A 127030-nucleotide genomic window follows, 5' to 3' on the forward strand; every position below is an offset into this window, starting at 1 on the left:
GGCCTGTGCAAATATTTACTGCATCCCAGATCGTATGTGCCACTGACACCGAAAATATTCTAGGCGAAGAGAAATCTTGACACAAACAGGGACCGCAACAAAACAATGCACACAAGTTGTAAATAAAGCAACAGAAAAAAAATCAACATTTTCCTCTTGATAAACACACACTGACATCAGGACTGACAGGCTGTCAGTTAATCTCAAAACAATCCAGTGCAGAGCGTAAATGTCAGCCCATGGTAGTATGAGTAAACTGGAGTTTATTTGGAGCAGCAGTGGAAACATCATGTGGATGTTAGTGGGCGTAATAAGAGTAAAGTGAAATGGTTTCCAGTTAAAAGGACACCTGGCAAGTCAGAGGGACTACGGTGCCTGACAAATGGCGTCAGCGGCGGCATTTCTGATTATCCCTCGGCCCAAACAGCCAATCAAAGTCCGAGGAATCACGCTCGAGGTCCCCTAACTTCCGACCAGGCCCCCTCCCCTCGCCGTAACACTTATCTTTAATTGCTGGTGGTCGAGGTTGTTAAAAGAAAAAAAAATGCAACAGAAAGAGCTTGTGTCAAATTTTGGACCTCTGATGCAATCAGGAAATCAGATGTTAACACACGAAAAAGGCAGAGTGGAAAAAATACAGTGTGTGACTAACTACAGCAGTATGAGTCACGCAGTTGCCATGGCAACCTCGACACACTTCAGTTCCTAATAGACAATTTCAAGAACTTTGAAGTAACCAGTTAAAAAAACACAATGATAATTTTCTAAATCCTATACCTTAGATTCCACAAATGAAGTAAAAATGAGTGGAGGGCGTTCAACGGGCACAGACTGCAACGATAAGACCAAAGCAAGGCTTTTAAAAAATTTATATATATATAGCTGGGGAGTATTTTTCATGCATAAAAATGAACACAGTGTACCAGGGAAGCTTGGATTAGCTGGAATAACTCTCAGGCTGTCATCAGAGCAAGTTTGGCTCTCCAGCATCCTTGCCGAAGCGCACTCACGCGTCACCGCATCGGCCCACAAATACAACCGCCTCGGAAATCCGAAATCTCACACGCAACTGAGGGGGCACGGGAGTGGAGGTGTTTGCCGAGGCGTCTGTGACTCTCACGGTTTTTACCTGCTCACCAATAACACCCACAGAAGCACCGTTTACAGAAGCACTATGTATGCCAGTTAAAAGGTCCCGGTGGAAAAGGTAAACGCAGAGGGGGCTTCCAAATAGGAAGAACGCAGCACCGTCTATAATGTAAAAGAAGACTGTAGATTACGGAACATAAATCACCCTTTAAGGCCCAGGCCTGGAAACAGACAAACAAAAGGAAGCATAATTCAGCTCCCAACTGAATATAAATGAGATATTGGAGAAGGCACTTAACTGATTAATTGGCAGAGTGCAAAACACAAATGGAGGAAAAGAAACAGAAGGAGGGAGGGATGAAGGACTGCGAGACAGACGAGTAGATGAGGGTTCTAGAATTTTCCTTGGATATAATTTCAAGCTGGGATCGCTTTATTAGGTACACCTAGCTAGCACCATTTCCAGACCCGGTCCTCGGACACCCCCCAGATAGTCCTTGTTGAGCTATGAGGAAACAAAAATGTGGACTGTCTGGGGGGGTCCCTGAGGACCAGGCTGGGAAACACTGGTGTAGAAAACACGCACTCCTCCAGGACTGATTCAGTGGCAGATTCGTAACTCGTTCAGATAAACCATTCCGTACTCCACAATTTTTACTAGGCTGCTATGTTTGCACTTGTGACCTTCCTGTTAGCTTAATGAGCCTGGCTGTTCCCCTCTGATCTCTCTCGTAAACAAGGTCTCTTCGTCCTTAGAGCTGTCACTGATTACATGTTTTAACTGTAGCATCCTCTAAAAAACTCTACACACTGTAGTGCATGAGAACCAGAGGAGGGCAGTTGTTTATACAATGCTGGAATCACCACGTTTAGCACCAACAGTCACACAATCTCACAGATCTCTTTGACCTTGTCTGTATGCTGTATGTGTTTCCTTGCATTCACATGATTGGCTGTTTGGAGAAGCAGGCTGTTTGCATTAATGAACAGCCATACCAAACAATTACTATTATGTCACTAATTGATAGTCATCCATCCATGAGCCCGGAGCTGAGGGATACAGGGCACAATGTAGGGGCCACCCTGAAGGGGGTGCCAGACCATCCCATGGTCCACACACACAGAGGTGGACAAAGCTGGACAATTGAGGTCCAGAAAGTACAAGTCCAGACGAAGGTTTTGTTTCACCCAACCAGTTGAGTATAAAGAATAACAGTCACAGAGTACTCAGCTGGTCGGTTGAAGCAAAACCTTGATCTGGATTTGTACTTTCTGGACCTGAACTTTCCACCTCTGACGAGCAGTGGTTCTCAAACTGCAAAAGCTCTGCATCAGATTTTTGTTCAAAGTCAGAGGGCCAGAACAATTTTCAATAACAAAACAGCATTTCATGAACTTGAATTATAAATTAACAATAAGCTTGGATATACACATCAATACGTAACAGAATGGGAACACCTTAACGCTCACTGATCGCCATGGGGGAGGGGGGTGATGATGAGCTGTGTGTGCAAAATTTGATAGCCCAACAATATTTGTTTGTACTTCAAACCACAATAAGCCTTTTTACGTTAAACATATTGTTTCATAAGGTGCATTATCGGTTTGATCCGGATTAACTTGTGATTCAGTCTGCATCCTTATTGTATTAGTGTTTTATCTTATTTTATATTATTTTTTTTTCTGTATTCTTATTCTTGTATTTTTTATATTCTTTACTCTTGTAACTCTTTCTTGCTATCTGTCTGGAGCTGTGATAACACACAAATTTCCCCACTGTGGGATCAATAAAGTCCTATCTCATCTTATCTTATCTTATCTTTTCTTATCTTATCTTATCTTATCTTTTCTTATCTTATCTTATCTTATCTTATCTTATCTTATCTTATCTTATCTTATCTTATCTTATCCGGTTTGGACTTTGAGAACCCCTGATATAGAAGCTGACAAAGACAAGGGAGGACGATGCAAACCCCAAATGCAGAGCTAGGGGTGGGTCTATGGAGCAAACCATTAAACCATTATGCCATTCCACCATCTACAACACACAGGTGGCACAGTATATCAAGCAATTCTTATAATTCATTATATATAAAACACATATTACTTTGAAACACACTCCAGACCCATGAATTTATGGTAATGGTGATAAGTATTGGCAGACCCACTCAATGCCTAATTATGGGCTGTACAGGTCTACAGGGGCTGCCCTAATGAGGATGTAAGGTGCTGTTTATCCTGTTGCATTATTTTTCATTCTCAGCATTTCCCATCTGAGGCTAAGAGGATGACTATAACAGTAAGTGGTTGCGAGGTGGGTGGAGATGCTCACTCGGGACCCAGTATGGACGGAGAGGTGGCTCATCGGCAATCACCAAGGAGCGACTAGCTGCCAGAAGACAAAATCAGTGACTCACGCGTTCCACGTGTCACAAAACCATTTTGGGAAATAAATAACGCGTGCTGCGGCCGGGCCCCGCTCCCCTTAGGCACCAGCTTCGCGCCATCGCACCACTTGATGAATGAATTTTTCATGAACCCCCCCCAAGCCGAATGACTCACAGGCGGAGAGCGGACGCCCACGGACTGACGTCGCCGCTGCCAGCTGGAGCTCGGCCCCCGCCGCTGGGTCCCCCAGAAAAGTGTCCCCCGTGAACGTACTGGACGTGGAGTGTGAGCAGAGGTGGTGGGTGGAGGCTGGGGGACAGAAACGAAGCTGAAATTTCTGAATTGCTTTTTTGTCACTGGTGTTACTGCTGGAGGTGCAGAGCGAGAGAACAGATTACAGCTTCTGCGAACGGCCAGCTAAGGCTGTGTCTGTGTGTGTGTGTGTGTGTGTGTGTGTGTGTGTGTGTTTGTGCTCGTGCGCAGGTGTGCTGTAAAGAGAGGGTGGGGGTGGTTAGGACGTAACCAAGGGCCCCTGAGTGATAGAAAAAAAAATTGGGATGTAATTGGATTGGTCTGGGTTGGGGACTCAATATGATATGATCTCATGGGGTACAAAGTCTCTAGCAGCATCGCTGTATCTGTATGGACATGTGTATGTGTGTATATGTGTATGTGTGTTTGTTTTTTATATATATAATACATTGTGGGGACCAAATATGATTAAAAACCTGCTATTTTGACTTTGTGATACTCACTTTTATAAAGATCTGTCACTGCAATCAAAAAACTAAAAATTTACTTACGGTTAAGATTAGGGCTGGGTGGGGGTTACGGTTGTCCTTGCTGGGATTAGGGCTTTTCCTGTAGAAATGAATGGATGGTCCCTACAACGATCCAAATGCAAAGGTGTGTGTGTGTGTGTGTGTGTGTGTGTCAGCACAGGCTGAAGAACTCAGACACCGCAGCTCCTGCCCTACCCACCTACTCACCTCCCTCTGCCTTCAGTCTGCAGGGCCGGCTCTACCTTTGCAGGGGCCCTAGGCAAAGCTCAACTTGAGAGGCCCCTCTACCAAGAAAGCTAACAATCGTTTCACTTCCTCTGCAATGCAGGTTGTTCAGGGGTCCTATAGCTAGAGGCGGCTCTGCATTGTGCCTCCTGTATTTTTCAGATCACCCCTTTTTAGGATCTTACTGAAATAGCCCTTTTCAGGGCATGAGAGCACAGGCTGATGATGAATTTAACAGCTGAAAAGACGATCGAATAGCGGAAGGGACTCAGCAGAGCATCTTCAGTTCATATTATTAAAAAAAAGGTACAAAAACTCCACACCTGGACCCTCTAGGGCAAGAAAAAAAGTTCCTCTTCAGTAACCACAACCTGGTTGTACTTTATCGTAGGGATGGCGATCCCAGTAAAAAATAAATGGCCAGTTTTTTTGTTTATTAAGAGTACCGAGACTCCATTCTGCAACATGCTCAGAAATCATCAACGGACAAATTGCCCTTCAGCAGAGCACACAAAAAAATTTAATTGAACATTACAGCACTGATCTGAATCGGGGTCAAGAGTCAACAGACTACGGCATCCACAACCCAATATATACATTCAAAGTCCATTTCGTAAAAATAATACTCCATGTTTTTCTGTTCCTATACAGCAGGTTATACACCATAAACCATATTCTTCTGAGTAATGGGCATCACCTCTTTTAGGTCACAAGGTACAGTAGGCTGCAATAGGCAGGGCAGACTTAATAATGAAAGCTGATTTATTAGCTGTTTTGAAATCATTCATATAAGTCAATTCCTAAGCAAAAGAGAATTAGCTTGAGGGTTACTTACCCGGCTAGAAAGGAAAAGGAGATAAATCAACCAGACAAACTTAGTTACCATGATAGTCCCCCATTCTATTACTTAAAAACAAGCTAGATATCCTTTCATGATGGCCTCTCCGGTAAAGGTCGGGCGTGCATAGCTGCTAACTCCTCGATGAATTTGAAGAGGTACATTTTCACCCTATGTTGGTTTACAAGGGAGACCAATTTAAAAAAAAAAAACTTGATTAAAAAAGCCATTGCATTCAATCCCACTGCATAATTTGCATTCAAGTACATTTTAATTCAGCGAGAAGTACTGTATTGTTATTCAGGCTTCAAAGCTTCAGGTTTATCCCATTAGCTGAATATTTTCCGAGGTCCATCGAACACTAATCAAACTGTGCTTTTATACGGTATGTTGTGTATGTCTAAACCTAAGTGATGAAATTTTCCATTTTGTCACTGGACTCCAAAAATACAGGAAGCACAAAGGATCCCAAGATAGTAGTCACTTTCAGCGATGACCTGGACATTACAGTTTAATATGCCTGCGGGCAATGTCAGAACAACTTTGCATTTATTTACTTATACATTTCCAGAAACTGACCGTTTTTCGTTGTCTGGGGTTCTGCTCTCCTGCCTCATGTTACTATTGTCCCCTTCTAGAAACCTGCTTTCCAGATTTGTATATTATTTTCTGACAAATACTTTCAAATTTAATTGAAATTTCTGTTTGTGCTCTGGGAAGAGAGAATGTGCAAAATGTCCGTCTGAGAACAGACTGGATAAAAACTTTTAGGGATCTGAGACTTCGTTATTTACTTAAGCAAGCGCCAAAATGCAACCGCTGACCCTGACAAAGTCTCACCCCCACCTCCCCCTCCACCCCCCCCCCCCCCCGACTTTAAATTGCACCAGTCGCTGCTTTTTCACATGTCCTTTAAAATCTACCATCTGTAATAGAGGAACATAGAGCTCTTATACCTGAATGGCTGGAATGTCAGAATATTTGCTGAGAAGGTCATTGTTGATCACAGTTTTGGGATCGGTAAGCATTGCAATCAGATGGCTGTAGCTATACAGTACACAGGCATTTTGGGAGGGGGGGGCTCTTTGATACACCCTAAATGAGTGTTTCTCAAGCCAGTCCTGTGTGTGTGCGTGTGTGTGTGTGTGTGTGTGTGTGTGTGTGTGTGTGCATGAGTGTGCATGTGTGTGTGTGTGTGTGTGTGTGAACTGCTCATAGTCAGGCTGTCGTCTTCCTGGCTCAGACTTTCAGGACAGCAGCGGAGGAACTGGGACAGCTTTAAAGGGGCCACTTCACCAGTAAATGGGCAAAAATAGCCACCCACCCCCCGAGCACGACACTCCCTCCTCATGAATATTATTATCAAAGGCTGCTCTCTTTTCATCTCCTTCTCCGTCACAGTACTCAGAGATTAACTCCCGATCTGTGTTGAGAAAACATGCAATTTCTGAGCTGTATTGGACGCAGCATCGTTTCGGCTGATGAGAATAACGGTGCAGGTCATTATATAACTGCGACTTCTAAATGATCTTGCGACGTCAGTTTTTGAAAAACGTTTTTCATCAAGTGTGAAACCAAGTGTGAATCCTTCATTTTTTGCGTCATTCTGAAAGCTTCTGATATCTTCAAATGAAAAAGGCTGAAAACCATTAGGAATAACAAAATATGCCCATTAATTTACAAGGAGCAACCTAAATAACTAACAATGTATTTGTTTTTCATCCAGTTACTATGGGCGACCAAGGAGGCCATTGCATAACTCTTGCCCTGAACAATTATATATTTTTTTTAATTAGGCAAAATATATATTTTTAAATATCAAATGCAGTTTCTTTTTTGAGGATTTGGGAAATATATTCTCTTAAGCCACAGTAACACATCAAGAACATTTACCTGAGCCTGCCTGCAGCCATTCAGACCAAATAATCCTGGGTACGACATAAGACCCCAAGAGAATATAGGCGTCCAACACACTGCCCGTGTCAGGCAGTGCTACACAGCAACACAAGCTGAGACACGAACCCAAACCCAGGGTGCGATGGGCATGCAAACCCTAAGGGCTCCCAGTGTGGTGCTATATGACCTGCAAACTGGCATGCTTTACCAGCAGATCCCTACACAGGGACAATGCCTTGACAACCCAAGCGCCAAAACATGCAGACAGCAGAGCTATAGAAACCAGGCAAACAGAACTGAGGAACCCAGAGGAGCTGCTGGCCTTTCAGCCAAGGCCTTTGCTGGGTGGGCGTACTGTCCATTTTCACACACTGGTTTCATGTCTCTCAAAGCTGTGCGAAAAAGAGAAATACAAATAATCTCGCAAACTCTTACAAGAGCCGACAGGCCAAAAAAAAAATCATCTCATCACCCCACTGCATTCTGGGTTATCGGCCAGACTTCGGAGCGTAATTTGTGGCACCAGAACGGCACAGAAAGGCAGCTGTACTGGATCATCGAAGCTCCACGAATCCTTAAAACATGCAAAACAGCAATATAACAAAAAAACACATCTATGCCTCAAGGAAGGGCTGCCACAGGAGTGATCATTAAAATTACATTAATTCCAGCATGATGTCACTGACTATTGTACTGACAATTAATTTCAAAGTGCTGGGCAGCCTTTTATTACTTTAAATATTTAAGCAGGCTTTCCCTTATTTATATGAATGCCTACCCCTGATCTCAGCTGGGCTCTTTGAGGCATCAGTGAGGCTATGCTAAGATCTCGCCATTTCAGGAACGCACAGGCAGTATAGGCAGTGCAGTAAGATTACCTTTGAGAATATTCATAACCGTCTATTCCACACATTAACAAACCTGTAATCTATGCTATTTCAAAGCAGCCTTTCAAAATGTTTGCTAAAATAGAAAACGATGTTAAGGTTAACAGTGTTGAGGCACTGACCTCTCAAGACACCATCTACTATTTCATGTGTGTGAGACATTTGACTTGAATCGCTTTCGAAAACTACCCAGCTCTTAAAAAAAAAAAAGACGACTAACTACAATATTCCATAAAAAGGAAAGGGCTTTTTTTTATATAACGAATAATAACAATCTGCGATCCATTCTCTAAAAGAGAGCCTCCGTTGAGCCTTTGTTCCTCTCAGTTAAAGGCTGATGTGACACAATCAGACATACATTAATGTGGCTTAAAGAAACGTCGCACCCCACATTAGGGTGACACATGAAGAGACAAATTGCAACACTATAAACGTGTGCTTTTTAAACCTCCATTCAATGCCTGTCAATTGATTGCTTTCAAGAATAAAATATATAGGCCCATGTAAACATATATGTAAACAAAATCATTTATAAAGAATATTTTAAAATGAGACATTTTCACAGTTTGTGCCTATTATTATTATTATTATTATTATTATTATCATCCTCATCACTGCCCATAGCGATGGAGGGAGCATTATTTCATCATACTGCATATTCAAGTCTGTCAGGAGCTTCAACATCACACCAACACACGGTTACGCTTCAGTCTTCCGTCGCCATGGCAACCACATCCTGCGTTTCGCTCGAACATCAGTCTTTATGTCATCAGAAGTCTGAAACAGCGGCAGATGTGGGGGGGGGGAGCGGGGGTTGGGGCATTTCTTTCAGCCGCATTGATGTGTGTTTGATCGCATCACTTCAGTCTTTAACTGTTCAAAACGGGAGAGAGAGAGAGAAAGAGAGAGAGAGAGAGAGAGAGAGAAAAGACTCAAGAAGAGGATGGGATACTTGTCTTTAGACGCCGCTGTTGGAGTCACATGCTCTAATCCGTAAAATGCCAGCTTTCACTCGCATAGCACCGTAAAGCATACAGGTCAGGCGTTTAGTCACAAAGCAGTTCACCCGAACGAAAGACAAGGCAGCCTCCCATTATTCAGCCCGTTTCAGTTTTGTTCAACTTCCATTTGCCGACTCTCAAATGAAACTACCAAACATATCCAATGTGGTCTAGCTATGCATGAGAAAGGTTTCGGAGTTAATTCATTCTCAGAGCTCTCGGGTGGTCTCATTTCGCTGCGATCTGTGACGCACAATCTGTTTGGGGTACACTCACTTCTTCCGTGAAACCTGTCATAATAACTCCGTTACTGATAAATGCTGTCTAATGTTCTGAGAATTCCTGCAAAACTGGGGAAACAAAATGACACAATTAATGTGTGTCCTAAAGATGCTTATGTATATCAGCATAGTTTTATTAAATAACGAAAAGCTTTTCTCTGTCACAGACACACAAATGCACACATACCGCACTCTGAATCCAAACAGCATAATTAAAAAGAAAACATTTTCTCAACAAAACACCTTTTGGCAGCATCAGCAGGAGGTGCCGTTTGTTCCATTCTGCAGTGAAAACATAAAAACAATCAATCTGTTTAAATTCGGCACAAGTTGCTTAACAGTGACCTGTGCTACTGGTCCGTATGTTTGAAGTAATTCCTTATTTAGCATACAGGGCTCAGGCGACTATGAAACGCTTCACAGATCAAAAGCACAGGAGTGATACTATCTAACCTGGGGCTGGGCAGTCGTATCTGCAAAGGGTATGCAGGTTTTTGGGGTAACCTTTAGGTCAGCTGTTCAAACCAGGTGTGAGGACTCTTCAGCCAATCAGTCCTCTAATTAGTAGTCTAATTAGGTAATCGCAGCAAAGACTCTAATACACAAAACGTTTTCTGGATAAAATCACCCATCCCTGCTCTAATTTAGTGTTTTTATTCATAAAAGGTTCTTTGTCTATTTATTTATTTACACTTGGTCTGTGGAACAGTATTTCATTCTTGACTGTATGAGAGTGCATGATAAAATGACAATAAAAGAAATCTTCTTAAATCTTTAAGTAACGGACAGGCAGGGTGAAGGAAGAGATCATTCATGTTGTGGCTCTAAAAAAACAAGGGGCTTCATGAAACTCAAAAAAACACGAGAAACAAAAATAACCACAAGGGGTCAAAACAATGCAGGTAGATCACAAAAACTAAGTCAGGGAGCAACGCAGGAACAACCATAGCAGAACAGCAGCAAGCACACAGTAACTGACTTGGGAACAATGCTAAGGGAGGGTATATATATATATATACCTGATAACGAAGGTATGATGAGGGACAGGTATGGGCCAATTACAATCAAACACTAGGGCTGAGAACAACAAGATATTGGTGAGGGTCATAATCAGGAAGGACTCAAACACTAGGAAAGGGGTGACCAGTGACACCTGCTGGCCAGGCAGGGTCTGATCCTGACACATCCTGCTTAAATATTAGAGTACAGCAGAGAATTCTACCAAAAATCAGATGAGCAGAGTGGATGCGAAAGACAAAGTTTGTTTTCAGCACTAGTGGGGACCAATTGACCGTTTTTCTCCCCACTTGACAGTTTTTGGTTCCTCTCCTCCATTATCATTTGGCTTTTTTCTTTTTTTTATTTCCTTGTCTTTCCTTTTCCCTATTTTTGTATTATTCTGTCATGATGATGTTGTATCACAACACATCCATGTGAAGCGCCTTGGGACAACTCGGTTGTGAAAGGCGCTATATAAAAATGAATAGAAATTGAAATTCTAGGGGTTTTGTAAAGTCTTCAAGTGCTTTCTATTTCAAACTATAGTTTAATTTTAGCATTATTTTGCACCAGTCATTCATAAGAAACCCCCAAGAAAGTAAGAAAGTAAAAATTTGGTTGAAGCAAAATCTTGGTCTGGATTTTTATTTTCTGGACCTGAACACTCTACCTCCTTTTGAAGAAATATACAAGTATTACGTAACTAAAGACTGAAGGGTGGAGCCGATGGGAGATACGAGATCGAGAGGCCAGCCTGTGCTTCACTTTGAATCATTCCAGAGACTCCCATTGAGTCTCCGGAGTAACACCCTCCACAGAGCCCTCCCATTAAATAAAGCTTTCAAAATTCCAGATCTCGCTTCCCACTGCTCCTATCTGTGTGCAGTATGACCAATCAGATTCTGGCCCACTACTAAAGATGTCGATTGCACTCCCTAATGCTTCCCATTGGCCGACTCCAGGAACAGTGAGGACTGATCATTTAGCAGTTAAGGGCCAGACACTCCATGTCTGTATAATATTAAAAATCAGACAATACTTAAGCATATAATGCAGTATGAAATGTTGACTGAGGTTTTAAATCAGGAGGGTGTCTTCTCTGAAAATGAACAGAAATATATCGCCAACTGCCAAACCCGCTTATTTACATATTTCAAAACTATGGCAGTTCAGACACAACCTACAGATCATTACATTATCTGGGACACTTCTCCAAAAGCAGATAGACACACACAGTAAGGGTAAGTGATATTAGTGCAAAAATGGAGAGAGAGATAGAGTGTTCCCATGCACACATACAGTAATACTCTATGAGCAGTTAGCCTAATTGCCTATGTTTGAACCCGAGCTAGATATTTCAGGCGCAGAAGGTAACCAACCCGGGGCAGTCGCCAACACACCCCAGGGCCAATTTAGATTCACCAATCAACCTATCCCTCATGATTTTGGACCGTGGGAGGAAACTGGAGCCCCCGTCGGAAACACACGTGAACACGGGGAGAGCGTGCGAGCTGCTCTGTTTGTGTTGTTATTCCTAATTTAAAGCATTAAAGTAATTTGGGGAAAAGTTGGGTTGGGATGCTTTGACATTCATAGATGACAGAACACACCATACAACTTAGCATAGCTAACTAATGAATCGCTGGTTAACCTAGGTTAACACATTACAAAGCATATGGTCTTCAGGGCGGAGATGAGAGCGAAGACACCATCCTCAGCATCGATGTCAGCTAAGCTAAGGAGATGACAGGGGACGACGGGCACTGAATCATATCAAAGACACTTTTTTCAGGAGTTTCAGGCTCCTCACTGTGCACATCACTTGACATGACACTAGACAGTAAGATTGTGACAAAAAAACCATGTGAGCACCTGTTCTTCTTCAGGGGACCTAAGACATTTAGCATAGTCCCCAAGATCCTCACCAGCTGACTGGCTGCATGGCCTACTGGCACAGCAGCTGTACCATCAATACGCACAAGGCCCTACAGAGGGTGATAAATGTGGACCACACTGGGAACAGAACCTCAGCTATAGAGGACACTTACACAGAGAAATCTGTGCTGAAAGTCCACAGAACCACCAAGACCCTGAACAAGCCAGCCACAGACTTTTTACCCTTCTTAAGTCTGGCAGCCAACATCACAGGTTCTAATCTAGAAGCTTCTACCCCCATCTCATCAGACTGTTAAACACTGTCGGCACACGGCTATATTTACCAGTGATATTTATAACATCATCACTTTTATTTATTTATTTATCTGTGATGTTGTGAACATTTTAGAAAGCCAAGAATTCCATTGCTCAGTCAGGGAACAGTCACGACAGTAAAACCTTTGAACCATTGAACAGCAACTTGTACACAAATGTAGCCGCTGGTGGAATGTGACTCTGCAGGTCAGGAATTAATTAATGGCAGCAAACCCAGTCTTCACCCTCACCTGTGTTTGTGGCTCTCATTGGAGAGCAAGTTGGAGTAAGAGATGAGCAAATCATTCTATAAAACATTCCTTAGTTGGTATTAATGTTATATTTATTACTGGGGGAGGGAGCAGTTCAAGAATGAGGCTCCATTGCTAATCGTCTGTAAGCAATACTGGTTGGCCAGATTCCAATTACAGTACCTGTAACCCTGCTGAATTTTTTTCCTGCATTACTTCCCCTTCTATTCAGTGCATGTGCAATCAAAAATGAAATTTTTAAGTAAAACTTTTCAGCTAAGAATTTGTGGCAGTTGCCATTATCACTTGTCAAATCAATCACTGCAGCCGACAAATTAATATTCGGGTTTCTGGCAAGCGATAAACAATCAAAGTATTTCCTGTCAAGAATCGTGACATAGGTAGCACTTTTTCACTGGCAAAAATTCACCCAAATTCATTGACTTTTTTTTCTGCACATTGTGCTGTCAATGGAACATCATTCAGGCCGTCCTTAGCAGACAGGCTTAGATGCAAAGTGAACTGAACAGGCTGACATATAAATAAAATTAAATGATGGCTGTGTCACAGTGCCATAATATCACAGCACTTGCCACATGATGATAACGTTTATTCTGATGCTAAATTCTACTGTAGTTCAGCATAAATAACCGAGGAACTTGATTTGTCACCATAGTGACCTGCATACTGTTCACTACTTCAGCATCCAGGTCTTCAAACCAGAAGAAGCTGACAGCACTATTGACTGCCTTGATAAACAGCCAACAGATCCCATTCCTTACGTCTGCTATACTGAGATCAGAGGTTTATAGTGCACTGTCTGAGGTCAGTAGTGAATTTCCTGGGTTAATGCTCTTCTTGGTTATTTCCTGGATGTGCAGGTATTCTAGTGCACCCAAGAGTCCACAAGAACAACACATTAGTACTTAACACATTAAGGGCCACTCTGGTCAAGCACATGTGCCATCAAGGCCAGGAAAAGTGTGAAACATAGCTACCAAATGGTGCCACCTCTGCTTTACAAGACTTCCTATCAGATGTAGTTTATTAAACGAACCACGTGTTGGGACAGATGTATTGTACTGCAGAGGCCACACGTGACAATCGGATAACATTCTTCAAAAATCAGCATGAGTTTCAAACACAGAAGCACAGTCTCACCCTCTACATCCCACTCACAGAATATTGCATCACTATATGCACACATTAAGGTCAGAGACAGGGGAAAAAAGCCTACAGTTAAAGGATGCAAAACCCCATTTAACTTCAGCAGCAGCTGGTAATATTAAATTGCTAAGAGACTTTGTCTGGGACAGTTTCCAGAGCCTCTGTGATGGCAGTATTGGAGAATGAAAGGGATTTCATAGCAAGCTAAAGCTACTTTCTATTAATGCATAAAGATATGCAGTTCCACATTTGTGAAGCTAACTGGATTCAGAAGTGCATGTCTTCAAAGGAACACACTGCATGCCTGTATTCTTTCAGATTTCCTGCACCCACTGACAAACTTCACTGGTATATTTATTGTGTGATTCAAAGTAAGGGTTCAATCTGAGAGCAATTCAGTTCAGGGAAAATGGAATGTTGGTATCTCCATATGACTACAGACATGTTAATCGGATGCAACAAAAATAAACAAGTAATCATTAACTATTTGCGAATTGTAAATTGATGTTTTATTGGGAGCCTATCCCAGGCAACAGGGGGCATGAAGCTGAGGTACCCGTCGGTGGGGATGCCAGTCCTTTATAGGAATGTTCTTTCTTAATATGGCTCAGTCACTACTGTTCAATGAAACATGCCACGGAAGCCAGACGCAATCTGTGTTAGAAAGCGCCGAGAAGATGACACACAGCGGTGGTGAGAGACACGGTGACACATCGGGATATTCTCAGTGCCTGTCACCCCGGGTGGGGGCGAGGGGGGGGAGCTCCGTAATCACAGGACAGACCTGTCATTAAGGGTTCGCCACGGGTTCAAGACGTGACCGGCGAGTGATATGAGGTGGAGCCACAGTCTGCATGCGCCTGTCTTCATGTATTCGCACTTAGCGGCAAATAGTCTCAACTGATTACTGATCGTGAGGGGCAGAGAAAGCAATCACCAGTGATAGTAACACTCTACCACTGGATGCCAGTTATGATTTCTGAAACGGGCGAGGCAGCAGGAATGAGGTACTTCCCACACTGGAAAGCAATACACCAACAGCTGTTCATTTTCAATTCAATTCTGCGACAATATAGAGCCAATTAAATCAATAAAAATGGCAAACCTACACAAATAATCTATATGTAAGATCTATATTTGCAGTGGAAAACACTTTTTTTGCTTGTGTGGTTCAGAAAATACTAACAATGCACCTGAAAAAAATATGTGAATGACATTAGCAACTCATTGATTAATGAATATCTACCCTTCTGATGACATATTTTAAACAGTGTAATGTGCACACTTTTGAAATTTGAAGACAAATGACAATCGAAAAAATGGCTGAGGCAGTAATTTGTCTAATGATATAACATGATTTACATTGAACAGTCAACAGCAAATTGACATAAACACTTATAATAAACATACAGTACTAGGGAAATGAAAAATACAACCTGAACGGAGTTTCAAGATGATACAATACAACGTCTATTGCATGCAATACAAAATCAGACATGTAGGGAGATGTCAGAGATGACGGTCATCAGCGGCGGGCTGAAACGGAAGATGGACTATGACGACATTCTAAAGCTTTCGGATGCAGGCTTTGTTTTCCCAAAGGTCGAGAGAGACCCCTTGTGGCCATAAAGCCGAACTGCAATAAGAACACGAAAGCGTAATGAAGACCAATCGCAAAGGTGAGACCAGCAACCACAGATACTGGGAAAGCAGTGGCCCAGTAGACAATGCATTTTGTCAGAAAAGGCAGCAAAATGTAAATGCTATATGATACAGTATATGATATGTGGTCGAGTAGAGTTCGATACATCCCGCGGGGTGATCTGAAAGGCAACTCCCATTAACAGGAATTATAATACGTTACTAGGAGCATCAACGTCAGCGTAATATCTGACTTATCGGTTCCGTACACGAATATGCAAGTATGGTTTGGGTTTAGGATAAAGTATAATCTCAGTTGTTCTTTTTGAATGAAAAAAAAATAGAGAGGTATAAACCTTCCATTCATATAGCTGCTGAAATTACTAAACACATCCTTTAAGTCTATATATATATATATATATATATATATATATATATATATATATATATATATATATATATATATATATATATATATATATATATATATATATATATATATATATATATAATGTAATGATTGTGATGATATAATGATTGTTATTATCATTATAATGCTTTGAGTTATTTCGGCGTAATTTGGATCATTTTTCAAAGGATATTTCAGACATCCTGTGGTAACATGAGAAGCTCCTATTATTAGTCTGTTTTGCCAAATGTGTTTAGAATAACATTACTGTATTGGCTATTTAAAGAATGGTTTTCTTTTTCACATGATCAAGTTTTGTTAAATTCATAAATTTAGTTTCATAAGCTTTATAAATTGCCCGCTTCTAAAAAGCTAAAGGCTTCCCTTCTAAAAATTAGTATCAATATATTCCTTCATTCTCCTTTGAAGATTTTTTACTAGTTTTAGGTCTTTAGAAGTCTTACAGCAACTGATTTAGCACGTCCCGTTTCCCTGGGTCCTAAACATAGCCGGCAATGTGAAGTTGGAGAAGAGATGTTATGTACTGTATTGTACTGTAGACGATATATAACGATGCCCCTGGATATTTGAAGCCGCAGACCAGCAGGGAACTCTTGGAGCCAAGAATTGTGCCTTTCCTGCACAACTCCATGCATCTAGGGCAGTTCCCCTGCTGAACTACCAGTACCGGACTGCAGAGGGCATGGTGGCCCCACAGAAAGGTGCACCACTGAAATTGTAAGTGCCGATTTTTGAAAGACCACCACAAAGCTTCTCCACCATAACATAAAGGAGTCCTTGGACCTGTACCTCTTTCAAGTGTGCCTTGCTGCATGGCACAGCGGCTGGGGAGCTAAAAAGACAGCGTGCACCTGCCACTGGTCCTGGAAGGGAAGGCACTTCAAACCCTCCTCAGCCTTTCCCCAGGTGAGAAGCAGGACTAAGCTGCTCTGGTTATGCCCCTAGAACAGCAGTCCTTTCAGCAGCTTGCAGAAGAGACTGTAAGGGGTAGAGGGTGAGACTCAGAGCAGACCCCTGTGTTTATGCACGGCAGGCTGCCCACGCTTCCGCAGCACCATGCAGGAGGACCTGGTTCTCCATGCCTTTATCAAGGCTCTGGTACCTGAGGGCTGCGGCAGAATGGCCTGCTGCAAGCATCATCCGAGTTAGCCAATGTTTTGGTGGAACTGGAGAGAGCAGAAATTATCTTCTCTCCACTGGCAAGAGGACTCTATAAAGGATGGCATCCAATGCCAAGCCTTCCCTGGAGATGGTACAGGCAGGAACGGCACCAGCTGAGGTGGCTGCTAGACTGACATCAGTACATCTTCCCAGCCCAAGATGACAAATCCACACCAACCATACTCGTCCATCATTGGTTCGATATTGGAGATGCCTAACCCTTCCATCACCTCCCTGGTGAGTTCTTGCGAAGCTTCAGGCATCTAGAGCCAAAGATCCAGAAAATGGCAGCAGCAGGAATTGTGAAGCTTCTGACATTCTGCGGGCTGCCCTGGCAGTCCAGCTTAAGCAGATGGATGGGTGAAAACTATGACCTGGAAGGCCTCGTACCTGCTGCCTCAGATTGATGAGGCACTGGGTTACATCACAGGGCCAACATGGAGTAGACCACCAAAGCAGCTTTTAGCAGGTAAACGTGGCCCCTGATGTCCAGTCAAGACCACATTTGCCATGAGTCATGGTCTATGGCAGTTCCGGGTCATGCCTTTTGGGCTCTGCAACATCCCGGCCACTTTCACATGGTTAACGGAGCAAGTGCTTCCCCACGTCTCTTATAGTGCATCATCTACCTAGATCTGCTCGCCAACACTGCTGAATATGACAGAGCGCTTAAAAACCTGCAAGCTCACCTGCACCTTAAGCGGGAGAACATTTTAAAACAAATTTGAGGAAGAACTTCTTTAGACAGCGTGTAGTTAGAGTATGGAATAGTCTTCCTACTAGTGTAGCGCAACCTAAAACCCTGGGTTCCTTTAAATCAGAGCTAGATAAGTCGGGGTTTGGCATCGAAGACCCAGTTTGGGAGCACTGCCCAATGCGTCAGAAGGGGTAGCCGCCGAAGCTGGACAATCACTTGAGTGGACTGAGTAAGATCCCCCCCCCTTCCTCTATAATGGCTACCTGGGCAACGAAAGGCTGTGGTTCTGAAGAGGGACAGTAAATAATAAGTGTTGTAACTGTGTGATGTTTTTAAAGTAGAATGCATGTGTTTCCATAAGCATCTACCCAAAAAGTGAGTGTTGTATAAATTGCCAGCTTCCCTGTCTGTTTTCTCTGGCTGTCAAAAGTCCAAACTTCCATTTTAACAGAGCTGTTATCTCCATGAATAAAATGACCCGTGCAAACACTACAGTATGTTTGGTTTTATTAAGTGCTTTGTTGTTTGAATCTCTACTGTTTGTAGAAGTCCAGGAAAAAGAGGTCTGGGAAATGTAATGCTAAGAAGGCTATTTTGTTTCCAGCTGGAGAGTACTCTACATGTGATGTGCATGTAACTAGTAATCAAAATGGCTTCTGCGGACTTTATACTTATAAATTAATCACATTGAGCTATTCCTGAATGTAATGAATTGTAATTCAATTTGTAGGCTGTCATAATGAGGATGCAAATTTGAGTAACCTGGCAACTGAAACTCAACATGTGTTTCCTTTGCTGGCTGGCAGACATTTGTTTCACCTTTACATTTGGATTTTGGCAGTTAGAGTCATCCGATGGAGAATGAGAGAGAGAAAAAATAACTATTGCATTTTCATTATGGATCAGGCATATTTCAGTGGAACCCATAAAATATCTGTACTGCCCATCCCAGGTTGTTCCCTGCCTTATGCCCATAGGCTCTGGACCCCACATGCCCCTGAATATAATCTGTGGTTACAGAAAATGGATGGATGTTTAGAACATTACAGTATAGGTGATTCTTATTCAATAAATAAATTAATTCATCAGCTTTTTCCAAAGTGACATGCAACTGAGCAAGCAGGGCCCGTTGGTGACATCATTGTCCTGGTAATGGAATTTGAACCAGCGACCTTCTGATTGTAGGCATAGACATCAGTGACTCCAGGCTTTTCCCTCAGGAGATGCAAGGTGAGAGAGCCCAACCAGTCAATAATCCAGATAAATAAATTTGTAAAAAAGAAATTATATAAATTAAAAAGACATAATAATAGATTTACAGTAAATTATTATTACGCATCGATATAACTAACACAAGCCAAATTATCAATATAACTTTACAATATAGTTTAATTTTATTGAACTTAATATTGTCAAATGGCATTTTCATCTGATGAATAGGGGGTACAATTGCACCTCGCATAAAGTTGCCCATCGTTACAGAGTCTGGGAACGGTAGCCCTTTGCTACCATGCAGAACTGCATAACTCCGGGTCGAGGAGGGGATCCTTCCCCAAGTGGAGGAGTTTAAGTATGTCGGGGTCTTGTTCACGAGTGAGGGAAGGATGGAGCAGGAGATCGACAGGCGGATCGGTGCGGCATCAGCAGTGATGCGAGCACTGCATCGGTCTGTCATGGTGAAGAAAGAGCTGAGCCAAAAGGCAAAGCTCTCGATTTACCAGTCGATCTACGTTCCTACCCTCACCTATGGTCATGAGCTATGGGTAGTGACCGAAAGAACGAGATCGCGAGTGCAAGCGGCCAAAATGAGTTTTCTCCGCAGGGTGGCTGGGCTCTCCCTTGGAGATAGGGTGAGGAGCTCAGTCATTCGGGAGGGACTCAGCGTAGAGTCGCTGCTCCTCCGCATTGAGAGGAGCCAGATGAGGTGGCTAGGGTATCTGATTAGGATGCCTCCTGGACGCCTCCCTGGTGAGGTGTTCCAGGCATGTCCCACTGGGAGAAGGCCCCGGGGAAGACCCAGGACATGCTGGAGGGACTATGTCTCTCGGCTGCCCTGGGAACACCTCGGAATTCCCCCGGAGGAACTAGATGAAGTGGCCGGGGAGAGGGAAGTTTGGGTTTCCCTGCTGAGACTGCTGCCCCTGTGACCCGACCTAGCATTCAGCGGAAGATAATGGATGGATGGATGGATGGATGGATGGATGGATGGATGGATGGATGGATGGATGGATGGATGGATGGACTCAAAATCACAAAATAAGCTCAGAAGCCTCACTCCCATAAACATGCACCGTATGCTCTGGCTTCTAGTGGCCTTGATCCCATTTCCTTACATTTATCAAATTTTCATTCTCTAAAACCCAAAAAGCAATCTAAAAAACATTTCTTTGCCATTGCAATAAGGCAAAATTTCAAAACGTGTATTTTCACATGGAACACTCAAGTACAGTCATTTAAAGTGTAACTAACACATCCTAAAAGTGAAAAGACATTCAATAAGTGATCTGTCTTTACGATCTGAGCCTTTGCAGAGTGGTTTAGAGCTGCTGTGGGTGGGAAGCAAAAACAAACAACCAAGAATGTGCATTAATTTACTCTTATCTGATTCCTCAGTATTTTTTCCTGTCTGTCCATTTTTCACATGCCTGTCTCTGATAGGACAGTAAGTTTAATTAACGACACTCCTCCTAATGGCTGACAGGGAACATAATCTCTTAGGTCTTTCAACACACACACACACACAAACACACACACACACACACACACACACACATACACATAAGAGAGACATTTACACAGTTAAAGAATTCACAAGAATTCACTTCTTTGGATAGTGAGGTATGTTCACACATATACGAAAAACATTGGGGGCAGATTCAAACCGAAAAGGCTTTAAGTCATTATTAGCCATACATGTACATAATTAAAATGTTTACAGGGAAAAACGTTCTGCTCTGAGAGTGTTTACATCTTAGGTAGATCATTCCTGGTTTTTTTCAGGTGTCTAAGCCACATCAGGTAAGAACTGATGTACCTCAAGGTTCAGTTCTTGGCCCCCTCCTCTTCTCTCTGACCACCGCCTCTAGACGCCTGATCATCTAGTCTCATGGCTTCTCTTATCACCACTAAACAGATAATATAGAGCTCAACCTGACCTTCCCTCCAGACTACACCACAGTTTAAGCTCGGATTTCCACATGCCTTGCTGACATTACAGCCGGAATGAGGGATTGCACCTCCAACTGAACCTTTTGAAGACCCAGTTTCTTCCCTGCCAACCCTATCATGCAGTATGACGTCACTGTCCACCTTGTATGATCAGTATATTCATCAACGTTTGCTAGGGGCAATGATAGATGACCAGCTACCCTTCACTGGCAACACCAGAGCGATCTATCTATACCGAAGATATATTTCGTATAACATATCTAACCCTAACTGAAACCATAATATAACCCTAACTGTAGCTCTAACGCTATCTCTATCTGATTACGGGCTTGGCACTTACGTACACAGGGATCCCGCTAGCCAAATGTTTGTTTCAGCCACTGATAGCATTTTCAGGCACTGTTAGGTCTGGCAGTTATGCATCACGATTACGTTATCTAACATTGCTTAGTTCTAGCCTTTCTGCACGCCACTGTATACTGAGCTGCTCCCATGGCCTTCCTATTAGCTACAATTATCCGGTCATTCTCCTCTGACCTTTTTCATTAAAAAGGCTTTTTGGCCGCAGAAAAGCCACTGACTCAACGTGTATCCTTTATAACACCATTCTCTGTAAACATGAGACATGGCGGCGTGAGAAAATATCAGGATGGTGGCTGCTTCTAAAATGCTAAAACCACATATGGCACCAAGAATCACACCATTTGTTAAGATCAGGCATTTTAGCCACACTAATCCTTTTTTGAACAGTGTGTGACCTCTTGACCCTGTCTGTGTGCCTCTAACTATACACTGATACTATATCCCTCATGAGCTGTATGGATGTCAGTGCATATGCTCCAGATGCACTGTAAATGACAAATGTATCGAATATGAAAACAAACAAAACATTACAGTTTGATGTCACTGCACAATCCCAAATACTATTAGAAACAAAACAGAAACAGAAAACAATGTGAGTGAAACAGCTTTAAATCTTTTAGAACAAAGCACAGCGGTTCGTTTTAGCTTTATATTGCATTTCCATCTTCTTTCGTTGCTTTTTTGCTTTTCAAAATATTATTGCAGAAATACCATATTTACAAATTCACAATATATCTTGGGGATAGAAATGTCAGATAAAATATACCTAGTCAAACAAAACACTCACTAATGACCTTCAGATGAATATTCCATTGTTGTCATAAAGACTGTTAATTACAATTCCCTTCGACGTTATTAGGCACAATGACAACTTTGAATATTTAAAAAGATTTGTTTGAAAAACAAACTGTCTGATTTATTTCAGGGGGCGGCATGGTGGTGCAGTGGTTAGCACTGTTGCCTCCACCTCTGGAACCCGGGTTCGTGTCTCCGCCTGGGTTACATGTGTGTGGAGTTTGCATGTTCTCCCCATGTCGTCATGGGGTTTCCTCCAGGTACTCCGGGTTCCCCCCACAGTCTAAAAACATGCTGAGGCTAATTGGACTTGTTAAATTGCCCATAGATGTGCATGTGAGATTGAATGGTGTGTGAGTGTGCCCTACGATGGGCTGGCTTCCCATCCAGGGTTGTTCCCTGCCTCGTGCCCATTGCTTCCGGGATAGGCTCCGGACCCCCCACGACCCAGTAGGATAAGCGGTTTGGAAAATGGATGGATGGATGGATGATTTATTTCATCTACATATCTTTACTTTGCAGAAAAGCACTTTTATTATTTGCATGGAATACAAAAAAGCCACTGCAGTTTGACCACGGACACAGCAAATTAACCTGAATTATGTTATTATTCCTTGAGTATTTCTGTCTAGGAAATGTGCTCATTCTATATCAACGTAAAGATTTATATAGTTTTATTACTTATTTAACCTGTTATGTTGAGGTTCCAATATAGTAAACCACTGTGCATTTTGTTTAATTGCTATGACATTTAATAGTCATAATGAAATTCAATTTCATGAAAAGCAGAGTATGAACTGTGTTTTACAGTCCATTCAGGGACTATAAAAACAAACTAATCCTCTTTTTTAGAAAATAACTCATGTAGTGCGCTCTATCAGCCACTAGATGCCTCTGATTTTCAGTTTATTACCATCGCCACTGCATCTGGGGAGCATGCACTGATACAGCACAATGAAATAACTCAGGATCCTGGTTGGCAACCCCCCAGGCTAACATGTGATTCAGTCCCACCCAGAAGGGCCATCTATCTGCCGCAGACAAGTGCCTGATTTGGGACTCATTGAGCATCTGCTCGTTCAACACAAAGTCAAACCAGCCATACCCAAGAAAAAGAGTTACAGTACCAAAGGAGCTCAGTCTACCGATACGATGGTAATCGGACTCATCTCGGGCAAGGAGAGTGAGCTGGCACATAGGGACGAGGTGGAGTCAACAACATGCTCCTCAACACCACAAAAACAAAGGAGCTGGTTATTGATTTTAGAAAAAAATAAAACTGACATTCATCCACTCACCATCGCGAGGGTCCGGTGTTCAGGTTCCTGGGAACTGAATTGGAGAATGACCTGACCTGGAGTGCGAACACCAAGGACCTGCTGAAAAAGGCACAACAGAGACTGTATTTTCGGAGAATTCTCAGAAAGAACCGTCTCCCCAGAAATCTGCCCCTTGCCTTTCACCACTGTACCACTGAGAGCGTACTTATGTACGGACTCTGCGTGTGGTACGGCAGCTGCACTTCCTCAGATGCTAAAGCTCTCCACAGGGTCATCAGGGCAGCAGAGAAAACAACTGGCTGCCCTCTCCCCACCCTGGAACAAATCTACACCTGCCGATGCCTTAATAAAGCTATGGACACTTTACATGTGTCATCACATCCCGGTCACTTTCTCTTTCAGCTTTTGTCATCAGGCAAGAGATTTTATCCGAAAGCAATCATGGCCTTAACTCAAAACAGAACTGTTAATTTTTATATTTCATAAATGCAATTTGTATATCCAGTGAAATTTGTATAGTCAGTGTAATTGTAGTCAGTGCAATTTTGTATATTTTGTAATATATTCTTTTATCATTCATGCATCACAATGAGTCGCCTGCATTTTCTCAATTTCGTTGTCAAATGACAATAACAATAAAGATTCTTATTCTTCATTTCAGCTCACGGGATAGCGTCCATGTCTCATTGGCATACAGCGAGCCAGGGAGAACCTGCACTCTAAAAACTTGGACCTTCATCCTCTTACATAGACATCAGGAGGGCCACACACCCCTTTCCAGTGACCTCATGAATCCCCACGCTCTCTCAATTTCACTACTGGATTCATAGGAAGAGTCACTAGAGACATGAATGTCACTGCCAAGGTAAGTGAACCTCTCAAAGCAGCTGACATTCTCTCTGTAGACAGACACACTGCTGACAGCTATGCCAGCTATCTTGGTTTTGACCCAGGACACTCGCAGACCCAAGCACTCAGGGCTCCTCGCTCAGTCTTCAAGAGTCCTGATAAGAGCCTCCATTGACTCCGCAAAGATCACAGCACCATCATCAAACTCAAGATTGGTTCATCTTTCCTCACCAATAGATGCCCCACAGCAGCTCTAACCCACGACCCTAACCCAACGCCTAGTCCATACACACATTGAACACAGTGAGCGCATGAACACACCCTTGACAAACTCCAAAGTCAACTGGGAAGAACACAGAGGTTCTGCCTCCACTCTGCGCAGCACTCACAGTAGCAACGTCTCAGGATGTCTCACAGGGCAGATCAATTAACTGAGTCAAACGCTTTGTGAAATTCGACAAAAGCTCCAAAGAAACCCTGCAGATATTTGCATTTGCACTCATGAGAATCCTCAGTGCCAGGATGTGGCCAATGGCAAACTTCTTAGCTGTAAAACCAGACTTCTCCGGTCACTGACAGGCCAGCAAATAATCAAGGATCCTCTTAAGGATGTCTTGAGCAAGGACCTTGCCTGGCACTGAGAGCAGTGTCATCTCCCTGTAGTTGCCACAATCCAGGTGATAATCTTTCCCTTTCCATACAGGGACAACAAATCTTGTTTTCCAGGTGGCTGGGGTGACACCTGTCTCAAAGGATGCTTGCAACATCAAGAGGACAGCTTTACCTCCAGCTTAGAGAAGTTCACTCCCTGCAGCCTTCCCTACCCTGAGCTGGTTCTCCACCTGTGCAATCACAGTGAGACTGGGTGGTTCACAGCTAATTGTAGGATCAACTATTAAGAACTGGGAACTTTGAGATGTGAAACGTCCTTGTCAGGGGATCAGTATTAAACAGCTGCTCAAAGAAGCTGGCCCTGTGGGTCACAACTGCAGTGTCATCCATAGGGACCATTTCATCACTGGCTCTGACTGTGAAACTCCAAGGATGAGATTCGGAAATTTGAAATTCCATACCCTGGTACCATGTGAAACCTCACAGCTATTATTTCAGTTTATTACACTCTGTGACCAATAGTGCATGCAAATGCACAAGAAAGTTAAAACATTCCCGTAAACGCTCACGTTTACATGACTATGAAAAACTGAGGATTAAAAGAGGAAATTAACTGCATTATTATAATTGCATGTTTTCTAGCACCACTGCAATCTCATCATGTTTCATTTTCACTAATCTTTAAAATTTCTTGATACTAAACTAATTTGGGGAGGGGGGAGGTCTGTTTGTTATGAAAAAAGGTTCCATATTCATTGAAAATATAAAATAATTCTGGAAATTTTAATGCTACCCTGAGACTCTTCTGTGTGGTCATTCATAATGCATTTTTTCACATTCTCAAGAAATTAAATAACGTGACTCTGGACAAGGTGCAAACAGTGAACAGAATCGGACATTCTGAAGTAAGAAGGAGTACTAAAGTATAGGCAAAGTTATCTGAGTGTTGCTAGAATTTGGAGCTGTTTCCTTTAGTAAGACGAAATGTGTCCATCAGGGACCTATTCTGGGACCCCTTTTAAATCTGGTTTACTGTGCTTCAGATGGGATGTACAACTTGGCTGATGTATCCACATATTTCTAGTGTACGCATTACCATTCCCTGACCAAGGGAAGGGTGTGAGACACAGCAGACCCCGTTGCCTGAAGAAACATGCTCAGGAACTTGTCTTTGTCTTCCCAGGGCTGTCAGCATGAAGAAGTGCAGGTCTGCAAGGCAAGAATGATAACCACAGATCCAAAATCCCAGAGAACTAAGATGTCGAGATGCTAGTAAGACCACAAGACCGCAGAGACAGGTACAGAATGCAAGCACATAAAAATGTGCATGGCAAATGTGTAATGTGAGCAGATGATACAATACTCAATGCACACAAAAATGTAAAACATATCACAATTAGAACCATCTGCTGTTTTGCCTTCTTCAATTGAAAATGTGTTTATTGCATTATTTTGGTAATGCTTTCTTTGTTGTTAATGTTTGATTGATTGTCCTCGTGTACTTCAATGTACTGTGTATTAGTTTCTTATAATGTGTGTACTTAATTTGTGGAAAAAAATATGTCTGATTAAATTTCAACATGAATAATTTACACGCTGTCATCCTGTCCAGGGAGCCCTTGCCTTGTTTGTGTCCTGTGCTTCTATGGATGAACCCAAGGCTCTGTGTCAGCCTGTTTTGGATAAGTAGTTATGAAAGATGGATGGATGAGTAACATACACATGTGAGTCTCTTTGAAATTTCGATTGTAGCATTGTGGGCATCATCCAGGGCTCAATTACAATTATAGATACAAACATATCATATTCTTTAAACTTCTAAGGGAGAAACGGTAATGCTTTACTTGAAGCTTTCATCTATAATGCATTAGAGATAGCTTCTTAATGTTTTATAACGATCAGTATTACAGTTAATAACACATTGCAGCAACTTATATTAACAGTCATAAGGCATTATAACGTTGACTATAATGTGCCATAGGCTCCAATAAAGCTCTCATCTACAATTAACTACAAATAACTTCATAATGCATTATAATAGTCAGGATAAGAATTAAGGATTCTTTGTACTGCATTATGAAGGTATCTATAGTGCATTATAGATGAAAGCTGCATAAAACATTCATAATGCATAATATACATGTATAATACACATGGCTAAGCCTTTTTCTAAATATTTACAACCATGTGTATAATGCTTTATAATGCATTATAATGTGTTATAAATGTGTTCATAGAGTCATATAGATACGGCATTCATAGAAAGTGTAACTGGAGAAACTCACACTGTGAAAGAATATTTCACAAAGAGCACTGCACCCTTTCACAATAACTTTCTCAGTCACTTTTATATGTTTAGATATTTTACAGGATGTAAACAAAAGGATGTTTTTTTGTTTGGAACTACAGAAGACTGCAGCATTTGGGTGCTACCCATTTTTGATTTACTTCTTCCCAGTGAGATAATAACTCTGATACATAAATAAACTAATATACTTCCCTGCTGCATAACACTCCAAACCGATATATCTCATAGTCACAATCTGTTTTGTTGTTGAATGCTTGTGAATCTCAAGCAGACTTCAGATGTTTTGACGCAGAGAAGGAAAGCAGATGGGGGCTAAATGGAATGGTCTCCATATCAGCCCTTTCACCGCTTGGACACAAGGGCACCGCTCGTGATTTTTCCTTCTTATCTTGACAACTTTTTTTTTTTTTTTTGTGACCAAATTTTTATTAGAGATTTTTATAACAAAGAACAAAATGGAACAAAACAGAACATACTCCACCCCCACCCCACCCCCAATACACCCTGAGACAGCAGTTCAATTTAAAGAAACAGAAAACCAACAAAGGTCACCGGCACACTCAGCCATGGAGAGCTAAAAACTGAGGATAAAAGAAATAACACACTTATACCACTGAAAAATGTTAGAATTAGGAAAGTAAAAATCAAAACAAAAAACAAGGAATATGGCCTCAGGACATGACCTGCAACCAATCTTTGACCAGCTGCACGTCATGGACCCAGCTCTGGATTGTAGAACCAGACGAGTTGTTAATCCGGGCTGCAGAGAGTTCCAGCAGAAGCAGATCAAGAAAGGTGGACTTCCAGACAGAAGGAATGGTACGATCAGGAGACTTCCAACGAGAGGCTAATAACAACTTGGCCGCTAAGGAGGCATTATCTTGACAACTTTTCATCACTCATATAGATAAGTCAGAATTTTTATATTATACATAAAAATAATATATATTTATATAATATATATATATATATTATATTAAGTTATATCTGAAACTTCCAATCATTTAGCATGTTACTTATTTAAAAACAACAATATGGTGACCGGAATTATCTAAGACATCTTAAGATCTTAGAATTGATTTCTATGGCTCCAAGTTCACCAGCAATATGATATGCGCTGCCAGAAAACGCATGGATACTTGTGACGTAGGTCCCTCTCTTCATCATCCCATAAATGATCATTCCGTTCAAGCTTTGTGCTGTCTGGGTTAATGGGGAATTAGATTATGTGTTTGCAGTTTCTGGCACTTTGCTGACATTCTCATCATATCGTCCGCTTTTAGGGTGACTCTGGTGGTCCTCTCCTTTACCAGAACGTGGCCGTAGGTGTGACCTCCAACGGTGGGAAAAAGTGTGGCACACTGAAGAAACCTGGTCTGTACACAATAATATCTAATTTCACTGACTGGATAGAGAAAACCATGAGAGTAAACTAGGCCACTGCAAGACGATTGTAACTTCTGTATTTGTGTTTTGGTATAAGACCATCTTATTATAGAGGCAACTGTAAGTCAATAAACTGAATAAACACAATGATTGTACTACTACATGAAGGAATGTACTGTCTCTGTTTTGTGTGTTTGAAATACCCATAATGTGTGCTTGTCTGCACGGGTGGATGGGTGGATGTACTGTGACCACTCACCACAAGATGACAGTGCTAATGGCTGCTGGAAAACACCCTCATAATTAAATTATGCTTTAATTGAAACGTTTCCAAACATGTACTATTTTCTTTATTTTTGCATGAACAAAAAATTTGTATGACTCTTAGATGTGTCACTTTTTACCAAAAAAATTAAAACATTTGCAAGGTCTCCTTGAGTTTGTGAGGGATTTCTCCAAATGTCCCTCCTGTGGTCCAAAAGCATCCATATTTGATGAAGTAGTATCTCAGATTTGGCCGGGGGTGGGGTGGGCTGAGCCCGTATTCTTTTTGTTCATCCTTTTGTTGCCTGAATGATCGAGAATGCCTCCCCAGTGAGGATTAAACAAAAGTTCCACAGGGAAACTCACCCCCAAATTTTACTAAGACAGTATAACCTCCCAATCCCTGGTCCCCCCCCCCCCCCCATCCCTGGTTAACTTGTTCCTGTGCATTTCTGAATTTTGTGAACCACCAATCAGCTTGCATGACGTCATGTGTGCCGTTTCCCTTGGTTACTTCATACTCTTAATCTGCTCCTGTGTATAAATGGTCTCTTACTGGTCTGAGTTTACTTAAGTTAACTTTCAGGGGCATCGGGGAAATGTTTCTCTCTGCCACATTTTGTTCTCAGTATCCTTGACTTTCTACTTGCCTTTATTCCAGCCTGTCCCTAGTTTCCTCTATACTGCTGAAATGTGCAGTGTGTTTTAGTCCAGCAGCTAGACCAGAGACAATATGGGCTATGCAAGTCCAAGGACCGATTTTTCCCACCTTTTGTAAAGAAGTGACCAGGTGGTTTTCCTAGGAAGCTTTCCGGTGACAATCTGCACTTCTTACCACGATCGCTTTGCCTGTCGAGCAGCTTCTCGCCAACTCAATATTGCACGAAATCCACAATACTAATAATGATGTCTATTTCCACTAGAGGGCAGAACAAGTTTAGAATTTCAGAGCTGGTACTTTTTTATATCGAGTAATACCTGCATAAATCAAATGACGCAAACAATATGGGCATTGCATTGACTTTAGCATAAATTATTTAATTATTATTTTGCAAATACATTATTCATTTTCTTGACTTACTGTGTCCATTTCAGTGTACAAATAAGATTTGATTTGAGAATTGTGACGCTACGAAGCAGTTATTAAATATCAGATATAAACGACCAGTCATAATATTAAAACCACTGACATGTGAAGGGAATAACATTGACTGTCTTGTTAAAAGGCCATCTGTCATAATGGCTATAATATATTAGGCAAGTGAATAGCTGTGTAGCCACAAACCGACCAGAGTGCCCACGCTGACCCCTGTCTACCATCGAAAGCACCTACAATGGGCATGTAAGCAGCAGAACAGGACCATGGAGCAATGGATGAAGGTGTCCTGGCCTGATGTTCTGTTACATCATGTGGACGACCGGGTGTGTTTGCGTCATTTACCTGGGGAAGAGATGGCACCAGAATGCATTATGAGAAGACAAGCCAGCAAGGGCAATGTGATGCTCTGGGCAATGTTCTGCTGGGAAACTTTGGGTCCTGGCATCCATGTAGATGTTATTTCGACAGTACCACCTACCTAAATGTTGTTGCAGACCAAGTACACCCCTTCATGGCTACAGTATTTCCCTAATAGTAGTGGCATCTTTCAGCAGGATAATGTTCCCTGCCACACTGCAAAAATGGTTCAGGAGTGGTTTGAGGAACATGAAAAAGAGTTCAAGGTGTTGACTTGGCCTCCAAATTCCCCTGATCTCGATCTGATTGAGCATCTGTGGGATTTACTGGACAAGCAAGTCCGATCGATGGAGGCCCCATCTCGCAACTTACAGAACTTTAAGGATCTGCTGCTAACGTTTTTGGTGCCAGATACCACAGGACACCTTCAGAGGTCTTGTGGTGTCCAGGCCTTGACGGGTCACAGCTGTTTTGGCGGCAATGTAGGGTCCTACACAATATTAGGCAGTTGGGTTTAATGTTATAGCTGATCAGTGTATAATACATGAAGCAGGTTTGGAGTAAGCTCTGGCATAGATACTAGAGCATCCATCCTATTGGATGTTGTTGGCCTTGCTCCCGCCCACAGAGTTCATTTGAGAGCCGTATTTCTTAACCGAGGATGGTCAGTGTACCTTTGCCTCTGCGTGAGTACTCCCAGAAGGGGGTGTTCATAAGCTCCTGGCTAGGTGTAGGAATGTTGGAGCTCTTCCCTGCAAATGAGGCAGACAGGTTCATTTGTTAGAGTGGAAACCACTGACTGTTTTATGTGCACTGAACAGCGGGCCATATGATGCAAACTTCGTGAAGATTATTGGCACGCTTCTGGACATGGTGACGAGCTTCTAACAGTTCAGCTAGTGGACCACATTGGAGATTTACAGAAAGCAGCAACTCCCTGTTGATGAACATAAGGAGTCTGGTACTAGATAATCCAGGCTAGGACACTTTTAGCTCCTTCAGGTTTCACAAACTACTTTAAAACTGAACGGCTCCTGTGCTCGGCCAATTAGTTCAGTTTTTGGGTTTTGACTCATTCACATTAACATTAGTGACACATGTATGATTTTAGGAGGCTGACCAATCAGCACATAGAAAGAACTCAATGCAAGTCCTTTTAATTGAAATGGCTGTTTTCAAATTCTATCCTAGCTCAAAGTGTCTGACACGGATTATCTGGTCACCCTGGTAGTAGGTCACCTTAGTTTGAAGATCAACTTTATTGGTGGGTGTCAGATCACATGCTTTCTGTTCTGCATGCCCAGATGAACCTTGATTACTAAAGGCAGCAATTAAAAGTTTCCTGGAATGTACCGATGATACTCCTGGGTCTCTTAGCAGTGAAGTTTCTGGCTATTTTATAGGGACTGGATGCACTGCAAGCCTCCAGAAAACAAGCATGGATTCCTGCCTTAAACTGTATCTGTATATTACAGTAAAAGAGAAACAATGATACACTGTTTAGTCACGAACACCGGATGAATATTATACCCAATGAATTAATAGTTCGGAGGCCAAATTACTAGCTGTTTAGGTGCCTGCTGAAGAACATTCCGGAGGGTGCAACCTTTATATTAGTTTGGTGAACACTGCTTGACATTTGTATGAATCTGCATGCATGCTGGAAGCAGAAATGTACAAAAATGCTGGGGCTGCACTCTGGGCCACTGGCAGGGCCCCCCCATACATTTTCGGCGTGAATCAGGCAGAGAGACAGGCAGCACTAGTAGCAGTCTGGAACTTTCTTTAACTTAGCCATGCATAATTAGTTATGACTCTTCTAAACATGACCCCCACCATCAAACGCACACACACACACACACACACACACAAACGCGCAGCAGTAGGTTGGCATGACTTATTGAAATGTCCTTCAGTGGTGATGAAACCGACGTAAGCCTGAGGTATTGCGCAAAGCAAAACTACCCTACTACTTAAGCACCTTGTCTTGACAGTAATGAAATGCAGATTGAACCATTAAGGGCACTGCGAAGCTGCAGGCCATTTGCCTAACTTCCGCTCTCCAGCTTCAGCTCTTTGCACAACTCGTGCACAGTGTTACTCCATCATTGACATGACCGGTCACCGGTGTTGAAAGTGCAAGTCTCGCTGGGACTGTAATGAGCCAATGAAGGTGATGATTTCCTTTATTGTTTGGCTGCAAAGACAAGGGATGCATTTCAGCATCCTAACATGTGCTGGTAATGAAAAGCAAAATTCTGCGTTTATCCTGTACACGTTGTAACTCTCCAACAATATTTTATTTCACTGTTTAATGCAGAGAATAAAAAATCCTTGTTCTGAGGGGGAAATTATCTCCGTTAACTCATTGAAAACATATGGCAGTTTGTATTATGCAATAGTTTTTAACGATTCATGTGGTTAAACTCCTCTCTTGCTTTCAAGCAGAACATATTTTGCTGTCAATTCAAATAACCTCTCGATGAATACTTAAAACCGGGGAGGGGCGAGATCAGGAGACAGACCTTCCCTGCTCAGGGGGAGTCAATAGAGTCGTGAAAGTAAGTTCGCTCTGTGTGTAAGCGAGAGATCAGGAGCAAAGCAACAGGTCTCAGAGGTTTACCAACTGCTTGTTTAAATTAGACAGCAATCTGTGTATTTTCAGTGCCATAAAAACAAACAAGGACTTATATGTCTTTATTTCGGGCTCTTGTGGCCCAGAGTTCATGCATTCTCCTTAAGACGTTTCGCCGCTGGGGACGTCACGTTACAAGCATTGTGTCTCCTGTTGGATTCGTGCCGACGAAAACAGAACAACGGACCATGTGATGTAGAATAGGTCACAATGACCCCAACGGAGAAACCCTAAATCTATTACTGTTTTGTTTCTGGTTCCCTCTGGACATCTCAGAGCAGAACGTGAGCTTGTTAATCGCAGAAAGAAGCGGCTGACTCAGTAACAGCCAGCAAGTCAATGCGGAGTCAGATCTCTATCAGCTGCCGGGACGCTTTAGGTACCGCAGACATGTCAAGTGAATTTCATCATGGCTGAGTGACGCGAAAACAACACAATTAGCAAAAGAGCAACAACAATAGATGGCTGAGATATAAGGAGACCATCAGACTGGCTTTGTGGTGATCCTGCGCATGGCCTCTCTGATGGTATCAGCCTCGAAGGGAACCAGTCAGCATCTCTGGCTGTAAGTCCATTTAGCAGATAGCATAATAGCAGATTAGCATAATGGTTTGAGGAAATTGACTCCATATGCCCAGACAAGTTCATTACATGGTAATTTTTCCTCTTTCAATGAGGCTCTGCTCTTTCCGCTTGATATTTTTATTAGTTAAAAACTAATCTGTGATCCATCAAATGAAAGAAAATAAGAAGTACATGATCTTTGTACAAGAAACCATTTATGTAATTTATATTGTTCTGCTTAAAATGATGTTTTTAATAAGCTTGTTTTCCTAAGAATGAGAAATTCAGTCCTCATGATCAGTACTGATTCTTCTTTTGAGAAAATAAGCACCAAAGGAAGAAATTCAACTGATTTGTGATGATAAAAGATGCTCTGATGTTTAGTTGCGTAAACATAAAACAATAATGCCAGTCTATTTTTGGAGAGTATGTCACATAAAAGTGTACTTGCGGAGAGAACACTTGAGTATACTGTAAGTCTTCGAATGCATATTTCAGTACATATCTGTAAAGTCTTTTTGGACTTTCAATTAAAAGAAACATGAGCTACACTGGTTAGCAACTAGCCTTCCATTGCTTTTCGTGAACTTATGATGGCCTGCTATTGCGTATTAACATTTATTGTGCTACTACCTGAGCTGGGTATTTGTGGGCGGGGCTTGATAGCTTAGCACACACACGCAAACGGTGCCTTTTTACTTGCTGTAACCACCAGACTTGTTACAGACCACACAAGGGGAGGGACACAAGGTTCATGGCTGTCCCGGTGGGCAAGCCCAGGAAATAAAATCTACCCTCATTTTCTCTAGAAAACACTTAATTGGGACAATTAAAGTTTGCCCAACTTCCGAAAACTCATTATCTTTTTTTTTTCCCTCTTTTTTGAAAAAGTTCTCATCACTGCTCTTCAAGGCATACAGGAATCTCAGCCCAGACTTCTCAATGCTACATCCAAGAATTCAAATCCGCCCCCCCCCCCCACCCCACCCCACCTGATCCACACATTAGGTGACACTAATGCACGCAAATGCTTTAGCAAACAAATAAAGGCAGCAGATTTCCTTCCTGAGTGACTTATTGCTGGGCACAGATTTTAGTGCTTTTTTTACCATTAGGTAGTTGATCATTACCACACAATTTTGCAACTGTTAGGCCGCTTGTCAGATTTTGCTCCAACACTTCAGTTCGCCGTGACCAATCAGAAGATGTTGTCCTGTGCTAAACTAACATTTATCGTTACAATGGTTTTCTGAGGTTTCCTTTTTCTTTTCTATCATTACAAAAGTCCTTGGTCTGCAGATACCAAAATTCTCCAGTGCTTTCACAATTTTCAGTGAAAGAGGAAAGAGTCCAGTCCAGCATCTACTGGAATATTTATGGTACATGGTGGATATGACTTGTGTAACTAAACCAATTGCATCGTTGCATATTTTAAACAGTGTGTATCAGCTTTTAAAATTTAGCCTCATTACGGTCAATAGTATTTTTCTCAATTCTTGTTGCATTTCTGACACTTGTAACATTTCACAATTTTACTGGAAGTAGTACAAAATGTTTGTAAAAAAATATATTGCTGACAGTACACAGTGGATTCAGCATGGAGAAACAATATTGCTCTTTGAATGTAAGGCTAAATAATGGGCTGGTGTACATTATATAAAAATCTGTCCTTTCACATTATAACTCACACTGCATACAAAGAAGGGTTACTGTTAAAATGCCTTTGCAGCATGACTAGTTCATGCAACGGGCACCCAAAACCTAACATAGAAGGGCTAGCAAATGGACCTTTAACACTTCAAGTTTAATTGGTCAGAGCTGAAGGCGCATTTTATGCTCTACGGAGTGTATCTCAATCTGAGAAACTAGCACAGACTGGCGTTTATTATACCCCACATGGCAGTGAAAGATTCCTGAGATTTCACACTCAAATTACAAGCCCTTCCATACAGCCTCGGGCACTGCCTCTGTTGAGGAATTCAATATCATTTCCATCGTGATTCAGTGGCCTGCAATGGAATGAAAACGCGAAAGATCCATGTGGGTTGTTTCCTGAAGAGATACTGTGTTACCACACAGCAGCACTTACCTTAATTCCAAGCTGTCCTCGATTCAAAAAGAATTACAATTATTTGCAAAAAATTAATTGCCATATCCTTACCGTATTCTGGAGGTCAAATTCGATTTGTATGAGATCGTATGTACATACTGTGTAATGAATAGCGTGTGGACAGGAGGCTACCCGCTCTATGTACCGATTTGTTAGCTGCGTGAGAAACAAAAATGCCACTAAAACGGGCTGTTAACAGAATTTTGTAGTACCGTGGAAAAAACAGCATCTTAACTTGTTTGTTTATTAACACCAACATATCTATGAGTCAGCACACCATTAATATGAAACACTTGGAAAGGCCAAGTGCGGAAATCTGTTTCAGTCAATTGTTCCTTGAATGTAATTTTTAATGAAAAAATACTTACATTACTTAAAAGAAAATTAATACGGCGTATTTACTGAATGCAGTGTTTTATTGCGTCCCTGTTGCCATCAAGAAAACGTTTAATTCCGTTTCTCGCTTAATAAATGTCTGCTCTTTTTGCAGAATACAAACAGCGACCCAAAGTTAAACCAGATGCTGGCGCAGTCAGGGAGTGCCAAGAGGGAAAACAAGTCAGGAATTTCATACAGGAAAGGGACTGAAGGCCTCATCCGTCTGCACCTCACCCACCTAAATCACAGCAGCTTTTGATGGGATCTAAGGGAAAACGGGCTGTCGGTGTCTCCTCCCGCCGGTGCCCCAGCCATCAACGCCCCGTGAAATCAGACGCATCCACCTACATGCACGGAAGCTGCCGTGCAGACTGCGGGACTGACGCGCCTGCAAAGCGGGGCGGCTGCGAAGCGCTGGCGCAGCTCCAGCTGGCTGCCTGTCAGACCCTGCTTTACGTTACACTAACTTCCTGCGCTTGTGCGGGCACGAATTCCCTAAACGCGGATCGGGAGTCGGAGCTCCACCTTCACATATAAGTTGTACTAACAGGTGCAGCGATACATATATATTTTCCATGCTGGGAATAATAATAATAATAAGAAGAAGAAGAAAAACAATAAGTTTCCATAGCACTTTGTGCTTTGGAACCTTAATAATCATCATCATCATCAGAGGCGTCATTAGGCCTTTTTAAAAATGTAATTAAAATACTTGTACCCCCTCCCCCCCAAATAAATTGTTACATTTTATAGTATTCTATAGTATATATATTAATATATAGCACTTTTTGGCTTAAATCACGAATAGCTTTTGATATATAATAATAATAATAATAATAATAATAATAATGATGATGATGATGATGATGGTGATAATTATGACTATTATTAATAATAATTTTATTATTATTGTTATTATTATAGAAAACCGTACAGCTCTGTTGATCATAGGAATACAGCATGTTACGGATAGTGCACCAATAATTTTGGCCTGTAAAGGGGGGGGGGGTCATTGCATGTTTCCAAAAGTCCCTGAGTGATGGGACCCCCAAAAATTTGGTGTATAATTTGATTGGTCAGAATTGGGGGCCTCGTATGACATGTTAAATGGGGTCCAAGATCTCTAGCACGTCCGCTGATGACATGATTTGACACGATCCTCGAAGTTAATTCAATAATGGAATAATCTTTTCCCACTGTGTCAATCAGCATTTATGGTGTCTCACCTAGCAGGTATCGTTAATGAAGAGCCTCCTTAACTACACCTTCTCTTGTGTTTCTTTGTAATTCACCACAGAATGCTTTGTGATTAATTGGATGTCAGTGGATTTCTTGCCTGGGGAAATCCACAGGATTCAATGCATTACACTGAAAATGCACGCAATATAACAGAGATGTTGTGTTTTGTAAATACAGACAGTTATATGCTTGAAAGACACAGATGTAAATGACAGAGATCAATTTTTATGTTGAGATAACATACAACTACAAAAATATAAAAATAAGTAAATACATTCATAAATTGTAAATCTTACAATAGATACATAAGTTTTGCAGCTCGGCTTTACAAGCACACACTGTAAGATGTGGATTTAGATAAAAATAAAAAGCATGTAAATACCATGACAGTAATACTGTCACTCAACAATACAAATGATTATCAGAAAAGTAAATAAATCAATAGATAATATTCATAAAGCATTGCTTGCATTCATCAAATACATTTACAGATACAATAAGTAGCATTGACTTTGGGTAACATCTAGGAGCAGGAGGGAAATTTTCATTTTTACACTTAAAATTTTAAATCCCACACAACAATGTGTACTGTACTAACAAAACAGGTCAACAGACTATTGGGATCAATTAAAAGCAAATTTAATAAGTGGCCACATAAAATGCAGCGTCTGAGCCAAACGAAATTGACCGCCAGCATCGAGGGGTTTGCATCACGCAGTCATTTGACTGGAATCTTGATTTCAGCAAAAACAGCTGCTCTCATTAACAGTCTTGGCTTTTGCGGTTTGTGCTTGTGTAAAACTTTGATTTATTTTCTGCTTAAACATAAAAGGATGAAGGGGTTTTATTTACTTTCAGACTAAACAGAGATTGCCGTGTTAGAAAGCTCATACTTCGTCTGCTCCGCACGGCCTCCAAAAAAAGACATCGCTTCTGTTCTGAATGAATTTTGCTCCTCTTGATTCTTTATTTATTTATTAAATTGTAATTTTTTTTCTGATGAAAAGCCTCTAAATATATAAACCATTTTAGACTGGACAAAAATTCAGCTGAAGTATATTACAGAGGAACCTTTTTATGAAGCAAAGTCTTACACGCAACAGGGGTAAAATAAAAACAAAGTAAAGGTCATAATTCAGAGCGGGACTAGTACCGGAAACGTAAACTAAGACCAAAAAAAATAAAAAATCAATAAATATATCTCAGAAGGCTGATGATAGCTCTGTGTGGTTTGTTTACATGAAAAAATATAAATAAAACAAATTTCTTACTTTTCCTCCAATAAATATCAGTAATGCTTATTTACAATATGCACAATTCCCTCCCGGTAAAAGCTATTGCTAACCTTTCTCTTTAAAAAAAACCTGCCTTCCAAAAGTTTTTTGCAGACCCAGGGAAAAACGAACCCCTGTTACAAAACACAATGCATGCATCTAAAAGGAATTATATTATTTTAGCCCGAAGAACAATGTGTAAATGTGTTACTCAAAAATAAATGCTCTCCGCAGCCACTTCCTCTACATCATATGTATCACGCTCTAAATAGAAGGCACTACAAGAGAGTATGACGTCTCAGAAAGGTTTAGTTTAATTCAGAGATTAAAATGAAAGGCAAATATATATTTTTTGCCTTGTCAGATCCATCTTCTCGAATGGAAAGCTTTTCTACAGGGCGTTTTCCGCGTTCTCCAAAGTGTGCTTGGGAACATCTGAAGGACAAAACACGGGATACAAGTCAACCAAAAAAAGCAAAAAGTCACAACGTGAGAGAACTCTGTCGTCCCATATTCACTGTGGCCTGACTGGTGAGGATGGAGGAGATGGATGAGAGGGAGTGTGTGACCTTGGGGGTTAAGGCCTCTGTGCTTGTGATTGGTAGGTTGCTAGTCACATCCTGTGCTCGGGATGAGCATTCGCATCATTGTTGGGCCCTTGACCCCGAGAAAAAGCTCCAGGGAAAAACAGTTGTATTTGTTCTCTAAGGCGGAGCATTGGTCTTACTTTTGCAGTGAGGAGGGGGTTCAGGTCTTATTTGTCCAGTGAGGAGGGGAGCTGGTCTTGTTTATACAGTGAGGATGGGTAAAATCTTATTTGTACAGTGTGGGAGGTGGTCTTTTTTGTACAGTCGGGGGGGGGGGGGAGTCTGGTCTTATTTGTATAGTGAAGGGTCTTATTTATCCAATGCAGAGGGAAGCTGGTCTTATTTGTGCGGTGAGGACAGGGTCATGTCTCATTTGTACAGTGGGGGGCAGGGGGGGTCTGCTGTTATTTGTACAAAGAAAGGGGTCTGATTTTATTTGTACAGTGCAGGGGGCATCTGGTCTTATTTATGCAGTGTAGAGCGTTGGTCTTATTTGGGCTGTGAGGAGAGGAGGTTGGTCTTATTTGGGCTGTGAGGAGAGGAGGTTGGTCTTATTTGGGCTGTGAGGAGAGGAGGTTGGTCTTATTTGGGCTGTGAGGAGAGGAGTTTGGTCTTATTTGGGCTGTGAGGAGAGGAGGTTGGTCTTATTTGGGCTGTGAGGAGAGGAGGTTGGTCTTATTTGTGCGCTGGCGAGGGCGGTTGCTCTTGTCTGTGCGGTGAAGAGAGCGGGTGGGTCGTTTTTGTGCACTGAGGAAGTGGGTGGTCTTACTTATGCAGCGGCCATAGTGACGCACGCCTATCGAGCGACCCAGGAAGCAGGTGGCTCGGCGCAGGTGGCACGCGCTGGGGTAGGTGATGTTGTCATTGCCGCAGATGGACTGCTCGGCCGCCATGGGCAGGGGACAGGGGGCAGTGCGACACATTACGCAGTGGGCGCTGTTGGTCTGGTCCGTCACGCAGGTGTGGGTGCCGGGACACACCACGTTGGAGCAGGATTCTGGAAAGAAAGAATGTCACATGACCAGCATCCACGATAGGAACTTATACTCATGGCAGTCTGCTTACAAACGAGTGCATTTTAGCATGGTGCTAAAATCCCGCCTTACTTTTACACTCTCCCTGGTACATGACCTCCAGGTCTGGCTGGCCCTTGCACCGGGCCAGGAGAAGGGCGCACTCGTCACGGTAGGAGTTGCCGTCGCTTCCGCAGACGGGCTGTTTGCGGGTGAAGCTGGAACAGTCAGGTGAGCACATGCACTGTGGCCTACCAGCCTTCATCCTGCACTCCTTCCCCGGGCCACAGTCCACGCCCTCGCAGTTCACTGCAGGGTAAAACGGAAGGACATGCTGGTGTGTGCGTGTGTGTGGGTTGGGAGGGGTTCAGACCCCAGCCAACTGACGCAGTCAAACCTTCCAGCATCACATGACCACGGTCGAGGGGCCCGAGTCATCGCCTATCATAAACAGGTTATGACTTACTCCTCAGTAATTGTGGCCTGTAATTTGAACATCTGCATGCATTGTCTTCCAGGAAATGTTGAAACCACCTTTCAAGGGAATCTACTTTTCCCACACCCGGAAAAGCGGCTGTAATGCACTTCGGAACAAGCCACTTCTGAAAACGCACTGTATGATCTTTAGCTCGTTATTCTCATTCTCAGACTTTGTACTGAAAATCATAACAGTTCAACAGCTGGATAAGTAGCTGTAACGAAAGCAGAAGCAGAAGAGTTCATTGATGATTGTTTAAAGAATCTGTGGAGCCATGAATCCGAAGCAGATGAGTAGTGGACTTGCAATGTAAACTCACAAAGGAATTGGCAGTTCTAACTGTGACGTGAACTTGCTCCACCGCACAAAGGTCAGTGGTGAGAGGAGTGGTCAAAAGGAGGTGGTGAGAGGACATAGAGGTGAACCCGACCACCAAAACTCCCTGGGCATGAATGTCAGGCATGATTTACGCTTCTAGCTATTGGGCCCCTGAGGATCTGCCTGCCCCACAGAGTAAAACGGGCATTTTTTATGCATCACAGACAGTGGTTGACAAATCATGCTTAGTAATGATGATGACAGTATCATGCAGCCAGATGATGGTGCTGTGAGGAGCGAATGGAATGAATAGAAACAAAAGAAGAAGAATGATTATATGCAGGTGATGGAAAATATGAAAAGAACTGTATTTATTAGAGGTTATATGTGTAAAGACTGTATTGTGGGTGGAAGGATGATGAACCAGGTCAGGGGAAAGTGAAGCAGCCACCATTGATTAATTTCACCTGTATCTTATTACCAATCATAAGAGACTGACTTCAGTGTCTCTCTCGGAACACATGCCCACACATTGATGTCCAGGTCCGCACTGCACTGTATCTCTCCCCAAACTACGTCTCCTGTTTACTCCCCTTGACCTGAAGTTAAACCCCATCTCCTGCCCCTGTCTCCCTGTCACATCACTCAGCTCCTCCTCCATCCCGGACACCTCTTACTGTTGTCATCGTGCAGCGTTGCCCTTAGTAAGGAACTGACTCAGACGTAAATTGTAGCACTCCTGAAGTGACTAAACCCTTGTAGCCTTTGACTCAACGACACGAATGATACACATAGTTCTGACGCCCTTGTCCACATATGCGGTCTTGGATGTAGAGGAGCTGGGAAGATCATCTCGCCTGGCCCACGTGTGCCGGGGAATGATTCATCAGACGATGCATTTACAGTGGGTAATGCAACTGTTTACAATGGGACGTAGAGACATTTTGTGAGTGTTTGTGCTTTTTCCTGTCCCTGTGAGCGTAGAGATACGTCAAGAAAAACTATGTAGAAAGGGTCAAGAATGAGACTGTAAGGCGGACCAAACATTGAATGCTTCGGTGTACTAACACAGCCATTAAAGTCACAGCCTATAACCGATGTAAAGCTGGGATTGATATGTGAAAACCATAACTCAGCTAACACAGCAGGCATCCAAAAACTGAATTTAAAGCACTTCCACACATGACCACGTCGATGTGAAGGAGCGATGTTACCTCCATTCCCAGGACCCACTAGGGCTGTTTTAATATCCTGTTATTCTCCATTTCAACAGCTTAAATCACCAAATCAACTTCAGTCTGCACTTCACACAAGAGTAAGAGATCTCCTCGTCCCAGGGGAAGCCAGGGAGACTCATTTTCATTTTCCTTTTGTCAGATCTACTGGCAGCAAGTCGCAATTTATCTGTCTTTGAACGGATTTAACATATAGAAAATTACAGGTCAAATGATCAACATCAGTCAAAGCGTAGGAATGCTTTGAAGCACTTAACAGCAATGGCAAACATATGAGAAATATTACGGGGTGCTACCTGTGAGGTCCAGTGTATCCATATACTTTTATCATGTAAGAAAAGTGCAGCCAGTTAAATCTGCAACCTTACGTTTCTGTCTTTTTCAAATGGCCAAGACTCATGGCAATCTTCTGCATTATGAGGAACAGACCTCTGGGCATGTGGCAGGGATTTTTGTTTCCTGCGGTAAACTGGAATTCATTCTTTTCTTGCAGAGCGGACGTTTTGGCCAGCTCTCCAACAAACACTGGGAAATAATTCATGTGGAAGCATTAGATGATGGTGAAGGAGATTTGGTGTCTGTTTCACCTCAAGAAGCCTTTTTTTTATCAGATGCAACATACTAGAAACCATTAGGCAAACATAGTCATTTACATGATGGTCACACAATTACAATTGCAATTAATCTGGGTAATTAATTCCTTTACCATGCAGCATATATGTTCATTCCTTAAATACAATGCATAATTATAATTACATTTATACAATGGGTATATCTAATGAAGATAGTGGAGATGTTTCAAATGTATTTTTAAAAGTGATTTTCACCCTTTATGACTGCAACAATGTTGCAAAGTAGGAAGTGGCCAGTCTGATTAATCTAACACCAAATTCAATGATAAGGTTCCTTCATCATTTTGTGTTAAGCAAAGGTATTTATTCAAATCATTGGGTTAACACAATTTCACCCAAACATCACACCTATGTGATCCCACAGCAGAAGTGAACTGCTCAGAATTGTATATTGCATTAGGGAATCTCGTTTTAAACTGTCAGTAAGATTTCTGTATTATCTGAATTATTTCTCCAGGGAGTCCAGAAACATACATTCACAAACGTCATATTGAAATTATAATGCAATTTATTTAATAAATTATACTAATAGCAACTTAATTTCAGGAGGACTTAGACACGTGCAGTGGAGATAAACTGAACCTCTTTAAGGACCCTGAAGAAAACGGTTACTGAGATCCTTAAATAGCCGCCGCTGACAATTTCACTTAATTCCATCTGAACAATTTTACCAAAAAGCAGTTTCATTTCTGCGGTTCTGTGATGTTTTTATTTTATCTCGGTGAAATAATATAGGAAAACCACATCTCTGTTCTTTCATTTCCTCTGAGATGAAACCCCACGACGTATGCATTTTTTATTAACCTTTATTAAGTGTATTAGAAGTAATGTGTATGTTCTTGTAAGAAATATTCAAAAGCAATGACTTATTATTCTTAAACGTGAACTGCAAAATTTAAGGATTCTCCACATTTGAGTTTAAAAAATCTCTCACTCTTCCTAGTGACCAATACATGAAATGTAAATGCTTCGAAAGCCTTTAATGAAAACACACCATATCCTTGACTAAACCCCGATACCTAGCTCCGACTTCTAATAGCGAATTCGACATAAAACAGCTGGATTGAATTAGATTAACATCTGATATTTGAAATAATGAAAATGATTTTCACCAAGGCACTGTGTAGACTGCTGGTTCTCGACGCGCTCCACGTGTTTTACAGGTTGACTTAAGCGCCGTAAGGTAGTTGTTTATTGATATGTGCAGGGACATAATACTGGATGCTTAAATTGCTGCAAGCATAATATTTTAAGCCGCAATTAAGATGACAGTTGTTAGCTTTCGCATCTTCTCCAGAGCACCCAGTCAAGCAGTTTTATAAAACAGCAGCTTCTGTCAGCAGCGAGGAGGTGCGACGTGTGACATGAGATCAGATCAGGTGGCGCAGTCTGGTTTACCTTTGCAGGCTTTGCAGGACACGATTCCTAAGAAGCCCAGCAGGCTGACCTCGTTGATGGGCAGGCTGGTGTTGGACCAGGCGGTGTCCAGGCGTCCACTAGAGCAGCACTCCTCGTAGCTGACCCCTCTCATCAGCACCATGTCGCAGCGAGGCTCCTGACTCTGCTGGAGCCAGCATGTCCCAGCTACCCACAAGCGACATGGCATTAAACCGAGTCCGTCACTCATTCAACCCTCTAAGCTGCTCTCACGGGAGTCTTCAAATGTGCCCCGAATATACTTCATTCGCAGTCTCTAAATCTATTAATGACCCCAAAATAACATAATTCTGAGAGAAGTTAAGCAAAAACAGCCTCATGTTATAAATGAGTAGCACAATAAATACATCGTTTTGAGATAAAACATATTACTATTATTTGTATTTAATCGCACGTCAAATGATAAAATGTAAAAACGTTATATAATTGTTTAATTGTAATTGAAATTAAGTAAAACCTGTAAGAAATTCAAAAACAGCACAAAAATCCTAAACCTCGTTGTTATACTCAATTTAAAAATATGGCCGAAAGTTCGCGTTATTTAGGTAGATTTTTACATGTAATATCTGAATGTTCTTGAGTAGTAAAGTTCATATGAAATAATATCAGACCAAAAGATTTGTTGCAAATCTTACCTTTAAATTAATATGACTATATAACATATTTACTGGTTATTATGAAAAGCATAAAGAGCATGTTTTCATACAAATCAGAAGAAACTCAACTTTAAGGGGTCGTACCTAGAAATCTGTTTAAAATACGAACACAAAGAATAAAAGTTTATGCCAACACAAGAATTATTTGTCATGAGACTACGTAACTCATGTAATAGACGCTGACTACAGTGGTAGTTGGAAAATTACACACAATGTAGTATTTTCACAATCTACACCCATAAAACACACCAAACAATAACTGCAAAACTGTTAAGAGCAGACAGTTTAAAACAGAAACCGTTCTCACCATATGCAGGATATCTTCCAAAGATTTCCCACAAAGAAACGATTACCAGAACGTTAATTGTAATTAAAAGGCACATTGTGATACAAAAAGTTTAAAACGATTTTTAAAAAGTACTTGGCAGTAAAACGCGTCCTGTCTAGAAAAAAAGAAAAAGTTCCGATGACAAAATAAGTAGCTTATCTCCGCAGCAGCCTTGAAGTCAATGAATGTCTTGTAAGTGATCCCGGTCCGCCTCTTTATAAATATTTTGGCTAGACTGAATTATGCTGCTGGGATGGGCGATACTCTCAGCCAGTTGTAACGCTGGGACGGATAGCTTTTTGATGTCAGAGTCAATTTCCAGAGGCTGAAGTAACCGTTCATTTTACAGTCGACATGGAAGCAAAACCAGTCATACCTGCAGACCTACTTGTTCTGAATGGTCTGGACCCCAATAGGCCTACTCAACACACAAAAATCTTTGTAGTTTCTCCATATCGACAACAATTAAAGGTAACTGGAAAATATCCAAGTTTCACCCCGTATTGTCTCCACAAAAAAAGTTAATGACTTGCTGGCATACAAAAGAGTTGGTGGATCGTTGCCTGTAGAGCCAAAAGCCAAGGGAATGCATTTCCGTTTTTAAATGTACTCTAATTTCACCCCAAGGTCATGAAAACAATACTTTTTATACTAGTTGGCGCCTTTAATTATTACATGTTAAGATGTATTTTTATCATTAAGAAAATTAAGCTATTTCCTATTCTACAGTACATTGTATTGACAATCGCAGCGACATTCACAAAGTAGTATTGACAGGCAAAGAAAATGTTTAAAGTGCATATATGTATATATATATAAGGCTAATAACATGATTATTAGGTTTTGTCTATCTAATGATAAAAAGAGTAACCCTATATAAATAAGGATGATCGTGCGGGTTAGTCACGTTTATACCTGTTCTGTTTAGTCAAATGCTAAATGTTAACGCCAGATAAGGAAATACTGCTACGTCGTATTTAGATACAAATAAAAAATAACAAATGTAAAGATTCAGGGTTTCATTTACTAATCAAAAATACGAAACGACTGCTCTAATTCGGATTTTAATAAACAATAGATTTAGTGAAAGCTTCCTACTGGTGTGTGAGGATGTAATTTTTTATTAACAATCTTCTCACTTATCTTCAGTAATCACGTGTGTACTTGAACTTATGGGTCAGGGGTTGTTATCGAGTCATGCCGAACGAGGGTGGACCTGTACAGTAAACGATTTTTCATCATTACTGTCTGTTGTGGGACACAGCGCGAGGCTTTCAAAACTTCCCACAGGACAGGAGACTGCCTCCTACTGGGCCGCTTTGGCATCGCTTTGAGAAATGTGTTCCATCCCGAATTCTTATGCAGTCAAAGAATACGCAGGGCTATGTTTAATGTATTTTCCACATGCCTGTCAGTGATTTTCAGGAGATAATGTAAAAACCAAGTAGGCGAATATAGTATTAAGTAGCGTACACACGTCCAGTGATTCGACTCTTGTCTGATGATTTGTTTCTTTTCGCATTTCTACAGTAAAACCTATGCTTGCCACAGCTCGAAAGTTAAAGCATTTAGTGTGTGGAATCTGCCACCTTTCATTACAAATGATTTTGGCTAGATATTAAATGACTTGGAAATTAAACGTCATGCCGTTGTTCGAGCTAAACCCATGGAGTGGGTTCATTGGTTGCTTTTAATCTATCTGGCAGATTCTGAAATGCCTTTTATTGAGATTATTTATCGGATGGGATACCCTGGCTGGAGACTTTCCTGTATATTACGCATTAGCACTAGTATATAACTGTAATTGCACAGTTACACAACCTTAATGTAATGGCACAACCTTACAGTCAACGCCCTAGTCCCATTTCCAAACTGTAGTGGAAAAACAAAGAGATCCAGCATCATTCGCTTTACATCTTGTCTGGTATGACAGTAGGAAAATGTTTGAGTTTAACGTTTGCCAATGATCTTGGGTCTTTCCCATTCGAACATGAACTTCATCGCAGTATTAACCCTAAATGGAGCATTTGCGGATGAAATGCTGCATTTATATTAATGCCCCTAGGTTTAAGTACAAGGCGCCATTGACACTTTCCAATTATGTCAAGTACTTAATAAGTATTTGTTTTTGTATCTTTATCCTGTTTCATTCTCCCGATATCTATTGGGCCCTCGCAGCGTTTCCTTATACATATATTGCATTTAGGCTATTTTTACGGCTCGTTTATTTTGTTCGCGGCAAAATGAACATAATCCGCCTTTTTCAGAAGATAATGAACCATTTCCTAACAAATGGAGGGAAACGTTGATTCTGACCATGATAACAGTTGGAAGATTGATGAACGGAGGAAAGAGGCATGTAGTTAGCGGTTTATGCCAGTTATCAATTAACAGGCTTTGTGATGCTGCCTGGCCTGGAGGTGGAGCGGAGGTGAATTCCAGCTGGAGAAAACTTTGTAGGTAAAAAAAAAGTTTGTATGTACATGGTTTGTTGAGTTCAATGCAACACAATGTGCTGATTGCCTTGCTTTGTAAATGGCTTTGGAAAAAAATGTTTTCTAAATAAAGAGAGTGTAGCCTAAAATATATGAAAATATTGTGCCTCTTGCTTTGAATTGAGTTTGTTTTAATTTAGGCCTGTACTTTTTTGTCCTGCTAGCCTTCTTTGGGTCTGATGGCCATCAAATAAAAGGAACTGAGGAAGTCGCCATGCCTGGCCTGAGAACAACCATCTGCTGCAGGTGTCTCTTATTTTCAAGTGATCTGGCAACCATTTAATTCCCTTTGCCGCTAAATGAATCTGATGGGTCTGTCTGGTGATCATTCGCCCATCTGGCCAGCCTTCTTTGTTAAAGAATTATGCTTTAGTGGAGAACTTACATGACAGGAAAACACATGATGCGCACAGCACACTTCAAGGCCAGTGGGAAAAGCTGTAATCAGCATCTGCGTTCTTTCTTGTGTGGGATGTTAGGAAGCTCTGCCAATGTTCTGTCAATCCCTCGCCCTGTCTGTGGTGTGAATGCAGCCCTTTGATCAAGTTAAAACTGAGGGTGGCACTCCTAATCCATATGAATATATTTGGTGCCTTGGTCGTTGTCTTCCGTCGCTTGAATAAATCCCCAGAGCACAGATGGAATGCTGGGAGAGACAGGAGAATTGTGGGTGGACTGCAGCGGTAGTGAGCTGCCTGCATCTTGGTTCCTGTAAATTCCATTATTACACCACGCAGCAAAATGTCTAAAGCAACAAATTTAGTTATACAATAATATATCTGGGAACAGTCTTTTAACTGTAATATTTCAAGTCAATAAATAGATGTGCTCTGGAGTTTGTGGATTTAGCAAACAAATATTTTTTAATTAAATTAATATTTAATAATATCGCTTTAACATAAGGGTACAATACAGCGTTATGCAGTGAGTCAGAATTATTTTGAATTTTTAGTTATGTTGACCACATAGCTATGTTTTCTCAACTTGCTGAAGTCGAGAACACTGTTAATCATATATTCATTTGGTTTTTCCCAAAGATATAACCAGGGACGAATTGTCACTTGATTCTTTTTTAGTCGCGCAAATTTTAAGGTAGCTTATATATTAAACTTGTTTTTATTCAATTAATTACTTTTTTATCATTGTTTAAGTTTAATAATTAACATTTAATTTTTGTAGAACTCCCCCCACAAACGGCTGCCAAATGGACTGGAAAATCTGACATTTAGCGTTGGGAATTTTCTGGTGATTTAGTGACTTTTGTCCTTTTTAGGCCTCCGTACGCAGTCCGTGTCGGTTTTGTCTGCGTTACGGTGGGTCTGAAGATGGCGGAAGCTCCCTTACAGCCTAGCCGGTTTTTCTGTCATCGATGTTCGGCTGAAATCAGCCCTCGTCTGCCGGTAAGTATTGCGGACAAGGCGCTGAAGTAACGTATCCGTTGAAAGACATGTAAATTGTTGATGAATCGTCATTAAGGTCCTTGGTTTGGCTGCTACGTGGTGGTCTGCCTTAGCAGTTAGCCTTACTCTTTGCTCAGCTGTGTTAGATTGCTAGCTAGCTGACAGGCGAGGCCTCTGTTTGATATTCACAAGCTGTCCGTGCTGGTAGTTGGTGGTCCCACGGACTTTTGTACGTTTGGACTTTAGTACGATTCACGGCTCACACCCCCCAAAGAAAATATTAATATCCATGAGTTGCCTTTAATATAATGCTGTCTACCAACTACAGCTAAGCTGGCTAACCGGTCATATCGAACCAAAATCGGTATCACAGAAAATGACGAGGGAGACCAGATACCTGGTTTGTTGGTCATCTGCGCTTTGGGGTTTCTTTAGCTTAAAGATGAACTGTTGATACATATTTTTTAATTTATCGGATGGTACGGCACACTGTATTTCGCCCTTTACTGCTAAACCAAACGAAACTACATTCCACATTGCACCTTGTGAATGGGATTTGGCTGTGTCAGCCACTTACGTCTGTGATTGTCGCTTTTTATTTAATAGCTAGCTAGCTAGTTAACCTGAGCCTTTAATTCCAGTTTTCTAGTAATCTTTGAAATTGCTGTGCGCAGTGATGGCTGTTATGTAAACTGTAAAATAAATAAACGGCCGGACCGTTTAATGTAACACGTGTCAAAGGAGATTGTCTCCGGTGTGTAATTGTTTTTGATGTGCAGCGCTTGTGGTCCACATGTGGTGTTTTATGCGTCGTTATATGTCTAAATTTGGTTGTCACGTAAGATTTGATGAAGGTGATGTTTATCTCTCAGTCTCACAAACAGGGTTTCGTGTTTTGTATTGCGATTATGCTCGTTATGTTGCAGTAACGTGGATGCATTACACGAGTATATTTGTAATAAAATATTAAAACACTTGCGGTATATTATTTTTTAGTAAATTAATACTGTAATTGACAGGAGTGATTTGAAATGCTTCTGGTCTGGAATGTTATCTTTCAATCTAGAATTATCTAACCACTATGTAACATGTAAGTAATGCCCAGTCCATTAATTTAGTTTACAAGTTAATGTTCCATTTCTGGTCCCTCTGCTTATCATCAAGTTCTAGAAAATTTCGTGTGTATTGTAAAATTAACGTTTAAGATTTAGCATAACTGTTTTTTGGGGTAGATGAAGTAAACGAGAATGAGTCTGTGTTGCTCTCTTATACACTGTAGTCACTTGTGAAGTTGTAATTAGTGTTTTCTGTTCTGATTCCATCACCCATTCTGCACTGTCCTGTGTGTCCAGAGTTATACAGATGGGCTCTTCATACAAAACACTCTGCTCCCTGAAATAGGATTTTGCCTGAAAGGGACTGAATGCAATGTTTCACTGCATTCATAATGTAAATGAGTTGTTTTTGTGCAAATAATAGTTAGGGGTTTAACTATCCCCCAGTAATATACCCTAAGTAGCATATGGTCATATGAAAATGTATGTGTTTCTTATTTCAGTTGGTAGTGACTTTAACTGTCCTCACCAATTGTTACCTACCATTTAATTTTGTTTTATGGGTATTCGAATGGCAGGCAGGTGTATAAAAATTTTTTTAAATTGTAACAGATTATTCTGATAAGTGTCTGTATGTTTTGGTTTGCAGGATTATACTTGTCCACGGTGTGAATCTGGCTTTATTGAAGAATTACCAGAGGACAGAAGGTATTTGGCATAAGGGGGTTTGATGCTGGTTTTCTGTTTAAACTAATTCCTCCTCTTGAATGTGTATGCCGTTAAATCAAAGAAAATTAATGTTTGTGTGTGTTTCCTTTCCTGCAAACTGTCTAATGTCCGTTAGCATGTTACCACACATGTGTGATATAAAGGGCAGATGCTTTTTCAGCATTTTCTCATTTTCCGGATCTTTCCGAACTTCTTCCCAGCAGTAGCCTATATAGCACACTAGGTTGTATGGCTTTGTGAGCCATAGTCTCAATTCTGAATTAACTCCCTTTTATGTCTCTGTTTCTTCTGGCCAGTGCTGAAAATGGGTCCACGTCCGCTGCCTCTGGCAGCGATCAGAACCAGCATCCTTTCGAGGTTTGGGAGCAGTTTTTTTTCTTTTTCATTCAAGAAATTAATAAAACATCGAGAACCCAATGGCTTTATAAAATCATGGTAGCAGTTTATTTCTGAATGTGCAGAGTAAAAGTTTGCGTTCATATGTTCAGAAGACCGTAAAGTATGGAGTATTTTAAATTATCCAGAAGCCTCCTGATAAGTTCAGCTCACATTCTGGGAAAGATTGCAAGCGGGGGAAAACTGTGAGCCGTGGGGGGGTGGGCCTCTGAGGGCCGCATGTTTGTAATTGCCTCTCTTCTTCTCTTCCCATTTCTCAGAATTTGGACCAGCACTTGTTTACATTCCCCCCGGGGTATGGGCAGTTTGCTCTAGGGGTTTTTGACGAGAGCTTTGACTTCGGCGCAGGAATACCGTCTGAGGATAACCGAGAGGCAGAAAACCGGAGGGAGCGGGAACTGGCATCACGGCAGCGTTATGGAGCCAGACAGCCAAGAGGGCGCCACGTGCTTCGGAGGCAGGCGGGCAGGCCTGAAGGTGTGCCTACTCTCGAGGGGTAAGCCATCCCTGTAGGAACTGGCCTCATCATTAAACGGCTTCTAGCGGAGATGATGATATTGAGTCAACTTCTGTTAATTATCTATTAGCTGTAATCCCTTTATATCCAAATGTCTAAGGCTTCTGGGCCTGCGATCAGAAGGTTGTGGGTTAGAATCCCAGTAGAATAGCCAGTAGGTCGGTAACGGTACATGTGCGCATCGCGTGCCATCTGGTTACATCATTTTTGGTTCGGTGCGCACAATGAAATGAATGAATACATTGCTTGACATGAACGGAAGCTAAGTTCGCAAGTAGATGTTCAACATGGAAAAGTCATTATGCTGATTGTGGCTGTGAGTTGGTTACGGCTAATGCTGGTCATGATCAGTCATCATCAGCAGTGGTTGGACATTTTGGTTTCCTAATACATTACGCCAGAGAGAAAGTAATTGATAAGACTAAGACTGTATGTCGGCTCCGTTATACTAAACTTGGAAACACATTAGACATACTAACTCATTTGAGACAACAGCATTTATGTATGTGCACAGCTGGAGTGATGCGAGTCGACTCAGTGAGTTAGTCTTTCTGTGGCATCTAAGGCTCTCTTGCCAGACTATTCAGGCCAGGCTAAAAACCAATAACTACAGCTATAGGGTCGTTTTTCATTACAGATATGTGACCATATTTGGTATTGGAGAACATGGGATTTAGTTCATTATAATTACTATGCTGTTATATTTTTGAATTTTTATTTTTTCTACATATTAATTATTACAATGTTTAAGTAAATGTCTCAGGGAGCTGGAGCATGTGGCTTAACCCACTGAGCCACATGCTGCCCCTATGTTAGCAGCACAATGTGTAACATCATGCAGATTCTGGTCAACAGCTTCAGTTGATGTTCCCATCAAACACCAGAATAGGGAAGAAAGATGATTGAAGTAACTTTGAATGTGGCGTGGTTGTTGGGGCCAGATGAGCAGGTATGAGTATGTCAGAAACTGCTGATCTACTGGGATTTTCATGCCCAGCCTTTTCGGAAACATCAAATAAGCTGTGGTTCTCTGGTTGAAAATGCCTTGTAGATTGCACAGTACAGTGATGACTGGTTCAAACTGATGGAAAAGCAATGGTAACTCAAATAACAACTTGCAACCAAGGCAGAAGAGCATCTCTGAATGCACAACTTGCTGAACCTTGAAGCAGATAGACTACAGCAGCCGAAGACTGCACCGGGTGTCACTCCTGTCACCTAAAAACAGGAAACCGTGGCTACAGTGGGCACGGGCTCACCGAAATTGGACAATGGATAACTGGAAAAATATTGTGTGGTCAGATGAGTCTCGATTTCTGGTAGGGTCAGAATTTGGCGTAAAGAACATGAAAGCATGGATCCATCCGATTAAGTCTATTCTGAAGGCAAAATGGGATCCAACCCAATAGGAGCAAGGTGTACCTAATAAAATGACCATTGCGCTTATGTGCATGTCTTAGAGCAAAGCACGACTGGATATGCGAAAAGAACCATTCCAGTGCACTTGTAGTCGTATTTTTGCAAACGGCAAATAAAGCATAATTTTATAACTGCTTTGTGTAATAGGCATGTCAGCATTACAAATTGTAACTGCACCGTTCTCTCCCCATACGCAGAATTATCCAGCAGCTAGTGAATGGAATTATCGCGCCAACAGCGATGCCAAACGTTGGCATCGGACCATGGTATGTAAACTGAAAAAGGAGATGCTTTATCCTCGTCGGACACTTTCTTCTCTCTGCCCCGCGCCCTTTCGCTCCGTTGATCCAGCTCAGTTGTTTCTCTCTCTCACCTTAAGGGGCATGCTTCACTCAAACCCAATGGACTATGCATGGGGAGCCAATGGACTCGATGCTATTATCACACAGGTAAAAACCTTGCAGATCAGGACATCACAGACCATTAATGGTGCATCTATACCAAGGAACGCAAATCATTCTGGTACAAGTATTGTGTATGAGGGGCAACAACAACTGCTTTGAATTTGGGAAGTAATGGATGATTTCAGTCTCGCACATCATACTGAACTGGAAATGTTATGCTGTCGCCATTTCCTGTCATATCTGGTTTTTATTCCCTCCTTTCTAAATTTAACATACAGTATGATCTCTAATTCATTTTAAAGGTCACAAGGCAAGGTAGGTGTGAAAACATTAACAGATTGAGTTCTGCTGCCCAGTGTTGTTGTGGACCTTTAGGTATGATAACTGTTCCTATTGGACCCATGGAAGCACAGATCCAACCACTGGGACCTTTTTTTTCCTCCATCTCTCCTAGTTATTAAATCAGTTTGAGAACACTGGACCTCCTCCAGCAGATAGGGAGAAGATTAAATGTCTCCCAACTGTCCAGATCACAGAGGAGCACGTCGGTGAGTGCATCTGGACATCGTGTTCCTAAAGCTGGACCACAAATGCTCTTCATCTGCATTTTGTTTTATGCGCCATATATTATGTGATGCACATACTACAAAGCATTCCTTTAGCAAAGAACGATGGCGCAGATATCTGCTTTTTATAAGCGCGTGTTTACTTGAACCTTTGGAATTCAGTGTAGATATATGCTGGGACATGTCTCTGTACCTAATGTATGGTTCAGGAAATTCACAGTTGCTACTCCTTTCTGACTAGCAGCACTATGAGATTGGCCCTTCTCATAGATCGATTAGTATACATCCATCCATCCATCCATCCCTCTTCCAACCTCTTACCCAGTACAGAGTTGCAGGGTTAGTATGCAGTATATTTGTTTAATTGCAATCCTTCTGCACATTTGTGTTTGGACAGCACTGTTTTGTGAAACTTTTCATCTATCTTTAGATATCTTTATTTGTGCATATTTTTTTTAACCCTCCATGTTATGCACAGAACACTTTCGTAACTGGTTCCTAGATACCTTCAGTTTGACATATTTCTGTCCCTGTGACAGTGTACTTGGTAAGTGGCTGGTAGATGGATGTATGGATTCATTCTGGTGGACTGTCTTTACACTCATTCACGGAAACAAAAAATCAATAGAAATTTCAGCCGCTCACTCAAGTTTATTTTATTATAATTCCATTAGTATAATCAATATGCTCATGTTGGAAACTGCCAGTGAACATCCATCCATTTCCATACCACAGTGTTTCCCAGTCTGGTCCTTGGGCACCCAGAGACAGTCCACGTTTTTGGAACTGGGAGGGAGTAAAAACGTGGACTGGCTGGGGGCCTCCAAGGACTGTACTGGGAAACACTGCCATACTACTTAACCCTTGCAGTGTCACAGTGAGCCTGGATCCTATTTGCCGTCTTTATCACTTTATCATATTTAAGCGTCGAGTTCCTTGATGTGCTTAGAGGAACCTGTACATCGTAAATGCACCTATAACTCATTGTGTAAACAAGTCAGATGGATCTCTTCTGTTATTTTCAGTGGATAATTAAAATTTTGTTTGTTTTTTTTTTTGCATTTCTATTTTGATCTGAAAGTGGAGAGTGTGATAAATCGCTTCACTTTTTAATGTAATGCGTCCTGAGATGGCCAGACGTTGTATTCCACTGACCATCTCTTAACTCCTGGTCTATTCTCTCGACTAGCTCCTGTGTTTTGAAAGTCTGCGACCGTCGGAGTGTCCAGGACGAATATTTCACTGACTACCATACTTCCTGAATGCAGTCTTATTTACATATTTCTGCTCTCTCCCCCCATGTTTACAGGTTCAGGTTTAGAATGCCCAGTGTGTAAAGAAGATTACAGCTCAGGGGAAAATGTTAGGCAACTTCCATGCAATCATTTGTTTCACAATGATTGTATAGTACCTTGGCTTGAACAGGTATGCATGTTTCATTCTCTTATTGAACACCGGGGTGGGGGGCTTCCTGATGGTGCCATAGGTCCTGTGTTGCGTTAAACAAGCTGACCAAGGACGGTCTCCTTTATATTCCCCCTCTGCTTCAGCACGACACGTGTCCGGTGTGCAGGAAAAGCTTGAGTGGACAGAACACGGCCACAAATCCACCGGGCCTATCAGGAATGAACTTCTCCTCTTCCTCCTCCTCTTCCTCCTCCAACTCGCCCAGTAACGAGAATGCCACTAATAACTCATAAGACCTTCCGTCTCACCCTTCTGTCCCTTGCTCCACCAGAAACACGGAGCCCCTTAACCCAGCCAATGAAAATCATCGCAGGGGGCTCCTGTGAGGCAGAGTGGGCTAAATTAAATCCATGCATACCTTCCCCCCCCCCCCCCCTTTTACCTTCCTGTTGCTTGTGAAGTAAAGAAACAGTCCCTTCTCGCAACTCCCGGGCAGTCAGTGAAACGCAAGCCCCACCCATCGAGTGGCCTGGTCCAAGCCGGGAGAATGGAGGGGTGACCTGAAGCTGGAGGGGCCAGTCAGAACTCAGGAAGGACCATTAGAGAATGAAAAACAACCACGGAAAGAACAGGCCCACCGCCCTGCTTACAGACGTTTTTACACTCTTGCTCCCTGAGTCTGAGGAGTACGCTTGGTTTAAGTGGAATGAGCATATGATTTGTTTTTAGCTACTCCTTTGACTGTACAGGTATCTGTGGTGAAGCGGAAATATGTGTACATATTCGTATTTTTTTTAAAAAAAAGCATTTTCTATCTGTACAGCCAAAGGACTCGAAAATGTGTGTGAGGAGGGACAGTGATGCTGAGTGTGCATTTCATTAGGGTTTAACTTGCACGTTATTTCCTTCTGATGATTTAAGTGAGGATAGACCCCAATAAGCATTTAGTTTGGGGACATTTTATTTGCGACGTCCAAAAGCGCGCTCTGCCCATCAGAAAACTTGACGTCACATTTAGATTTTTTATTAACAGAGTAACGGTTGTTATCCTGTTAATACGTTTTCAGCCTTATGTTTTGAAAGCAAGTAAAAAATTATGCTGTGTACCTCAGATACATGGAGCAAAGCCAAAACTGATTCAATTTCTAGAAGAAAAAAGACACCTTGACAGACCCTGTCTGTTTCTTCCCTGGAATCTGACAGCAAACCATAACGAGGAAGCCGAGAAATGGTCTCCGTTTCACATGAAGTCACTCACACACTCAGCCTTTTCTTACATATTCAGTGAATTTCAGTACAATGCATTTTTAACTTATTCTAAGTTAATGGATTGTTTTGTAAAAATCATAATAAAAACAAAATGGAATCCGAATATATTGCAGATGTAAAAATTTTGGATTGGTAGGGAAGAGGAGAATATAGACTTGGGGTTTCCCTGTTAACTTTGAACATTTCCAGAGGTATGGTGGGCATGTGTCTGTATTCATGTGATTAGTCCTAATTATGCATAGTTGTACACGTTGTTTTTGATGACCAATTCAGTTTTATGTTTTAACTTATTTTATATTTTTTTATTTGCAATATAGACATACAGCCATGTTTATATTGTATTTTATCAGTACATAAAATTTCTTGAAATTTGAATATTCTGCCTTTAAACTATTTTGATTGTAACTTGCTTCTCAGTATTAATATTAACAGCATACACGTCATGTTTCCTTGTTTGCAATATTTCCAGTTTATTTTTGTGCGGTCATTTTAGTCGAGCACTGGATGGCACTATAAGAAAAGCTGTCGTCTTGGGAAGAAATTAGTAAACCTTATTAGATACTGTATATTTAAATATGCCATCTTTTTCTGTTTAGCACTGACTATGGTTCTTAGAGAAATTAACCGTGGGGCCTGAAATGTTTCCAAAACATTTCTTCTGCAGTCATCATCAGATCCGCTTGGCGCGTTGTGGAAGATTACAAGCTGATAACATAATGATTGATTCAATTTGTTGATCTTCAGATATGACTTATAATGGCCTTCATAAGAAGGTAAAGGGAATGGAAACCACAAGTCTCTTGTTGAAAATGCAGGAGTGTGTACTGAATGTCGTCTGTTATGCTAGCTTCAGTTCAAGGCTGGTGCCATAACAAAGGAGAAAATTTTGTATTGTATTGTATTCAAGAATCCATGTTTGCCCAGTATCTGCGCAGACGAGAAATCTTAAGTAATTATATTTAACGTATGAATAAATTCACGACAGTTTATGCATACAGGAAATATACACACATAAACACTGTTACATTAATGTCTTGAAGAAAAACGAAATGCTTACATGAACTACATTTAACCGATTATTACTATTCTTTTTCAGTTTTAATTTGTCTTTGACATGATAATTAAGCTCGTGGATGGTGATTTCTTTCTATATTTCAACGTCGCGTTAGGAGGATAAGGTAAACACTAAAACAAAATACTTCGGGAAATTCTGGTCACGTGACAAAGTCGCAATGACGTGACGGTGACGCGGAATTGACACGCCCATATATATATGGACACGCCCTCCGCCGGCTGGCTCTGTGTACTTGCGAGCCACGCGTTGCGAATCAAGCCAATAGAGCGCGAGTAAACGCTGAGAAAAGCAGCGGATTAACGCTCTGATCGGCAGCTGTCTATCTTCCGGCAAATAGACTCGGTTTTTAAGAACTAAACCTCCGTGAATAGTATTTAAGGCCAAGAATGGCATTGTTATGGGTGTTTGGTGCGGTTGTGGTTTGTTTTTACCAAGTCACTTCAGAAACAGGTAAGGTGTTTCATAGCTTGCTGAGTAACGTTTCTGAAAGCGTTTTAGAGGAGTGATGCTGACAGTCCCGTGCGGGCTCACGCATCGTCATGTGACGCGACTTCAGCAGGTTATTTATACTGTACTATTACGTACCATTATTCGTTTCCATTTAAAAAAGTTTCTAAGTGTCTTTCCTGCTGTGAAAAATGCACCAACTAGAACACGGGTTATACAGTAGTTGAAACCGGATCGGACTGGTGCTAATTGTAATGTTCTATCCAGGTAGCCGTTTCGGTATATTTTAAGTGACCATTTAATTTGAGGATTATTAAATCTAAATTAAAATGTGTTACTTTGTTTGTCTCAGGGTCTCTTGGGTAATAAAAAAAACGAATTTTATTTGAATTCCTAAGTGCCGAAAGTGTTACGTGATCTGTAGAGGAATTCAGTACACATGAGGATTTTATTGCTTTGTGGTTTACAGTGCATTTGTTTTCCGTTGATCTATCAGCAAAGAATACAAGTACCCATATGATATGTGATTATTTTGTATTTTAATGTTATGGACATTGACAGAAACAATCTGTAAACAAACAAAAAAAACTTTTGGTAGCTAGAAGTACTGTAGTCAGCGGTTTTCTATGTGACAATAGCTGTATTACGACAGGTGCATGACAGTAGTTTTTATGATTAAAAAGGAACTTGTCGTTTTGCAATTGACAGCTAATTCAACGTGTCCACGTAGTCTGTTTAAATTATAAGAAAATTATTTCTTATTATATATATATATATATATATATATATGAAATTATACTTTCTCTGGTCAGTGCTACACCACATTTAGACATGGTCAACAAGTATTAGTACAATGCAGTAAATAAGATATTAAATAAGTAAACAAATTACGCCTACTCTGGTGTTCAGTGTGTAATGGCGATCCAGGACGGTCTTTGTTGACTTGGGAACCTTTCACACTGTGGAAACCAGAAAGGTGATTAGATTAATCTTATTACAACATTACTGCATCATTAATGTCAGGCATTTGTGGAAAAGGTGACTGCACAAAATTTCCGAAATAGGAACCTTTGTTTGTGTATATAATGGTGTGCTTTAAAAAAGAATAAATTTCCCACCGATTTACAGGAGAGCCTTCGAATTGGTAGCTTTCTCCATCACACGTTTTTCACATCTATGCCCCACAATCCCTCCACAAAAATCTTTCTTCGATCTTACAAATATTACACAACCTTTCTAGTAAATACATATGCATTTTGACTATTGGAATTCTCAGAAACATTGAAATAATTATTATTAATGTATATTGTTAGTTTTGGCACTATTGCATATTTCTTTTCATGAGTGATTTGGCCGGGTTAGTGTGCATGTATATTCCAGCCTTAGACATTCCAAAGATGGTCATGGGATTGATGGTCTTCTAAAGTGCTTTACAAACATAGATGTAATGTGGTAACATTCCGGATGCTAACGGGTAGGTTAAACTTACGGTAATTAAAATGAACTATGTTTAGCCTCAGATGGAGAGCTGAGCTGCAAAGAACGCATAACATTGCTGACAGAAAAATACACATCTGTTTTTTCTTTTTCCTAGAGTTTTCAATAATTTAATACCTTTCTGATCTGATAGCCCTGTGCCCTGGTCTTAGCCGCAATCAGCTGCATGCGGTGGGGGAAAAAAAACTGAAAACAAGCCTGTACGTTTACTTATTTTGGAGAAGACTTGTTTGTCCTCATTGTAGAGTGTTATAGGGTGTCACTGTGGTCAGCTACTTAAGTGACCACTCCAGAGGAGAGGTATAATTAGATTCATCCCATGGTCCATCTTTCGTCGCAACCTACCTACAGCTTTTGGTCAGAATTGGGTCATAAATATTTTCTTTTCTATTTTCATGTACCAGGGGAAGGGCAAGAGCATTGAATACTTCACTATTAACTATTCACTATTCACTATCAAATCAGCTATTTGTGTTCTAACCTGTTTTTAATATCTTTACATGTATTACGATTTTTTTTTCATTTTAGCCATTTTGTATTGGTGGATGAGCTCCCTTGCACAGGATGTTTGCTTATGAAAATGCTTTATGTTTGATTATAAATTATTTTTTTTTTGTTTTATATGGAAGTCAGCATGCGAGAGTGTCTTTCACTCAAGCACCATATAAGAACCTAAATATTCCAGTGTCATTGTGCCATGATATAATATATGTCAGGATTGATGGTGCTGTTTCTTTGACAATATAATGCACCCACATGTTACATAAAAATTCACAGAATATGCTGCGACTTAATATGATGCATGTCCATGTCAATGACGTCACTCTGTTTGATAATGCAGTTTATTTATATGAACTTGAATTTGTGAGTGTGGAGGTATAACCTCAGCCTCATGGACAGTGTATATATTACACTGTGTCCAGCTCATATTTGGCAGGTCAGCTCACAGGAAGGCTGATGAATTCATCCGTGACTGTATGCATTTTATGTGTGAAATCTGTAAATACAGTCTCTACTGCTGCAGATCCATAATATTTTCTGCATTTGAACACACATTTTGAGAGATCATTCTACATGGGTATTAAAATAACCACAGAAAAAAGTGTTACTTTGTACACAGCAACCAGTGGTCATTTCTACATGGTTTATATCTCAAACATTGCGATACATCTTGTTGCAATATAATATTGTGAACTATATACTATTTGTATATAGTTTTGTTCTGCTCTTAGGAAGCTCTTTTCTTCTGTCAGCTGAGTAGCTCAGTATTAATCATTCGGAAGAAAGCTTTTTCCTGTATTTTAATTGCCTCATAAACCTATATATAAAGCAGAGCTCCTTTATTCATTTTAAGTGAGAGGTTGGAGAGCTCAGTGTAATTTTATTATTGATGATGTGTGAATGCCATGAACATCTTGATGAACCTAATAACCATCTTAAGCCATGAGCCATTTATGGCCATTCTTGTACATAAAACTGTACAATGAGCTGAGGCTGTGTGACTGATGTACTCGCATTGAACCTCGACCACATATGGCTTGAGGTAAACCTCACTTCGTTACTGCAGCATGCATGATTTCCTGGATTTCAGTTTATTTAACATGACAGAGGAAGAAGGAGAATCAATATTTGTTCTCTGGAAAAGGGACAGCCATGAAGGTGACTCCACAAAGGTCATTTGATTGTCATTGGCCAATATTGTTTTAATTCTCATTAAAAACCTTTTAATGTGGGTTTTTATTCATTTCTATTCAACTATGTGGCAGTTCTGTCTATTTGTTTACCATTTCCTTGCTCAACTGTCATGTGAAATGTTATTTTTAGGAAAAAATGACAAACTACCTTCAAGTATTTGCTTTGTTTCAACTCTTCGGAACATTCGTCTCTGGCTAATTGTTATAGTTTCTCATTCCTTGGGTTGTTTTAGTAGATGGACAAGCTTGCCTTGTTTTTGCCAGTGCTTTGATCTCTTTGCATTGTTTTAAGCTCAGTAGTGGAATTCAATAGGAGGGCTGCTATAGGACGCCTTGTACTATGAGAATGTTATTATTTCGAGGCTCGCTTTTGAACAGTGTTTGTACAAGTTCTCCTTTGTGTAAGATGAAAGAAATTGGGTTGATGTTACACTTCACTGTAAAAGTGTTCCTAATTCTTAAGTTGGTAAATTTCCACTTCATAATCGTCCTTTCATTTAATGTTTATTTTCACTTTCTTCTATTTAGATTTGTTTTTGTTTACTGTTCTTTGGTTGTTTAAATTGTAAATCGACTATGAATTTGCATTACTTTAATTATTACTGGCAGAATGCTGAAATAGTCCATCACTATTTCTAATCCGTGTCTTTTCTGGTTTTCTAACGTTTTTTTTTTTCTTTTCCTTTTTTGCCAACCCTTGCTTTAATTAATAAAATACCCCCCCACACCCCAATTACACCCATGAACGGTCACCTTTAGTTAGCTTTATTAAATCCCCAATGTCCCAGACGACAGTCACTGGGAGGAGCACAGGGCTCCACTGTGAGGTCGTAGGCTTTCCCGTCCCAGAGGTGCAGTGGTGGTACGTTGAGGGGGAAGAACCTGAAGAAACAATTATTCAGCTGTTTGATGGGGCACGAAAGGATCGAGTCCGGATCCAGACCACATACAATACTTATGCCGCCAGCACCATTCGCATCTTGAACGTCACACGCAACGACTCTGGGATGTATGAGTGCAGGGCCTCCAACGACCCCGAGCGCAATGCTCTGAGGAAGATGCCCAAAGTCAAGTGGATCCGCTCGCAGGCTAACATTGTTGTGTTTGAACGTGAGTGCTGGCGGTTACCTGCCAGCTTGTCCTCTTCTGTATGATCTTAAGAGGTCTTGCTCCTACCTCACCCCACCCCACATACCCTTGCATTTGATCCTCCGTGTTCCCTATGCCTTCTAGTTGGTCTAGAGATCCAGCTTTGCTAGATTGGCATAGGCACTGGGAAGTTGGATAGCAGAATTCACCCAGGTATCTACTAATTAATGGTTAATGCTGCTTGGCTTGTTCCTGGGTGATTTATTATCCTGCTTCCCCTGTTCTCAAATTAAAACTTTAAATTGTATATCTTTCTAATAATATAATTAAAGTCTGGACCAAGGTCAGCACAAACTGGCAATGTTCCATTCAAGTCTTTGCATAAAAGTTGGAAAACAGCAGTAGGTGACAGCATTGTGATTGTCCCCTTCACCCACTTAGCCTTAAGGTATGATTTGCCTTTAGGTGAAATTGTGTGATTCCACAGCTTGTAGCGGTATCCGAAGACCCTTGACCTCTGCCTGTTCTTTTCTAGCTGTCTGCACAGCTTGAAAATCCAAGTTGGTTGCTGCTTTTGCTCGTGCTTCCTTCTTCTGCATCCCTGTACTTATTTTAGCCCTTGGCTTAAACTCCAGCCTGGCTCCTATGGTCCTTAACCAGCACCTCTCTGCTTTTTTTTTGTGATTCCTGGTTTGCCATAAGCAGGGATTGGCATAACTGATATGCAAGTATACAAGTATAACATAAATGCAGATAAAATCAGTAAGCATTTTTCCCACTTTCACAAGCAGAAATTACCACACGTAGTGCTTTATTCAGTGAATGTGTACTTGTGTATCAGTTATCGGCCCACAGCTGCTCTTTCACTTATGTTAACTGTGTTTTTTGGTAAAAAATTACATGCATTCCTGGAAAAATTATCCTTTTATCCTGACAGGTAAATACTGTATAATTTTTACTTAAACTGTACTGAATGCAACTGTACTTTTTTGTAAAATGCAAAGCCAGTCCCCATAGTTCTTTTTTGTTTATGCTTTCGTATGCTTTATAAAGTAGCTGATTTCATCAGCCATAAATCATTATAAAATTGGTTTTGAATTAGTATAAATACATGATCGTCACTAATGACTAACATGTTGAGTTCAGGTCCTTTGCACAAAGTACATAGCATAGAGTAATACTCTACTACTAATAGTACTAATAACGAGAGTAATAAGGCCTGCCAGCTGTTTTTGTTTGGCATTTTTAATGGTTTTAATTTTTCCATCATAGGGCCGTACATCCTGACTGAGCCAAAAGAGGCTAATATCACCACCGAGGTGCTCAGCTGCAACCTCACTGAGGCTCCGTCTCCCATCAAAAGTCATCACTGGACCAGGAATGGAAAAGTGATAGAAGAGACGCGCCGCACCTCCATAGTGGCGTTTACCGAGTACAAGTAGGCTGTTTCGCTCTGGTGTTGTATGGTCACATTCTGAAGAACAGCTTCTTCAGCTTAAATGGAAACGGTTTCAATTACTGTCTTAAGGTATCACCTGTTATAGGTGGAGAAAACTGGCCTTTCAAGGTCAGTCAAACTGCAGCCCAATGAAGTACGATATGGGAAATGACTTGAAGCCAGATAAACTCTGGCTGTTGGTGTGAGAGACTGTAATGGTGATTGAATGGGTAACACCTTCCTCGCACCTTCTAATGCAGGGGTAGGCAACCCTAATCCAGCAGGTTTTCCATCCTACCTGGTCTCTGCTGAACCACACCTGATCTCAAGCAGATAGTAACTCATCGGGTAGGATAGAAAACCTGCAAGACACCGGCAGCCCAGGATCAGGGTTGCTTACCCATGTTGTGATGGGTTCAAAGCCCACCAACCTTCTGCATGTGTGGAAGTTGCCCACTCTCCTTGTACTGCGTGGGTCTCTTCTGGGTGCTCCTGATTTCTGTAGTCAGGTCAGTCTTCTGCCTTCTGACTCTATGTGCATATTTTTGCCTCATGAAGGCAAGGCATCCTATAGGATAAATATTGAATAACTTCAATTTGGTTAATTATGGTCATTATATAAGAGTGAACATTATTGTGTCTTGGTTAATTTGTTTTACGATGCATAGCCTTCCTCCCCATCTGCCTCGGCCTGTGGCCATGTCATGCACACGTGCCATTCTGCTGCTCGTAGTCGTGGCAGGAGGATGTACCTCCAGCATGCCCTGATCTTTGGGGATTAACGTTCTTTGAGTGTGACCTTAATTCCTGGAATGGCAGACAGGAGACAGGCTCCAAATAACAGCAAGGTGGCCCCAGGACAGACAGCAGTGTCAGATACATGCGAACCTTTTGTGCTCCCGTCCCACCCAGCCTTGTGTAAACCATAATAACAGTGGTGCAATTCTTGTGATTGTGGCAACTCCTCAGTTAGTTTATTTTTTTATTTTTTTAGAGTAGAGAAAACTGACACCAAATTTGGAGGTGAATTTTCTTGTGTCTTTGTTGCGGCTACTGAGTTTCGCAAGTCTATAAATCTTTCAGGTGAGTTTGAAATATCCCCCTTCATTTAGATCTGCATGAAAGTAATATAACAGAATGCCTGACCCTTATCAAGAGATCTTGATGTTTCTTTATGCTTCCTAGCATATTAAGAGCACATTGCATATTATATATATTAAAAAAAAGTATCCATTATGTATGCAGCACTGAGAACATTACGGCTAACTTGTCTTGAGAGGTGGGAATGATTGCAGGATGGCTGAATTTAATTTTTATTTTAGTTAAAATTGTTTTCAATTTGTTACACTCGTCACTGACTGCAGTATGTGTTCGTGTGTATGTGTGCGTGTGTGTGTGTGTGTGTGTGTGTGTGTGTGTGTGTGTGTGAATGGTTCCTCCGGCAGTGTTCCCCCGTGTCGTGGCTCCCAAGCACAACGAACACGTGACTGAGAATGACAAAGCAGTGCTCATTTGTGAGAGCAACACCTACCCGCACATTGACGACTGGCAATGGTACTTCACTGATGATAGCATGAATAAAAAGGTAGGACAGATCCCTCCTGCAGATAAGCCCTTTTGTCTTCTCAAGAAACCACCCAGTTTCTTACTGGGCTCTTTGGAATTATGTGGTATAGGTGCTGTTAGTTATTCGCAATATTCACGTAGGCATGTGTATACACTGCAGAATAATTATTTGGGAATTTTAGTGAACATAAGTATTGGTTGTGAGAACATTTCCCATGTGGTTCTCTGTGTGTACTTAATGCCATTCCAGGTCATTCGATTGACCTTATCTGCCTTCAGACAGACAAATAATAATGTTTGACGTTAGTGGTGTATCTGAGTACCGAAACTGAAATATTGCTGTGCTGAAATTGGAAAATGCCAAAACACCTGCAGAAATCCCATGCAATGGACCATATCTGGAATGGTTTACAGCTGCCATCCTGCACTGATATTGCAATTCTGCAGCTGATGGTCTGCCCCATAGCATAGTAGGCAGCCACACACAATGCATGTGTGACTGCGTAGCAGAACAGCAGAATCCTGGACAAAAATCACGTCAGTGTTGTGTATAAGGCTTTTTATTGGTATGACATCCGTTGTAGTGACAACAGCTTTATTTTTTGTTTTTTGTATCTCTCAGGAAATCACAGAGAACGAAAAGTACAATATCAAGACTCTGCGCAACAAGACCACCCTGTACATCCATAACCCGGCCAGTAACACAGACTCTGGCACCTACACTTGCCAGGGAAGCAATCAAATTGGTGAGAACTTCGATGTCATCACACTGCGTGTGCGCAGCCGGCTGGCCGCCCTGTGGCCCTTCCTCGGCATCGTGGTGGAGGTGATCATCCTTGTCACCATCATCTTCATCTTTGAGAAGAGGAGAAAGCACGAGGACCTTGGTGACGGTGCGTGACGCCTTCTCTTGTGCTGTGTTTATCGTTAACAAGTGCTGGATTTTAAAAGGATTACATGTGAGGTTTATTGTCAATGTTGTGCATACGGTCTCTCACAACTTCATATTAGGAGCTGAGATATTAGGAGTGGCCCTTGTGGCTGTGGGATAGTTACTGATGCCCCCTAGTGTTAGAAATTACAATGTGACATTGTCTTACAGCATAGTGCCGAACTCCAGGCCCTCTGCTACTTTTTGCATGTTCTATTTATCGCACTGGTTCAAGATTATTGTTTTTAATATTTTTAAATATAGCTTTATTAGTCTTCTCTTTTTTTAAACCTTTGTGTGATTTGTGCTTCCTTTCCATGTTTTTTTTTCTTTTAGATTTAACTAAAAACGAACATTAATTTACCAGACTAGAACAACCTATATTGTTTTGTGTTTTTATTTTATTTATTTTTTATAATTTTTGTTTTATTTGCTGCTGCTTTTGTAACATTTTGGTGAGTAATTAAAAACGCATGTCAGATTGGAGTGGTGTCACTAATGAAATAATCAAATTAATTGCGGGGGTGTTTAGAGTGGCCAATGACAAATGAATGTGCTAAATTTGTAATTCTTTCACTGCATCTAATGACAAGGGGCATGGCTAAAAAGCGCCACATTAATATATGCATGTGTGAAACGCTACATATAGTTTAACATGTTTGCATAACATGTGATAGAGCTTATTTGAAAACTGGCATTCTTTTATCTGAATGCATAAAGATGTCACTTTTAAGTGGGGAAACTCTTTTAATAGCACGTAAAGCAAAATACTGCATGGATACTGCTCAGGTTGTTGTGACTGGGATTTCATTGGAAGTCATTTATTGTTTATAAAATCTTTTCAATTTACTGCTACCGCATGATCTTGCACTGAGAGTAATACTTCAGGTAGTAAGTTAACGAAGTAAGTCTGCAGACTGGTATATGAAGTCGTGTGTCTGCTTTAAAGCCCTAAGAGTGGATTAGTACTTTTTCTTAGCAATGTTCCTCTTGGTAAAGAATTTAATGATATCCAATAAAATTTGTCAGACTTCCCCTTTTGATGTCTATTGCTCCCTCATACAACATATCCGTGATTTGGGTTGGTTTTGCTGTCGTGCTCCAGTACCTAATCATTTCCATTTATCTCCTTTTGCTTCACAGATGACAATGTAGGGTCTGCTCCACTGTAAGTCAAGCCTTTGTACTATTTAAGTAAATAAACTTTATGGCATTGTTCTGTTGGTGGGCTTTCGCAAATGTCATCCCCCCCACACCACCCCAGGAAGAGCGAGTCTGCCGCCAACTACAAGGACAAAAATGTGAGGCAGAGGAACTGTAACTGAAGAAGGATGGCGATGAAGGTACTGTAGGTATTTAGCTTGAATGAATGATTGAATCATACCTGCACAATCAAACTGTGGAGCCATGAGTTTGGCTGAAATAGACCTACTTTATAAAAGCACTTTCAGTTTTCAACCAAAATTCCAGCCTGGTGGTTTTTGCCTCTGCCATGACCGAGTGGTAATAGACCGCAGTTTTGTCACTGCGATTCGATGGACAAGGGTCCCTCAATGGCCACATGAGGAACGTGCTGCTTGCAGACAAGAAGACTGAGAATTGAAGAGTGTCACTGCTGTGACCTTGCCAGCCTTACAGCAAATGAGGTCCTCTTTCAAACATGTTTAAATGGACCTCCATTAGTGACAGCAATTGAATATGTTTTAAGCCAGTTTATTTACCAAGAATTTGCATATAGCAATCTAAGATTTATTTGTAATTTGTGTTCTTCAAAAAAGAGTACATTTTGGCCATCCATAATTTTTGGTCTATCGATAATCAAGAATTTATTTATTCATGCTTAAATGTCTTTTATAACTTGACAAGAAAAAAAAACTACAATTCAATGCTTTGTGTAAACAAATATTCTAGAAGAAAGAAACTATTTTGAATAGTATAAAATACATGAGAAGTCTGTTGGCTAATCACCAAGCTCCAAAGACCTAAGTTATGGATGTACTACCAGTAATCTGTGGTCACATAAGCAGCTAAAAACTAAGCACCAGGGTGAAGCTGTAATATTTCTGGCACCATGTGGGAAGTGAAGGGGGGGGGTTATGGAAGATCGGGTCCCTGTGTAGCAACTTTTCTACTGTGCCGTTGAGCTCCAGCCTCTAGGGCTGTTCTGTGGAACCCAAAGTTGCAAAACAATTGCTTCACAAACTCAGCTTTTGTTTATCCTTTCACCCAGCACAAGTTCACGACCAGTTACTAGGCTGCTGTGCGACAGAGGTGGTATTGGGTACAGCTTCAGCTTCATGTTGTGTCATCGATACGAGTAGGAAGGCAGCTTGGGTTGTTGCCCATTTATTGGTGTAACAAGCTTAATATTAGTCATGTCCGTATTCTGACATGCATATTTAGTTACATAAGGAGTTTTAAATGCTACGGATGTTTGCAGAATTAGTTTTTATGCTGAAGCTTGAACACACAGACAGACGTTGAAGTGCCCAAAAGTCAGACTCGGGCACTAAAGTGTCTTCGCCATTTGAAGGACATGCTGACTATCGCCTCAGTTCCGTCTTCGGTTCTTTGGTTGATCTGGCGATCGAATCACACTGTAGCCGATACTTAAGGACTTAATATAATATTTACAAACAGCTGAAATGACATTGGCAAAGTTATGAGTAAATTAAGAACAGGCTCCATTGCAGCGACTGTTTTTAGTTGTCAGTGTTTGACTGAGAGAAGCCTGGATGAAGTACATGATTTTTGTGGAATTTAATCCTGTTTTTATGTGATGTGCTTACAGCAGTCCATCCTGTAATTAGTTGCTTCATTGGCGATGAGGGGGTTTTAACGCTTTCAAGTTCTTATTCTCGGCAACTGTCCAAATTCTCCACAAATGTCCCTTGATGGGGACAAAGCGGTCAGAGTTGGCAGTAAGCGGCTGACATGTGCTGCAGCGAGTGGTCCTGCGGTCGCGCTGCAGCCTTCCTTTAATGCAGCGCTTCAAGCCCACAGCAGGTCTTCAGCATCTCCTGGGGTTTACAGGGCTGGAGGGAACACGATCCACACAGTGCTGTGCTGCCAAAGATGCACAGTGCCGTGTCCAGTTGCAGGCTAACCGAATATCAAGTGTTGTCAAACTCTGCTGGAGTGTAACTCGCTCCCTTTCCCTCCCTATAGGACTCCCGATGGTGGCTATGTGATGTTCACGTGGAGCAGAGAGCACCATCCAGTCTGTTCTAGAAATCCTTTCCTCTTTCACAGATTTTTCTTCAGTAAACTATGTCTAAAGGACCAATATACTCCTGATGTTTCTCTTACTCTTTTTTTTGGCATGTCCTCTATGCTATCAGGAAGTTCATGGAAGCCTATGGCTATGACTGTGTGAGCTTATTCGCATTTATTTTAATCTCTGGGCCTGTCTATTGTTTATGCAGAAGTCTTTGTTTTCTCTGCAAGTGTGTGTGTGCTTCCTCTCAGTCGACCAGTCCTGCGAGCGCTTTTAAGCTATCCAGCACCAGTATTAACATCCTCTGGGGAGGGGGGAGGGGTTGGTGGAGCCTCTGGTGACAGAGACCCCCCCTCACCACATGCCGGCACACATGTATTACTGGAAGCCTGGTGGAAATGACCTGTTCTGCTCCATAAACAATGCAGTGTGGGGCCCTCTGGGCTTTTTCTGATGGTTGTAATAACTGTATAGTTTGTTTGACGGACTCCAGGGGTGGAATTTAATGCTGGTTATTGTTACTCCTCAGATGTTTCTGGGCTGTTCAAGCTCAAAACTTGAAATACTATTTTAAAAATGTGTTTTATTATTATCATTATTTTTCAGATATCCTCAGTAAAATGTCCTACGATGATCTGCTAGCTGCTTTACATCATTTTGAAGTGTTTTGTTTGCAAAGCCCGAGACTGATACCTGATGTATAACTTAAATTTTGTGGCATCCTTTAAAATGAGTTATTACATTATTTAACCGTTTTTGTGGAAAGTCCAAGCAAGATATTGTATTAGTATTGCACCTGGCGTGTTCTTTTTGTCTTCCTATGTTTAAATTTTAGGATGTTTTTAAAATATAAATTAAGAATCTGAAATTAACGTGATTTAACAAGCAATAACTTGACTACTAACTGCTGTAACAACTTGCACGATTGAAATAAATGTATTTGTTTTATCTGGTGTTGTGTCATTAGTCAGCTGTATGTTATATAAACAGAATCGTGTGAGCTTTTGGTGGATAGACGTGTTTCATCTCAGAAATTTCTTCTGTGTGAGATTGAATCCGACTGTGATTTCAAATGTAAGACGAAACGTTCATTGTAGTTTTAAAAATGTCCCTTCCAGTCATACACCAGCCTGAGACTGACCCTTAGCCTTGCCTGCTGACTGGTCTGGTCTGGTAAGGCTGTTGTGTACTGTGCAGCAAACTGGTGTAACATTTAGGGCAGGGTTGCCCAATTCCGGTCCTGCGGGGCCAGTTTTCTACACAGTTTACAACACAGTGTGTAGATTTCAGTGCTCAGGCACACCTTGTAAATCTGGTAATTAGCTGATAAGGGTGTGTTTCAGCAGGGAAATCTGTAAACTGTGCTGGATTTTGCCGCTCTTGGACTGGCACCGGGGATCCCAGGTCGCGGGTGTCCCCTGCATCCAGGGATAGATTCCAGACTCACGGTGACCTTGTACTGGATAAATGGTTATGGGCTGGAATGGTTTGGCCTTTTGAAGATGAGCAGGACCTTAGCTGTATTAGCGATGGCTGTTCCTGGCCACCCTTATTGAGCTGCTGGGAATGACCTTCTCCTTACAGACAACTTGTTGGTGGTGTCATAGGTTGCTTGGTCTGTCATATATACTGGCTGTTGTACTAATTTTTTAAAATTTATTTTATGTTCGATTATACTGTATGGTTACAATTGACCATACATTTAATCTGCCATGTAAATAACATGAACCTCATACAATATCATGTGTCTAGGTGCATTTTTAATCAATTTTTTGAGTAATAGAATGTTTTTTTCAATATTTGTTAAGCTTAAGACAATTACATTGTATATCTCCACACCGGTTATTGGATATTTTTGCCAGAGGTTTTTTAGAACAGTTATTTTGAGGAGGAAAAAAAAATCCTAATTTGCTTTGCCTGTATTCAATTAACTCACCCGTTTCATTAAGGCAACCTCTCGGTTGACCTGGTCTTCAAGACTTGAGTTTATTTCATGAACTCTATTAAATGCTCAAGAATGCAGTACAATTCAGACACATTTCTGTAATGTAAATTGCATCTTTTTATTTCAGTGGCTTTTAGCTTTAGATTGACGCTGCCTACTCAACACATAGAGAATTATTGTGAAATGAGCTGTTGTTTTGGTGGGGTGCGGGGGGGGGGGGGGGGGGGGGTCCAGCGTAGATACATACTCACACCTGTGAATCAACACTTGGTAGAGCCACATTTGGCAGCAGCTGCAGCTGTTATGCTGCTGTACGTCTTCTGGCGTTGTGCTTCTACTGAGGGATCCTGCTGGGCAGATCTGTGCAAGTTCTGTCACTTTGCATAAAGTCTCTTTTGGACAGCAATCCTGCCTTCCACTGGATTATCCCCGTTTCACTGTCTTCAAGCCACTTTGGTGCTTAGTCTTCAGGTCATTGTCTCTTAAAAAAAATCTCCATCCCAATCATTTACAGACTGTGGCATGTTTCCCTCCATTTGGACTAGCATTCTCACCCCTGCCGATGAAAGGCAAACCCCTCACGGCATCCTTTACGGTAGGGGTGGAGTTGTGTCTGTGATCTTCCATGTTAGATGTACACCAGAGGTAACGGAATAGCATGTTGCATTTATGTCTGTTTACATTTGTTCTTCAAATCCCCCTTTTTTAAAATTACTTCTTAATTATCCTGCTACTTTATTCCTCCAAAAGTGATCTTGCTTTTCATTTTTCCAGACAAACCATTTAACACTTACCTCACCTCTCATCTATTCTGCTCTTTATATTTTTAAAACTCGTTACTGGTGACTTTTTTTGAACCCTGTGGTTTCCCCGAAAATGCCCCCCGTCTACTAGGATAGCCTGTCCTGAGCATTTTGTGGGGCCATTAATTACCTTAACGACTGACTTGCTGCAGGGGATATTCCATTGTATTTAACACCTACATTTTACCTCAGCTCTCATTCTTCGTCTCATTGGTAAAAAACTAGAGGCAGAGCGTTTGAAGCAAATTGTGCATCAATTTTATCTGACTTACTGCATAATTATTGATAGCAACTGCTTGCATCCAGTGTTATTTTTGAAAAGAGTGTTTTAACATAATTTGACATTCCCTAATGTTATGAATCAGTTGTTTCATAAAATATTTTGTCCATGTGCGCATATACAATATGGCAGGTTTGTTATACAAAGGGATTAACTCACTGCAAACTTTACTAATGATCCTTTCAGTTTGGCACCCTGTTTCTCATCATGCTGAAAATGTGGAACAGGTTGTGTAAACTGTAATTGTAAATTGTGCGTAAAATCCTTGGCTCATTATAAGGCACATATGACTCACTTCTCTATAGGCGCTAGATATACTCTCAGCGGCCAGTTTATTAGGTAAACCTACTTGCTAATGCGAACAACCTGCTCCTCCGAACAGAAAATCACTGAATACGTGCACCACAGAGACGCGGCTGGTGGTTCTCTTGCAGTTAGTCAATCCATCGGAATGACTAAGCCGCCTGATCTAAGTGCTTTTGAATGCGGTGTGATTGTTGATGCCAGACGTGGATCCAGCATCTCAAATGCAGCCACCCTCCTGGGATATACACACATCACAATGTCTATAGTTTACAGAGAACTGTGGCCAGAAATGCCTATTTAATAAAAGAGGTCAGAAGAGAACAGTCAGACAGTTATACTTCAGATTTAAAAATCACTTCCACAAAGGCAACAAGTGCAGAAAATACTGTACACAGAGCTGTGCAGAAAGGCTTCTCTGAATTCCCAACTTGTCTAACTTCAAAGCAATTTAGGGGGCATAATTGGGTCCTACACAGTTGTAGCTACTTATTAAAGTAGGAACTGAGTGTATATTTAACAGTGAATGTTAAATACTGAGACACAGCCTAGATAAATGCATTAATGGGATCCCACTTAATATCCATCCAAAAATATTTATTTACCCGCCTTTTTTTGGAACTCTGCCTTTTATGCAAATAAGTGTGAGCATCATGCTTTAGTGTGTCACACCAGGAAGTGAAAGTAGCAGTCAGAGCAGAACAGGCTGTCTGGCTTTCAGCCTCTCCGACTTTCCAAATAGCGTAGCGCTAAAAATAGGGATGAAGAGCCCAACAACACAACGGAAGGCAGACAGAAATGACTCCCTCGGCGACCTGAGGTGCTGCTTTAGCTGACGTCCCGTGGCCCAGCTATGCGAAGTTAACTGAGATTGTGCAACCTTTCAATGTCATTGGTACAGTCTGCCTTTTTCAAGGTAAGTCTGGCAGTACTGGAGAATCCCTGCTCTTTGCATGTGTGAATAATTTGGATTTTTTTATTTTTATACCTTTTTCTGTGTTTACATTTTTTATGTATCATGCATGAAATCCGGCACAGGGGAATATTTTTGAATTGTTGTTATTTTTATTTTTTAATCACCCTGGGATTAGTGGGGCGGCTTACCTCATTTTATGTCATTGACTTGAGCATATCCGTAATCACCTGTTGGCTGGATCCTTCCTCCACATTGTCCCAGGAAATACAGATAGGTCAATGACTTATATTGACTTATAATGTCTTATATCAATAAAAGTACTTCCCACAGCAGACACTGTGTGTCTGCTTCTACTGTTGGTTTTCATCACAAAATGAACTATTACACATGATACTGTCCTAAATGGTACCGTTTGTACCTGAAATCATCAGCACCGTTACACGTATAATATTACAAATACTAGGTCTAACGGACTTACATTCCATTCCCCAAAAATCATCCCTTCCCAAGTACAGTGTACACAGTTCAGCTCATTCGTGTGAGATGTCACAAGCACAAAAGCACCTTGCAATGTTGTTTTACTCAACAGCCCTTTGTTGCATTTGAGCCTCGTGCAAGTAGCTAGTTAGAACCAACAAGTTTGCATCACCTAGACTGTCATCCATGCCATGATTATAGTGCTTATATGGTCAAGGCAGTTTGAAATGCATCAGCATGACTGCTGTCAAAACACCTCTGACATCACCAATGAAACCAATGAAAAGGACAGACATGAATACACCTTCATCACATGCTGTTACACAGTTACTGGACATCAGATATTTAAAACATGGTAGCACTTAATATGACTAATTAGGCAGCAATGGAGATATTTAGGTAGGCCTATTTGGTTTTAGCAAAGACGTTAATCATTTCTATATTTATGTCATCAGTAAAAATACTATAAAATCTAAACATTATTTTTGAAATATCCATCCATCGTCTAATTGCTAATTCTGGTTTGGGTCACTTGGAGTCAATCCCAGGCAAGGTGGAGTACACCCTGGACAGGATGGTGGTCCATCACAGACCACATACACACTATCACTCAGTGGGCAATTTAGAGACAACTGGTAGCCAAGCTATATGAAGAAATCCACATAGCATAATGAGGAAATGCAAAATTCTCACACGGACATCGGAGGCAGGATTCGGACCTACCACCCTAAAGGTGTGAGGCTCCACGAAGGACCTTTCCTCCCTAATTTAAAGACTATACCGCGCAATAAAATTGTCATTCATCAGACGTATTTTTGACAGCGTGGTAGTAAACTTTCAGGTTTCAACACTAGAGGACGCCAGTTAATAAGCCGATGATCCGAGCGAACGATCACATGAAACTTAGTATCTTCAAGCTGGATTCAACATGTTTTAATCGTTACAGCATTAATTAATGTGTCGGTTTTTGGGGCGTAAAATGCCAGAATGATGCTCCGCATTTTGTGTTACCAATAAAATTACGGTCAATGGCGCTATGTTTATCCATTTCTAAATCACGGCTTATTCTTCAAAGAATAATGAAGTATACATGTATACAAGTCACTAGTGCTATTGTATATAAAAATAACAATACATGGGAACATTAAACAGACCCCACATCATTCTTTTTAAATGAGTATCGCTGGTACTATTTCCTCATATTCATTAGCGAATAATAATTTTCCTACAATGTGCCTATATTGCAAGCATAGCCGTGCAGTGTGAGGCGGCTCGGACGTGTGGCAGTTTTACCAGAACGCGCCCAGCATGAACGCACCGGTTTGCAGGACAATCACCTGTTTTGCTCCCCGTGTTCATTCTCTCACTCTCTGTGTCTTTGCCTGCATATTCTGTCTCCCACAGATGAACGAAGGCAAATGTTAATCTTCCCGATGCCATGGACAAAGGAGCGGTTTCTGGGGGGTCTACCGAGGTCATGAAAAGCAAAGCGAGTGGCGGCGATGGCAGCCATAGCAACGCGGCTGCGTGCGCGGCTGCGAGCCGCCAGACCGGACTGGATGTCAGGGGCGGCGCGGAGAGCGTGTCCGCCCAGCCGCGCCCGGGATTGAAGCACAGAGCCGACAGCACCGCCGTCCAGGAGGAAGCAGCAGCAGCAGCAGACAGCGAGGCGGAGCTAAAAGTCCAGCAACAGCGTGTAGGTCGGACTGGTGTAAGCGGCGGCTGTGGTGTGAAGATCAAGGATCTTACGCCGGGAGGGGGAGCCGCGTCAGTGACATGGAAGCGCTCAAACAGCAGCGATCAGCCCTGCCCCTCGCAAGGCGAGCAGTCTGCGCCTTCTGCTGCCACAGGCACCACGATCTCGGCCGTGGCTGCTCAGGAGGATGCTGATGGTCGCGGCGCCTCAAAGGCAGGGGGCGAAGGGGAGGCGGCGTCAGGGGTAGCGGCGAGCGGCGTGGCCACTGGCTCGGCAGGTGGAGGTAGCGACGCCACGGCTACCGTCACAGGCATGAAATGCAACACAAACGGCGACTGCAGGAGAGATCCGTCCTCTAAAGGGAGCCTGTCTTCAATAGTCTCTAAACAGGAGAAGCAGGGTGCGGGGATAACTGGAGCCGAGGACGGGAAAAGGCGGAGCGGCTGCAATTCTACAACCGCCAGTATGGACGGCTCGACCACCCCTGCCGGCTCATTGGCACAGGGGCAGGGGGGCGAGACGGCGAACCCCGGTGCCACCGGTGTCGTCGAAAAGAAGGACTCCCGAGTTTCCTTCTCCAATGCGCCCAGCAGGAAATCATCCTCCTCTGTGCTGGGCGCCGGTCAGACCCAGAACCAGCAGACCCGGAATTCAGTGACATTCCTTAAATCTGAGGATGGACCGCAGATCCTGCCGGAGGATGGGGAGCTGCGGGACAACCAGACGTTCATGCAGCGCCAGTTCAGCTCCATGCTGCAGCCGGGAGTTAATAAATTCTCCTTGCGTATGTTTGGGAGCCAAAAAGCGGTAGAAAGAGAACAGGAGCGAGTTAAATCGGCAGGCAACTGGATTATCCACCCCTACAGTGATTTCAGGTAAGGGTTGAGTTAAAACGGGTTACCAACCTACACCACATGTTACCGACATTTTACGGTCATCTGGAGCAGTATATAACACATTTGAATGATAATAGAGCATATGAAAGTATATACACTGCTTTATTGTAATTATTTACCAGTAAGTTCCGTCCATATAACTCTGACGTGTCGCCTGAGAATTGACAGGAATAACTGTGACCATTAGATCTGTTCTTAACATAATGGAGAAGAGTCACGGACTTAAGGTCATGAATAAAGCCCCATTCGAAGTAATGGTGAGGTAAATGTATCGTCAAATGAGCTTGACTGTACATTAATCTTAGTTACTTTACTAGTATACCTTATAGGCAAAAGTAAATAAATAAAATAATGGAAAGAAAAAAAACTTACTAATAATAATTATAGTTAAGCGTATTAATTGCACAATGCAGAATGGCAGCCAGAAGGAAATTTATATTTAGCAGGCAGACTCGCATATCGCTTACACCTTTACACTCCCAGTGTAGGCCTGTCACATGAAGACCGCCTCCTGGCTTTTTATCAAGTATCAAGTATTTGTTCATGGATGGTCGCGTTTACAAGCTCATCGCATATAAAAACAATTAGGCCTCCACTGAATCTGCTATTTCATTTGTCATATAACATGGAGTGTGCATGCCGCTGAAGAATGAGCATTAATATAGAAGACTGCTATTTATAGGCGAAAGATTTAAGTTGGTGTTGCTGTTCTGTACTTTCGTCCTCACTTGACACCTTGTACCTTTACAGCTTAATTCATAATATTGCGGACTAGCCGCCAACTTGGACATATGCTTTTGTTTTATGCTATAACTATATAATTTTAGAATTTGCCAATGCATTTATTACCTTTGGTATGTACTAGTTATAAATTACAGCCAATGACCACTATGTTTCCTTCAACGACTTTGTCAAGCAAATATTTTGGCTGTATACATTTGTTTTTAAACAAAGTGTTAGGTAAATCATTTTGGTATCCCGGGACAGGTATAGCTGAACTTGCCTAACTTGTTTATTCCGGTTGGAAAACAGCGTCTTAAATGTGTTAGAGCTGCTTAAATAGCGGATATCGCCTGTACACGTTTTGTAAAGTCACCTTGACGCTCAAACGTGGAGATTTGCACGCTTGGCCTAAACAGACATTTTCTTCCTTGACTATCTTTAATTTCACCTACATTTAAAATTTACAGGTTGTGCACGGGGTAAACTTTAGCACCATCCATTTGGCCTTTGTTTCCATAGAAGAACACATTACCGAAGGTCGTATTTTCCCCATATATCCCTGACGGCCACTTAACACTTTTGGCAGCTTATTGCTTTTAGATTTGGCTGCTTTATAGTTCCCAAAGGATACTTCGCGTTAAATTGGCTGTAGTTTTTTAGCTCCTGTCTATGTCAATAAGACCTTTGTCGCTTTTCTGTGGATCTGCTTAAATAGCTGATAAGTGGATACATCTATTGGCTTTCTGTCGATTAGATTTAATTCTACATTATATTATTGCATTCCTTACATGCTCTACCCTACGCTTGTAGTGCTTTGACCAACATACGGTTTATTATTATTATTATTATTATTATTATTATTATTATTATTGTTATTATTATTATTATATACGATATGTCCTTGCAGTGTTTATGACTATAATTATTGTGATGGAGAAGGCATCTCTCATTACTGTTCTTGTGTTTATGAATATTTAAAACAATATTACTCTCAAACTCCATATTAGCGTAATACATAGCATGAAACCCAAAAACAAAACACAAGAAATAAAGGGAACACCCTCGATTTTAGTACTGATCTTTTCGTTAAATGTTATTTATCCAGCAATCTTGATGTGTGGCTTCTCACTTCCACCACGCAGTACTCCGGCGCTCCGCACAGTAAGCTTCACTTTACGGGACCTCGAAGCAGAACTCAAGGCTTAACATTTGATCAGAGTGATATCGGCTCACTTCTCGTCACAGGCTTTTAGCAGCGAGCGCCGTGCATTTTTCATGCTGTAATCTTTCAGCACCACAGACAGCTCTCCACCGGCCCGTTCCGGGATGCCATAAATGACTTTGTTTCAGCTAAAGCCTGATTGATCAGGTTTCATGCTTAACAAATGGCCAGTGACATTGTTCTCTGAGTGATCTTTCACATGAAGAGATTTAACGAAGCAAGAAGAAGTTGCCTGTTCTTGCTATATGAAGCTATTCTTGTATTGTTTTGTGGGTCTCATATTATATATCCAGTATAAAGATCCAGTTTAAAATGAGGACTGATATGTTTAAACAGAGGTATACAGTGTCCCCAGTCTGTAGAAAATATCCAGCCATTGGAAAACAGCAAAACGATTGGATCACATGTAGCGCTACATTGAATCTTCATAGCTATTCTGTATGTACCTTTCAAGGGATGTTTATCGCTCTCAGTAAACTAGTCCCATGGCTGTATAGCACAAGTATGGCGGTTTCGCAAAGAAATCTAGCAATAATAAGCATAAGGTAAGGAAGTTATTTAAAAGAAATGATCCTGGTGGTTAATGCAGAACAATAATAATTAATTGAAGTGAAATGTATGAACTGTGTTTTCCCTAAAGGAATTACGCACCAGCCTTAAAGCTTATAATTTGACTGCCTTCTTATCGGGAGACAAAAGTCAATGTGATTGTAATATCTTGTTATTACTATGATTAGATTGAACAGCTTAAAACCTAATATAAAACTGGCTGTCTGAAGTTCAACCTTAAAGTCTGGGCATGGTGTTATGTTTGCGAACCAGCATGAGGTAAGAACACGTCGTTCCTGTTGTTATTGAATTATATTGGAAGGATCTAATACACCTAGTCTGACTCACTGTGGCGTCTTTAATGTACAATTTGGCCACAATGCGAGAGCAATAAGGAAATGATTCAGCAGCACCCCTGGTGGCGTATTCTTAAATATTCCGGCAATCTAATGATACTTAAAGCTTAATGATACATTATAAGAGTCCTGTCCAACGATCTTTGCTGTAAGACAGTGGTCTTCAGTGCGCGGCCCACGCGCCACTGACGGCCCCCGGGGGCCAGTGTGGCAGCTTGTTAATAATTAAAAAATGAATTAATTATCGTGACCATCAGTTATTGTTTTTTACAATTGTGTAATTATTATTATTTTTTAATCTAGTTGCCATACAACTCACCCAATAATCTACAACTACGTAGTTAACCAACAATCAAGTGAACATCTGGCTAGCCAGCTTTGAAAAGTGAATGGTGGCTCCCAGCAACCCTAATCATGGCCCTCGCCTAAAATCAAGTGAAGAACAGTGCTCTAATGTGGTAGTAAGCCAGAACACAGGACATACCTTTGATTATTTATTTGTAGCTTGTGACATTCAGAAGCCTCCCAGTCCTGGCTGTAAGGTCATGTGCCGGTTATTCTCCTTAATGCTTTATTTGTCTCGAAGTTGCTGCTGGCTGGACTCGATCAATTTCGCTGTCATGGTTTCGGATTCCCTTCTCATCGTGGGCTATGCCCTTGTGCTGACCTTGCATATTTCAGAAGGATAACGCTTTATCCGGGACTAATTTTAAAACAATTCCTTGATATAGACAAAGGCATCTTAGGGGCGTAACTGGCGATGGGCTGGGATTCATCGGAAGAGTTGGTGTTCACATTGCGTTTAAGCATTTCTGCAGGAATTGGTGTTACTTTGTTAATGTTTGTTGCTGGAAAATAACAGGAAAATAAAGGAAAGACCAGAGGTGCTTGTTGTAAAGTGAAGCCCCTAAAGTGAATCATTATTATTATAATTATTATTATTCCAGCATAATAAAACCATTCACAAGCGTGCTGAAGGAACCGTTCCATCAGTAAGAGTACTAGCAAACAGTAATTACGTAGGACATTGCCTCCTTGGTCTGTGTTTTATTAATGAATGAAAATTAGAATTTAAAGCAAGTTGCTTGAACAGTCCCCCCCCAAACTAGATAGATAGATAGATAAATAGATAGATAGATAGATAGATAGATAGATAGATAGATAGATAGATAGATAGATAGATAGATAGATAGATAGATAGATAGATAGATAGATAGATAGATAGATAGGTAGGTAGATGCTTCTTTGATCTAACTCTCTTACTCTTGTAATTCTTGATGCTCTGCATCTGCAGGTTCTATTGGGATTTCACAATGCTCATGTTTATGGTGGGCAACTTAATCATCATTCCCGTGGGCATCACATTTTTCAAGGACGAAACCACCACACCGTGGATTATTTTCAACGTGGTATCAGACACCTTCTTCCTCATGGACCTGGTGCTCAACTTCCGCACCGGCATTGTCATCGAGGACAACACAGAAATTATCCTTGACCCGGAGAAGATCAAAAAGAAGTACCTGAAGACGTGGTTTGTGGTGGACTTTGTCTCCTCCATCCCTGTGGATTATATCTTTCTCATTGTGGAGAAGGGCATCGACTCTGAGGTGTATAAGACGGCTCGCGCCCTGCGGATCGTGCGCTTCACCAAGATCCTCAGTCTTCTGAGACTCCTGCGACTCTCCCGACTCATTCGCTACATCCACCAATGGGAGGAAGTAAGTCAACCGCTTCATGCAGGCATTAGGCTTCTGTACTGAATGCTGGTAGATACTGCTGAAGTCATAGATAATATGCAGAGACTATTTAAAAGTAATGCCAAATTACGGTAAACTTTTGACCTGATTCAGTTATTAAACTTCGCGACTTAATGAGATTCGTGGCTATGGAATAAAAGAAATGTAAAAGGGTTACAGCTACTGATTAATGATGAGGGTTTGTGTTGGATATACCGATGATCGAAAGTTACAGAAATTGTGCTGTTTCAAATAATTAGTGGAAATTTATTGTCGGTAAATTGAAGGTATCCTGTGATGGTTGGCTTATACCTGTTGAAGGTCTCATTTGCGAGTAGCCAGTGGTCAGAGGATTGTGCACTGTGAGACTCGAAAGACAGAGTAACGAAGTAAAAGAAAAATGCGATGAGAAGGGATACAGGATCCCGGCAGGTATATTCTACCCCCCAACACACTGCCACACATATGTATTCCTGATCCATCCTGTCCATCGAATGATACGAAACTGTCAATCAATGATATTCACACATAGGTCCACCATGTGTCTTACACCTAAGGGGTATATGTTCACAGAGTGACCTTGTTCTCAGTGTTTTCATGTTTACCTTCTCAGACCTAGAAGCTCCACTTAGGCAAAATCTTAGCCAGATTGAAGGCTGTAGAACTATCAGCTAGGATAAGGAGCCCAATGGATCAGCTGAGAAGGTTTCGATGACCTTTCACACACATCTGTGGTCGGAGCTCAGGAAGCCAGCAGCCTAATCGGACACGTGCACCTGAGCACCCAAGCGTCTCCCTTTTAAGTCCTGAGTGCATCTTTTCAATAACCCATCATCGTTATTCGAATTCACATCCTGGTTGATCATTCATTTGCATCTGTTTGAATTTGTTTTGTTTTGCCAAATGAACTTATGGGCACCCTAAGTACATTAGTGGCCAAAATTGTGGAAGCACCTAGTGTTTTGGGCTTTATGCTTTCAAAATTACTAGATGAATATTGGCGGTAATGTTTCTAACCAGTCATAAACAAGAATGTGTACAAATATCATATATTGGGCGATTAAGTAAGTAACTGGAGCAAAAAGTTGAATAAAGTTCAAAAACTGGACGTGTTTCCACAATTTTGGCAACTAGTGTATAGTGAATAATGGTTAATCGCAAAAGAAGTTTAGCCAAAATCATAACTGATTAGTCCTGAGGTTATTGATTTAAGATTTAAGATTCTACACCCTTCGTTTGCAAACCACGCAGGATAGATATCTTCTTGTAGCCAGATATTTTTATACTTTCATAGGAAGTGCTATTCCACAGTGTTTACGGAAATACAATAATCCAGGATGAAAAATGTAATTGAAGTCCCTTTTAAATTAAGTTATTTGATTATTCATTGCAGCCCTAAAACTAAAATCCCACATCTGTTTGCCTTTTGATTTTTTTCTGCCACTGTATTTGAAGGTAATATTGCTGCAATACCTTGGTATATTTTACTGCTTTGTGGTGAAACTATACTCAAATATTGATGCTGCTGTTGAAGTTCATTAGCAAGTTCCTGTTTGTCATCTCTCCCCTTTGCGATTACAGACAGATGGCTCAGTACTTCTGTTGATAAAGTCCCAAAGCTGTACAGTTTGTTGAAAAGTATATTGGCTCAACAGAACAGCCAAAGCACACTCGATCAGCCATATCGCCAAGGTAGTTATCTGCAGTGTTGAAGCCTGCAAATGCTGCTTGTATCTTATATTTTTTTGCTTGCAATCCACTGCTTTCAGATTCTCATTTAGACTATTGGTTAATTATCATTTTTAATGGGATTAATCTTCCATTCACCTGTTCTTCCTTCTTGTTCATTTTAGCATTGGGCACTGGAGCATTACAGTACATGAACAAGATATAATTGATATCATCAGGCGTGTGCATGCTGCAGATTTTTGAACAAACCATTGGGAACAGAATCATCTATCCTCAAATGTTTGTCTGTGTTAATAGTGGGCCACAGCACTTCAGATTAACACCTTTTTAGTTTCAAGTCATTTTAAATTATGTCTTTGCATATAAGAAACAGGAAGTATCATTTGGCAGCTGCAGAAAACAGGTTTGCATGTTGTTTCTGCGCTGTCTTTGGACACCCTTAACGCAGGGGTGGCTTTACCACCGCTTATGAACTGTAAAGGTGGCTGATGGGGGTGTCCAGATTACACTATTAGTAATTCTCTGTGCAATATTCAAATTATTGGTAATCCGTTGTGCAACGCTTGCATGATCAGTGATACTTCTCTGCTTAGCAATACTGCATTTGTTGCATAGTAATATTAGTAGTAAATTCACCTTGACCTTAATATACATCCTAAATTTACCTCTACCTTGACTTATATATTTTCTCTCACATATCTCATCTTATATATTTACCTCAGCCTTGACTTATATATTTTCTCTCACATATCTCATCTTATATATTTACCTCAGCCTTGACTTATATGTTTTCTCTTACATATCTCATCTTATATATTTACCTCAGCCCTTTCGCCTTGCTGGGGCCTGATGTCAAGACCACTTGTGTTTTCATGGCTGTTACTCTGATTAAATCCCAAGCCCTTTTCCTCCAGGTTAAATGCCCCTTACCTACCGTCCACACCCACCTGCACGTCACATCTGCGCTTCTCTGGTTCAGGCGTGCATCTTCTTGCCCAAACACGCCCCACCTCCCCCCAAAGGATATACAATTTATAGCCCCGTCCTCCCACCCCAGGGCTGAACCCATGTGACATCTTGGTTCATCAGCTTTGCAGGTGGAAAGACGGAGGGACCACTTTGTAAGTCGGTCTAGTGGCTGTGAAAAGATATGGACTGTTATCAGTCTGCTTACTTTATCCTGTGGTTGCTTCTGCCTGGAATAGAATAGAATAGAATAGAATAGAATAGAATAGAATAGAATAGAATAGAATAGAATAGAATAGAAACCCTTATTACCACCCCAACAGGTTGGTGGAGATTGTGTTTGGTGCTTTTTCGCTGCATGTTTATCAGAATTTGACATCCATTTAGAGGGACATGCAGCATTAATGATATGAAAAAGCAAGCAGACATGGACAGTGCACATACATGCCATTTTTAGGTGTTAACAGATCGAAATGGATATATATATATATATTTGTGTGTGTGTGTGTGTGTAAATATGGGTGTATTCGCTGGGTACATGTTAATAAATCAGTGAGTGGGAGTGTTGAGTGGGCAGAAAATGATGTATGAGAGGCAGTGAGGTTGTTGTACAAAGGCAGATGTGGAGGTATGGATGCATTTTACAGTATTTGTTCGGGACCCATGAGAGCAATTATGTAGAAGCCGTTCTGCCAATTGGGCTTTTTTTTTGTGGCTGGGGTGGGTGTGGGATGTGCTGGGGGCAGCAGTGACTATCCAGAGCAGTGTTTCCCAACCCAGTCCTTGGGGATCTACAGACCATCCACGGTTTTGCTTCCTCCCAGCTCTCCCAGTAGCAAAAATGTAGACCGTCTTGCAGTGAGCGTAAGGGAGCAAATTAATGGTTAATTTCAAGGACAATTTTGGCAACTTTGGATCTTAAGGAAAGTTCGGTTCACCCATCGCCCCTAGATGCGCTGAATCTAGGAGGAGTATCAGGTGGATCCAGAGCTGATTGGCTAAGCCAGGGCCCAGAGAAGCGGGGGGTGTGTCGGAGTGAGTTGGGGGTGGCAGTGAGGCCATAGGGATAGACAGTGGAGCCATTTCCTGACCTTAGTCTGGTTCACGCGGCTCTGGGTGTGTTAATGCCTAGAATCTCCACAGATACGTTGGTGGGGGTGAAAAAGTTTGTAAGGAGTCTCTCTGATGTGGAATAGCAGAGCATACTATTTGTATGACTCACACGGCCACCTTCATCTTCCATTTTCCACATGGAATTGCTTCGGCTGCTTAGGTTAGGGGTTTCACCGGTAAACCCCCCCCCCCCCCCCCCCCAAGACATTTTAGATGTCTGTGAAAATTTTGTTGACGTAAACCGGTCCATGGACATCAAAAGGCCTTGGACCACTGGCTTAGGTGACACTTTGATCACTTCCCTTTTTACTTGTTTGTGAATCCAGATACTTTCATAGAGCAGAACTCTCACTCATAAGTAGTGATTCGACCATTAAGGCTAAAAGCCAAGGTCATTAACCTCCATGCTAATTGTACAGAAAATGCAACATTAATAGATTAATCATTGAGGACCATATTGCTAGCGAAAGCTTAGTAACCAAATGACATTTTACCAGCAGCCTTGCAACAAGGACTGCGGAATTTATCCATCAATCTTCCAAGTAATTATCCTTGACTGGGTCGCAGGGGGGCTTGGAGCTTATCCCAGGCAGGGTGGGGCACGAGGCACCCCGCACAGGACGCCTGCGGGTGCGGTAAGCTCCAGTCTCAGATCTGAATCTAATCTCTTTTCCTTTGTCTTTCTTCTCATAAATTTTGATTTATGGATAATGTTGGCCATTGTCTGGGAAGATATAAAAGGATTTTCTTATTATGACTAAAGTGATGAATGTTGAGAGCCCTTTGCAGTCACAATGGATCCTGCTTAATTGTAAAACATTCTTTTGATTTCTGGCTCTTCCTTATTCAAATTCTATTATTTTCAGCATCCATGCTTATCCCATATTTCGTGCTAAATCAGGGTAGTTATTCAGTATATTATACTTTCAATTAATTGCTTTAAAATGAGTGGAACTCAGTGGGTAACCCTGTTGACTCGCACCATGTGGGTTTATGTTCAAATCCCTGCTCTGTTTCTGGGTTCTCTGGGTCCCTCCCGCTGTCCAAAGAAATGCAGTCAGACTGTTTGGCATCTCTAAATCACCCATAGATCGTGATTAAGTGTGTGTGTATGTTCCTTGCACTGGACTGGCATCCTGGCCCGGACATACTGCAACCTCATGTCTTCTGATGTCTGGGACAGACTCCAGGTGACCCTGACCAACACAAGCAGTTAGAAGATAGTTTGATGTTTGATTATATCAGACCCTCCTTCCTAGGCCTTATTATTTTACAGTACAGCAGAGAAATTGAACAAGGAGCCCTACAGTAACTGCAAAAATAAGGTAAAAATCAATATCTTTCCTATACACTAATTTTAAACTCTTAATGTGCTTCTTTTTTTGCTTAATACAACAATCATGTGTAAAAATTCTCTTTAATCTTTGTTCACCAAGTGAAGCAACCTGGACCAAGGCTACTTTCCGACTTAGTAAGCTGAAATGGACGTTGTGTGCTGCTTGAGGGGTGGCATGTATATCAGGCCTTATCTGCCAGCTCCCTGAGTACCAGCCACTGCCACAGCGACTTATTGGAAGTGATGTGATGCCACTGACTGAGTTACTGCTTCTTCTGTGCAGTGAATAATGGGTGAGACTCCTCCATTTGTTCAGCGATTTGCGTGACGCTCCACTGCTGAGCTGGAGAATCAGTCACACAGTAAACGGTATCGTTAGACGATTGCCGGGGAAACATAAAAATGCACTGTGCATGGATGCAATTCTATTGTCGGGGGTGTAAGAAGGATGTCACTACGAGCCATTACAGCCCTAATGACAGTCTGTTGAAAGCATTAAGGACTGAAAAACTAAGAGCAACATTGTGTCAGACAGGAGAAGAATCATTCTGATGGTTTTTCCTTTAATTGAGTTGAGTTGCTATAGTGTGTAATGTTAATTTAATAAAAATTAATGTGTATTTAGATAGACCTGCTTCCTTTGAGTAGCCGGATGCTCTACACAGTCCAGAGGTCTGCTGAGCTGGAGTTACCAAATCGATGTGATGTGTGAGTGACTGGTGTGTGAGTGACTGGTGTGTGAGTGTGCCCTGTGATGGGGTGACACCCCATCCTTGGTTGTTCCCTGTCTTGTTCCAGCAGTCTCCAAGATAGACTCTGTATCCCCCACGACCCTGAATAGGACAAACGGGTATAGAAAATGGATGGATGGATGGATGAATGGATGGATGGATATATGTTTAAGTGGTCGCTAATGGTTAGTGCCATAGTCAGTTTCAATGGTACCTGTTTCACAATATGGAAAAATCTGATAAAGGAGAGTATTTCTGATAAGAAAGACTATTTGTATCAGACGCTTAGAAGACATATTATAAGTGACAAATGTGTGGAAACCAAACTGGGCTAATTACAGATTAAGGTGGAACAGGGAACGTTTGTAAAAGCCGGTTTTATATTAGGAGGGTAGGAGGGATATTTATGTGTGTAAGATATTTAAATGGCACCAACCCAATGCCAATGCGACCCAATGCCAGCGAGCGTTAGCTTCCCATTATTAAACTGATAATGAATCCTGAAAGATGGGGATCTGTGTCCCCCCCTAAGTAATAATGAAAAGCATATTATAAAGATCTATTTTCTCTTACAATATCAGTGTTTTCATTATAAGCTGTTGCATTCTGCAAATTTGCTACTTTACAGCAGTTGCCACATAAATGAAAGACTTAACATCAGCGGTACCGAAGAAGGTGCCATCATGTGAAATAAATGCTCAAATTATGTCAGATTAGCTGAGATTACATGTATAGAGGCTGGTCAAAGGGGAGCAAATCAGTCTGAGTCACTGCAGCTCCCAGCTCTGCTTAAGGAATTAAAATTTTGGCCCCTCAGCCCTCGTCTGGTAAGTCAACTCAGTCTGTGTTTTGCATTTCACTTAGTGCGCCTATTATTCTGCTGATTAGAAAGTGGTAATTTGAGTGAGATGTGACCCTTAATTATCACATCAGCCGTTCTTGACGGAGAGGATCTCGTACCGAAAGGCTCATTGAGTGAGCTGGCTGGGTGCCGCCGAGGGGAAAAGAAAGAGTTTCTTTTACACATTAATTACAAAGGAAGGATGGATGGCGGAGAATTTAAGGCCTAAAACATGGACTTTGTCTGCCTGTTTATAGTATTGTTTCCCAATCAGGTCTTTGGGGAGCCACACACAGTCCATGTGTGTTCTGTGGACTGTCTGGCAGGGAGCTGGGAGGGAGCAAAAACATGGACCGACTGTGGGTCCCCGAGGACCGGACTGGGGAACACTGGCTTACGGGAATTACCGTCCACTGGGCATCGAAAGCTTCCTGCTTACTTTGCTATCGAGGCAGCAGGATGTCCATAATGAATCAGGGCCCGCAGTGCGTGAGGCCGTATCACCAGCTTAAAATGCGTTTTCCGGCACTTCAATCTGTGCAGTGTTGTCACTCTCCTCCCGACGAAAACACCATGACAGGGATATTTGGCCATTTCAGATGGTGTGAGAAACGTAGGGGGGAAAAAAAGCTTGCAAACCACCATCGCTCCTTAAAAATGCAGTATTTCAGAGTCGTTTCCAAAAAGCCGCATGTAATTACACTGGAAAATTCTTATAATGACCTTTCTTATTGGCAGGGATCCTGGTTTGAAAGGGGCCTTGTTATTGGCTCCGACATTCACCAGACTACAAGACTGAGTGCCAGAGTGATTTCAGCATTTCATATAACTTATGCACTTATTTACATTTTCATTTATTTGGCAACGTTTAACATGCAAGTAATAATAGAGGTAATACATAAATCCATTATGGGCCACTTCGATAGTATACTTGTATAGTATAGTATACTCTTACCAAGTTACTAGGATCTGCTTGTTTGTAGTGCCAAAGAGCCACAGATACTTGTAGCATGTCGTTTTGATAACACTTTACTTAAAGCACTGATACTCTCATAATACATTATAATGCATTCATGACGTATTATAAACACGGCTATAACTATTTCTAAAAAGACATATCACATTATAGCCATGTTTATTATGCATCATGAATGCTCTACGAAGTTCTCATCTATAATACACTATAATTACCATCATAATGCATTGTAATGACTTATACTGACCATTATAATGCATTATTAGGGAGCAGCGTGTGGCTCTGTGGGCTAAGCCTGTGTGCCTGTAATCAGAAGGTCGCACGTTCAAACCCCGCCTCAGACTGTGGGTCCTTGAGCAAGGCCCTTAACCCCCAGCTCCCTGGGCGCCGCTACGGGTGGCAGCCCTTCGCAGACAACTTCCTCTATGAAAAAAGAGCAAGTTGTGGGAGGCGTAAAGACAATTTCCCTACGGGGACAATAAAAGTATCGATTATTATTATTATTATTATTATTATTATTTATGAAGGTATCTATAATGCATTATGATAACTGCTTTAAGTATAGTGTTACCACAGTTTTTCGCATGAGAATATTGGCTTCTTGGTAGTCGTGGTTTCAGGGAAGATGACAAACTGCTAAATAAAGTGAAACGAATAATCTCGTTAAAATGACTGAAAAACAAATAGAGTTGAATTTTCACGTGATTAAATGACTGGATCTGATTCCGGCTTCAGATGGATAGTATTGGGCATTATGGGTAATTTTTTGTATCCCTGTGAAATAACTCCTTGCGCAGTCAGTTGTGGGTGCATGTGCATACCCACCCTGACAGAGAGATAGGAGGCTCTGAGCCCAGCAGCTGCCTGTAGCTCCACCTCGCCGGAATCACAGCTTCCCCCGCGGGTCGCACTGCGTTAGGCACCGAAACGGCGTGTGCGTGACCAGCTCTGCGGGGAAGGGCTGGGAGCGGCTTCCTCGAGAGAGAAGTGGCTTCACTCATCTGCCACTCGACGGAGGTTGCGTCCTTTTTTAATGACAGCCCAGAGCATCTCTGAAAATCCCTGCCTCTTGCTGCAGATCACTGCAGAGATCCACGTGGTTTTCTATGTCCTTTTAATAGACACACCAAATGCATGTTACTATCCAACAGTCAGTGGGATTACCTTATAATCAAACTGATCTGGCAACAGTAACACATCACTTGCTAATTAACCCGCAGTTTTTGGGCAGTAGTGTTAAAGAGGAGAGTCTAACTTGTCACACATATAAAGCACCTATAGTTCATTGGTTTCTCCCAGTAGAAAAACCTTCAGACCCGAAGTTGGGTATAGTCGTGGTGAGCTGTCATGAGCAGATGTGAGGGCTTCTCGTGATTTGATTTGTCGCATGGGGACCGTCTGAAAACTCAGTTTAAAAATGTAAATGAAAACCCTGCGAGGCATACTCAGCAGCATTATGGTTCACCGAGCATTTCCACACGCTACTTTCCAGACATTCCTCAAAAGGACCAGCAAAGCGGCAGGCAGCCAGATCGAAATCACAACTCACGTCTGCGTATTACTTTTGGAGTCTCCTAATTTATCTTCATTAACATGCCACATCAATATTCAGCACTTCGAATGACCCTCTACCAACAAGCAAAGAACTAAAAACTTCTCAGTAGTCTCTCCATTCCCTGTTTTTTCCATGGGAGGGTGGAAAACGAACCAGACTCCAAGCAAGCTTTATACAGTAACTATTCATATTGTAAAATCTCCAACTAATGAATTTGTTTGCATTTTTTACTAAATCACCCAGCCATTCTTGTACATCGTGAACAATTATACACGCATATTTTTTTGTTTTAATCAACTGTACCATTTTCTGTGAAATGAGTCTCATTCAGTAACTCAGTAGGAGGGCAGATCGGAGGTGAGGAAAGCAGGTTTATGGGTGTAATTTCCGTTGTTTTGAAATTAACAGGTAGCTATGGCTTGTTATATACATGTTTCTCTTGCTTGGTGAAAGAATTACCTTTGAAAATGGTAGAATTAGGCAGGGACGGATTATGGGTTGTGTGGGCCCCTGGGCAAAACGTTCGTGAGGCCTCCCCCCCCACCAGCACCACCAGCACCACCACCACCACCACCACAATTCAAGGGCCCTTGGCAGCCAAACGCCCTCCCTATAGGGTCAGGGGCCCTTGTAGGCAGAGGATCAAAGAATGTAGGCCCTCTAAAATAGACAAACGAAAATACGTTATTGATAAGTGTTGCAAATTGTTTTGGGCTAGGGGCCCCATGGGCCCCCTGCACCCCAAGGGCCCCTGGGCAGCGGCCCCGCTGGCCCGGTCCGTAATCCGTCCCTGGAATTAGGGACATGCGATTTTGCTTAGTTTGATGTGTCCCTGGGTCACCAAGGGAGGGGTCTTTCACTTCTTTAACCAGTCACAGTCTTTATCATATAACATCATCGCATTAATCAAAACCAGTGTTTTCTGTTAAGTGGCAAGGTGCACAGATTTGTAAAGTAACTGTTTTATTGTTTGGGCCTTTTGTTAGGATACAAAACAGAAGAATATGCATACCTGCAAAGGCTGTATGGAGCAATTTAAGGGCCTTTATTAATTAATAATAATAATAATAATAATAATAATAATAATAAGGCTTTAACGGGCAACCTTTTGATCAGAAGCACAGAGGCTAAACCACACCACCCAAGGCCAGGCATTTGGATGGAGACCTTGAGTTTGAAAATGAAAAAAAAGAGTGGTGATGTCATATGATGAAGACTGTGATTGGTTAAAGAAGTGAAATGCAAGCCCCTCCCTTTTTGACCCAGGAACACGTCAAACTCAGGAAAATCAGAACGTGCATAAAATCATAATTAGAATATGCTGATTGTTATTGCACACATAGACAGAAACTCTGCAGAAACAGCATTAACCTGCTCTGCTGCTGATTCACGAAGTATCCATGTAAATCTTTAGTGATTCGCAGTGATGTATGTTTAAAAAGCAGCCATGTAATATAAGATTCAATATTCCTAAGCTAAGCCCCAGGGACTCTCCCTACTGGGGAAGTGAGCTGGGCCTCCTACAGTATTACAAGACAGCTAGTTTTTAGTTACCTTATGTTTTGTTTGAGGAAGAGAGGAGGCTGCTGGCATTCCCGTCTCGCCAGGGACTTCAAGAACACACAAGCTAAACTCTGGGTCCACGCCAGGGGACCTCCTGCTGGAACTGTTTACTGTGCCGAGTCAAGCATGCAGTAGAAAAGTATTTTTGACAAAAGCTTTGCTTTCATAGGTAAGATGTCCACCTTTGCTTTTGCTGTTGCTGATTTGTTTTTAAAGTGACAGTCCCACTAATGGGAAAGGCTTTGATTGTTACCCAGATGGAGGTTGTGATCATTCGTATCTTTCAGGTTTAAGCGTAAGCTTGGAGTTCAGTGCCCCACGCTTTGCATTGAGCTTCAGTATGTGTTCAGTCTTCACCCATTACTGCCTGCGTTGTTTTTATTTTTCCGGTTATTCGCTGCCCAAGGTTGTGTTTTTCTCCAGATCAGATAGTGATATTTGAGAGAACTGAAAAGTCATTGTCAGTTTTATCTGCGTTTATTGTCACCAACTCTGAGCTGAATTATCGTGCGGTTCACATGCATTCCACACCTTCGTCTGTATCTTCTGAGGTAAACTCGTCTCCTCTCTCAGTCTGAAGGCATGCGGAAAGGCGATTCGGTATCTCTGAATTCCCGGCAGTGCGTGATTGTGTGTGCCAGCCAGTGCATTCGTGTGCACTGCCCATTCCGTCCACTGTGGCCCCATATTGAGGTTGAAAGATGGACGGAGTCAGAGCAAAAGTATGACGGTTTTGCTGTTGTCAGGCGTCAACGGTGCAGGCCTGTACCGAACAGTTTTCTCACCTTTTGTCCACTGCGGTAGAATTTGCCAGCGGTGTCGAGTTGTTTTGTTTAAGACGTTTAGGCTTCGGGACCTGTAACGCGCCTTGAGTCCTGGCTAATAGGAGCATTTCCTGATGGTGGACTGCCTCGGTGCTTTTCTACCAGTTTCTTTTTAAAGTATGTGCTTCAGGCTGAATGCACAGCTTACAAAATAACAGGTATAACAGGTAAGGATGGCTGTTGAAAGGACTGACACGCTCTGTGGGAGCAGAGCTATTGCTTAAGCTGGGCTGCTCCCCTCCTCCTAGCTGCCTCGTATAGCAAACAGTGTGGTTTCCCTCCCTATTTAATGCCTCTCTGAATAACAGGCCTTCTCCCCCCTCCCTGTCCATGGCAGATCTTCCACATGACCTACGACCTGGCCAGTGCAGTCATGCGCATCTTCAACCTGATCGGCATGATGCTGCTGCTGTGCCACTGGGATGGCTGCCTGCAGTTCCTGGTGCCCATGCTGCAGGACTTCCCCTCCGACTGCTGGGTGTCGCTCAACAAGATGGTGGTATGTCCCTCCCTGCCTCCCAGCTGCCCTGGTAACAGAAGCAGATGTGTTGGTGAAAACAACGCAGGAATTAACACCTTGCAAGCTGCAATGTTATATGTGCAATAACTGTACCTTTGTCATCTGTTGGGGTTGCGGGCACTTTTTATACTTTTTATACTTTCATATTTTATTTAAAATTTTATGTGTCTCTGTATTTGAGTAATGTTTACACAAGACTTGTCATAACCATTCCAGTGTATGTCCATCATGCATAAGACAGATAAAGGACTTGACTTTGACTTGCCCTTGACTTGCCCTTGACTTGACCTTGACTTTGACTTGACCATCTGCTATCACGGGGCACCTGGTGCGCAGGGAACCAATATACTAGACTCAGATCAAAACCAGGCACAATCAAAGGTCAGAAGCTGGGTAGTCTATTCTGGGAACAAAAGGAAAGACAGGCACACGTGCAGAGGCGGGGAGATCAGTGCATACACTCTCAGTGAGAATGGGAATGGGGCACACACACCGGGCAGGGGATCTGGGTAAAAGGTCATGCGGAACCACATGAGAGGAGAATCAGGCACTCGGGAAAAAATGGGGATTGTGAATGCTCAGATATCAGGCATAAGTCACTCATTCCTCACAAACACCAGCCCGGTGATTAAGCTAAGATGATCAGCAACTGTCAGTACTCTGGTTGAGACGACTCTGGTTGTGGGTGCGTGGCTGCAGTACAGGGGCATGGCTGCAGTACAGGGGCGTGGCTGCAGTAGGGGGGCATGGATGCAGTAGGGGGGCATGGATGCAGTCAGGGGTATGGCTGCAGTAGGGGGGCATGGATGCAGTCAGGGGCATGGCTGCAGTAGGGGGGCATGGATGCAGTCAGGGGCATGGCTGCAGTAGGGGGGCATGGATGCGGAGAGGGGCGTGGCTGCAGTAGGGGGGCATTGATGCAGTAGGGGGGCATGGATGCAGTAGGGGGGCATGGATGCAGTCAGGGGCATGGCTGCAGTAGGGGGGCATGGATGCAGTCAGGGGCGTGGCTGCAGTAGGGGGGCATGGATGCAGTCAGGGGCATGGCTGCTGTAGGGGGGCATGGATGTGGAGAGGGGTGTGGCTGCAGTAGGGGGGCATGGATGCAGTCAGGGGCGTGGCTGCAGTAGGGGGGCATGGATGCGGAGAGGGGCGTGGCTGCAATAGGGGGGCATGGATGTAGAGAGGGGCATGGCTACAGTAGGGGGGCATGGATGCAGTCAGGGGCATGGCTGCAGTAGGGGGGCATGGATGCAGAGAGGGGCGTGGCTGCAGTAGGGGGGCATGGCTGCAGTAGGGGGGCATGGATGCGGAGAGGGGCGTGGCTGCAGTAGGGGGGCATGGATGCAGTCAGGGGCGTGGCTGCAGTAGGGTGGCATGGATGCGGAGAGGGGCGTGGCTGCAATAGGGGGGCATGGATGTAGAGAGGGGCGTGGCTGCAGTAGGGGGGCATGGATGCAGTCAGGGGCATGGCTGCAGTAGGGGGGCATGGATGTAGAGAGGGGCGTGGCTGCAGTAGGGGGGCATGGATGCAGTACAGGGGCGTGGCTGCAGTAGGGGGGCATGGATGCGGAGAGGGGCGTGGCTGCAGTAGGTGGGCATGGATGCAGTCAGGGGCATGGCTGCAGTAGGGGGGCATGGATGTAGAGCGGGCGTGGCTGCAGTAGGGGGGCATGGATGCAGTTCAGGGGCGTGGCTGCAGTAGGGGGGCATGGATGCGGAGACGGGCGTGGCTGCAGTAGGGGGGCATGGCTGCAGTAGGGGGGCATGGATGCGGAGGGGCGTGGCTGCAGTAGGGGGGCATGGATGCAGTCAGGGGCATGGCTGCAGTAGGGGGGCATGGATGCGGAGAGGGGCGTGGCTGCAGTAGGGGGGCATGGATGCAGTCAGGGGCATGGCTGCAGTAGGGGGGCATGGATGTAGAGAGGGGCGTGGCTGCAGTAGGGGGGCATGGATGCAGTACAGGGGCGTGGCTGCAGTAGGGGGGCATGGATGCCGAGAGGGGCGTGGCTGCAGTAGGGGGGCATGGATGCAGTCAGGGGCATGGCTGCAGTAGGGGGGCATGGATGCGGAGAGGGGCATGGCTGCAGTAGTAGGGCATGGATGTAGAGAGGGGCGTGGCTGCAGTAGGGGGGCATGGATGCAGTACAGGGGCGTGGCTGCAGTAGGGGGGCATGGATGCAGTCAGGGGCATGGCTGCAGTAGGAGGGCATGGATGTAGAGAGGGGCGTGGCTGCAGTAGGGGGGCATGGATGCAGTACAGGGGCGTGGCTGCAGTAGGGGGGCATGGATGCAGAGAGGGGCCTGGCTGAAGTAGGGGGGCATGGACGCAGTATGTTGGCTTAGTGGGTAATGCTGTCACTGCGAGCACCCAGAGTTCTGGGGGTCGAAACCCATGTCGGTGGGTGGAGTTAATATGCTTTTCCTGTGTTGTGTTGGCTTACTTCGGATCTCTGCATAAAGAAACTTGCATTGACTTTTTGACAGGCTGCACTGTTTGTCATTGCTTATTCAAAGCGTTGAAAGTCCACTCCCTTGATCTATCGATACGGCCTGAGGTGGGTGTGCGTTCGTCCTCCGCCTGCTACACGAGGCGCGACGTCTGCTTACACATTTAAGCATGTGCAGCAAAAAAGCCACCAGATAATCGGCCCACAGGGCCCGGCTTTTGCGTGGCACTCGACCTGAATTGCGTCTTCAGAAATATCTATCTGTATTAACTTTGTGTTGTGAAAGTGACTTTGTGTGACAACGAGGCTCCTGCCACACAACCAAAAAAAAAAAACAGGGGTAATACTATCAATAATAAATGTGGCCTGGGGTCTGACTGGACATTTTTCAGGTGTGACGCATGCCCCCTGCCCTTTGAGTCAACCTATAAAGAGAATTTAAAAGCTATGATGGACACTTGAACACCCCCTGTGCTAGGAGGGTGACGACAGGCCACCAGGGTCCAGGGGGGGATGGGGGGGGGAGGGGGAGGGCGCCTCACACTTCCTGCTCCATGTTCATCCAAACGGCAGCGGTAATGACAGGCTGTGCTTTATGGTGCAGTCAAAGCGTTAGGTTTTACAACTAATAAAACCTGCACTCCAGCACACTGTGGTGTCACCAAGCAGATCAGAGAGTAGTGGCTCTCAAGCGTACAGTGTGCGACACACTGGACATGCCTTGCTCACATCCACAGTGTGCCAGGCTTTGCGTGCAGTGTGCGACACACTGGACATGCCTTGCTCACATCCACAGTGTGCCAGGCTTCGCGTGCAGTGTGCGACACACTGGACATGCCTCGCTCACATCCACAGTGTGGCAGGGTTCTTGTGGGTTTGGACGGGAACAATTAGTGTGAATATATCAGAAAAACAATGCTTTCATTCATACTACTGTTACACAATATGTAATCTGTGAAATCAAAAGACCATTTTTACCGGAGGATGTTTATGGACCAGCACAGGCACTGTACTATGGCAAAGTATTTACATTCATTCATTCATTCATTCATGCATTTATTTTATGTACCTGGTTGTTCCATTCTCAGGTTCAGAGCCTATCTGAGAAACAATGTGCAAGACAGAATAACCCAGTATGGGGCACCAACCCATCATAGGGCACACCATCCATCCATTCATCCATCCATATACAGGGCTTGTTGCACTGCTAAAGTATTCAAAATAGCATAACTTCCAAGATCTTACAGTACATTTACCAATTAGTTGCAGTTTTATGATGGATTTAAAATCTAATTTGTCAGCCAATAACTGCATCTTAACACAATCTGCAGAATCCCTTGCATGACAAGATGCTTTAATCCATTAAGGAATCCAGTAGGGAATCCGTTAGGGAGCTGGGAGGGAGCAAAACGTGGACTGTCCAGAGGTCCCTGAGGACTGGGTTACGAAACACTGCTTTAATCAACTTGGTAATTCATTAATGAAAGAGTCCCAGTAGGGGGCACTGTAGTGAGAGAGTCAGTGTTTGCGTGGACCCATTGTCCATTTTTGGGAAAGATGATGCAACAGCGATTTGCTTAGTAGGAGCACAATCTGCAGCCAATATGCAGGGGAATACAAACATAAAGGCAGTAGGGTGAGATGAGATATGAACCATTTGGTATACTTGCTATACTTGTATACAGAAGCGCTGCTAGGAGTCTAAGACACGTTTCCTGGAGGTGGTGCCAGTTAAAATCCTCCCATAACAAACTTTTATTTGTGATCTTTTGTTTTTAATCACTGCATAATTAGTCATTTTAAACGGGGCATCCTGCGCAGGGTCTCTCCCGACCCCACACTGTCTGGGATATGCCTCAGGGCCGGCTTGACCCAGTGCTTGATAAACATAAGGTGGATGGATGGATTATGAAAAGTGCTTGGTGCAGCATGCCCTGCACCTCCCCTTAGGCTGCTCGGCGATGCGTGACATTTACGGACCCAATGCACTGGCCCGTCCAGTGGATTCCGGGGTCTCTTTTGTGCAGGGAGAGACCTCAAAGAGCCCGACGCGCAGAGCTGGCCCGAAATATCCACCTACCCCGGAGGGCTGTGCAGCCCTTTTTTCGGCCGGCATCAAAAGGTGTCTTTACAAGCTGAGCCGTATTTTTAAAAAGCCAGCATACTCATCGGCATAATAAAATGGATGGAATAACAGAAATTTTACACAGCAGGTATGACAGGGTTTAAAGATTGAAAAAAGAGAGTAATAGAAAACCAGAAAGTATTGCTAACTTACCTATGCTGGTTATCAATTACCTGGTTAAAACTGATGGTGAAGTGTTAGATTCACTTTTATTTTCTGGAGTGTTCCCTCTCACTGAGAAACCAACATCACTTTACGTAGTCTCCCTAAATCTGGGAGTGGTCAAACTTCACCGAAAGGATGAATATGAAATGGCAGCCTGTCACAGCGACACAACAGCCTCTCACAGCGTATCAGGGACATTCGCCGATTGTCACCGTCAGCAGTCTATCCCCCTGATTGTTTACGAACCGCCCATTGAGCGTATAGGTGCGGGAGCAGTCAGAGGCCGGACAGGCATGGGACCCGCAGGACATGGGGAACTTGCATTGCTGCATCACCGGCGGCTCTGCGACAGCTGTTGGTTAATGGAGTCGACCTGGGCTCAGCCAGACCCCGCCGTTCGAGGTCCCCACCCCCTCGGCGATCATACTCATTGTCACCTTGCGCACAGAATATGCAAGACGTCACTTGCCGATGTTCCCGATGGCTACTTTTATTTAATAAATCTTGAGTTCAAGGCTCAGGTAAATTTTGCAAAAATATCTGTCGTGTCAAATGACAGGATATTATAGGTGTCATAATGCAGTTGTAAGTTAACGTTCTTTGCCGACAAAAGCCGATCCCTACCTCCTACGGCAGGGGTAGGGAACCTGATCCATGGAGAGCCGGTGTGGGTGCGGGTTTTTGGGATCAGTCAGCCAATAATAAAGCAGCGATTCCCAACTCCAGTCCTTGGAATCCACTGTTATTGGCTGACTGAGAGGCCATCCCAAAAACCCGCACCCACACCGGTTCTCCATGGATCAGGTTCCCTACCCCTGTCTTACGGCGTAGAAAACATGAAGCATTTTGGCGTGCATCACCACACCGTCACGGCCTTTGATGAAACGCACTGCCATTCTAGCAGAGCTGAAACTCAAGATATGGTGCTGTCTGCTTCTAGATTAAAGACATACATCACTGGGGCTTTAATAGGAGAGTCCATTGGAGCAAAATGTAACTCACTGGAGGAACATCATAAATTCAGAGAAAGGCAAACCGATTATAGGACTAGGGTTTCCTGTGACTGTTAAATATGGGTTTTGGTGCCTGTGGTAATAATCTCTCTGGTTCTTTGTGGCAGATCTGGGTTTCTTTCACTTGTTATCGTACAGGACCATCCTCTGTAGGCTTCAGATGGGGGGTGTGGCTCTACATTTTGATGAAAACAAGTGTCTGCACATACGCACCGGCGAACTCATCCCTGCCAGATTGGTCCGGTGGCGTCAGCTGGGGCTGCTCAGATGCTCATCCTACCGTCTCCGCCCGCCTACATTAGCGCCTGCGGGGAGGCGTGTTTATCCTCGTCACGCACCTCCTCTGACGTCGCCGCCTGTTGCTCCAGCTGGCCTGTCCCGCTCTGTGCCCAGGATGGCGGGGTGGCATGCTGCCTCCACACCTGCAGGGGGCGCCAAGTAGCGGGGCGTCATCAGAGCGGAGGGCCAGTGGGGCCGCGTGAGGCCGTGGAGGCTCTCATCTGCCACCCTTGACTCGAAGCCAGGCTCCTCGGAGCTCATCTGCTCTCCCTGCCATTCTGCCGATCTTCTTAATCTCCCCCTCTCCATCGCTCGCTCCCACTGTCAAACTGTCTCCATGTTTCAAGTCAGACTGGTGTTTTTTTTTTCTCACCTCCCCAGCTAAAAATAGTGCCTGACATTGAATCCTGCATAACTCCAGGAAAATGCCAAGTGTCTGCTGAAAACAGTTCAAAACAAACCAAAGATAAAGGTCTTCCCCTCTTAGGCGAAGGCAGATTACCTGGGGGACAGGTATAAGCGTGATTCTCGGAAGATAACAGGCTGACGGGGGCAGCCAGCTCTATTTTCAGGGGTTCGACGCTTGAATGTATAATCACTGCTGCCGGGGGAATGTGGTCGTCCCTGTGAGCAGATTAGGGGGCAGCTGGGAGGAAGGCAGACATCACAGATTCGGCGTTTTCTGGGACGCGCTGTGGCATGGCTAAGGGTCGTCCCTGCCCCTGGCCCAGTGCTGACGACCCCTTCTCTCTGTCCCCCCCCTCCCCCAGAATGACTCCTGGAGTGAGCTGTATTCCTTCGCCCTCTTCAAGGCCATGAGTCACATGCTTTGCATCGGCTATGGGCGGCAGGCGCCGGAAAGCATGTCTGACATCTGGCTGACTATGCTCAGTATGATCGTGGGCGCCACCTGCTACGCTATGTTCATCGGCCACGCCACCGCACTCATCCAGTCCCTGGACTCGTCACGGCGCCAGTACCAGGAGAAGGTAGGAGGCGCTCACCGACACCTCTATTCTCACTGATGTAAACCCACCCCTCCCCCCACCTTGGCCAGTAGGTTGATCTCTGTTTGCGGTCCCTCTGCTGGGACCTGGTGTTAAATTTCGCTGAGAAACACTGTGATGTTTATATTTACAACTCTGAGCATGTGTTTACGGCCCAGAACTTGAGGGGTCATGTCTGCCTCCTTCCCTTGCAATTGCTGACCTTTCCTGAAGCCTAGGCATCATTTTTCTCCATCTGTCCAGGCACCCACATCTCTGCATTTTGCTTAGCAGTGATCCCCAATCTGGTCCTTGGAGATCCACAGACATTATGGGAGTTGGGAGGGAGCAAAGATGTGGACCGTCTGTGGGTCCCCGAGGACCAGATTGGGAAACACTGGCTTAGAGGTTGCTGCATGACTGGGATGTAGAAGAGAGCCATGTCTCGTGCGTTTCCCATGTTTGTCTGTAGGGATAGGAACTGAGTTTGCTTGACATTTATAGGAAATCAGTAAAGATTTAGGGGTTTATTTTCACTAACAACAGTAGAACAGTGATGAGCAGTATTGGTTAGATTTTATTGAAAATTAAAGATTTCGATTCGTAAAACAGTCTTTATATAATTGCCACTTTCATCAGAGCCTGGCACCGCTGTAAATATTTCTGTGAGCTGTGGGTCTGGTTTTTGTTTGAAAGCTGTTATGATACCAGTGATGAAAGACATTAGCTGGTCAGTGAGCTTCACCTGGCCGATATATCAGACGCGGTTTTCCCCAGGAGAGCACACACATGCTGTTCCAGAAAATGGAGCAAAGTAGTGGTCAGCTGGAGTGTTTCAGGAGAGTAAATAAAAGCTCAACAAACATGGAAAATGGAACAGAAACCGAACAAAATGTAGCACTGGTCATAATCTGTCCTCAAACCCATTTAGGCAGCTCTGACAATCGATAGACAGCCAGACTGACTGCCCTTTTATTGTCAATATTATTGTAATACTATCAATTGTATTTCCAAGAAAACGATCATAAGTGAAAATGATGTGAGTGGAAAATGTGAGAATGCGCTGTGTTATCACAAAGATAAAGGCTTTTATCGGAAGGTGTTTTCCTAGAAACTGGAATGAAAGAGGCTCCCAGCAGGCCTTTGCCGGTGGGACCGACGTCCCGTCCCCCAAGCTCTGCCCTCGGAACCTCCACTCTGAACCCGAAAAGATGCATTAAAAGCGGCCGGCTGACAGTTTCAGCTCATTCGCACATCTTCTGCGATAATCCAAATTATATTTTGCTGCTGGCAAAACCTGGCAGGTGTGATTCTGACGCAGGAAGCATCACCTCTTGCTCAGGATCAGCTGATTGTGATGCGGCTCAGAGCTCCGTTCAGTTCGTGAGATCGCTTAGGCTCACCACTCACCGTGTGCCTGAAGTGGGCACGGCGATTTCAGCATATACACGTGCAAGGTGCTGCAAACCGCTCATGGGCATTTAAGAGCAATCGTTGTGGATGACAGACAGGCATTTCCTCGAGAGTAAAAAAAGATACTATTTGAATATTGATAAGTAAAGGAAACTGAATTCAGACCAACGTAATGAGGCTTGTGCCAGTTTATTCTTAGTTGAAAGTTTTATGTCATCTAATTGGATGAAACACGTCCTCCCAGTGTTATGATGCATGTAAGTGTTTAGATTTTACAAATGCCCTGTGGAAACCCTTTCGAACAGTGATCAATCGTGGAAATTTGATAATGGAGACCTGATTTTCCTAGTTGGGATACGTGCGAGGGCTGAGACTGGAGAATTGCCTAAACATGAAGCTTATAAGGTAACGGATAATTCTCAGCTTATCTGCTGTTTAGAGTAACCTTGAAATCTCATTATCTCTAACCGCTAGACTGTTCCGACTGCGACGCCGAGCATGAAAATCTTTCTATCCCCTATAGCTTATTTATGCCACATTTGTGTTGGTTTATGCCCAGAACTGCTTTATATAACCTCACAGAATCTAAGAGGGTTGTTTTCGAGGGTGCAGGAACTCGAGTCTTGAGAATTATGCTGTGTTCCATTTACCTTGGAGGTTAGAAGTTGGTGCTGATAATGACCTCACACCGCATTCCAGTACAAAGCCATTTAGCAATGCTAGTTCTAGCCAGGTTCACTGTTAGCCTATGCTAGCAATAACAACGAAGAATAACAACGCATTATGGGATATTTTTTTCGCATACAAACACCTCAGCGACATGTCCACTGATAGTGGTTGGATGGTACTGTGTGTACTACCAGTTTAAAGGGACAAAAATAAGACATCAGTGCCAATAAACTGTATATATCTACAGTTTTCACTTCTGTTGATAAAGGGCAGCCATCTTTAAGTCAGAGGTTCCCCCTCCCTTCTGAGTCGGAGCTCCAATTTCAGGGGACATTCCAGTTGAAATCTCTTGGAAACCTCGGAAAATTTAAATGAAAAGCACACTTAGTCCAGAGTCACTACCAAGGACTCTTCGCCCCTAGTTCACAGTTTTCACACTTACTAAGTTGATTGCATCAGTGATTCAAGAACTGATTTGCACATCAAACAAAACAGGAAATGTGAAATAAATTCAATGCCTGTATAAACCCCTGTACATTTTGTAGACGGGAGTGATAGCAGATCTGGAGGTTCTGTAGCAAGCCCTTCAGTTAGACCGACCCTCTTTTGGAGGAAGACGATTTGCATTGTAATCGTCAGCTAATGCAATCAGTCAGCAGCTCGTCTCTGATAACTTGCACTAGCAATGAAGATAATGGCAAATTTCACACAATGACAAAAAACTAAAGGTAGATTTTGCTGTGGAAATCAGTTCCTGCACAGCACTTCATTATGAAATTTCTGCAAATGATTATAAGTAAAGCTCCTAAATCTTCTTAAGCGGGTAATTACAGTAATTATAAGACATGACACATTAATTGCATTCAGATAGGCATTAATGCATCCTCACAAGAAATTTCACATTTATCTTCATTGTCAGGAGGCGGCATGGTGGTGCAGCGGTTAGCACTGTTGCCTCACACTTCTGAGACCCGGGTTCGAGTCTCTGCCTGGGTCACATGTCTGTGGAGTTTGCATGGGCTGCCCCCCCTATCTTGGGTTGTTCCCCGCCTTGTGCCCAAAGCTTCCAGGATAGGCTCCGGACCCCCTGTGACCCAGAAGGATAAATGGTTTGGAAACTGGATGGATCTTCATTGTCCCATATTGTATGTTTCATTTAGTGTAATAATAGTAATGTTAAAGTGCTGATTTTTAAATAGAACAATTAAAAAAGGTTTTTGGAGCTTTATGCATAGATATCTGAGCATTCATTGATGCAGACACTGTCCCTTTAATACCACAACTGAATTCTGAAGATGGATTGGATGATATGGGAGAGATGCCTGAGTGGCCTCACTATTAGATAGGCCTGTGTCTCCTGTGGGATTCTGGGACATTGTCAAGGCAGCAGCCTGGCATCCCGGTGATGGCCTTCTTAAGGCGACGGAAGCTGTCTCTTCGTCCTTGATTACTGAGCAGCTGGCAAGGCACAGCAGAGGAAAAGAGGACAGGCTGCTCTGTGATGACCTGCCTCGTCCAGAGAATTGCCTGTCTCCTGCTCTTCCAAACTGGTTTTGAAAGGGCTGGGAATGGCACAGATGGTAGCCGTGGCTTGGCTCCGGGTCTGTGCTGCTCGCCGGGGGCCCTTCGAGAACCACGGATCTGCTGATAGGTGTTGGTCGAAGAGTCCGACTGCCGCCTGTCTAGAAGAGGAGATATTTCAGGAAGAAATATGCAAAGACCCGGAAAAAGACTCTCAGGGGAAAAAATACGAGGCTAAGGGAATTTAAGCAACAGGAAATAAGAAAGTTGGTTCTCCATTGGATAGACGGGGTGCCACATATTCCCGTTTAATACGATTTGTGAAAGATCCACAAGTGTTTTGTGAGGACTATGTAGTTTAGTGATCAGGTGAGAGAGGTCCAGTTGTAGGTTCCTTGTCTCTCAACCCCGCTATTGGTATTTCATGCTATTTTTAAAATAGTTGTAGGATATTTATAGCTCATGCAACTTCTTTATCTTAATATGTGACTTATTAATGCAGGGAGACAAATGGCTTTCCCTCTGTATAACGCGCATGTGGTGTGAATGGGTGACTACTCTGCCTGATCACTGCAAGGAATGGATCGGATGCACCATTGTGGCGGCATTTTAGAAGTGCCGCCTCATCGGAAGACTGAACGAAGCCAACTGGGGAAGCACTTGATTAAAGACGTGAAGTGACAGTCAGTGATTTTAGTGTCGCTAACAGCTCTATTAGTTTTGAATTAGAATTAAGCTTGGAGCTCATTCATTCAGACTGTTTTCATGAGAGATTGATTTTACAATTTTTAATGTGATTAATTTTTTATGACGCAATTCCTGGATTTAACAGATGTTGCAAAGAAACAGAGAAAACTAAATAAGCCTGTGGTTAAATCAGCCATATAAGAAAGCACAATCTTTAACAAAATGTTTAGTTTTACAAGTTTTATGTACATCTGTTTTCAGTAAGAGCTCATCTGGAAAGGGTTTGGAGTGGGTTTGGGCTGCGGGAGGCCTGGGGCAGCACTACATGGACGGGGTGCAGAGTAAAGCAGGGAATTTGAAGCCCACACAGACGGCCAAGTCAGGGCTACGTTTACCACTGTGATCTATGGGTGGGCAGCTAAATCAGTGTTTGTCAAGCCAGTCGTGGGGGACACTGAAATGGGCCATGTTTTGATTTCTCCCAGCTTCCCGGCAGACAGTCCGCATTTTTGCTCCCTACCGGGAGCTGGGAGAGAGCAAACACATGGACCGTCCATGTGTTTGCTCTCTCCCAGCGGATCCCTTCGGGGTCCCTGAGGACCAAGTTTGAGAAACACTCTGCTAAGTTAACCAAAGCTTATTTTACGTAAATTTATTTTGCAGTTCACTATACAGTAACCACCAGACTGTTTAATAAAAGACGGCATTACAAGTATAACAGGTCATAGTTACAGTTATTAAGAGCACTGCTGATACACGTAATTGAAAATCATCATCATATTTCTGTTGCTTAGCAGGCCCTGCATCCAAAGCGACACGGAATATTGATTTTATATCTTTTTCTCTATTACATACAGCGTAATGGATATTTTATTAAGGTAGCTGCTTGAATGGATGAAAATGACTGATGCACAGTCAATATTGCTGGCACAACCGTCAGAAAACAATGGCTGAAAAAGCACAGAAGAGCCAGAAATCTCAGCATGTCTGATTTATCAGAGATGTGTGCTTTTGTACATTCGCAAAAGGCCCACTCACCTGCTAGTGTAGCCTCCTTCTGCATAGCTCTACCATCTCGGTGATAATGAGATGGTGGCAAACTGTAATAATTAATGATAACACTGACAAACAGCTACGTACAGAAGCTGCTCCTGGAGGACATACACTGTATTAATTTAGTTTATATTGCTCCATGAGAAGTTTACGTTTCCTGTTACATCTTGCCAAAACAAATGCGGTATTCCATCCGAATCCGGCTTAATCGCTGCCGCAGAGGTACAGGGATGCTTGACTATCTGTAGGGTTGCAATATGAGCAATAGTCTCCTCCACCTTTTGCCCTCCACCCTTCTGCCCGAGAGACTTCATTAACATTACGGTCTACAGTTCTGTGCGAAATCTTAGTCAGTCAAAGAAAATGATGTCTAAATGATCTTCATGTTGGTGAAAAATTTATATTATGTCTGTGGAAGTGTGTCAGCCATTTCAAAACCTAAAATTACTGCAGTAATTTGCAGCAACCGTCCAATGCACCCATATATTTCTTGACTGGACCACTAGAATACCATGTCTTGCTAATTAATACCTCACTGCGTTATTTAAGTAATTAAATAACTAATTCATTGAGCTGGCGGTGAAATTTAACGAATACATGGAATGGCTGGGGTGCCCCTGAGGAGAGGTTTGGGAAGTGAAGCGCTGTTCATCTAGCCACCCAAGGAGATATCAGTGACGTTTTGGAGAACAGAAGATATTCTTGTTAGCTTCTATTGTGCTGTTATTAATTTGCATTTAATATAATGTTGACTAGTGTTTTTTTTCTAAGTGAATATGTGCTTACTACCCAGTAAAATAGCTTTAAACATTTCCCTACTGCCTACGACGTTCCCACGGATCTGTACATTACAGTTGGCTCTTTTAGTAAAATCAAAAATATATGAGAATTGTCTTTGCATACTTTGTGGAATGGGCACATTTTCTGCTGGACCTAACAGTAGAATTCGTTATTTAAAATGTCTTCACACGGAAGCTAGATTATTATATTCGCAAGTAGAGGAAGTGGGAAAGGTCATATATGTTTTATCAGAGAGATTTTTAAATAGTTTTTGTTCATCTTATTTTGCTGCCTGCTTTTGTATTGTAAAATGAGATTTCAGTCACACATCCGCCCCAGAAAGCCCCACCAGTGATGGTCTCAATTCTTCTGATTACAGTCAAATCTAATATATATTTTAGGAATGCCATAGTGCCATTTTATAGAAATTCGAATTGCGTATCTTTGTGTTCCCAGTGGTGTCCGGATGTCTCATTTCCCCTGTCTTATTTTCTATTTGCTTTTTATTATTGATTATGTAGCATATCGTGTGTTTGTGGGAAGGCTGACAAGGTCTGAGAAGATTATGGCAGGATGCTGACAATTTGTGAGAGAGGATCCTGCTGGTGAGGGTGAACTACACATCCACAACAGGGAAAATGAAGGACTGTTCAGAGGCAGATAAGGAGTGTCAGCTCTCAGCATGGCTGAGTGAGCCTTGGGTGCGAGCTGTCTGGAGGGGGGCGACTCACACGGGCATGTAAATAACGGCCAGGTGGCAGGAACTTGATGCAAAAACGAGGACTGTCCGGGGTTCTCTCCCAGCTCCCAGCCAATCAGGGTCACCTGTCCGCAGCCGCACTGTGAGTGAGTGAGAAACACCTTTTGATGTTATGTATAGGGAAGTGTTTCCCAACCCAGTCCTCGGGAACCCCGGACAGTCCACGTTTTTGCTCCCTCCCAGCTCCCAGCCAATCAGGAACACCAAATACCTGGTACAGGTGCTCTGGGAGCTGAGAGGAAGCAAAATTGTGGACTGTCCTGGGTTCCCGAGGACTGGTTTGGGAAACACTGGTATAGGGAACTAATATGCATGGCCTCAGCGGTGGAGACTGGCAAGGGCAAGTTGGTCATTTACCCAGGATGGCATCTAAGCACACTGCATGCCCAGCCCTCACGGATGCGGCTATCAGACAAAATGAAATTGGACAGTGAAGTTTCCCAATACAATCCTCAGGGACCCATCCCTGGTCCACGTTTTCGCTCCTTCCGAGCTCCCTGGCAGATTGTCCCCTGGAGTTGGGAGGGAGCAAAAATGCGGACTTTCTATACTGCTTAGCTTAACAACTAATATAATATGAATTGTACTAGTTATGAAATTATATATATATATATATATATATATATATATATATATATATATATATATATATATTTTTTTTTTTTTATTTTTTTTTTTTTATTTTATTTTCCAACACTGTCACTTTTGCTAAAAACAATAAACAAAGTAATATTAAATATTAGTTTTGGACTGGTGCATTAGACCTGTGTATTCCCATGCCGCGTGACGCGGATGTCTGGGTTCTGCCTTTTCCTCTAAGCTGCCTTTCCTTTCCTCACACGACCCTTCAGCCGGTCCCCTCAGCATGATTCAGGGCTCCAGCAGCCACGCGCCCCGAAACCAGCACTTTGCGGGAGGCAGGGGTAAATACAGGTGCCCTTTACGAATCGGCAGGCGAACGAAGGGAGCAACTGACACTGGCAGGCCATCTGAAGAGATGCGTGGGCGTTTGGAGCCGGTGCGGCAGGCGGCCGGTCTGGGGAGAGCGGGGAACCGGGGGGGGGACATGTGACGACGGGCCACTTAGCTGCGTAGTTTCCAGAGAGCATACGGTGCGAGACATCGCAGCTGTTAAAGAAGAAAATATGTGGCAAAGCCATTCATTTCTGAATAAGTGACATGTATAAATGTTGCTGCAAATAAACCTGTAAAGAAACGTAAACATTTTATTTAGATGATGTCATGTTTTTCAGCCCTAGGTTAACCTTATTCTGCACCATACAATTTTAATTTGTTTTATTGTCTGAATTTCCCAGACAGGTGAAGTTTAAGGTTATGCTGAATGTCGGTTGTCGACTGTAAATGGGGTTCAATTATGTCTCTGTGTCAACAGTTTATCTGTTTTAGTATAATTTAGTTCAGTTGTGTATTATTCACAAAACTGTCCTAATGGACATTATTGGTTCATTATTCTTTTTTATTTTAGAAGTTTAGCTTACGTTATTGCATGTTTTTAATCCACGTAATAGTATTTTATCTACTTCAGTCAAACTTATATCAAACTATTTTTAATAATCAAACTTATAAAATAATACTACAAATAAATGTATGGGTGCCCTGCGATGGGCTGGTCCCCCATCCTGGGTTGTTCCCTGCCTCGTGCCCATTGCTTCCGGGATAGGCTCCGGACCCCCCGCGACCCAGTAGGATAAGCGGTTTGGAAAATGGATGGATGGATGGATAAATGTATGGGTAATTTATATTTTGTGTCAACACACAGTCCTTGCAGGCTAAATAATTTGAATGTAACTAATTTGGTGAAAGAATCCGATGCAGTTGTATGGGACTGACAGAGATATAACACTCAGACCCTCAGTATGTTCGTTACATTGAAGAACTTAAAGACATTTATGCGCAAACCAGGTGTGCTAACTTGTACTCATACAATGCTCACCATTCTCATTTTAGATGGTCTAAATTGTCTGTCTGTTTAGTCTGCGCCTCACCTGAAAGTTAGTGTTCCTGAAAATGAATTAAAGTTAAAAAACGACTGCCTCATTAGTGCTAGCTTCTATGCCAAATATCGGTCATTTTAAAAGAGTTTAAGGGTGGCCTTTGATATTTGATTGTGTTTCTTTTTCAGACATTTTGTGTGTGAAAAGGGCAAAGACTCGGCCCTGAATAGAACAGTGAATCATCCCCAGCCACTACTTAATCGCGCTGTCCTTACCATACCGTCACGCTAATGTGAAAAAATCAGATGAGAAACCATGACGAAGTATCTGTCAAGTTTTGCTTGGTCTGGAGATAAAACACTGATGTTTCTTTCACATTTAGGTCACTGTCCCATCAGAAATATGATACATTTTTATATTAACAACAAGGATTCTGTTATTTCTCTTTGAAACCTCTTCAACATCGAGGTACCACTGGTATTACTTACAGCCCCTGTACAAAACATGTCGCGCTGCCTTTGCTGTTGAGGGCAGTTAAATGGGTTTGGAAAGAAAGACAAAGACAGGCAAAATTTAAAACTTATCCTTGCATTTTATCAAGGGCCAAAAAGTAATATCCAAGTGCAACAAAGGGTGCTGTTTCTTCAACCTATAATGATCTTGGACGCTACTTGGCTTTTTTTCCCCTTATGCTTCAGTGTCTGTAGTTTGCAGCCCATGGTTCTCTGTCTTCTGACAGGATTTAATGAAGCCTCTTTCAGCTCTGTAAGAGATTTTAAAGTTTAATTTAACTCATGATTTAAATTCCAGTGCATACTGTGTTCAAGGTTAACTCCCATTGAGCCTCTACTTTTTCTTGACTCTGGCATTGAAACTTTGTTGTATTAGGCCGTGCTCGACCTGACTGACATGCATTGAGAACATGGGCGCTCTGAATAATTAAAGAGTAGAGGTCAGGGTGGGGGCCACAGTCTTTACTTTGTGCACTAACTTTTTATTAGCAGTCTAACTTTCCTTTCTTGCATGTAATATTAAACAGCTCAGTGGCTTGGGTTGTGTACTTTGTGACACTGCAGGTATTCAGCAAAACACATCTCAGACCACTAATCTCGATCATACCTGCTGTGCTACGTTCCACTTTAAGGTACAGGTTTGAAAGGACGGGGTGGAGACTATGAGAAGGAGGGACAGTTGTTTCCACCAATAATATTTGCTTCTCTGTTTTTATTATTTGTATTGTTGGGCACTGTTTGGCTGGATCCTATAACTGTACCCTCACACCAGACTGTTTGAATCATTGAATCATCTCTGCAACTCAGCTTATAACTTGTGTCTTAAAACCGTGTCAGATTGTTTGGATTATCGACTATGGCTGTTGAGTTTTTCTTTCTAGCAGATGTAGACTTGGCTTATCCAGTATTGTTGTCGCTTGACTACATACATCAAAGTGACATATGTCTGCTCTGATCCCGCCTCCTCACCAGAAGATTTATTGGTTTTCGGATTCGGTCAACTGGAGCGGCACTTTAAAGGCGAAAGTTACTGTAGCAATATGGATTTTTCGTGCTGGCTTTCCTTCTGTAAGGTCTTACTCTTGTTGCTGAACATGCTTTGATCAACCTGAAGCAACCACCTCAGTCATCCACCCATGGCGGGGAGAGAAGAGCCAGCAACAAAAAGCCTTTTCCGCCAGATACCGTTCACTACTATGTGAACTCCTGGAAACTATCCCAGCACTGGCTACAGTCACGAGGGCATATTATTATTATAATAATAATAATAATAATAATAATCGATACTTTTATTGTCCCCGTAGGGAAATTGTCTTTACGCCTCCCACAACTTCCTCTTTTTTCATAGAGGAAGTTGTCTGCGAAGGGCTGCCACCCGTAGCGGTGCCCAGGGAGCTGGGGGTTAAGGGCCTTGCTCAAGGATCACAGGCTGAGGCTGGGTTTGAACCTGCGACCTTCTGATTACAGGCACACAGGCTTAGCCCACTGAGCCACATGCTGCCCCCTTATACCTCACAGACTGTAGTAAATATTTCTGGTTGTCTCTCTATGTGCGTGAAATGTTATTTGATGGAGTTTTCAAACTCTCTGCTTCTGTTTGTGCCCAATAGCCATGTTTTGTACCAGCAGATAGTGAGGGGTTACTAGTCGCCAAAAGGAATTAAACCACTCTAATTACCCTCCTGGATCTTGCAGTTCAGTGCCCTGCCCTTTGGTTTAAGGAATGCGCCAACTATGTCTCAATGGTGATAGAATCCTTTTTTATGGAGATAATGGCACGATGTTTCATATATATAGATGATATTTACATCTATTCACACCTGCCTGACCTAAAGGAAGAGTTCTGAAAGCTCTTCAAGGCAAAGCTGTATCTGATTGTGGAATGTCTCTTTCTGAGTGAGTAAACTGGCTAAAACGTCATCCCTGTTGCGTATGCACTTGGCTTGCTTCTGGCTGCTTCAACTTCTTACAGCATCAGTGGATGGACCGGTGCTGTCTGTCTTGAGAGGAAACACAAAAGCTAGTTTCAATGCCAGGAGATAAAATAAGACTTAGGGTATTAGCCCAAGTCTCTGTAAAGGCCCTTCCATTGTACCACTGAGCTGGGCAACTTACTTTTTTTTTGTTAATATGTACCAGGTAGCTTTGTAACTATCTTTTAAGGTCACTGAAGCAACGCATCATCTTGACAGAGATTTGTTATTTTCATTTTCCCTCCAAAAGGCTCTGAATTATATATCACATTTAAGCTTTTATGCAACATGTTTAGCTGGAAAATATATGCCAGTGATGTGTAAATGGCTGGGAGTGAGATCCAGCAGCACAGGGCTGGACCCTTGGCTTTTTTCTGAAACTCCATGTCAGGGCTTGTTGCACTGGCCCCCCGTGCCCCGTTGTGAGTGTTGCCGCGGCGATGACTCACAGCCAAGCCCCACCTTCCCATTAGTAAGCAGCCCCCGATGCTTTCAGAGCAGTGAAGACGTCTGCTTGCATAACGTCCTCCCCACGTTCCGCAAGGCACAGTGTGTCCTTCAGCGAGCCTCTGCACGAAGGCCACTGCTGACCTCTAAATTATTCACTTTCGCTCTTAAGTGCTTCTTTTGTCATTGATTTCATTTTTTTGATTGATTTTTTTGTTTGTTTGTTAAGTTTTTTGTATTTTATTTTCATGTCAATAAAAATCAATTGAAGGTTACCCTGACTGTTTTTAGTCAAAAATGAGTTTTCATGACATTTTCTGAGTATCGTGATCCTGGTTCATGACGGAATTCAGGAAGAAACGTCAAATAAGTATCAGTAACAGGCTTCCAATGCGCATCTCTTGATGTCCCGTACAAACAATTTCATTTTTCTTTTGGCGTTCTAACTCTTGGAGTATTAAATTAAAAAAGCTTCCAGATCCATGCAACATTAAACAACATGATTAATAATTTGCTGGTGTAGCATCGCTGTTGAAATATGGACACTAACGATAACAGGGATGTAGTTTATAAATGTTATTTGTTATTGTTTTTTTTTTTTGGCTCATACAGTATGTGACACTGATTTAAATGAGCTTTTTAAAAGCCATCTAAATATTTAAATGCTTCCTGCATTTCTCTGACTGTATTAAGAAGAAAACTGAACATCTAGGCTGCCTCTTCAATTCTCTCTATCCATTTCCCTAGTACAAGCAAGTGGAGCAGTACATGTCCTTCCACAAGCTGCCGGCTGACTTCCGACAAAAAATCCACGACTACTACGAGCACCGATACCAGGGCAAGATGTTTGATGAGGAGAGCATCCTGGAGGAGCTTAACGAACCGCTGCGGGAGGTGAGGAGTCCATGACGTGTTTGTTCTGTGCGAGACATCCACCAAAACCCAAGTCTCAAAATGTGGGCTGACATCTTTTCCCTTCCCCAACAGGAAATTGTGAACTTCAACTGCCGCAAGCTGGTGGCCTCCATGCCGTTGTTCGCCAACGCGGACCCCAACTTCGTGACGGCCATGCTGACCAAGCTGCGCTTCGAGGTCTTCCAGCCCGGCGACTACATCATCCGCGAGGGTACCATTGGCAAGAAGATGTACTTCATCCAGCATGGGGTGTTGAGCGTGCTCACCAAGGGCACCATGGGAATGAAGCTTTCAGATGGATCCTACTTTGGAGGTAGAGAACAGAGCAGGACATGGTCTACACTGCTGGGTGCATGGTTTTCAGAGGTGGAGGTAAAGAATAGAGCAGGCCTCAGTCTACGTGGGTGTAGGGTTTACAGAGGTGGAGGTAGAGAACAAAGTGGGCCTCGGTCTACGTGGGTGTAGGGTTTGCAGAGGTGGAGGTAGAGAACAAAGTGGGCCTCGGTCTACGTGGGTGTAGGGTTTGCAGGGGTGGAGATAGAGAACAGAGTGGGCCTCGGTCTACGTGGGTGTAGGGTTTGCAGGGGTGGAGGTAGAGAACAGAGTGGGCCTCAGTCTACGTGGGTGTAGGGTTTGCAGGGGTGGAGGTAGAGAACAGAGTGGGCCTCAGTCTACGTGGGTGTAGGGTTTGCAGGGGTGGAGGTAGAGAACAGAGTGGGCCTCAGTCTACGTGGGTGTAGGGTTTGCAGGGGTGGAGGTAGAGAACAGAGTGGGCCTCAGTCTACGTGGGTGTAGGGTTTGCAGGGGTGGAGGTAGAGAACAGAGTGGGCCTCAGTCTACGTGGGTGTAGGGTTTGCAGGGGTGGAGGTAGAGAACAGAGTTGGCCTCAGTCTACGTGGGTGTAGGGTTTGCAGGGGTGGAGGTAGAGAACAGAGTGGGCCTCAGTCTATGTGGGTGTAGGGTTTGCAGGGGTGGAGGTAAACCTTTCCACATGAATTATATGTACTCACGTTAGACTTTTATATAAAGAAACTAATTTAGCTTAGCTTGTTCAACATATTACCATGTATGCAGTAGAATATTAAATATGGTATTTAATTAATATTTTTCTAGAGTAAGACTAAACACAAAATCAACTTATGGCTTTTGACGTCCAGTGCAGACTTATTCAAAGCAGTTGCTATGTTAGTGACCTTTTCTTTTCACCATCCATCTGCCTGACCAGTACCAGGTCATGGGAGGGTTTGGAGACCGTCCCAGTAAGTAAAGGGCGCAAAGCGGGGGACATACTGGACAGGATGCCAGTCAATCGCAGGTCACACACATGCAATCTCACACCCAAACAGACACTACAGGCTATTTAGAGACACCAATTAGCCTAATTAATTGGAGTCTTTGGACTGCAGCAGGACACCATAGTACCCAGAGAAAATGTGCCCAGCGAGGGAGAGCATGCAAACTCCACACAAACAGAGCAGAGAGGGGCTTCAAACCCTCAACTATGGATGCAGGAAGCGACAGCGCTCATGAAATCCTCCACTCCATCACTCCTCTCGTTTGAGAAGCCATAGAGTCAGTAACAGAGCCATTGTCAATAATGTGTTGTACAGCATCTTAAGAAACGTTCAGTGAGCTTTACCATTAATTTCATGACATACATCCTGTAGCATAAGGCTACAGGTCTTCCTATGCCTCAGTTATATCCATGTAATTAACAACTAAATTAATGTGGAAATGTGAGATGGAGGTACGAAAAGGCACCCCCCCCCCCCATTTGTGTTTTGCTTTATTTTCTTCTGCTAAATCATGTCCCATTTTCAGAGTCTCTTTTTGGGGCTGGGGGTTCCTTGCAGGGGGGGTTGCTGGATTTGGCGCTGGGGGCCATCATACTCCCATCAGGGCCAGGAAGAAAAGGAGGGGTTTCCTGACACACCTGAGCACTCAGTCATAGTGCAGATTTTAGCCAAAAGCGCGAATGAGTAGCGAAACAGAGGCCAAAGATGGGCGAGCGATTAATACTGGCTCGTTAAGGGTGCAGGGCGGGGACGGAGGCACGATTTGTGATGCGGCCTGCGGGGCTCGTCAGCTGGGCCCGTATGTCGGGGGTTAGCTGGCGAGTCGACAGCATATGGAGGTGTGCATCCGGGCCGTGCATCGGAGGCTCTCTTTCTGCATGCCTCAGAACCTGACAGTGTGCTTTTTAATCACAGTTGAGGCATATTGTTAATCTCCTCTTAGGACATGGCATCCACTATTAGGTGATATGGACCGTTATGGACTGTGTCCTTAGAAATGGCAGGCTCAGGATGAAAATGACCTTGAGGTAACGTCGAGCCTGAGAGGACTAGTGATGGATTTACCTGTCAGAGCGGTTAATGAAGATGTAATCATCAAAATATAACTCGTCTGGAACGTCCTTTGTCCCCTGTAATGGTTGTATAGGCAGCTGGCGGAAGCTGATGTTTTACTCGACCGCACTCCGAACCTCGTTGTCCTTGTTCCTCTCTCCCGGGGGCTGCGTATTGCCTGCTGGTCTTTTAGCATTAAGTGATGCGTCACCCCCGCCGGCAGAAGTGGAGATTCCGGGTCTGGCGAAAGACAAACTGGAAACAAGAACGTATTCCTGTTGGCCTTGCGGAGACCCACGAGTGTTAGAGGATTATTAACAAAGCTCTAGAATTTGTTTTATTGTTAAATTATTCCCCCTTTGGTAAAAAACCTGCCTGTGGTCCGTACAGCGCTATCAGCTGACCATCTGTCCCCCCCCCCCCCCCCCCCCCCCACTTGCACAAGGCAAAGACTGATTTTTTGTTTTGGCAAAAGTGAATTAACTGCTGCCACTATAACAGCAAGGCTGTTTATTATTACGTTTTTCCACCTTCTGAATGCTCACCTCTTTAGGGCGGGGCTCAATTTCGTTAATCTGGCCACTGATTTAGCACGTTTCTATTAATAAGCTTTGGAGCGTGGGAATGACTTGAATATTTTCTGTATAATTATTTGAGGCTGTATCCAGGGGGAGCCCATGTTACAGCGCTCTGTAGGACAAATACGTGCCTTCATACGCACACGGTCAAACTCCGTGACTCAAAAATGACTCCGAGCCAGAGGTAGCACTGGGAAATATGGCTTCCTCTGATTGGTCTGGACTCAGACGCTGGAGAAACAGAATGTTATTGCGAAAGAATAACAGTTAGAATTGCCAGAAGCTTTCCTTTTGATGCCGGCCTTGCATGGCTACACAATCCCACTTTAGTGAAGATCCTAGACTGTTCTAGAACAGGCAGGCAAGCTCGGAGGACACCTACAAGGAAGGCCATGAATTAATCCACCCATTACATATTTCAGCTTTTGCTATAATGCTAAAATATTCAATAATGTGTAATAACGGGAGGAGAATTTAAACCAGGTCGTATAGTTATATAGAAACACAAAGACCTATTGTGTTAATCTTTCTTTCTTGTTCTGTTCTGTCATGGGCTGTGTCCGAATTCAGGGGCTGCATCCGTTTCAGGGTGTGGACTGTGTAGCTTTTGCAGGCTGCACCCTTCGAAAGTCCATGCAATGAATCTTGGGATATTTAGGTCTATTTCCTGTTCATCATGTGACCTTTATCATGTGATGGTTACCATGTCATTGTTATCATGTGATCGTTTGGGGTCAGGAGCCCCATTTTTGTCTGGCATAATCCAGCAAATAGTTGGAAATTCCATATGTAATCAAATGTATTTGAAAGGCAGGAAGGGGCCCGGATGTGGGGGCCGCCATGGAGTTTAAATGACACGTGTGTCTTGTTTTCTCCTCTCAGAGATCTGCCTGCTGACCCGTGGCAGACGCACCGCCAGCGTCCGTGCCGACACTTACTGCCGGCTGTACTCCCTCTCAGTGGACAACTTTAACGAGGTTCTGGAGGAGTATCCCATGATGAGGAGAGCTTTCGAGACCGTGGCCATCGACCGACTCGATCGCATCGGTAACAATGGCTCAATAACACTAATGAAATCAGACAAGACAAAACGATAAATCATGACCATAGAAATAGACGATCTCAAAGTGAATATGCCAGCATAAACGGACGAGTTTTAAGAAGGACAAGCAGAGTAATTTTATTATCCTGAAGGAGATTGCTTGTAATTACAAAAAACATGATACACAGCTGTATGAAAAGGCAAAGACAGAGAGAATAAACAGTATGACAGACTACACTTTCTACATAAAAATAAAATATGGAGATAGTGTGGTAGTTTTGAACTGTGTCCAGTTAACGATATTGGGGAGGGGGGTCATTTTAACATGAATAAAATATTAGTATCCCTTTGAATTTTTATGATATTAATTTAGATTTATCACTAAGCTTTGGTCGATCAATCCATTGGTTGATTAAAAATTGTCCATTAGTTTAAAAAAGCAATCCCATTTTTAATGTTTAATATTTTATTATTATTATCCAGAACTCACAGCAGGTGCGCTACAATTTTAAAAATAAATTAATATCCGTATACAGCAGTATCTTATCACCCAGCATAACAATATTATTAAGCAATCAATATATAGCAGACATGAAATAAGGACAACCATAAATCAAATTTCTTTTAAAAATTATTTGTATATTAGTTGCTATGGGTAACATTTTCCATTTATGCTGTTTTATTGTTAGCTTAAAAGTGTTGTCAGCTAGTGAAAACACCTAGGCTGTTTATTCAGACCCCGCTGTGTAAACATTCTGTGTAAACTTCATAAATCTCTCTCTCTCTGGATGGTGAGACTCGCCCAGTCTCCCTGCAGCAAGGTCAATATGCTCTTGATGTGACATCTGACATCAGACAGACTTTGTCCACCTAGCATATGTAGTTACAGAAGCATTATGCCAACAAATTTGAGGTCTAGTTTGAAATCACTGGTGTCCTCAGAATGGAGTCACATTCCTGAATGTTCCATGAAAGTTATCCAGTTGCTCAAAATAAAGATTGTAATGTGGATCTTTTTCAGCATTATTTTCATGCCAAACTGCTTCAGTAGATTGTCTTGCCTACATGGTGGACCCGGTTATTTTTGCCACTGTTGGTCAGCTCTGGTTTATCACACCAATTTTGGCTCACGCCAATTCCGGAGTCATTAGTCATTGTTCGTAATAAGGGCTGCTTCTAATACTGAAAATGGATGCATAAGGGAGCACAGACTTGTGTTATGGTATTTGTATTTCAAAGACAATTAGATCCCTATAGCATTTTACTAGTACTGAATAAAAAAACTTTCTTGTCAGATTTCTGTAGAAGCTGGTGTGAGGTCCTCTTAGTAATATTTATCGTAAACTCTTTGGATTCCCTTCTTGTTTACTTCTCTGACTGGAAGTCCAGCAGCACACCCCCTTGCTGTTACCATCCATCTAGCTCAGTGTTTCTCAACCCGGTCCACTGAAGGTCCACATTTTTGCTCCCTCCCAGCTCCCTGCCAGACAGTCCCCATTGTTGCTCCCTCCTGGGAGCTGGGAGGGAGCAAAAAAGTAGACTGTCTGTGAGTCCCTGAGGACCGGATTGGGAAAGACTGAACCAGCTTAACGTTGATTTCTTATCCAAGGAGAGTCAAGCATGTCAATCAATTAGTACATACTGTTATTGTCAATATTGTCATTATTGTTTGGTTATTTAGTCATTTAGTTTCCTAAATTACCTTAAAATTCACACTAGTTTTTATGTAATTTTAACTACTATTTTGCAACAAAGCTTACAAGCTATAATACCAATAATTTGTCAGTATGAATACTGACACATACATTGGCTTTTGTAGATCAGAACATTGTAATATTTTTAATGAAAAATGAAAACTATTAGTCAGAATATCACTGGAGTTATATTAATGTGAATCCATGAATGTGGCTGGGTTCTGCTTACCTTCCAGGTCAGAGGTCACTGTAACCGAATTTCTCTCCTCCAATCCTTCCCAGGGAAGAAGAATTCCATCCTCATGCACAAGGTCCAGCACGACCTCAACTCTGGCGTCTTCAACAACCGTGAGAACGAGATGATCCAGGAGATCGTGAAGTACGACCGGGAGATGGTGCAGCCGGTGGACCAGCCACGTGCCATGTCACTGACGCCACCCATGCATGGGGGCATCTTCGCCCCGCCAGGCCCTTCGCAGGCCCCCTCGGCCATCGCCACGCTACAGCAGGCCGTGGCCTTAAGCTTTTGCCCCCAGGTGGCCAGCCCGCTGGTGGGCCCCATGGCGCTACAGTCGCCCAGGATGGTGCGCCGCTTCCAGGTGGTGCAGAGCCTGTCCAGCCCAGTCTCGGTGTCCCCACTCCAGGCCCAGCAGGCTGTCCAGCCTCAGGCCTCTGGCGGGGCCTTTGCCTCAGCCATCTCGAGCCCCCCCGTCCAGAGCCCGCTCGCCACCGGGGCGCGAACTTTCCAGTATGGATCCAGTCCCATGGGGGCCTCTTCTGGCTCTCAGCTTTCCCTAGTCCAGCAGCGGGCCCCCAGCCCAACACAGCGGCCTGCCACGCACAAGAGCACCCACTCGTTGCACAGCAGCAGTTTGAGCCAAGATGCCCGCGCTCTGTCGGCATCGCAGCCCTCCCTGCCACACGAGGGCGCTCCACCGGCAGGCCCCAGCCTGCCGCAGTCCACCCGCGTCTCCTCCACATCCATCGGGCCTCCCCAGACCCACCCTGGAACATCAGGGGCTTCGGGGTACAGGGGTGCGGTGCCACAGAGGGTAATGCTCCCCCATCAGATGTCGATGGGCTCCTTCCCTTCCTCGTCCCTCGCTGGCGTGTCGCCTGGGGTCGGGGCGGCCGCCGCTGTCGGAGTAGGCCAGCTGGACTCTGGGGCACCGAAGAAAGATTCCATAGTCAGTCTCCCTGAAACGGACTCCATCAGATCCAGGCTCTCCTCCAACTTGTGACACGGAAGAGTCCCGTGTGCTGAGGAGCCGTGTTTTGTGAGCTGCCAGGGTCCTGGTCCTCGTCCCACGTCTCCCTCTCCCTGTCAGTCCCCGATTCTCACAACAAGAATGTATAACGAGTGACTGGTGACAATGCAAAGAGGGAACTTGTACCTAACAATTTAGAATGGAGTAGTGGAATATTTGTACTCTACACGCGTATAATATAAACCCACGTAAATGAATAGCTGTAGCACCTGCTCATATCCTGCCTTCGACGCCTCCTTCGTTTGCTTTCGTTACTGTAAAAAAAATAAAAATGTATAAGTCACACACTGTATAAAATCCAAACAATGCAAACTAGCGAGAGCTGGAACAAAAGAGAAAATCAGGGACCCTCTTCGGATGACAATTATGAAGTTTAACGCTTTGCGAAAGTGTTTTTTGTGTATGAAATTGCTATATAACTAGGTGTTCTACTTATGAAGCTGTTATATTAGTATTGTTTTAGAAAAAAAGAAAATGATAAAAAAAGCTTATAGTATTCTAGACCGCTGGTCGATCTTAAATGAACATGTAAAAATGAGAAGTGTCAAAGCGCGTTTCTGGCAGTTTGATCTACGTTGTAATTTCTTCAGACCAAAGTTGATCTTTAACACAATGGTGATGTGTGTCTGTGTAAACGGGAGAAACAACTAAAAACAAAAACAGTCCTGAAAATATAAAACGAGATCCATTTAACTGCCTTGATTCCTACTTTAAAAGCCATAATTACTCTAACCCTATGCGTTTAATATGATTTTTCCATCCATAACTTGTTCCCCCCTCATAACTTGATTAATTTTTTTTCCTCCCGATCCCATTTCTCATGGTTTTTATGAAGAAATGATGCAAACATTATAGTGGTGTGTTTCTGTTTTAAGGGAAAAATATTTAGTAGGTTTGTCATCGTCCTGGAACTTGCACAAAGTTAATAGGAATGTAGCTTCAGTGAAGGATGGCTGTTGTATGTAAGATGACAGAAGCCGACTTATACAGAGCTGCGATGGGCTGGCACCCCATCCTGGGTTATTTCCTGCCTTGTGTCCGTAGCTTCCAGGATAGGCTTCAGACTGCCGTGACCCTGCCTACGGAGAATGGATGGATGGATGGAATTATACGAGACTCTGTGAAAGAGTTCTGTGAAAGACGCACCCATTCCCACCAACTGACGCCATTTCAGATTCTGATTCTATATAACCATATATGTTTCACTGTCAGGGTATGCATTTAGAGGACTTGACATCTTACAGTTGTAACTTTTTATACCATTCTTGATGCTCTCCATGAAAAACAAGATTCCCAGCTCCTTTTGTAAGCTGGAGTTTGGGTGATTAGTCTTGATTCCAACCTAGAAAAGGAGTCATGGAGGGAGAGAAACATGTGGCAATTTGAATGTTAGCATAGAGATGCATCCCAGTGCTGATACAATTGCACAGCAATGCAATTCTCAACTTCATAAAAAGACCTCATTGTTATGGGCCAATCTTAGGGAGAGTTTTATTTTTTATTATTATTTTTTTTAAATAAACAGTTAGCCTTCATTTTGATCCTACTTAGCTTCTTTTCACTACATTTTACTGTGTGTCAAATCGACTTGGTAGCTTTAAGGAAATCTTGCAGGATACACGGCAATGAGACAGTATCCACCAGAGGTGAGAATCCATAGATAAGCAGTAAATCGACTCTACATGTCACCTCATATTGCTGTGTCACTTGGCTTGGGCGCTTGTACACTGAAATTTTCATGTTGATAATGATCTTTAGCTTGTATTAGCTGTTTGGATTTCATCCCAGGTTGACTTCAACTGCTTACTGAACGCGGTTGAAATGCCGAAATGCAGACCCGGAGTCTTTGCTGGGTCAGGATTGAGTGCTACCAGAAAGCACATTGTATGAGTGCGTGTGTGTGTGTGTGTGTGTGTTTGTCCGTGCCAATAATGTAGGGTTGATGTGTTTCAGTGTGATACTATGGGACCATTGAAAAAATATAGCCTGTCTGTGTGTTTGGGATATAGATGTGCTCACTTGACTGGTGGAAGATAAAAAAGATACTTAGTTGACGTCACAGCTCCATTGATGATTTACACTCTCAGCTAAATGACATTCACCCGCCATAGAGCCGCAAACCAGCACCACACAATCAGGATATCAAATAAATGTGATATTCCACTGGTAAACAAATTCAGAAACCCAAATAATGAAATCAAACTGAATTTTCTGCTGATATGTTGACATTTGTTGAGTTTATAAAGCCATTTTACGAGAGTAGTACTTACCGCCACAATTTAGAATAGCAGCATGGTAAATTGAGCAGTCCTTACTGTTGAGTTTCTGCTATGGAGAAACCTTAGATGATCTCAATCCAGCATCTCAGTCTTAAATGCTAGATTTCACTAATTTCTCCTGGATCTATCAAGCCAAGGCAGGTGCTGGTAAGGGGGTTAGACTAAGGACCACTCCAGTCAGCCTCAGAATATGTCCCCAGTAGATACAGGCAGCCTGTATGTGCGTTTGGCACGTTTCCATTCCACCTCATCATGCTTAGCAGACTTAGTTAATGAACCATCTCTGCTTCCTTTTCTTCCGTGTTGCCGATCAACAGTAAGGGGTAAGATGTTTGTCTATCTCCTGACATTATTATTTTTATTATTATGAAAACAGTTTTGGACAAATAGCAGATGCAATAATCTGAAACGTGAAAACTGTGAGAGATATAATGTATGGAAAATGTATAGAAAAAAGCAATAGAACTGAAAGACTGAAGTGACTGAAAATTTCTGGCAAAACTACACAGCAAATAAGTAACTGTAGATACATCTCACTTAATGCCCTGATACTGTCTGAAAGTGTCTGCACATATTTTTTTTATATCCGCAATAATCTATAATTAGTATGTCTAGTCATACACAGCAGGACATTACCACTGATATATTTGCACTTGCTAATTACGGCGATTTTTTTGCTTCTTAGTAAGATTGTGCGGGACTGTCTTGAGTATCCCCTGCCTTGGCCTGTGTGTCTACCTGGACATGGGCTGGACCATCACCACCCTGACTGGGGGAGGAGCTGTGGAATTGGGATGTGTGGGTGGATTGTTGTCAAGTTTGCTTTATCGCTAGGGTGTCCCAGAGATGAGAGTTTGCAATGACTTATAGTCCCCAGGGAAGGCCGGTGCTTTTGTGTTGCCTGGTTGCCGTTGTGAGGGTTGAAGGGAGACGGATAAATCAGAGTGACCTCATGGTACCCCATGGGCAGGCACCAGTTAAGCCGTTCCTGATCCCAGCAGGAGAAGAGATGAGATGGTTTCTTGAGAATAGCATTTGACGGGTTCTGTATTTCCAATGCGATTACCCCATTCCAAGGCTTATTATATGATCCTTGTAATTACTTTAAATAAAAATAACTCAGGATTTAATTACTTAGACAACCTGATTAGTTTATTAACCAACTTTGGGCTGGTTTTGTATGTGCACATCTGACTAGCAAAGCATACATAGACAGATTTATTTTTTTCTTGTTCCATCCTTTTTAGAGGCAATTTAACTGCTTTTTTCCCCGATTTCTACACCAAGGGTTTATTTTCAGATCATTGCTGTCATCCTAGGTCATTCCATAACGGTGATGATAGTTATATCTAGTGGAAAAGTAAGGTTTCATTGTAGCAGAGGGCAGTGTAAGACCCAGCTTCACTTCTAGCTCAAATGGCATGTTGCAATATTCCTGGATTTCGGTCTAAACTAGATCCCGAAAAAAGTTACTTTTTTGTTTTAAGTACTACTTAGTTTAACCCCAGTGAAAAGTAACTGGAGAAGTCACAGATTTGGTACATGAATATCACAGATATTAAAAATGATTACAGCTAATCTGTAGCCTTTTATGTTGAATGTATGTAAAGGATAGTGGACGATGACTTATACCAGAAGCACTGTAAAACAAACAAAGAAAAAACACAAAAACAAGCAAATGCAAAGCAAGTTGAAAGGCATCTTGGTTCTGTGAAACGTGGACCTCTGTGAAATTTCGCTTCCAATCGTCACAAAGAAGCATTTTCGTGTTGCATGGAGGAGCAGTGTCTGTGTTACATCTCAGTCTGCATTGAGATATTTGGTGCACAGCTGACTGTTATGGGAGGATAGCGATATTGCCAATTCGTGTTCTCACTTCCTGTTGGAAATTTACTGCTGCATTTTGGGTATTTTCAGTTTTTTCTGGCAAATGTTTTTTTTGAATGTCAGTCGTTACATTTTGATAATCATTATTTTTTTTGAAGTGTAAGAAATTGAGAGGCTGGAATTTTATAGTTTTTCATTGACCTAGTATAGCTTCGTCACCTGGTAAAGTTCGATTCCTGCATCAAAAGAACATTCTGTACAGCTCTGGTCATTTAGCGTTTCTGCCATTTCTCATTTGTTTCCACTATAAAAAAAATGCATAAATAAGTGTGGCTAATAGTGCGATCAGCATTTGCCCAGGTATGATATGCATTTAGTGTGTGCCCTGTGAGGGGGTCGGCACCCTATTCTGGGTTGTTCTCTGCTTTGCACGTATAACATCCTGGATAGGCTCCCAACTCCCGTGACCCTGAATGGGACAAGTGGGTACAAAAAATGGATGGATGGATGGATGATAAGCATTTATTTTTCCAGTTTGATGTCACTACGCAACTCTCCACAATTCTAGATGTTAATTTTACATCAGTGACATTCCTCTTTAGCCAATATAGCGTTAACACGCCTATACTGCCAAATAAATGTTCTAGGAAAATTTGAAGAGAATGTTTCATAGTTTAAAAAGCTCCAGGTTTTCACATTGCACTGCAGATTCAGGTTCATTTCAGACTGAAAGGACATTAGGTTCCTCTGGGAAACCCCTCTTTAATTAACAACCAGCATTTTTGTGGGACGACTCACCTCAATGACTTCACAAATCCTTGGGTTTTTCAGAAAGGAAAAAAAATGTCAAAGGCAGCGGAAGATGATTGTGGACGTGTGACTGAATGAATATGCCAACTGTACATTCCCCCTGTATAACTCACTGACCCTCTGCTGTTTTTCCCTACGCTGGTATCTGAATCTGCCCTACTTTGAGCTGCTGTAAATTTTTTGGGGGCTAAATGTTACGAACAGGAATGTTTCGGGGAGCCCAGCAATGTTTACGAAGCTCCTGTTTCTCGTTCCATCCGAAAACCTTAACTACGAAATTGGACCAGTCCTCGTTCGTTAACTACGGAGTATTACGTGAATCAGGGTTTTGCTTTTTGTTGTCTGAGTCACAACATGTGTCCTGTACATACCTACTGCTTAGTGTATTCACTTTCTACATGGTGTCTCTTTGTGTGGGTATGAAATGCAAACTGCCCCTCCTGTTGTGATAATTCATTGCAATACGTGACAAAGGGAGAATGAAAAATTGTAAATTACATATAAATATATATACAGAACTGAATTTTCAGTTTAACACTTGTTTTGCATTTATCAGAAAGTAAAACTATTTCTTCAGCTGCACATGTAATCCTTAGAGATGCCCAGCTCTCTGTTGGATGCTGAAAGCTCAGCTAACGTACCTGTTTGATTACTATATAGGACTCTACGTCAACGCGCTGTAGTTACAGTCAAAGGAGCTATAATGTTGTGTGCAGTCCATCAGCGTCGGGGCAGGCAGAACCTGACAGAAGATAGATCCTGTTCACTGCTCCGGCATGAAAGTCCATTCCAAAAAAGAAGTAACTAAGCCAACAAAATGGGAGCTCCAGAGGTTCCAACCAAGAATGAAGAGATTTTGGAACATGGATAAAGAATTGGTTAATACAATGTTTTTAAAACGTAAAGGCAGTTTGAAAAAGTGGCACTATTCTTAGTGTCACTGGGATGTCCTGGACGTTACTTGTTCTCATGCAAACCCCTGTATGAACATTAAAGGATTTTCAGAGCTGAACTGTATTGTCACGGGAGTTTACCGACTTTCAACCAAGTTCCTATGAGACGGGAGGGAAAAAAAGCATCTGATGGTGATTAGAATCCTGCCAGTTAAGCTTCCATAGTCCCAGGGTTCACAGGGTTTTGATACTGAGTACCTGTAAATTTGCGTTGCCGTCCTTTGGGATGCAATTCTGGTCTCTGTGCAGGGGAAACACAACTACAGCTGTGTCTGCCTGTGGCAATATCAGTCAGTGGCAAAGAGCAAAGTGTATTTGTTATTAATTACTTAATGTACTTTTAATAAGTGGATATGACAAAATTCATTGTTAAATCTTTATAATGGAATATGATTCTTAATGTATTGTTGAAACCTTCTTTTTCTGTGGAGACTAAGCTGTTGATTGAGGTCAAAGGTCCGTGCTTGGTGCTCAGAAAGTTTTGGCCAAAGAAGTACAAGCAGAGGAGAAAGTCTATCAAACGATCTGCATTCTGTGCACCGCTGTGGAAACCGTGACGAAGGTCCACAGGAGACACCTGGCACATTACGGAACACTGTCGATGTGGCGATGG

General features: G+C 42.6%; 4 protein-coding genes and 1 long non-coding RNA gene across 8 annotated transcripts; 4 read left to right on the forward strand and 1 right to left on the reverse strand.

The window, feature by feature from the left end:
* The first annotated feature begins 28375 nt into the window (after window positions 1–28375).
* On the forward strand, window positions 28376–28845 carry LOC125727399 (uncharacterized). Its single transcript, XR_007388739.1, has 2 exons — window positions 28376–28444; window positions 28582–28845. It is a non-coding gene; the product is annotated as an uncharacterized LOC125727399 (long non-coding RNA).
* Window positions 28846–37673: 8828 nt separating this feature from the next.
* Window positions 37674–45471, reverse strand: LOC125727416 (follistatin-related protein 3-like). Its single transcript, XM_049004095.1, has 5 exons — window positions 45268–45471; window positions 44266–44451; window positions 40298–40513; window positions 39961–40188; window positions 37674–39039 (listed from the first exon to the last, which is right to left on the reverse strand). Exons 1-5 carry the CDS (start codon window positions 45341–45343, stop codon window positions 38996–38998), a joined length of 750 nt encoding a protein of 249 aa, XP_048860052.1. The 5' UTR covers window positions 45344–45471; the 3' UTR covers window positions 37674–38995.
* Window positions 45472–49085: 3614 nt separating this feature from the next.
* LOC125727414 (E3 ubiquitin-protein ligase RNF126-like) lies at window positions 49086–57048 on the forward strand. Its single transcript, XM_049004092.1, has 9 exons — window positions 49086–49183; window positions 50888–50946; window positions 51264–51324; window positions 51624–51859; window positions 53497–53565; window positions 53679–53748; window positions 54158–54251; window positions 55579–55694; window positions 55820–57048. Exons 1-9 carry the CDS (start codon window positions 49109–49111, stop codon window positions 55967–55969), a joined length of 930 nt encoding a protein of 309 aa, XP_048860049.1. The 5' UTR covers window positions 49086–49108; the 3' UTR covers window positions 55970–57048.
* A 1182-nt stretch (window positions 57049–58230) lies between these two features.
* LOC125727406 (basigin-like) lies at window positions 58231–70847 on the forward strand. 3 transcript variants are annotated; one of them, XR_007388741.1, is made up of 9 exons: window positions 58233–58470; window positions 62418–62768; window positions 64020–64185; window positions 65180–65268; window positions 65631–65770; window positions 66374–66644; window positions 67019–67137; window positions 67826–67850; window positions 67947–67994. XR_007388741.1 is itself a non-coding variant. In XM_049004082.1 (9 exons), the coding sequence occupies exons 1-8, from the start codon at window positions 58407–58409 to the stop codon at window positions 68005–68007; spliced, it is 1167 nt and encodes a 388-aa protein (XP_048860039.1). In that variant the 5' UTR covers window positions 58233–58406; the 3' UTR covers window positions 68008–68025; window positions 69851–70847. The 3 variants fall into 3 exon arrangements, 2 of the variants coding, with proteins under 2 accessions (XP_048860040.1, XP_048860039.1); XM_049004082.1 differs by lacking the exon at window positions 67019–67137 and adding an exon at window positions 69851–70847 and having other exon boundaries at window positions 67947–68025; XM_049004083.1 differs by lacking the exons at window positions 62418–62768; window positions 67019–67137 and adding an exon at window positions 69851–70847 and having other exon boundaries at window positions 58231–58470; window positions 67947–68025.
* A 5403-nt stretch (window positions 70848–76250) lies between these two features.
* On the forward strand, window positions 76251–121398 carry LOC125727415 (potassium/sodium hyperpolarization-activated cyclic nucleotide-gated channel 2-like). 2 transcript variants are annotated; one of them, XM_049004093.1, is made up of 9 exons: window positions 76552–77194; window positions 81360–81783; window positions 93733–93894; window positions 100718–100936; window positions 113451–113597; window positions 113691–113931; window positions 117427–117591; window positions 119563–119990; window positions 120098–121398. In XM_049004093.1, exons 1-9 carry the CDS (start codon window positions 76632–76634, stop codon window positions 120479–120481), a joined length of 2733 nt encoding a protein of 910 aa, XP_048860050.1. In that variant the 5' UTR covers window positions 76552–76631; the 3' UTR covers window positions 120482–121398. The 2 variants fall into 2 exon arrangements, with proteins under 2 accessions (XP_048860051.1, XP_048860050.1); XM_049004094.1 differs by having other exon boundaries at window positions 76251–77194; window positions 119563–121398.
* Window positions 121399–127030: the final 5632 nt, after the last annotated feature.

This window comes from Brienomyrus brachyistius, unplaced genomic scaffold (genome assembly GCF_023856365.1).
Source record: "Brienomyrus brachyistius isolate T26 unplaced genomic scaffold, BBRACH_0.4 scaffold96, whole genome shotgun sequence".
NCBI lineage: Eukaryota > Metazoa > Chordata > Actinopteri > Osteoglossiformes > Mormyridae > Brienomyrus > Brienomyrus brachyistius.

Excerpts from the sequence above, each read along its gene's own strand:
- LOC125727416 (XM_049004095.1), bottom strand. The coding sequence starts at position 45,343 with ATGTGCCTTTTAATTACAATTAACGTTCTGGTAATCGTTTCTTTGTGG. Across the intron at positions 44,452-45,267 it reads TGGAAGATATCCTGCATATG|CTGGGACATGCTGGCTCCAG; the intron begins GTGAGAACGGTT and ends GCTTGTGGGTAG. Across the intron at positions 40,189-40,297 it reads GTACCAGGGAGAGTGTAAAA|AATCCTGCTCCAACGTGGTG; the intron begins GTAAGGCGGGAT and ends CTTTCTTTCCAG.
- LOC125727414 (XM_049004092.1), top strand. The coding sequence starts at position 49,109 with ATGGCGGAAGCTCCCTTACAGCCTAGCCGGTTTTTCTGTCATCGATGT. Across the intron at positions 51,860-53,496 it reads GGTGTGCCTACTCTCGAGGG|AATTATCCAGCAGCTAGTGA; the intron begins GTAAGCCATCCC and ends CCCCATACGCAG. Across the intron at positions 53,566-53,678 it reads AACGTTGGCATCGGACCATG|GGGCATGCTTCACTCAAACC; the intron begins GTATGTAAACTG and ends TCTCACCTTAAG.
- LOC125727406 (XM_049004082.1), top strand. The coding sequence starts at position 58,407 with ATGGCATTGTTATGGGTGTTTGGTGCGGTTGTGGTTTGTTTTTACCAA. Across the intron at positions 65,269-65,630 it reads CAAGTCTATAAATCTTTCAG|TGTTCCCCCGTGTCGTGGCT; the intron begins GTGAGTTTGAAA and ends TTCCTCCGGCAG. Across the intron at positions 67,851-67,946 it reads AATGTAGGGTCTGCTCCACT|GAAGAGCGAGTCTGCCGCCA; the intron begins GTAAGTCAAGCC and ends ACACCACCCCAG.
- LOC125727415 (XM_049004094.1), top strand. The coding sequence starts at position 76,632 with ATGAAATGCAACACAAACGGCGACTGCAGGAGAGATCCGTCCTCTAAA. Across the intron at positions 100,937-113,450 it reads GGCGCCAGTACCAGGAGAAG|TACAAGCAAGTGGAGCAGTA; the intron begins GTAGGAGGCGCT and ends CCATTTCCCTAG. Across the intron at positions 113,932-117,426 it reads AGATGGATCCTACTTTGGAG|AGATCTGCCTGCTGACCCGT; the intron begins GTAGAGAACAGA and ends TTCTCCTCTCAG.